The sequence below is a fragment of the Myripristis murdjan genome, chromosome 17 (genome assembly GCF_902150065.1).
Source record: "Myripristis murdjan chromosome 17, fMyrMur1.1, whole genome shotgun sequence".
NCBI classification, from domain to species: domain Eukaryota; kingdom Metazoa; phylum Chordata; class Actinopteri; order Holocentriformes; family Holocentridae; genus Myripristis; species Myripristis murdjan.
Window position 1 is genome coordinate 26,404,126 of NC_043996.1, and position 144,179 is coordinate 26,548,304.

The 144,179-nt window shown below is 41.9% G+C and overlaps 2 protein-coding genes, 1 long non-coding RNA gene and 1 pseudogene across 6 annotated transcripts; 1 reads left to right on the forward strand and 3 right to left on the reverse strand.

The window, feature by feature from the left end:
* Window positions 1-1,443: 1,443 nt before the first annotated feature.
* On the forward strand, window positions 1,444-72,054 carry LOC115375907 (rho GTPase-activating protein 12-like). Of its 4 annotated transcripts, XM_030075504.1 has the most exons (18): window positions 1,444-1,864; window positions 10,549-11,308; window positions 52,983-53,252; window positions 55,172-55,378; window positions 57,075-57,155; window positions 57,578-57,706; window positions 58,627-58,701; window positions 59,873-59,934; window positions 60,839-60,920; window positions 62,967-63,068; window positions 63,952-64,050; window positions 65,030-65,132; window positions 65,500-65,619; window positions 66,760-66,858; window positions 67,670-67,747; window positions 68,388-68,522; window positions 69,870-69,975; window positions 70,488-72,054. In XM_030075504.1, the coding sequence occupies exons 2-18, from the start codon at window positions 10,622-10,624 to the stop codon at window positions 70,660-70,662; spliced, it is 2,610 nt and encodes an 869-aa protein (XP_029931364.1). In that variant the 5' UTR covers window positions 1,444-1,864; window positions 10,549-10,621; the 3' UTR covers window positions 70,663-72,054. The 4 variants fall into 4 exon arrangements, with proteins under 4 accessions (XP_029931364.1, XP_029931365.1, XP_029931366.1 ...); XM_030075505.1 differs by lacking the exon at window positions 58,627-58,701; XM_030075506.1 differs by lacking the exon at window positions 55,172-55,378 and having other exon boundaries at window positions 1,449-1,864.
* On the reverse strand, window positions 37,967-39,120 carry LOC115375915 (uncharacterized). The gene is made up of 2 exons (XR_003929754.1): window positions 38,979-39,120; window positions 37,967-38,862 (listed from the first exon to the last, which is right to left on the reverse strand). It is a non-coding gene; the product is annotated as an uncharacterized LOC115375915 (long non-coding RNA).
* Window positions 72,055-83,746: 11,692 nt separating the features above from the next.
* Window positions 83,747-94,335, reverse strand: LOC115375338 (uncharacterized). The gene is made up of 2 exons (XM_030074756.1): window positions 92,675-94,335; window positions 83,747-85,457 (listed from the first exon to the last, which is right to left on the reverse strand). Exons 1-2 carry the CDS (start codon window positions 94,333-94,335, stop codon window positions 83,747-83,749), a joined length of 3,372 nt encoding a protein of 1,123 aa, XP_029930616.1.
* A 7,976-nt stretch (window positions 94,336-102,311) lies between these two features.
* LOC115375911 (tripartite motif-containing protein 16-like) lies at window positions 102,312-112,721 on the reverse strand (annotated as a pseudogene).
* Window positions 112,722-144,179: the final 31,458 nt, after the last annotated feature.

Genomic DNA, 144,179 nt, shown 5'->3' on the forward strand with positions numbered 1-144,179 from the left:
AAAAGAACACATTTGGACTGAATGGGTTGTGGCCCAACCTGCATGGGTATCTTATCTGTACTTAAATTGCAGTAATAATTTAAAAAGTCAATTAAAAATGCATTTGAAATATAAATAAATAGATTAAAAAATTGTGATAAGTGAATCGATTTTTATCTCACCCCTAGTTTTTGATTTTAGTGTTTCTGGTTGATATGGACCTCCAGAGGAGAGACACTGGAGGAGGTGGGAGAAATCACTGAGTATTCTAGCTGCCTGGATGAAGCTGCACTTCATATATAGTGAGTTGACTGGGAAGAAGGTCACAACCAATTATGTTTACTCCTCTCGGCATGACTGAGTTCCCATTCCGGACAGTGAGAGATGATGGAGGTGGAGAGCATGCCCACATCCCTGTCAGAGCGTCATTATTCACTGATTATCAGCACTGATGGATAAAACACAACATGGAAGATTGCAGCAACAACAAGAGGGAGACAGGGCTGTGCAAATTTAATAGATAATATAGGAAGATAGTTCAATCAAAGCCCCTTTTTTGCCTTCAGTCTGAGCAGCTGACAGACTGACTGATTATTGACTGTCATGCCAATTTAATTTTCTAATGTGGGAAGCGGGATCTTTGTATAGATCTGCTCACACTGATATCAGATATGGGTGACATACAAAGGTGGTGCACCATGATGAACAGCACAGTTCCTCTGAGTCAGCACTGAGTCTCATCATGTTCAGTGATAATGGTATTAATGGTACTGAAAACCACACTACATCACAAGCTCATCACATGAAAAAATGTTCATTTGATTATAAAGGATCTCTATTGATGAATATAGACCTATATATCAGCTATGGAGTGTTTTTCATACAGCTGAGTTGTCTGTATTTATATTAAGTAGGTGAGTGTGCTCTGCTTACACTAGAAAACAGTACTGTAACATAACATGTAAATCACTGTGTTCATTATGGTTTCAGTAGTTGGTTGGCAGTACGGTTCTAAAATTTCTAATTTTAATGACATTTTGATTATTGTGTATTCACATCTGCTTACAATATCCTCATGTATATTAATTTTTAAACTTATTTATTTATTAATAATTTTCATCATTGAATTTCACTGAAATCATTAATTGTCTAATAACTGTCCAATTTTCTGTAATGAAAAATAGCAAATAAGCATCAAAGTCCCCACTAGTTCAGTTATCCCGCCCCGAGTTTGACGCGCCCCTGCGCTTTCCATAAGGGCAGATGTAGTTTCATCTGTCGGCCACCAGGTGGCGCAGACTCTCCGTTTGCGTCCAAGACACCTGAGGGCTTTCAGCAGAGAGTATGGAGGGCAAAGAAGTGTCACTCCGTCACCTTTTCCGCTTGTCAACATAAATATATATATACATTTCACTTAAAAAAAAAAAAAAAAAAAAAAAAAGGTTTATTTGGACCAAAACGTATATAAACCCAAAGCCACTGTGTATATTTACAGCAAATTTATTTTCTATTTTTTTATGTGTGTAGTTTTTGTTGTCAGGTACGGACACGCTGCTCGGTCGCTATGGTAACAGCGGCGCGCAACGCAGGAGGGCGGATACATTTTAAAGAAAAATCTTGAGTGGCTCGTCTTCTCCGTAGACGATCTTTGACTGTAGGTAGTCGGCAAAGTTGGCAGGCGTGAATCACCGGGAGCGAGCATTTCTTTGGAGCACCGGCCAGAGAGGCAGAGCCGAGCCCAGCTACCTTTGCTTGTCAAGTACCGAAGTAGTTCAGACGGCGGACAGACGACAGGAAAGTTCACGGGAATTTACCTCCCCCATTCCAACCGAAGCGGAGTGTTTTTCCTCTCCTCCTGAAGGACTGGATCGCAGCAGAAGAGAGGGTAAGGTGTACATCTTCGCCTGTCTTCCCAGTCTCCGGGCTGGGGACACTCGCAGGAATGTTTAGCTACTCCAAGCTAATTAGCTAGCTAACGTTAGCGACACTGTAAACCAAGTCAGGCCACCTATCCAAGCTTGATAACCTCTTTTGTTTAGGTGTTTAGTCGGATATGTAGGAATAAACATAGTACTAACACAAAGGTGACTCAACTTGGAGCTAAGAAGTTACCACCCGTAATTATAAAGTTGTATAAAGACCCTACAAACATCCCAGAACAAGTGTTACCGCAGGAGGTGGGGCACAGAAAATAGCAGTCAGTACTTACAGGTGACTATTAACTATTATGCTAAGCTGCTTAGACAAAGTAGGAATATTTGTTTTTAGGTAATGGTTCATGTCCATCATCAAGAGTGAAATGAACCTGTTAACACATTATTAGAGCCGACTTGGTGTCAAAACAGAAGAAAGCAGGTTATGTGTGAACTTATATCATGTGTATGAGAGGGTATATGAAGTTTAATTAACTATGGCTGAAGGTGGTTAAAGAGCTTACCTACATTTTTAAGATGACACTTCCTGATACTCTGTGTTATGAAACTCACAGAGTAGATACTATAATTGATTTTTGTTCATGCAGGTGGTTGTGATTTATCAGGCTGATCTCTGATTTGAGCTCATTTTGGCATCGTTTAGTACCAGTGACCAGAATTGCTTGACAACTGGTTTACCTCCAGTGTGTGCTGCCAAAAGTAGATGTGTTGTTGACCTGGATTTGACCAAATGTTCAACTCCTTTTGGTAAACCCTGCACATACGACAGGTAACTTACCTATTTTAATCGATGGCTTTCTGTTATTGTGTTTGTTCCCATTTTTGTGTTCCCACAGCTCCCTTGAGCGAGCCGCATGCCTGCTGTGGTTTGTCGATATATGACAGATTGTGGTTATGTCAGTTTTCTGGCCACCCAAGGGGGTTGAGTTTGGCCTATTTGGTCATATCTGAGGAAAGTAGTGGCTAACTAGGACAGACTGTGCTGAATCGAGCTGTGTGGGACAGTGTGGGCCTATATTTGGTGTGGCTACATCCAGAGGTCACAGTGCACTGCTTGAGTGGCTCTGCTTGTTCCTGAATGTTAAAAATGTAACATGAGGATCCTGTGTTGGTACTGTTCACAGGCAAGTTAGCATTATTCAGTATGTAGGCACGGAGGCTTTAATATACTTGGATGCAGAGTGAGCTTATTAAGGCCATATTGCATGCCTCTCTCTGTCGCTGATCCCATTCCCCTCTCTTAAAATAACTCTATGAAGAGATAGCGAGAGCATCAGCACGAAGCGAGTTGAAATGAAAGTGGGTATCACCAGCTGGGATCTGGAAAGAAACACTTGGAATCCTGCTAGGGACTTGACAGAGAAGATTGATGCCACGACTTGCCCACGTTTGCCCACGGTTCACATTGAAATCTCCTGTCAGCCAAGGTGTTGCTTTGTTTTTTGCTGAGGCGAGAGAAAATGGGAGGGTGTGCTGTAGCGATGTGCTGACGGCAGCAAATTCTTCACCACCGATCAGTTCAAATAGTCCCAGACACAACTGTACTCCCTTCCCATCGCCCCCGGTGCTTCCTGTCTTCTATCTCTAGTTGGTTTTATTCATAAGCCTTCTGCCACTGAGACCCCCCCCCCCCCTCCACACACACACACACACACACACACACACACACACTTCATTGTAAATCCTATTACCATTACATCAAAAAGAAGTGGTCCCGCTCGTTTTGCTGATTGGAGTCTCAGTGGATTTGTACTGTCTGCTAAATACCAGCCCTCGCGATCAGTGATGCTGACGTTTAATCTGGGAGGAGAGAAGTGAAGCAGTATCAGCACCCCTTTTCACACACCAACACCTTCCCCCCAAAAAAGCAAATACCCATGAGCAAGGTACTTGAACCCCAACTCATTCATTAAGGAAGGAAAATATGAATGTGTTCTTAGTCGACTTGCACATTTTGAGAGTGTTTTTCTCCCTTAAATTGGTGTTGCATTTGTAGCCATAGGATGATACTGTGGTTGGACATAATGCAGGGATAGATCATGTGAAAGTGAAAACCAATGCTATTGTAGATAGAGAGAGGCAGTTTTATCTGATGGGAAATGCATATGGGCATGATTGTTTGGAAATCTGTGATGGTTTTACTGGTTGGAGTTTTTATTTACTTCTACTGGTACACCATTTCCAGAAAGTAGCCTTTAAATACAATGTGATATATGCTAACAATATGTGATTTTTTTCTTACTTATTTTGGGATTTATTGTTCAATAGATACAGCAAGAAAACTGGTTAACCAAGGGAAAAAGACATTTTTCATTACATTATGACTTTAAAAAAAATGTTTTGGCTAGTTTCTGTTTTTTCACGTGAGCCAAGGAAGAGCACAGCCTCACTATAAGCTGCTGAATCAACAAGTGTCACACTGGTGTTCATATTGGTGAATTCCCCTGAAGACTCAGGCAGGATGTCATCATGTGAGATTTAAGTCGAAAGTCAGGGGAAATGCAGAGCAAGCAGGACAGGAAACTGACTGTTGTCCAACGGCTGCAGTGACTGGTAAGTCCCAAAACAGCCCTGTCACTTTCACTATTTTATCAGCCAACTAGACTCTTAGAGGAGAGAAGAAACACCAGTGGATGGCTATAAATTTCATCTATCTTTTTAGTAATGCTCCAAAGCTGTTTTGAAGGATGCATTCCCAGCCTTATTAGCTTGGCTTACAGATTTATTTTCGGGATAGGGGAGGTAGAGTTAAGCAGGTCACAGGCAGTTTTCAGTCCTACATTTGGAGCAGATACTTTGTGGCTCCAATAGTCAGGGGTCTCAACCTTAACACCGTCTCTGAGCCCAATACACAGCATGTAAATGAAGCAAATCACCACAACAGATTGTGTTAAATAGAGCATTCAGCGCAGCGGAGGACCCAGATAATATCTCTCACACCCAGTTTTAAAGATATGTGTGTGTAGGCCTGCTGAAATGTCAGTGGGTTTGCATGCTTAAGGTAATTCACTAAACGATCGTCTGTATCTTGGCTGTTTTCAAAGATAGCGGTCATTCAAGTTAAAAGTGATATTTTCATTGTGCTGATTGCCAGTGGGTTCAGTTTATTAACTGAGGAAACTGAAATTGTGATACACATTTGCTTGTGTGGTCCTGTGCTGCAGGCTGAGTCCCTGCCTCATGTCTCCAGCATGGGGATTAGATGGAAATAGAAATGGCATGGTCCTCTTCCTCTGTCATGCCAGAAAACAGAATTAGTAGGTCACAGGTTAATGAGGGAGGTGTTGAAGCAGTGCCAGTCCCTGTTATGATAGGCCCATCAGCCACTCCGATGCTTCAGTAGACCACTTAGTCTATTTACAGTTATATAGACTGTGAGAATACACAGTGTAGGCATGACCCAGTGAAACCCTGCTAGAGCATATGCACCAGAAGAGAGAAAAGCTAACTTGTGCCGATGAGGTAAAACAAGGGTTATGGTTATAGAAATGTCACCTCAAAGCAGTATAAAATATCTAGCAAACATACATAAATTAGATAACAAGACACAGAAATGAAGAGTCTAGTTTGAAAACGAGTTGTTCACCATTTGGAAAAACTTACACCCACTGTTGGAAATGAAAGTGAAGTGCCCTGAAAATGAAGTGTTAATTGGGAGCTTAATGCAGTGTGCAGACTGAACTGTTTTTCATTATACTAAAAGGAATTAGCTCACTAATCAAATCAAGAATGCGACTTCTGATTGAGTTTATAGAGCCAGGAAGGACTGGAGACTAGTTGTGGGAGTATGTAGACAAAGTAGATGTGCACACAACAATCAAACACTAAATGTGTAGTATAATTGTAAATGAAACACTTTTTTTTAACAATCCCTTTAAAAAAAAAAAAAAAAAGTACAAAAGAAGAGAGAGCAAACCTCCGCCAAGTGTGTTGTCTTACCTTGGCATGTAAATCTAAACCGGAGCAATTCCACAACCCAATTCCTAAACTGTTTTTTCTGCCTACCAGGAGAAGGGAAAATACGGAGGCACTGCCAGTGTATTTCCCTTGGACTTGGGGGAAAAAACAGCTGAGAAGTTTGCCCTCAGTTGTGGTTTAAAGCAGGTTTTACAAAGGTTTTGAATAACCACAACCACAAGCAGTCCTTGATAATACATCATAATACAGCCATAAATGTGCACAAAAAATATTTGGCTGACAGGCCCAGTAGTGTGTGTGATTATCTGTGGACAGATCCCACTCCTACTGGAGACAGCATAAAAATTGCATTTTTCCACATATCTGTCACTTCATTGCCAAGGAAGCAGGTGTCCACATGTAAGTGTTGCATTGTCACTGTCACTGTTAAATTGTCTCCAGTGGGCATGAACAGACTTCAAATGCACCATAGCTGAACCGAACAGTCAGTTGTGAAAATAGCATGTGATGATCCTACATATCTGATAGATTTCGTGAGATTTCCCTCAGGGCTGGTAACCGGCTGCACAGCATGGTAATCCATGGGGATTTTACCCCTCCAGTCACCTTATCAGAAATAATCCTGGTGGAGTTAGCCTAAGACCCAATCGCAGGCCTTGATTAAGCTAATGCACTATTGAAGCTAAATGGAGATGACATAGCAATATTCAGTAATAGCCTAGCCCAGATTTGTGGTTTTAGCTGCCACTTTATATTGACAGCGCTTGTGAAAAGATTTTTTTTATGACCTTTTAGCATGTGGTTTCAAATGTGACTATATTATAGTGTTGCTTGATGTCATGTTGATGGTCTATTTTGAAGACTTTTTTTTTTCTTTAGAAGTGGTTAAGTTTTGAGTTCAGCTGCAGTTGTGGTCCCTTGGAGCTCAAATGCTTGGCACTAAAATTGGCCATGCATGTTAGAAATGTATGCACTCCTGGCTTAAAAGCACCAACTTAAGCTTACAGTTTATGTTAAGCTAATTATGGAGTATTCAGACACACTGGGTAAAAAATAGAATAAGTTAAACTGACCCTGTTGTATTTCAAGTCACACTGCCTCCATATATATCTTCGAATAGACTCATTACATTTTTTTCTGACTGGCTAATTGACCACATCCTCTGCATGGACTTGGCAGTCAAAGTAAGATAATGTGAGTTTGGTACAGAGCCCAACATGCAGCAGTGGAGAATGACCCTGAACTCCGACTTCTCCTGTGAAATCCAGACATGTCAGGGGCGGTGTGTGTGTGTGTGTTTGTGTATCTAAGATGGTGATGCGGAAAGACATGTGTCTGTCACCTTATTTAAAATGAAGTTATAACTGTCATGCTGAGTCCCCGCTGTATATGACACATTGGTGACTTAGTGGCATTGTAATTGCTGCTGCCTTTGTAATATCCTTGCACTTCATGTAAATCTGGATGATCCCTCCCCTCTCAGCCTTTAATACCCCTTCAACCCCAACCCTCCCACCCCCCCACTCCCAACATTACCAGGGTGTTTTCAGATGAGGCCCAGCCATTTTCCTGGAGACCACTGACTGGGTTATTGCTCAGTTAGGGTTAAAAATAATCTAGACCTCCCTTCATTTTGGTTTGGGTAGCCTGGGAAATTTTGCGGATGTTAATTTGTTGGAAGGCCACAGTGTGCCGTCTAGACACTGTGCTATCTTGTTATTCTACTCTAGTTTGTTTAGAGGAATTTCTGTGTTTAGTGTGATCCCAGACCAGTGAATAAATATTTTTCTAGAGGTCACAGAGGCATGCATATGGATACTGTGATCTGGCATTTAATACAGTGCACTTATTAGCCTAATGAGACATTACAGTCAAAGGTCATATTTGAAAAATCAGATTTATTATCTTGGACTGGTCCCATTTTAACAGAACTTGTAGCAATTTCACATTTTGCCCTGCATTCTCGTTGGCATAATTGGGACTCAAAAACTGCTACACCAGCAGTGTGATTTTGCTGAAACTCGGAGGGATGATGCATCTTGTTACTGATGGTCCTAACGGGCTCCTGCATCATTTGTGGGGGACTCCACGTTTACTTGTTTGCTATTTAGATTCAAGGTATTTATCTGACAACCTGATCTAAACTGATTCACAGTGCTGCAGCAGCTGTATGAGCTTCAGTTACCAGACGAACAACATTACATGCAACGGATGGCCCTTTTTAATTGTCAAGGGTGAACCTGGAAGTTTCCTTAACCTTGGACTTGCCAGAACCTGTGATGTTCAGGGGATTGCCTTTTGTTTCCTTTTCCATTGCATGGAGAGCCAACTGTGAGGGGTAGGAGGAGCTCCAGGCTTAATCTTTTTGCCGTCCTACTTTATTTTTCCCCAGAATTTGGCTTTACACTGCAGGCCTTGCTCTCCCAAATACAGTGAATTTTTAAAATCTTTTTTCTATTTCTATCAACTGATCTATAATAATTTATGTATTATAGATCAGTGTTTCTAAAAGCTGAGTCGAGATCCCACTGAATACTGTAAAACATTAATTAAAAGTTACCTGCATCAAAACAGTTGAAGCATCAAACTAGTTAACAGTGGCAGCACTCACATCGTTGTTTGTTAAACTTTGCACAGGAGGCATTCAGTGTAGACGCTTCATTTTCCTCAAATACTGGTGAGGGCTTGCACCCGTTAGAGCAACTTGCACTTTGCATTGTTTTGCCATTTGTTTTTAGGTTTGCTTTTCACTGGCTGCTTTATGCTGCAGTCCTCTGGTGGTGCATATTTAAGATGGCAGCCCTGCGATTTCCTCCTAAAAGCTATTGCAACTCAGATTTTAGTATCACCTCTCGAGCTGGGACTAAATCAGGTTCCAGGAACTAAACCTTCACAGCACGGTGTGCCTCAATAAGTTCTTGCAGTCAGAAAGGGCCAGGACACTAATGGTCAGAGCCATAATGCCTTTATGACATTGCTATGAGAGAAGTGGTAGAAAAATAAGTAAAAATAAGAGCTAATAAGAACAATATTAGCTTTTTTGCGACATTTTGTACCTGATTATATCATGGTTATACATTGCAAGGAGAGGTCTATAGTCTGTTTGTTTTGTTTTAGAAAGCCAGTTTTGAAGTGAGCCAACAAGCCGAGATTAAAAACCCTTAAGGCTGCAGCCAGTATGAGTCGAAACACAGTACAGTCCCATTGCCTTTCTATCAAAATAGCCCATGCTGAGGCACAGAGGCAGCCTCAGGCGGTGTATGACAGCAACTCTCATCATGCACTGGCACACTCCTGCCCACTGGCAAAACATCTGTACAGTGATTTTAAGATTTTTGGAATTTGTCCTATGCTTCTTGATTTGCTTGTTCTCAGTTGGCTCCAAAGCAGTTATTAAAAAAACAAACAAACAAAAAAAAAGCGTGTTCAGCATATGGCTTAGCTTAATAACATGCTGCATGTTTGCAGTTGAGCAGTGTCCATTTTTTGCAGTGTTTGATTTACCCTTAAAAAAAACAAAGAAAAACAAATAAACACACAAACAAGCAAAAAAAAAAAAAAAAAAAAAAAAAAAAACTCATTTTAAAGTTGCTCAAGGTGTGCTGGAGCCTCGCCTCATGTTGCAAGAGTGTGTGACCTCAGCAGGAAAATATGTGTGTGATTTGAGTAATCTCTCCACTCAGAAGTAACATGCCTCAGCTGCTGCTAGGCTAGCTGTCATTGTTATTATGTTGGTAGCAGAGAGGCGGGGAGAGAAACAGAGAGAAACACAGATGAAGATGAGGAAAAAGACCATGTGAGTCACATTACCGCCCCCCGTCTTTCTCTCTTTTATGTTCAGCTCAGCCACCGCAGAGCCAGGGAGCTCGTGTGTGTGCACTCTTTAAAGAGGATTACAGCTCTTCAGTTTGTATCTTATTCACTTGTCTTGTTTGGGTTAGGGGAATATAATGTGGAAGATGAAAAAAACAAAACAAAACAGGGATTTTTGTGCCTTGTTTATGCTATATTAGAGTTAGGCTATGTTGTAAAGGGGTTAGGGTTACAAAGTGAAGAGGCCAGTGCTGTCTGTCTGTACATGCCTTGTGTGCAAATCTGTGGAATGATCAACCCTTTAGCAACTCAATAGGTGATAAGCTGCAAGATTCTCATTTGGTTTGTGGTAACATCTTCGGTGCAAAGCAGTTGTGGCTGTGGTATTTTTTCCGCGGCACTTTCAAAGATCACTTGTCAAGTATAGTGGGTGTAACTGTGACGTCTTTCTCCTTGGATTTTCCAGTGGTGGAGTCTTTTCTTTTTGTCTGTTCAGCCATGTTGTCTGTCGTTGACCATGAACAAATGTGGTTATTGAATGACATGTAAAATTAGTTCTTGCCCGACAAACATGCTGGTACAACAACTTACTTTTGTTCTTTGTAATCCCGTGTTTTTAAAATGTAGTTCCACCATTTCAAAAGCCAGTGATAGATTATAGGAAAATGACTCACAAAAATGTTATTTTCTTCCCAGGCATGATAAAGAGGCTCATAGGCACTGCCATGAGAAACATTTTTTTTAGGCAAAACTTTGGCACAACTCTGTGCCAACTCTGAGAAACTTTCATGAACAGGGCATTGGTTGATTCCCTATTGTGTAGAGTAGCAAAATGACAAATAATTTATGATGAAATGTCCTGCGTTATTACATTAGTTTAACCCCTTGTCTCTCTTCTCCCCAGCCTTGCCCAGGAAGTCATGCTGGTAAATATCCTCCTGTAGCAGTGAGCTGCCTGGTGGACAGTCAGAGTCATCATGGCGGACCTGCCCATTGCCCCGGGCGAGGTGTACATCGAGGTGGAGTATGACTACGAGTACAAGGCCAAGGACCGCCTCATTACCATCCGCCAGGGCGAATGCTACATGCTGGTTAAGAAAACCAACGAAGACTGGTGGCAGGTGAGGAAGGAGGAGGGGACCAAAGCCTTCTACGTTCCAGCGCAGTATGTCCGAGAAGTTCGCAAAGCCCTCATGCCGCCGCCTAAACCCATCCAACACCCTGCCGCAACTGGAGGCAGCACACACCCACAGCCTGGAGGCACCCTCTGGGTGAAACCTAGCACTCTGGAGCTGGACCGCCCCAGCGAAAACCTCAACAGACACGAGTCAAGCTATCGACGCTCGCCAACCTCGCCCTCCGCCTCCTCCGGACAGGCCAGCCCTCCCAGCCATCGCAGGGATGCCAACCACCACCACCACATCCCCGGCAGCCCCAGCGACCACGACCGAGCGCTGGCCGAGATCCTCGTCCACGGTGGCAGCCAGAAGAGTGGGTGTAACACGCTGCCCCGCACCCGTGCCCGATCTCCGGAGCTGGTCAGGGCGCCCCTGGATGTGGACAGCACCCAGCACTGTGACTCGGCCGGGGAGAGTTTGGAGAGACGCACCAACGACTCCGAGTCAGGAGATGAGCTGAGCAGCAGCTCCACTGAACATCTCCAGGTAAAAATGGACAAATCGAAAAGCTATAACAGTTCTGCTATGGCTGCTGTGGTTGTAATTTTTGGTTTGACACCCTATTTACTGATGGGCCTCTCCCTGGATCAGTTGTAGTGGGTGCTGCAATTTAAAAATGGCTTTAATTTGTACATTTAACATTTAAAGAGTTAAATGAATGTAAAAAAAAGCTGATAATCAACCCTTGCCTACTCTCTGTCCTTTCTTTTAACAGCCAAGTCAGGTTTCTGTTTGTGCTCAGCCTAGTTTAAGAGCACAAGGGATAGTTTAATCACACTCTTTTTATTAGTAGATGATTTGGAGCTTGACACTGGTTTTGTAACCTCAGGCTTTGTGCAGTAATTGCCTGCTAAGGCGCTATTCATTCTCCATGCCACTCATTTAAATCTATTCATCAATTCCCTTCTCTATCCATTGAGTCATTCAGCTGTTCTTGATCTGACCTTTCGGCCTGCTGAATAACTTTTTGTTCCTTTTGAATGCAACAAGGAGAAGTGATCCTTCACTCCGAGCCTAAAGAGCAGCCAACGAAGCTTCAGCCAGAGATCCTCAGTGAGTCTGGCTTTGGATAAGCGTTGAAGCATTGGCTTGGCTGGTGGGGGTGTTTGTTCCTGAGATCATTAGCCCAGTCTGCTGCTGAACAAAGGCCAGTGACAAAATAGAAAATAGGTCAATGTGGCGCTGCTGATCGGTCCCGACCCCTCAGTTTGTGTGTGTGTGTGTGTGTGTGAGTGAAAGGGGAGATAGGAGTGGTAGTTGTGTAGTCACAACTTTGTTGTATGAAAACATGATACTGGCAACTAGCAAACAAGAAAAAGCCATCAAGCATTGCCACAGAACAGTATTTATAAGGGCTTTGTGAATTTGTGTTACTTGTGTTCCTCTTGGATAGCTTTGAGTTTTGATGTCAGCTGAGTGTTTGTCTTTGTCAGCTCTCTGAACAGAATACTTCCATATTTCAGTAAAGAAGAGAAAGTGTGACATGGCATTTTTTGGTTGTGCCTGGTTGACCCTTTGCAAACACAAGTACAAGCCTTGATATATTATCATCTTGACTTTGATCTAAAGAGCAGTTTTTTGACACATATCTAGGAGAAGTAGCGCTCCTCAGATGACTTACTGGCATTGTTTTTCATGCTTCCATACTTCACTCCTGGTGCCTGTTTTGTCAGCTAGTTTTGGTGGACTGGGACTTTGAGGTTTTGACACTGCTGCCATGGTTTCAGTTGTGTGACTGATTGTTATAGTCCGCTGTCAAGAGCCGGACTACAGCTCTGTCTTTCTTGACTACAGATTTGTGGATTTCATTTATTTTAACTCCAAGAATCTTGACATATTAGCCTTCCAGAGGAAGTGCTGAAATGGATTTTCAGATTCCAGGTGAGGGAATTGAATGTTTGTTAAATTTGGTATTTAATACAGTGATATCGAAGTGCTGACTATGATTGCTTTTTTCATAAAGGTGTTACAAGACCACATGTAGCACTACATCCCTTGTCTCTAGCAAATACAGAAGATGTGGAATGGACTTGCACCCATAAATAAATAAACATTACCATGGCAGTAGCTCTGTTGTTTTGTTTGTTGTACAATGGTAGGTTGTGTCCACACTAACACTCTGTGTCAATGCTGGCTCAGTAGCAGAGTTCAAACTGGTGCATTACACAGTGAAAGCTAACCAATGACTCAGTATGACGTGATTGTGAAAGTTTATCTTTGGCAAATGTGAACACATACAATTTCAAAGTTCATACATGAAAACAAGCCAGTCCACAGAGTCGAGTTCCTTCCTTCCTGGCTGCTCCAGATGCCGCTGAAATGGCCATGAGAAAGGTCAAAGTAGTCCAGCCTGTTTTGGTTGTAGACAACGTGCTGAGCTTTGTCTACAACTAAACAGTCTATGCTCCTCTCACTCTCTGGGCTCTTTGATCTGAAGACTTGAAGTGCACATATATTACAACAAATATATATTCAGCGTTTTTTTTTTTTATTTATGAGTTTATGAGTTATGAGTTTCACACACCATGTCTAATTTTACTGCTGGCTTTTTTTTTTCAAATGCTTTGTGTTTCCTTCCATTCCCCGTTCATGTGTAGTCGTATGTGAAAGGAGCAAGCTTCCTGAAAACTCTAACCTGGATTTACCTGATCGGTCAGGTTCACGGAGGTTAGGGGTTGGTATGTGGTGTGATCATTATACACTTTACATTGGTGTACTGCTATTGGCATCAAGAACTCAGTTAACTGATGATTTGTTAACACGTTCTGTGCCGTGGCTGATCTGTGCTTGGTCAGGTTAATCCATATTCCTGCAGGGTGCATGTGATCAGGCAGGTGGGCGTGTCCTGCACAGGCTTGGTGGAGTGAAACTCTCCCAGTTTCAATGGGCCGGCTGTTTGTTTTGTTCTGCCCTGACACCATGCTGCTGGTGACAGCAGCTAAGGTGTCAATCAGGACTTCCTGCTTTATGCACAGTCTGCCCCTTCACTGTCTCCTTTCAACTAGTTTTCCTGCTCTTCTCCTGCCTTTTCCACTTGTGTTCCCTTTCCTTTCTTGCATTTAAAATGAGAAAAAGAGGAAGGACAGAATGAGTGCTGAAGACAGAGAAGGATGAGTGAAGATAAAACCATAGCGGTGGTGTAATTGCAGAAAGTCGGGGCTGTGTGTGTTTATGTTTCCAGCTCCCAGGCATTGTTCCTCAGTGCCAGCTGGCTCATGCAGCTCCTTTTAGATAAGCCACTCAGTCAGCCTGTGATGAGTGTGTTTGCAGAGCTGCCTGCATCGGGCCAAGCTGGCTTCTCTTATCTGCTGTGCTGGAGCTCAAAATGGGACCTACTTTGTCTCTACTTTTGTGACTAGTCTCCTCTCAACAGCTCCCACTGTCCCATCGTCCTCCCACTCTCTGTTTTGTGAGATGGGCTAGAGGATCTGTTCACATACGTTTGTTTGTCCGGTTATTGCAGAAAACATCTTTGACTCTGATTATTTTTGATTAAACTTGAGAATTTTGCATGTCTCCTCATGATCGTATCACGTCTGGGGAATTGCATTTTGTTTAGTCAACTTCTGTTTACCCAGTCATGTTTAACTGAGCGTGCAACATCCTCCATCAAAGACTGGGTGTTGCCCATTATAACCATAGGCCTCTGTTGGCCACTTAGCTGGTTTGCTGGGGAAGTTTGTGGCCAAAATCTTGCTTGAAGGGTGCCAGGGAGGCGTGACTTTTGGTTGTTCATTTTCTCTGCTCAGATTTTCCCAGGTGATCCAGGGATTCAGACCAACAACCTTCAGGTCACAAGATTCTCAGACCTCTAAGCTGCAACCACAGCCACCAAAATAAAAGACGATCCAAAACAAGTTACCAAAAAGCATCTGCGTCCTTGACCAGTGCTAGTAACAGAGAGAGCAACAAATAAAAGCCTGCAAGGAATGTCACTTCTTTCTTTCTGAAAATCAAAATAGGCAAGAGAGAGTTGGTGATTCTCCTTGCTGCTTGAAGAAAACAAGGATAGGGTCCCGCTTTTTTTCCTTTAAGATTTTTATTGTTGGATAGTATGTCTCGTATCTTTTATGTTTTCCATTTACAGTAAACTCTTAGTTCATTTTTTTAATTCAAACATTTCATTAAAAAAGGATTTGCATTAGTAATAGTTTTCTTATTCGCCTGTTTATTTGTTAATTGAATCATTAAAACTGTATCAGTATCTCTAAAAAAAAAAAAAAACACAAAAAACAACATATAGGTCAAACCCGTTATGAAAGAGAAATTGAGTCATGAATTCCTGCCAGTGAGAATGCTAAGCGCTAAGATCTTTGTCATCACATTGAAGAGTTGTGCCTAGTAATGTAATGCATTATGGCTGAAGTTGAGTCATGTTTAAGGATAGCCCCAAAACATGAGAGACAGTTTGGGGGAGATGTGAACCTGCTGCAATGAACCAGTTAAAACGACTTCAGAAAAGGTGCTGGTGCTTCCAAAGAAAGTGTTTCATATGATCTCAGACCAAAATACTGTTCCTGTATTGTGGCTTACAATGGCCACAGAGCCCTCAGTGCATTCGTACTCAGTTTCTTGATAATCCCCTCTGCTGTTGATCTTTAAATGAAAAAGTAAAAAGTTATCAATTCAGATATCAGAGAGTACTTTCATGCGTACGTCTTCAAGCCCCGGGGGCCACGATGGATTGGTCATTGTATTCAGTGAAGCAGACATTTCCCTCCAGCCAGGGAATTTAATGGCTGTCAAGGTATCAGTGTGTTTTAATTTTCTGCTCCACTGCGCTGCCTTATCCATTCTGCTTTTCATCCTCCTCCTTCCTTCAGGCTCATCGTATTCCAATAATAATTGTGAGAGACCGTGACAGTGTGCTCAGTATGCCATATGTACTCTAAAATTATATGTGAGAACTTGATGTAATCGGTTTGGGAAATTAACAGTAACAAGCTCTGCCAAAGCTCTGATAATTTTTTGCTGGAAAGTTTGTCTTCTCTAGGAAAAAGGTTAGAGCGACTAGCCTGAAGGTCTGAGGATTGATTACAGCAGCAGCCCCACACTCTGTGTGTTTGCTTGAGAGATAGAGACACTAAACCTTGACATATTCACTCAGCGCAGGTCTGGATGAGAGCATCGGCTAAGTGACTGAAGAATTTTGTTATCCATCAGTCACTGTGGCCTATGAGCTTGAACAACATCGTTTTGTTTCTCACCCTGCATGTAATCAGTGTTAACTAAGAAGCCAAACCCCCTCTACAAAAACATGTTTGTTACCGTTTGTCACCGCCAATTGATTGGCTCTGGCCAGGCCTGATGATTGCTTTATCCTCATGGACATTATTTGACATAATCATTTGTTGTAGGACTTGGCTAAATGACTTCAAATTAATATCACAAAAATGTCAAACATTTAACTTTTAACATCACAGTTCCCTGACAGCGAAAGGTCTGTGCTACATTATTTTCTGAAAGACCATGGTTTTAAATATGCCAACCTATCAAAGCACATCATTGAATCTGAATAGACAAATGCAGTCGGGACAGCTAATGAATGCAGGCAGAAAGCTTTTACCGACATTACCAATTTGATTTCACCACAGCTACGTCGGTGAGAGGCTGTAAATGTCAGTATCTACAAATTCTTTACTGCCTTGCCCTAATTTGCTGTATCAAATGCAGAAAGATTAGCCTACATTAGACTGTGAAGCAGAGTGATTTTATTCATAAAGGATAATAAATGTACAGTCATTTGAATTTCTTGGTGACACTGGTGCAAAGATGTATTCACAATGTACAGAGCCTCGCAGCACTGAGGCAGTACATTATGTACAGAACAGCATGCCCCCAAATACATTATGGAGCAATGCAGAATTATCCTGTATGTGGGTAAAACTATTTGGAGCATCATAGAGCCAGTCCTCCAGCTTGATGTTGGGGTGATTTGATTGCACCTGTCAGCACTATAGATTGGCTGTAGCTTTCCCCTGCCTCCTCTCTCCTCTCTCCTCTCCGTCTCATGCAGCCCTGCTCTGACCTTCATTAACCTGCGGCTGTTATTCTGCTAACACTGTGACTCAGCAGGAACCACTCTCTCACTCGCTGTTTCGCTTTGTCACTGTCTTTTTTTGTAATGATCTGTGACATTTTCACATAAATAACTGTCCATTTTGCTTTTCTCTGTTACAAATTTATATAACACAACACTGATTCAACCTAGCCTGGTTTCCATACCCCATGAATCACACTGTAATTCAGTGGGGTTTGGCCATGTCTCTATCAGCTTGTTCCCCCTATGGGTAGGGCTGAGTACTGAACTTAGACACTAATATGACACCGACTAAATTGCTTCAGTACTATTGAGTGTTGAAAGATGCCATGGTACTGAAATTTGAATGACATTTAAGAGCAATTACAATAATACAATAAGCAATGTGCATGCTTCTACCACGATCTAATAACTCTAGTGATTGGCTGTCTAGTATTACATGAGGTAGAGGCATGCAGGAAAACCACTAAGAGAGATGTTATAACAGAGATGTTATAAAATTGATGTTGTATAAAAAATTTCTCTTGAAAAAAAGTATCGTTCAGGACCCGATATTGAAGTGAGGGTATTGATACTGGTATTGAAAATTTCTGTATGATAGGCAGCCCTACTAATGACCCAAGATGTTTAGTCAGCGTTAAACCAGGCATTGCAGGTTAACTGAATGCATCATTCGGCATCGCCGCAACAGCAACTTTAAGACCAGCTAACTGTCAGTCTTTTAATTTATCAAGAACAGACAGATGAACAGACGAAATTTACCTAAGTTATCTTGCTGTTGGTACTCTTCACGACAACTGCCATGTTTATTTACTTCTCACTGCTCATTGTGGATCAGCCAATCGGGGATCTCGCACAGATTTTGGTCAAATCCACCCTGGGGATTGAGACCAGTGCCACACCTCAGGAATCGTCTCGTAATTAAAAAAAAAAAAAAAAAAAAATCATGAGTTCTGGACTCGGGTCATATCTCGTCCGTAAGACATTTCACATTTGCTGTTGCAGACTCTCCACAACTGGTAGCTCTTTATCAAGAAAAAATGCTGCATGCTTTTTACGTTTTTGTTTGTGTGGGATAAACAGAAGAAGAGGAAGATCTGGGTAGTTAGCATGACGCCTGATAGCCAGCATGGCTCATCACAGTACCGCCCACACTGTTTGATTGACAGGCGATCTCTTTGAAGCGCAGTGACAGAAAAGTGCAGCAGTGAGCGATGGAATTGGAAAACGAGGATCTTGAGGATTACTGTGTTTTTGTTTGTTTGTTTGTTTGTTCTTTGCATTTGTGCTTTATTTCATAGTGATAGTAGTGAGAGACAGAAAAGGCAGGGGAGAGAGAGGGAGCGACATTCGTGCTCTGCCAAATGAGCCATCGGGGCGCCCACAAGGATTACTATTTTAAAGTTTCCATTCCGTTTTAGAAATCTTAACAATGTTGTGTTTTTTTTTAGTGCATTGTTTCTACAGAGAAATCAGACGTGTAGATCCGTATTCTCTCCAGGACAAAAGCTTTTTAATTTGCTTGTTGGTCTCAAAGGTGAAATTGGTGTTACATTTCAACGTGACTGGCATTAAATTGGACTTAGATGAAACTTGCCTCTGTACTTCTTCTGTTTCTTTTCCTCCTCCTCCTCCTCTCTGATTATCATGTAAATAACACCCAATCAACCTTCTTCCCCCCCATCATTCCTCACGGTGGTTGTAATCAACTGAAACCTCAAATGACTCACCGGGAAGATTGATTGGAGGAAGCACTTCCTGATTTGTTTGATTACTTAGTGTGGGGGAAGTTTTGCTCTGCGTGCGTGTTTGTGTATGTGTGTGGATCTTTTATTGCACTCTTATCTCACTCTTCAGGTACTGTCACTGTCACACCTTTTATTTTACATAACAACAGTGTCGAACACACCTATGCACATGTACGTTTTTAGCAGCACAGATTCCGTAATTCAGTGACACAGTCATTTATTCACTCTGTCACAGAATCATACACTCTTATCAGTGAGCGCACCCATTTGAGTTCAGTAACACAAATACACACACACACACACACATAAGCAAACACATCCACACAAATATGTCCACTCACACACACACACACACACACACACACACACACACACACACACACAAAGACTGAGGGATCTGAGAGTGAGAGCCAGGCCATCTGCAGGACTGTTAATTCTCTTTCCCTGTCTTATTTAATAGGCTTATTATATCACATGTTGGCGGGGGGCCATTTGGGGAATTCTCTATGACATCCACTCACTGCAGGAGTTATGCACTGCAGGGTTACATATACACTTATCCAGGATGTCCCAAGCATTTTTATGCCAAGAACCCCCAAATGGTTGCACATATATAGAACCACAGACTGACCTTTTTTTAGGTTTTGTCCCAAGAAACCCCGATGAGAAGATATGACAGAATAGTGAGGTGATAATCACAACAGGGACAGTGAAACAAAAATAACAGTCGAATGAATCTGGTCCAGGGTCCAAAATTAACTTTATGGCTTTCCTGCCAAGGTGGCTGGTAGATGAAAAAAAAAAAAAAAATACCAGCCAGACAGATTTTTTATAAGCCAAAATTTTTTTTTTTTTTTTTTTTTTTTTTTTTTCTTTACTTTGGGCTCCACTCCAGCAATAAATCTCCATAGCTGGGTTTGTTTCAGCTGCCTGGATGACTCAAAGATCCCTTGAGTCAGACCAGTATATCAGGAGGCTATCAGTATTGGCTGATAAAAGCTTTGAAAAGTACCATCAGTATTGGTATTTCTACTGCCGCTATTTGGGTTATTGTGAAATTTGGCGTTTTTGTAACTCTGTAAGTTTGTCCTCAATACAGCTGCCGTATTCGCACCAGAACCAAACTAACATGGACTTTTTTTTTTTTCTTACCAAACACTTTATCTGAAGATAGGCCTGTCTGAAAAGCTGCACCTGTTTTGCATCTATATCGTATCAGTCGTTACGGACGGGAAGCTATCTGATATCATTATCAGCCTCAAATAAAAATGTTGTTCCATCCCTACCTAGACCCTACTTTGAAAACAAGTGATCAAACACCAGTTGAGTATGACTACCTGAGGATGTAGGCAACTAAAAGAGGGTTTTAACCCCCTTTTTAACCTGGAATTTAAATGTATCTCAAGTCCTTGAATGGCCATCCAGTTGCATTTAAAGATAAAACTCCAGGTTTTACTTTGAACAGATGTAAGAAAATCCAAACTCTTGCACTTCCCACTCTTACAGTGTTACCAACACTGACTGAAATTGTTGGCTTTATAATGACTGCATTGACCACATTATGTTATGTTACCCCATTTGTTTAGATGATACTTTTTGAATCCTATCCCTTCTGCTGCTGCAATGACCCAGTTCCCCCACAAGGATCAATAAAGTTTTGTTCCATCTTTTGCATTCACATTTCCTGTGCAGATTCAAACCCTCAACTTCCTGTTCAGTAATCTGCTTCCCTTGAATTTAAGTTTCAAACCCTTGAGCCAGAAGAGTACGATTATCTGGGCAGTGCTTTTACTTTTACTGCTTATGTCCTGTATTGTTGAAGTGTCTCGTGTCACGTCAGCATCAATTAAGAGAATGAGAACCTGTGAAAACCTCATTGTTGACAGTGTTATGTGATCGTTACATGGCTTCATGGATGTCTTCTCCGAGGAAGCAGGGAAATATCAGCAGAGTACCGTAGGTTGCAGCAGCATCGGTTTATGTGCGCGCCATCTCTGCCTTGAGGGGTTTATAGTTCTCTTCTGTATTGCTCTTAGCCTGGAAAACACACACACACACACACACACACACACACACACACAGACACACACACATACACTCCCTCACCTCTCCAGGCTGTCAGAAACCTAACCCACTCCTCTGCTGAGTATTTGTCTCTTGTGTAACAGAGCAGAGGTTAGGCCAGGCTTGGCGGTGGCTCATCACTCCTTCACCCCTCTCTTTCCCTCCCTCTTTCTTTCTTTTCCAGTTTCTTCGTTAAATCTTTTGTTGTTTTTTTTTGCCCATCTCTGCTCCAGCTGCCTGTCGTGCTTCTTGATATTTCACCGTACACCAGTTTGACCTACCCTTTAACACTGTGTTCAAACTGCACTCGAGTCTTAATTGTTCACTCATTGCGTGGATAGACTTGGCGCTTAATCATGTTCTGCTGCTGGGCAGATAAGTGTAGAGCTGTGTGTCACTGGACGGGGATTATGGCCAAAGTGAGATCCTCTGTGGCAGAACACTGGCTGTCTCAGAAAATTACAATTGACCAGTTAGGCTTTGTAGCTTGTGATTAGAGGTATGAGTTTATACATACAGTATATGAATGATAAAACTTAAGAGGGAGAGAAAAAAAAATACAGATGAGAGTTAACTAGAAGCCTCGGTGGGAAAACATCGCACCTAAAAATCACAAGAGACAGCAAACAAAAATTCAAAAAACCACAGATCTTACACGTTTTTCCAGTCTTTCAGCACAGATATGTCTGGTGAAAGGTAGACAGCATAAAATTAAACGTATCTGAGGTTAAAGTTCAAAGAGTGCATGAGTCAGATTCGGTGAAGGGTTTTCAGAATTGGCTGCTGTTACATTACACCTAATGGTCAGTAGTTTATTTGATCAGTAGTTAATTTGAAATAATTGTCTCGCTCCTTGATTGATCATCTTTTCTATGGAGAGTACAGGCATAGTTTATGTCATTTAACACATGCATGGAAACACTGCTTATGCATATTTTATTATGAAATGCGAGAGTATGTGTTGTTTTCGCATGAAAAAAAATCATCACATTTATCGTCATGCATCACTCTATGACAGCTGTCCACACAAATACATGAAATGCTGCTGGTGCTACTACTACTACTACTACTACTACTACTAATAATAATAATAATAATCATAAATAATAGATTAAAAGCCCAGAACTAGGCTCTGGGCATGTCATGTGCTGTTATCTCAGTTAATTTGCATATGAAGATGATTACAGGAGTTGTGTTAAATGTCACAGCCAAGAGGTGAAGATTTACACTTAAAGTTAGATTTTCATAGTAATACAGATCTAACTTTGTTTTATTAATTAGGCACAGCTCAGTAAGGAACAGACATGACTTTTTGATTTTTTGATTCATTTATTTATTTATTTAACCACACCATGATATAGTTTGACAGCATCCAGGAACAGTGACTGATGCGAATTTGGCCCCCTGATTTGAAAGGAGGGTAATTTAATAAATCGCAGCTTAATGGGGTAACACGTTTTAGTGATTATGGGGGTGGGGGGTGGGGGGGTGTCGTTAAGTAGGGGTCATGCAGCGCACCCCGTCACTCGCCCCTCCGCAGCTTCTTTGATTGAAGCCACAAAGAGGGAACGTTCACTGAAGGGGAGGGGAGTGAGGGGGAGACACTGTGCTTGCTTATATGGAGCTTTTCTTAATCCCTCTGAGAGCTTCATTTGGATGTGTGTGTGTGTGTGTGTGTGTGTGTGTGTGCATGTTTGAAGCTATTGTGTCAGCTGGGACAGCCTGTGTTGTGTGTTATGCAGAGCGGCATTATGGGAGGGCAGAGCCAGCAGTGAGCCAGTATCATGAAGCTGTGCACGCTCCCTCCCTCCCACCCTCTCTCTCTCTCTGTTTATGTAAGTCTGTGTGAGTGAGTGAGAGTCAGTGTGTGTCTGTAGTTTGAAAGGGCCCGAGAGCGACATTATCTGGCGCATCACAGTTGCAGTCAGTTACTGACACAGACACAGACAGAGAGAGAGAGAGAGAGTTCAGAATCGTCAGAGGCTGCTGCATCTCTCGGCTCTGCTGCCTCTGCATCATCACCGTCCCCATCAGCACCGCAGGCGAGAAGACTACCTCCACTGCTGCAGCAACACGGCGACAGGACAGCATGTACCCAGATGAGAATGAGACGGTAGGATGGTTTCTTTAATGTGTATCGGCATCACAGGTACACACTTGCACCTGCTTACAAACGGACGCGCGGAAACTCTTTTATGCACACTTCTCAGCAGCACAAATAGAGAACCACTCAACTTTGGATACATGCAACTTGATGCACATTTTTTTTGCCAAGTCAGCATAACCATTAGTATGGTATATTGTAGTGAATTGTACTGTATAGTGACTCGTGCGTGCAAGTCCAACTTATTATAGGGCATAAAGCTTTTTGGGTTACAGGAAGCACTTTAGCATCCAGATGCACGTGTGCCAGCTGGCACGGTTGCGTTTTAGTGTGTGGATGCTTTCAGAGAATTATCTTAAATTGAGATGCCGTCTATTTTAGACTGCGTGACATGCCGTATCCCACTAATATTTTGTTAAAAAGTTGTGCAAGCAGAAGCTGTTGCGCTTATACCTCTGCACAAATGCATGCGTGCATTCAGTTGAACACACACTTAGAGCTTGTATGTGACTCCTCGTTCTTTTTTTTCATCCCTTCTCTCTCTCTTTGAATTACACACACACACACCACAGTCCGCAGTCCTGAACACACAGCTGATCTTGCCGCTTCTGTTCACAGGCTTAGGGCAGACTTGTGTTTATTATCCATTTGTTCAGCGTGAGCACCTTTAGCTGTCCATAAGATTGATAGTAGGAGCCATTAGCTACTTTCTCACAGAATCCATAACCCCAGTAGCCACCAGCAACAGACGGGCGGTCCAGATATATGCTGAGTTCTTCTTCAAAGGGATGATGGCATGCGACGGTATAGCTAAGAGGATGCACTTAGAGCTTGCCATGCGTCATTACATAAGTGCCAGCTACGTAACATTTGTTTGGACAGCTGGATGGAGAGACGAGCTCGGGGCAGCAGTGATGATGGGAGACAGGGTGATGAAGAGGAGGAGGAATATTTTGTAATATTAATTTGCTGATTTGGGATAGAGCTTTTTTATGCAAATGAAAAGGACCAGTCCTCCAGATTCCATGCTTTGAAAAAAATATATTTCACAGTGGCATTTTTTTTAATATATATATATATATATATATATATATATATATATATATATTCTAAGGTAAGCAGGTGCAGAATCTAATCTTTTCTCCTAGTTATCTTTAGCTTCATAAAATTTGGATTTACTGGCAGCATTAAATAAATTGCTCTAGCCTATAACAGTATACAAACAAGTACTTTTTTTTAATTTAGTTTGAGTTTACATTGCCCTGTTTCTAAGTTATGAGGGGAACCAAAACCACCTTGCATATTTGACCACCCACTAAATGACAGAGGACAGTTAACACCATATAATCTCCTGGTCCAATATAAATAAAGGTTTGCTTGGAGCCCTGCCTATGTGTACTCATGCTGGTCTGGGTGATGACAGCGTGCACTATAATTTCTCACTTTCCAGTGGGAAGGACTGTCTCTGTCTCTGCTCTTTGCCCCCAGTCAGGTTTTGAGTCAGAAATGATTAACTGTGGCAATATAGCAGCATGGCTGTGTAGCTTGACATTTCAGATTTCATCTCAGTATCATGCACTTGAAAGGAAAGGGCAACAGAAACTTGACTTGAAAGTTTTTAAACACGTTTTTACGCCCCTAAACAGGGATGTATTTAAGTCAAGTGTCTCTCTAAGAAAAATTTAGCCCCCTTTGCCCAGATTCCTTTTGTGCGATTGTGCAGTTTGATTTGAGTTGATTTGATTTGATTTGATTTGAAAGTTTTATTTTGAACAACAACAACAAAAAAAAAAAAAGAAAAACAACAACAGACAGTTTTGTCCTGTTTGACATGACTCTATATTTTATGTAGACCTACTATCATTTATATAGTGTAACTATTGTTGAGAAGAATTATCTTGACTTCTCCAGCTACTGGGTGATAAGTTATAGTAACATTGCCCTGCCGCTATCAGCATGCATCATCAAGAAAACAAAACTAAATCTGGAAAATGAATGAAAAATATGTAGGAGACCTGCATAGATTGTTGCGGTCAACACGGCTCTGTGGGCAACGGCACTTGAAGCTAAATTGTGCACAATGAATGCTAGGGCTGCAATTACAAAGGCCTACTTTCTCCCCACAGCTTAGAGTGGGTTTCTTATAGACGTCACAGCTCCAAGGTTTGATGTCAGTGGGTCAGTGCAACAACCAGAATGATTTTGTTTTCCATCCAGCTCTGTTATATGGCCTTGGCTGGCGTAAAGCATCCAGTGTTACTACATCCACATAGGGCAAAGGTCACGGGATAAAGAAACCAGTCTGTTAAAGGGAGGGAAATAATACCAGCTGGGTGGGGATCAATGACTGGATCATCCCCGCTCAAGCTTGTTCCAGTTCTGGGCACTGCATACAGTGTTGGCTAGTATGGCCCCTGAGTATTTAGTATTATAAATAATCAGGCCGTAGATGTGACATAACCTCGTATGTCACCAGCTCTCTCTTATACACAAACCTTGCAGCTGTTTTGTTAATTGAGTAAAGCAAGGCGCATCACTGCAGGGGTTAGTGTTAACAGTGTGTGAAATGAACGGCGTGGATCACTTGCAAAACTAAACAGAACACCTGCCAAGAACAACTTTCGCCAGCCAAAATGATGAATATGCATTCATCACAGAAATATGCCACCATACCTGTCATCAGTGATGTTTCATACACCGAGTCAGGTATTTCAATAAAGAGACATGAGTAGATTTAGTACTAATTCAAAACGTTCTCACACATTTATACAAATTTGAAATTCATCACAACGTTACGTGCCACATGGAAATGTTTCATTTTAACTGACATTAGGGTAGTTAACCATCCATTCAGTGGAAAGACAGGATTCACAATTTGCAAATGTAGATGTCACTGTTTTTCCAGAGCACGAGACAGCCTATCAGCAGCCTGTGTGGTGGATGACTGTTACTGATTTACAAACTGAAGAAAATTTTTACAGACATCTGGCAATTGGCGGGTGGTAATTTCAGGCCCTTTCTGAAAGAATTTCTGCATAGATGCATCCACCAAATGGCATGTAACTAATGTTAACCAGAGCATTTAAATTAAGTAACCACATGAAAGGTGTTGTGTTTGTCTGTCACACCATCCCTGTGCACATCACGTAACCTCGACCAGTTCCACAGCCACATGACACTCTAAGCCCTCGGGTGAAATGCTTACATGTGTGGTTTATGATTTTCAAGACACTAGTTTGTGAGTATACTGCCTATAATATAATGATTGCAGTACTCTGAAAAAACAAAAAAAAAAAAACATAATTGCAGCAAGACCTGCGGTGTCATGCGGTGTAAATGGCTGCACACCGTCTGCTCTTACAGGTCTAATATCAGCTCCTTTCCTGCAGGATGAAAGCTCTTTAACTTCCTGTTGTGGACTGTGCCACTGGGATAATTCCATTTCAGATCAGATTAGTAGATTATTCTAGCAAACCTGCCGTGTCTTCCTCTGCTTCCGCTCCATCTTCCTCCCGCTCCTTTCTCTTATCTGTTCACAATGAGCATCCCGAAAGAGTTTATTTCACCTCTTTGCATTTTGCAGTGTGTTGAACTGACATTTGTGCTCTTGCTAATGGGCTTATAAGCATAACTTTGGAGTGTATGGTTTTGCACAAATGCATGCATGCATGCATTCATGCATGCAGTTTTAATGTGAAGTTCTCTCTCTCTCGCTCTCTCGCTCGCTCTCTCTCTCTCTCCCTCTCCCTCTGTCTCTTCTCACTCTTTCTCTCTCCCTCTCTTTCCCTCTCTCTCTCCCTCTCTCTCTGTCTCCCTCTCTCTCTCTCTCTCTCTCTCTCTCTCTCTCTTTCCCTCTCTCTCTCTCTCTCTCTCTCTCTCTCTCTCTCTCTCTCTCACAAAATTCCAGAGTGAAACACAGCTGATTTTGCAGCCTGGGTTCATAGGCTTAGGGCAGACTTGTGTTTATTATCCATTTGTTCAGCATGAGCGCTCACAGCTGTCCATAAGATTGATTATAGGAACCCTGGCTACTTTCTTATTGGACCCATAACAAACCCAGCCAGAGAGCCAGACGGGCGGCTCAGATACATATCAGCTCTTCGAGGGGATGATGGGTAAAATCTCTTTCCACAAATCATTAGCAATAGCACAGTGCTAGTGGGTACATATTGCAGTGATCTAGTGTATGCAGTCAGTGAAGACTGAGTAAGTGGGTGTTATTGGCTGATGATGGCTGACAGTAATTTGGGAGTGTTCAAATGACACTCAGCCTTATCTTTACAAAGGAAACTGTTTGCCTCTTGCAGCTGTGCAACATACTTGAAGTTGATGTCAGTGGTGGCTGGTGCCAAAGCTTGGCCTTCCAGGTATTTGTGAAGTACAGCCAACTTTCTAGCATTGTCACCAGTTTTTTATGCAAGCTAGCATATTTTCTGACCTAGGGCTGCATGATATTATCAATATTATTGCAGCAGAATCATACTGTGATTGTATGGGAATTCTTTGGATATGGTGACATGTTTCTGTCTAAACTTATGTTTTTTTGTTTTTTTTTTATTTAAAACTGATGTAACTAAGCATTAAATATTCAAACAAATAGCCTATTATTTGGAAAATTCACAGATTTGTTTGACATTTTGCCTGACAGCACCATTTAATTCCCTGGGATTTGTTCATCAGTTTGGGATGAACCTTAATTATTATGTAATGCGATTTTTCATACATTATATACATTTCATGACTATCATAACCAAGATAGATTAGCTGACTGACAAGTGACACTTGTTTATTTTTACTGTTTAATTCATTATTCTTGCCAATTAAATGTTGCAATTAATCATATGATAATACTGACACACATCCCAAACTGCAACACAGATTATCTCAAATCTGTAAACATGAAAACAAATATGTTGACTGCTGAAATTTGATTTTGACACATTTTTTTGTAACCTCGTCCATCACAGTGACAGGTCATGATTTGTTGTGGTGGAAACCCTTATCCTGTTATAGCAAATGTAAAATGCAGTTTAATCACACAGAGAAAACCAAGCGAGTCCCATTTGTCTTGTTAAACTGGTTTGATGTGAGCAGGTTTTCGTGCCTTGTTCAAGGCTGCTGCCTGAGACGCCGGAGAGATGAAGCACACTTTGTTCATTAGCATACCAGAAATACAGGTTCAGTGAATGGCAGGTACACTGAGCGGGGAGAAACAAACGGTTTTTCCAAGGACAGCTGGATTTCAGTGCGCCAGGAAAACTAGAAAAACATATTACACAACTCTTGTTAGTATCAATCACACTCAAGAGTTTTTCTTTTGGCCCCTTGCTTATTGGATGCTGAAGGTTCTCTCCTTCTCCACAGTGTAAAATAGTTAATGAATGAGTGAAGTGTTGAGATGAAGCTACTTATCCATATCTGTAAACGTGTTCAACCCTTTCTGTGTGTTTTTGGAGATCAGCTGGGATCAGGAAGGGGAAGGCTGGTTTTTCCTGACCATGTCTTACATCTTTTCATTTACCTTTCTCTGAAGATGAACCCTTAAGCCTTGAGGAATTGAGGGTTTTGTTCATGGACGCTTCATCGGGGCCAGTGCTTGCCAACACGAAGCTTTAACCTGAGTTGTCATTTAAAAAAAAAAAAAAAAAAAAAAACTCTGTATAACCGCTAGCCCCCCCCACCACTCTGCCAAACCTCAAATCCTCAAGTACGCCAATCACTTTTGCTGTTTTCCCGGCTAACTGGCTATTTACATATAACGTGGAAAGCTGCAAATGATTATTTATCTGCCAATATGGATGGCTGTGTAAACAAATTTATCAGTACCTGTAAAAACTGACCAACATTTGACTTGTGGGTGGTGCTACCTCCCAGCCATTGGTGCCATTCATCCTGACTTGCTCTGTTCTAGGAGGCACCATCTTAAAGTGCATCCTCCTCTCGGTCTAGGAGATCATGGTTTTCCTCCTACATCATGCTACTTCTATATATTCTTGCTTTGTCTTCCTGTTTGTATTCCGAAAGGCTGTTTTGATCCTTGTCATTTGACCGTAATATTCGAACGTCGGAGACGCTCCGTAAGACTTCATCAGATTGCAGCAGAAAGAGAACGGGAAACTGAGACGTTTTCCTCGTACAGGCACTCTTTGCCCTGCCTGGGAAAAACAAACACTTACCAGCCAGACTCTACCCAATCTTCCCATCTGTGTCACCGGCCTTTTGTTGTGGAAGAGACGACAGCCTGGCCAACAAGACTACAAGCCACATGATGTAAGAGTTGCCCTTTTTCAGGTGAACACTTGCACAGAGAGCTGTCAGAAAAACTGTGGTTTGTTTCCCCAAGAGAAATTGAGGCCTCCTCTGAACTGCTCTCCCCTTTTTTTCTGGAAAACTGGAAAAAAGATATTTACACATACAGCTCATATATTTCTTGTGCTGAGTATCTGACACTCGTGGTAAGAAATCACTCAATCATGAGGTGCCGAAGAAATATTTGAGTGATTAATTGATGGATTGCAATAGATATTAGTTTGCCTTACTGGTGCTGGCTGGTATTCCATGGAATCACCTGAGTGTTTTGCGGCCAGGTTCAAACATTTCAGCTCAACAGGTTGAAACAGGTTTGAGGGAAGAGGCAGGATGACTGAATGTGTTGCACGGCAGTCTCTCAGAGCTCCGTGTTGAATTTTTTCCCCCTCACTACCGCATAGCTGTAGCAGGCCTTTGATTCCCTCGGCCTGCCCGCCTGCCTGTCGGTATGACCTTGCAGTGTTTGCATAGGCATTGAAGTAATCACAGCCAGCAGCTCCCATCTCAGTCTCCTCTCATCACGTTGCTCTGCCTCTCGAATGCCCTGCTGGTGGATGGTTTTCACTTTGCTCTGCTCCTCCATGTTTGTTCCCCCTTCTTTTTACCCACTCAGTGGCTATCTCATCTTTGTTAGCCATAACTAACACAAAAACTAAAAGCATTTTTGCCAACTGATATAAAATAAAGAAAAAGGTTTGCAAAGAAACAAATACTGAATAAATTGCAGAGACTGCTTTATATTTTATCTTTCAATGCAAGTAGACCCAAGTGGTCCTACATCATTCCTAATCTGCCAGTGAAGTTTACACTGACTGTCACTGACTCTCTCCTGAGATATGCTTACATTAAAAAGAACTAAAACTAAATCTGACACAAAACACTAGTAATTTTCCAAAATAAAAACTAAAACTGTAAATGTGACTGAGAGAACTAAGTAAAACTGCACTAAAATTGGAAAGGAAGGTCTGAAACTAAATAAAAATAAAGCTAAACTACAAGCTCAAATTCACTTGCTCAGTGGGACAGACAGCAGGACTACAAACAAACTCATTTTGGTCACTTTTTGAAGGCGTCATATTCGCAGACTGGCATCTCGCACATGTCAGCAAAAAAGCTGAGTAACAAAATAGACCCAGAAATGCAAGACACATTGTTGGTAGCTGTCTTTATGTCACTTATGTTTGGAGTTGGGACATGAGGCAGCCAGGTGTATCTTGTTTTAACGTCGTTTAATTGTATTAGGGTGGATTTTCCCTTTAATGTCATGCCCTGTCCATTGAGTTGTCCTCTAGCAGTCAGGATGTTGACTGTAGTTTAACAGGCACTAACACAGTGGCAGTAAATCACTCCACGTTTATGACTTCAGGGTTGGTTCTTTGCCGCTGATAAAGAGCTCAGTCTGATTCTGAACTCAGAACAGCGTTAAATAAAGTTCCTTAAACAGATTCTTTGAACACACCAGTGCTTTACTTTTTCAGCGTACTTTCACAGGCAAATTTCTCTCAACTTGTGGCCATAAAGTTGTTTTACAAGGAGAGGTCCTGACACGCTACAGGGTGAATGTGGGATCGTCCTCAGTCCAGGGATCTCTATCTGCCTGTCTTCCTCATACCAGCCCTTTACTTTTCTCCTCCTCCATAAAGAGGTGAGCAGTCGAGGCATGCGGCGCCAAGGATACTGGGACACGTGGCCTCCTCTCCGTAGCTGGAGGAGGTGAAAAATACTCGAGTTCATCTCTTTCTTCCCCCCGCTCCCTCCTAACTGCATTCTTTTAGGTGAGCAGAGACAGGTTGATACATGATGCCCTGTTGAGCAAGGAAAGAGTTTCTGTGAAATGGGCGGTAAAAGAAAATAAGAAGCTTGTCACAGAGAGACTGAAGGGAAGATGGAGGAAAAATAACTTAGTAACAGGAAAAATTCAACCTGCATGGGTTTTTAAGGGAAAACTACTAATATTCTTGCTTTGAAATGCAGAATTACATTTTTATTTATTTATTCATGGTTTATTTGATAGAGACAAACTGAAAACAGCTATCCAGTGCAAGTATCATAGTGAGAGACTGTTACTGAAAATTTGATCCATGAATAAAACATGGGAGGAGAGTAAAATTTCATTGCAGGTTCACTGCACTTTATATAGCTGAGGTCAGGGAGTAATCACGTATTTTTGGTGTATGACGCCGACTGACTGACACCAAACATTTCACAAAAAGCCAATGTTAGCCTAATATATCAGCAAACAGATATCTTGGTCTTACTCAAGGGAAAATAGATGGATGAGTCATTGACAGTCTTGGTAGTTACTTTATTCACCAGCTAATTTTTTAAAAAAATTTTAATGTGTGTCAAAAAAAATTCTTAGGTACACAAAGGTGAATTAAAAAGCTTTTTTCTTTTCAGACATTATCCTTTTGATGTAGTATTGATAAAAGTCAATTTCAGCACTCTGGATGCTGCAATCAAAAGTGACCTGCTGTGGTTAATTTTTAAGTTGTGAGGAGTAACTGCAGCAGCGATGGCCTGTTTTCTGAGAGCACTTCTCTGCAGTGTGTACCATGGTTTAACTGGGATACATGATGATCTATGAGGCTCTTGCACGGGACACAGCAAGCTAACCTACATGGACTGAGAGCAGTGCAAATCCACTCACTGTGGTGCCAAAGAAAACCAGCCACTTGAGCACATGAAACCCGAAGGCTGCCATCAGCAAGCAGAGGAGCCGCTCTCTGAATGCTCCCATCTTAAACTTCATCCCACTACCTTCACCTGTCATTTTCTCATCCTTTGTCTGTTAGATGAACATTATTTGCTCATCACTCACCGCCTGTTGCTTTGTACTGTTGGAGACCTTATGAAAAGACACTGAAGAGAGTGGTTGGGCACCTTGTCAAGCGTAATTATACTCCGAGTTCCTCTAATTGCTCTGTCATTTTACTGTTGTGTGCTGCTTCTGAGCGCTTCTGCATGAGTTCTTGGCCTCAGTCCATTCTGTCGTGCAGCGTAGTTCGCAGGCTTCCTGTTGGAGGAGTCCAACAGATCTCCAGGCTCGTGTTTGGTCATTTTTTCAAGGTGTCCTTTGGCATGTTTGCAAATGATTTATGACCTTACACAGGGCTCTTTTGGTGTTCTGCATGGACTAAATAGTGCATGCTGTAACTCCCAGTGTGCACTGAAAAAAGTGTTACACATGAGTGAGTGAACACACAGAGCTACATAGAGCTGCTTTTCTTGAGTACCTCATAACTTCTTCAGAGCCAGCATGGCAGCTCCTCTGGTTTTATCTGTTCTGTTTAGCCAATCAAATACCAACTTGAGTTTATTTACCTCAAAGCTGTTTCATAATTGTCTAAAATGAAAATCCCCTTCCTGAGGCACCAGCTGTCGGCCAGATGATCAGACTCCTATCCAGCCTGTCCATTATGAAAATGAAAGCGAAATGTTTACGTGCTTCACAACACATACATATGTTTGTGACAGTGTATCCTACACACAGTAATCTGACACTTTTTTAGTTGTCAGAGATGTGTAAAATTGTCTGGTACTCAATTATTGGATGAACATGCATGCAGTGCCAATCATAGACAGCATCAAAAACAGCAGCAATGAGATGTGATTGATTGAGTACCAGTGCGATTTGATTCTCCCCTTCAGGAGTCAAAAGGCAGAGTTTTATATCAAGGGGTGACAAGTGACAAGTCACGCTGGGTTTTTGAAGTTTCCCTGATCAGGTTGGTGCAGTTGACAAGCAGTGCTTATTTACTTAAAGGAAATAAGGAAGTAGCAGATGAGAATGAGAGGAAGGATCCAGCTATATTATCCCGTCCTATAGCAGATACTTTGCTTTCTGAATAAAACCCTGTTAGGTTGTAACAGAACAGACTCCATCGAGGAGAATGGTTAGTAAAACTGTCAGGTCAGTAAACTGCTCATCTGCTAACTGCACAGGCCTCTGAGTGCAGGCATTTCGTTCACATTTGCCCCAAAGATTAGAGCTGAAAATTGAATTGAAAATTGAAAATTACATTTAACACTGAGCTAATGTATTTTGGCTCACATTCCAGCCACCTTATCACACAAAACTGCAGGGACAGGATGGCAAATTAACACCAGCCACCAGCCAAATGCCAGCAAATTTTACCTTATCTGCTGTTACAGCCATTTTTTGGCAGGTGACCAGCCATCTTTTGGACATGTTTTCCTATTCTGAAAAACTAGCTGGCTGCAGAAATGGTGGCCTGTAGACACACAAGTGAGTTTCTTTCCTTGTTTGGGAACAGTGAAAAGTACTTTTGGGTCAGAGTTTTTTTTTTCTTTCTTAAACTTACTGTGGGTTAGGACAATAGTGACATATCATCTGCAATATATTCATCTCACTGACAGTAATCCCTTAATTTCTGTGTTCATGCATGGTTCAGGATGTCAGTAAACAGGCCTCATGTGTCATGCTGCTGTTGTGACTCGCACATTTTTTCCAGTGCCCACTCAGTCATGATGTTCATAATGCGTCGGTCAGTCTGGCTGCATTCACATCTACGCCATAAATCCATGATGCTTATACAGCCTCACATAATCCAGTAATTATTTTTTTCATTCTCCAAGGAAACCAATGAGATCATTTTCCAGATTTGGAATATAGAAACCATACTCACTTCTAGTGGCAGATGAATATTTCCGTGCTTGTTTTCCTTTTTGTGTTTCTTACATCTCTTCAGTCTTTGTCCCACAATGTCTGCATCCGGTAATGTCTACATTGGCTTGATTTATCCATTGTTAGTCCATACACTTTTGTCTCTGCCTTCCTCTGATCTCACTTCACTAAGAGACTTCAGTGGCGGTGCTGAGTCATCATCTGTAGGCCGCCTTTTGAGCTACCTACGGCCTCTCAGACCACCGTTGTCGTCAGCCCTGCTGGCATTTGACTTCTCACCCACCCGTTTAACCCCGCAGCCCCTCATTAATGCATCGAGGAGAAGAATGTGGCTTTTCATGAAGCCTGCTGATGGCTGCGTGGGTCCTGTAGTGGAGCAAATGGAGGATGTTGTGAGTTACTGTTGTATTTTTTTTTTCTTTATTCTGAACCAGTCAGTGCAACAAGAGAATGTGTAGGGATGACTCATCTACAGTATAGACAGTTTGCATCTCTACTGAATCACATCTGCCCACAGAATGTATCTCAAGTTTGGGTCCTTGTGAAAATAAGATTTAACTAATCAGGGTCCATGGCCTTATGCGTGTTCTGGGTTTTGACCAGGAAAAAGTTTGCAGTATCAGGAATAACTTTTCCCAGAGGGCCTGGTTTATCTTTGTCACTGACTACGTTTACATGCACACCATATTCCGATTCGGGTCAATATTCTGGTTAAGGTAATTTTCCGAATAAGGTGTTTATATGCGCTGCAGCAACTGGAATATTCCGTTTACATGTTACTTTGCATATTCCCATGTTTCAGCGTATTCCACCCTCTTATTTTATGCAACACTCAACCTGCGGGGGGCAGCAGTACGTGTATAGGCATCTGGTCTGCCAGAAATACAGAAGAAGAAGAAGAAGCTGTTGCTATTTCTGTGTTTTCTCCCATCGATATCCTCCGTGATATTTAAGTCTTTTACTAGCTGAAGGCAGACTGCAGTCTCCTGGCTCCTGCTGCTGTTCGGCATGTCGTTCTCCCCGCTTGCAGTAACCATAGCAACAAAGACGCCCCAGGATTCATTGTGAATCGAGCATGCGCAGATGTAACTGAATATTCCGATACGGGGCATTTTTCGATTAAGTTGTTTACATGGCACAATATTCTGGTTGGAACAGACACATGCCAGGGGTCTGATTCGGAATATTCTCCAATCGGAATACGACCTTAATCGGGTTCGGTGCGTGTTTTCATGACTCGTGCGCAACCGGAATATTGCGGATATTCCAAATAATACAGGAATATGGTGTGCATGTAAACGTGCTCAGTGACTCCAGCTGAGCTCAATGCATCATGGGTTTGTAGTGTGTTTATTCACTGGGTTAACGAGGATATACCCTCATTCATGTTCATGAATGAGCATCCAAGACATTTGGACATTTGGCCTTAAAGGTACTGTGGTGTGTGCTTGAATGAATAATACACAGTCTTGTTCCTTCCCACAAGGTCTGTTCTTATCCTGTTCAATGGACCCAGCTGGGTTTGTTGCACAACAGTGACGCTGTGTTTTTTGTAATGTGATCTGAGAAGAAGGGCAGGGCCACAAACTGGTGTCAGCTCCCCAACTCTGTGGCTGGTACCAGTTTGCCCTTTTTTCCCGTAACCAAATGTGATTTTTAGAATAAAAAAGAATGCATTCTGAATCGACTTGTTGCTTTTTGTCACAGTCTCTCATCTGGAAGAAGAAAGGCTGACTTAATGTAAACCAGGAGAGTCAACAAGATTTATATTAGTGCACAAGTTGTTGTAAAGGGGCTTTTAGGGGGTCCTCAAATGAAGAATAATCTGATCTTACTGTAATTGAATTCAGTAGAATTTTCTATGACAAAAATGCATGTGTGAAAATTTTAATCTTATGTTTTTATCTCTAGCAAAGAGTAAGATTTATCAGTATGTAAGAGAAATTGTAATGCCACCAAGATAGGAAATCAACTAGTACAGACCTCAGTGATTAAGTCCCAAAATTCACCTGACACTTTCTTTATTTTACAAGCCAACAGACAATGTTGGTTAGCTACCAAGGGGACTGAAAGAGTGAAAAAATCCTTGACCAAGACAGCGGTTAATTCCACTGACATACTTCACATGTGTGTCAGTCTGTCCTGTACGATGACACAGAGTCTCAGTGCTATTTGGGATGAACATGGTAATGTTTGGGTGGAACGTGAAAGTGTCGTGAGCAGTGGAAGCCAGACTGTCCAACATGTGCCTTAGTGCTCTCTAATGGGCTGCTAAACGGGATATGAACTGAATGTGCCCCGACTACCATAGAGGGATTACAGTGTACGCAGACACACACACACACACACACACACAGAGCCATCTGCCTCGCCACTCTCAAATCAAAAGTCTGGTGTCTGCACATGATCTGTCTCGACCAGGGTGAAGTAGTACCTAAAATCCATTTAAATACTCTGTTTTTGTTTTTAAAAAGTCTGGTAGCACCACAGATGTGTAGCTTGTACTCACTGTTCCAGCTTCAGACGGACTTTGCCAGGCAAGAATAATCAAGCACAGAGGTGATTTTAAAAGAGCTTTAAAAAGGCTACCATCAGCCAAATTGCTGACAGCCTCGCAAACACTCAACTCTCTAACTTAAAGGTTACTGACTTGGCTTGAAGGGTCAGTGGATTGGTGTACTGCATGATGTGGCATGTCGATATACATAATAGGGTAAAAGGATGAAAGGAAGCTTGCTGCCGTCAGATCACAGTGTTTTCTGGGATATTTCACTGCCTAGGACTGAGCAGGTCTGAGCCCCCATCTGACACCATAAATACCCCGCAAGGCCAAATAACTGTCATTACCTTGGTTCATTGTAAGACTCACAGATCTTGGCCCAGACTTAGATTTCATATCAGTATACAATTTACCCATCATGCTACTAAATGCACTAATAATGCTGCTCTTTGGCTTTTTAGACCAGCGGAACTGCATCAACTGGCTTTTACTCAGACACTGGAGGAAAGCTTGAAAAGTCTGAAACCAGAGAGCCATTGGCTGAAATCCCCACATTAGGTTATAAATGCAGAAATTTAAAAGAAAACAATTGTTCTCCTCCACACAAAGAAGTACTTCTTTTCTCGTATAACACAAAAACTCCCATCTTATTTACTTTTGGCATGCCATGTAGTTTGAATGACTAGTGTGATGGCCAACCACAGCCAGGAAGGGGAGCAATGTGAAATGTACAAGTTTTGATTGTATAGTCTTCGAGCACGTGCATAAGTTAGAAGAGGAGGTACATTAACATTATCTCATACTAATTATCACAACCCTTGTGGCTAATTATTACTTTTTGCTGCCACAGCTATTGGCCTAATAACTAAAAAATGTTTTGTAATGAATGAAACAACAACAACAACAACAACAACAAAAACATTAGCTAAGACTGACTACAAGACTACAAGGTAACTTTTTCAGTGTCAGGCAGAAAGCCAACAAAGATGTAAGCAAACTTAGCACAGTTACTTACTGTTGCTTGCTCTCACTTTATTTACTTGAAAAAGTACCATTAGGTGCCTAGTTAGCAGATTTGGTAAAACCCATCCACGTACTGAGTGAAATTTAGAATCAAGTCCTTCTGGCAATTGGCATCAAACAGAAATGCAGAGTCGAGATGTTACGGAGTTGTGATTTGCTTTCCCACAAAATAAAGCCTTGCTCGTGGTCAATTTTTCTCTTTAATAATTAATAGTAACTATAGGACAGAGTACCTTAGTATTAATTCCACAACAATGATCTGCAGGTCTCATTTACTAACTTAGTAACTAGCGAACACATCTCTTCATCTAGCTATAACATAATAATAGTCGATTGTTATTGTAAAGTCTGTTGTGCATAAGCGAGAGACAAGAAAGAGTGGGGGGAGAAATGTAACCAGTAATTTTTAACTGCAGTTCTTGAACAAAAATATTTCAATAATAATAATTACAAAACATACAGGCCAATATTCTGGCCGTACATACTTTTTTTTTTTTTTTAATATTTAGGTTAGTCACATTTCCAGTAGTCCTAAATTTCAGTTAACTTCTGTGTCTCTCATAACCCCATTTAAAAATCCTGTTCGCCAGTGCAGTGAGCCTTTAATGAATATGAAATAGGTCACCGCTGAAAAAGAGCTCGCGTGCTCAGCAGAGCCATCCCAGGGTAAGTAAATGGTTTAAATAAAGACACAAGGTAAATTGGGTGTCTCAGCTCCCGGCTTTCATACAGCACTCTGTTTAATAGGCGGTGTGGATGTACAGTATAAACACAGGCAGATTAGCGGTGCATAAGCCTACAGGAGGATGTTGGGACCGTGGCCTGCATTACACAGCAGTAGGACAGGACAGACAGCGCAGATTCTCTGTATCTCTGCCTCATATCTTCATCCTCTTCAAAAGTGTTGGTTCAACGCAGAGGCTGCTGGATTAAGATAACAAGCTTCAAGATGTAAACAACCATCCGTGGTGATAAGATGCTGTCCTAAGCCTTGTTTTGATGGGATGTGACGGCCTTATAGTTCAGGGAAGAGATGCAACCAGAGGCCAGTGGAACAAATCGCAACAAAATCTCCTGGACCAAGATTACAGGCAGACAGATATTCATTGTTTTATAGATATTTCCAAAACCAGTTGGAGCTCAGGAGTGAAAGTTTGTCTAAAAGGTAAAGAACAACCCTGATTCCTGAAAAGTTGTCATTTTGGAGATGCGACATCTTCACCCGACCGTGGCAGCAGTGTAGATAAATGTATGCAAATATGACATGTCACCACATAAAAAACAACAACAAAACAAAACAGAGGGACAAAAAAGAGCTTCCAATCAGAACAAGATGCACACAAAAATATACAAACAGGTAGCTTCCTTGAATGCCAAAGACCGACATTTATTCAGCTTGCACTGCACAGAAAACACAGAGAAAAGCTATTGAACTTTTCAACATTGTCTTTGTATGTTTGATACTAACTAAATAGCTAAATCCTAAAACCAACTAAACAACGGATATATAGATAAAATGAGTACCAAGTTCATTGTCCTTGTAATAAAATCATGTCTTGAACTAGCATTCCTCAGGCAGTACTGAAGGCTAGTGAAGGTGGCCCCTAGAGATAAGAAATTAAAGAAGACAGAAAAAAAGTAAATGAAGCGTTTCCTAAATGTATATTTTCTAGTGTAACATGAAATCTTCCATAAATCCCAATTTGTTTGTGAAAAATACCGCCTGCATCTTCCTCTGTCACATCCAGTTGCACTGTGTGTCCAGAGGAGTGACCACTCCTGTCCACCTGCTCCCCTCTTACATAACAAAAGAACCCCCCCCCACACACACACTGACACACACACACACACACACACACACACACACACACACACACACCCCTACTGTCCTTAGTGGACCCCCGCCTGCCCTCGGGCCGCCAGCCAGCCTCTGCACTGCAGAATTAGCGTCATTAGCAGCGACCAATCAGGTAGTGGGTATTAAGAGCGGATTAATGACTGGGTTGAGGCCATCAGCTGCCTCCTCACTGCACTGCGTCCCCTCCGGCCGCTCGGCTGCACGGCCTCGAGTGATGACATCAGCACAGCGCCGCGCTCACTGACCAGTCACGCACACAAAGTCTGAGGAATCTATACAGACATTTTTAATGCACTAACGAATGTATTTCCTATGTATTTTGCTTGCTGTAGTCAGAATGAAAATAGGCCTGTGCACATTGACCATTATGGGAGTTTGTTTAGCTTTGCTTGATGTTCTTAATGTATGTTTTGTGCCTCTGATAGGTACATTTTTATAAATCCTGGTTAAAGGATAATACCAGTGTTTCTTAAAATGTGCCCATCCTTTATGTTATTTGTCTTCGTATTTTAGACTATCTGGTGCTATTTATTCTTGTCAGGTATGGAAAACAACCTCCATAGACTTCAATACGCCTAGGATAGATAGCAGGGAGCTAGATAGTGTTGACCTTCATGGTAAGCATGAAGCCTTCATTTGGTTTTGTCATAGTTTCTGTTTTATTTATTAGTTGAGTGCTTTTTTCATGCGTTACATTACACTCTGCTTCCTGTCTGCCACCTGACACCCACAGGAGGAAATGGAAGTTCACACCAGCACAGTAATCCCTTAAAAACATGTCACCTTACAAATTATATTGTCACACTGTGTCGTTTTATTCAGCGACAGCAGTTCATTTCAAGCTATCTTTGACACCTTAAAGTATGCATTTTAAATTCAATGAAAAGTCATTTTGAGTACAACGGTAAGCACTGTGACTAGGGAAGGATAGACTTGGAGGGGAACTGGTTATAACTGAAAATGATGCCAGTATCCTCCTTTTCAAGTGGTATAATTATTGTGATGACTGCTGCCATACCTGAGACACTTTTTATGCTGAAGGACTCCACTGTGAAGACGTCTGTGACTTCGGTGTGAGTTGGGAATGCTAAATGGACTGCATTTACATAGCTCTTTTCTAGTCTACCAAATACTGACTACCTAGAAGCACTTTACAAAGCAGACCTCATATTGACACATCCACTCTCACACACTGTGGGTAGAGGCTGCCGTGCAAGATGACAGATCGAACCCAGAACTGTCCAGGCACTGGATGACTAGAGCGGGGCGGTAGGAAAATTTAATTTAACTCAAGTTTATCTTGTTGTATCATGGTGTGAAGCAGTAGGTCAACCTGCAGTGGTGCCGAACCACCAGAGGAGGGGCGTCGGGTCACCTCATTGTTAGAGAGACGGCCCTGTGGCTAAAAATGGCCCAGGTTTAATCCTTGAAACAGTCAGCATCTCCTGTGGAAATGTCCTCGAGCACAGCAGTGACCCCCTGTAGCTGCTCACTTGTTGTACATGGTTGTGGATTAAAGGGTCAGTGACGTGTGTGTGTGTGTGTGTGTTTGTGTGTGTACATGGCAAATTAAAATGAGATTGCTAGCGTTTGGAAAAAAGTGACGGTGAGTTGAGGCATCCTGACCCATCCTGGAGGGAATAGCCCTGTCCTCTGTGGAGAGGGCAGAGCGGGACCCGGCCAGCTGCTGCCCCAGGCACGCAAACATCTGGTCAAACACACAGACCCTCTGTAGTCTGAAAACACACACACACACACACACACACACACACACACACCACTGGGAAACTTTATGCCGCCTTACATTTGAGAAGTGCCAACACTAATAATTCTCTCTGTGTCTTATTCTTGATCTCTTGCTCTCTTTCATTCACACAGCCTCACATTCATACAGACGCTTTCATTTTCATTCATTTCTTTTAATCATGAAGTCCCACTGAAATCAAGATCTTGTTCATAAAACTGACAAAGGCACATATTATCCACTCACACATCTCATCCATCAGAGGGACATCGATTACATATATTATAAAGAACTGTCATGGAAAATATATGAAAATGTTTGATATCAGTGCTTTGAACTCACTGAGGCGGATAAGAAATTCTAATTTCAGAGTCCTTTGCAGTCTGTTCCATCAGTAAGAAATCTTGTCATAATTCACAATATCTAACCACAAGATCTCAAAACATCTTGAATGCAGTTTAATGAAATATTTTATGTGAGTTCAGTTTTAAACATCTTTTAAAGGGCCTTTTTACATTGAGAGAACTGCCACAGACCTACATTAGATTCTGATAGGGCTACATTTTTAATTTTCACGTTTATTTGAATTGTGAGGATTTGGCTGAGTTTAAAAAAGGTTTGAAAAGCCTTCTAACTTGATGAAATTTGCACACACCTTAACCCTAACCTTCTTTTTTCTTTTTCTCTGTCTTTGCCTCAAAGCAGCAGTGGCAGCTGTGGTCCCAGACTCGACTGTGTGTGTGTGTGTGTGTGTGTGTGTGTGTGTGTGTGAGAGAGAGAGAGAGAGATAGAGGACTATTCAGATGAGGAACAGTGAGGCACTGGATGATCAAGTCCACAGCTGTCGGACACAGAGCGGCACTCCGCTGTCTGTCTTTAAGCACACAGAGCTCATGGTGGTTAATTGGTGTAATAGTGCTGTGTGCCAGCCAGCTAATGGGGCTTCTCTTTAACAGACTTTACAACTCACAGAGAATTTAAAATGATAGACGGGGAAGCCAAAAGTAGTAATCTCTGGACAGACTGAAAGCTCGTCTGTGGGTTGAGAAAATTCTACCATTCTTGGGATTGTAATTGTTTTTCAAAACCCACTAGATAAACTGAAAAATAGCCTACATGTTGGTCAGTCTGAAAACAAGGCTGTTTTTCTGAGCACCTGAACAGTCGGTATTCTGGAGGAGAAGTTTTTACCCAACAGCAGTAATAACCATAGTAAATATTGATGTAAGTTTTCCCTTTTCCCCAGCTGTGTCTCTTAGCTGGCTCTTGTAAAGCACAGCCACGCAAAAAGATTTGCAAGAGAAACACAGTCTCACGCCAAGTCTTCGGTATGCACACATACAGCACATTCTTTAATTGGTATTTATTTAGGAAGGCAAGCAAATGAGGAACAAATTTTGGCTTTCTCAACCCTTGACTTTATGCTGTACTGTGTAGAGGCAAGACAGCGCAAACTGTGTGCAGAAAATGAATTTAGAGAACTTGTTTTGACATAGTTTTCGATGACTTCTGTTATGACAATTTCAGCTCCTTGACCTCTCCTCGTCTTTTTCCTCTCATCTTTTTATCCGTCCTGCTGTTGATCAGCGTTGACCCATTTGCAGCCCTTTGTGAGAGACAAGAGTAGATCAGATCCAGATTCAGAACAAGACCAGAATTTCTCCGTAGACCTACTTCTTGACAGATGTCGGTGGTGACACACTGTTGGGATTACACAATAGGGAGCAGTTCTCAAAGGATAACTCCAATGTGATTTGAGGGTTTCTTTCATGCTAATTTTTTGCATTTCCATCTTGTCACTGACAGTTCTGTCTCATTTGACATGCATTCATCACAGTTAGACATTTAAATAGGTTTTGCCGTACCTCCCAGGCTCATTACTTCCATTCAGTTCCAGTTAGCATTGAAAACAGACGTCTTTGGAGAAGACTGTTTTGTACATCTTTCTTTTTTTTATATTTATTGACTGAACAATTAAAGATGGAAGAGCATGATAAAGATATTAACCCCCTTTTTTCTAACTTACCCTCAACACTGAACATAGTCTCCACTAGGGGCGTCGCAGTGGGGGGAAAAGTGGGACTGATTACCGAGGGCCGCAATGGGGGAGGGGGCCCTTGAAAGGCCTGAAATAAAAAGGTTTGCCTATTGGTCGGCTATACAAGGGCCCAATAAGATTTCTTTTCATGGAGCCCAAAATCCCTGGCAGCACCCCTGGTCTCCACACATACATTTTTTTGTCAGTACTTTCCTGAGTAAAAGGTCTTAAAGGTCGGACTTAAAGGTCTTTATTTGGTGATTTTGAATTCAGGTCTATGTCTTTATCAAATTATAAACTGATGCTTGAACATACAGCTTGGGGCTTAGTTCAGTGTTATGGGTTTATGTTCTTGTAGTTCATCTTTCTGCTTCAGTATTTATCCTTTATTTTTTTCCATTTAAGGTGTGGCCCTACACCTGCTCCTAACCCCACTTGTTGGCTAGCTTACCTGGTTTTGATGAACGATCTTTGCACTTTATTCCAGAAATTGAAAAAAAAATAAGCAGACTGGCTTGATGAGGGCACTACAATTAGAGGTTAAAATATTTAACCTGAATGGATTATGTTAGATACCACTGCAAGTTTGAAGGGCTGATGCATTTTAGCACTTTTAACACTGCAGTGGTTGTGGCAAAGCTCCATAATCAGCTTCAAAAAGGAAATACAAAAATCTCATGCTCCATAGAGGACAATTTAAACAGTGTGAAATACTAAAGGAGGAAAAAAAAAAAAAGAAATGGTACACTATGCTTGTGCGCTACACCAGTCCAATTTTGTTGAAGCTTGGAGGGATGATGCATCTTGACCCTAGTTGGCCTGAGCGGTGCCTGCATCATTCATGGGGGGCGACATGTTTACTTGTTTATAAATGAGTCTGGGAGCCTGCGAGGTGGCCTGTGGCGTGTTGTGGTTGTTGGAGCTTCCTGCCTGCTGCTCTGAGCCTCGTAAAGTCAGTCAGGACACAAACTCACCACAGGCTATTCACTGCAGCCAGTGTTTTCCCTGCACTGCATTGTCTGCGCTTTTCCCCCCATTCAATGTAACTGCACTGTAGTTGCGTAATGGCCCAGGGTGGTTCCAGTGTTTAAAGGCCTTTTTGTGTTGACTTGCAGTGTGTTTGTCCGCGGTCGGCTTTTCTTCCCTTTTATTCAGTTCAGCCACATTTACTGGGATTACCTCAGACCAGCCTGAATGAGTCACCAGGCTATAATGGACATTAGTCTACAGGCAGGTGGTTTTTCAGGTTTTTTGTTTTTTGTTTTTTTTCCAGGATGTTTTAGCCTGTGTTTCTGATTAATCCTCCTATCCTCTACACCTATCAGTCTTAATATTTCACTTCACGTACTCAAACCTTCCACCTAGAGTTAGTTTTTATTTACTTGGTAAAGGAGATTAAAATTAAAAAAAACAGAAATTACAAATATATGGGGGATTTAAATAATACAAAATACTTGGAAAACATCTAGTACCCAATGCATCAAATAACAAAAATCAGAAAAATCAGGAACTAAACAAGAACATGAAGACATCAAACTTCAGGAGAGAAAGCAAATGGAAAAAAAAAAACAAAAAAAAAACAATGACTAATGATGCAGCAAAAAGAGATTTCTGAAATAAAATCACACACATGCATATCTCAGTCGTGTGTTCCACCCGTATATTGGAGTCAGACCCAGCTTTTCCACCAGGACCGGAGCTCTCTGAGCGTATCTGGTAATCTGTAATCTAATCTTATCAGGACCAGCAGACTGACCCTTCCCCATATTTACAACCTGCTCCACTGGACCCTCCTCTCTTCCTGTTTCCCTCAGGCCGTGTCACGCGCTCCTCTCATTGGTTATCTGCTCTCAGGCCAGCTGTCAGTATAGCTGCTGGCTCGCTGATATACAAGCTGTCAAGCAATTGACTTACTTGGAAGTTTTGTCCTTTTGTAATGGTGTGAAAAGATGTGACTTGTGTGTGAGCAGCAGATCTGTATGCCTACAGGCTGCCTGCAGGCGGCCCGGTCACCGTCCCATAACCAGAAGTTCGCAAGTTCCTTCTGCTGTGATGCAATGAAATGAATCTGTGTCTGTGGCTGCTTTTTTCACTGCCTTCATGCTCAGTTTCAAATTGCTGCTCGCAACCGATTGTGTTTTTTTTTTTAATTTCAAGAAGGAGCCAGGAACGATATCTGATAGCAGTGTGAACTCACGGTGATGTCAAAGAGGCTTTCCACTATGGAATGGACTCTAGTATTCAGTATTCATTTCACTGTAAATTGTGTCAAGACTTTTTTTTTTTTTTTTTTTTTTTTTTGAATAGTTACCCTTAAAGCTACAACTTTCCCAGGTCTATATGAAGATGTTGACATTTCCCCTTCTCTTTAAGGGAGGTTTTTTTTTTTTTTTTCTGTTTTCCATTCTCACATGTGATGATTCCTTCATTGTGATACAGTGTATTGTGGGCATTTCTACAATATATGTACATAGTAGCCTCTTTTCTTTTATTAGATACCCATTTTTTCCCTTTTATTCTCTTCATCACATGTATTTGTATGAACATGAGATGTTATGTGCGCTTCATAATGTGCAGTCTTATCTGAGGGACATTATTGATTTGTGTTGCAATATAATGACATGCACTCACTGTCATTTCCTCTGCACCCTGTCTAATGCTTTTGGAGCTGAAATGCATTGGTCAGCAGCCGGGTTTTTAAATTATGCTTAGCCATGTAATACTAAAGGCTTTATAACATTTTTCAATGGAATAGTGTGCCTTGTAGGTTTTTTTTTTTGTAGTTTGCTAGTCTTATTCTACACAGGATGTTTATTGAAATAGGAGAACTTAATATATATTTACATTTTTTGTTAGTCTTGAGTCAGCCAGTCAGGTGAACTACTTTGCTTTCTCTCCATTGCTGTGTCTCACTTTTTTCTGTGGTAACACTAGCTCAGCCCAGCTGCCAAAATGTCCCAAACTGTTTCCGGTCAGTGATGTAAGATTTACAAGTCATGGCAACTCTGACAAATTCTGATTTGAGTGTCGAAATAGACGTTGCATTTAGACTGAGTGCCTCCGTATCTGATGTCGTACAGCATAGCCGTGTGCTGCAGATTGGAATTGCAAAAATGTGACCTCATGCAGGTTTTTACATCGAACACAGGTTTAGCAATCTGTGTCACTTTTTAAGTAAAAAAAAAAAAAAAAAAAAAAATCAAAAATGGGACACTTTCAGCTGCAGCGATCACAGCCGAAACAGGAATTGCATGAAACAGTTTCCTTATTGAGTTGTGTAATAAGGCAGCTGTAGCACTTACAGAAATGTGTAGGTGGAGAGAAAGGCATGTTGCAGGGACACAGCGCCTCCTTCACCGACCTACATCTCTCTCATGTTGAACTTTCACCCCTCACTAACAATTACCCTGTTGCCAAGAATAGGAAAGGCGGCGCGTTAGTCATTTGCCAGTGTAAGTAAATCCGAGATGAACAAGGAAGTGTTGGAGAAATAGGTGTGTGTATGTTTTTCCATCCGTGAACATGTTTTGTGTGTGTGTATATGAAGCCACAGACTCAGAGGCTGGCACTGAAGTATGAGCAGTCTGAATGCTGGTGTGTATGTTTTGTGTTTGGTGCTCAGCTCCCTGTGGTATGCAGCAGAGCAGGTTGATCTGTGTCACATAGGAAAGGTGAGGGGGGAGTCCTGCCCCTCCTCTCCTGTGTCACAGGCCCCGCCCTCTGACGCTTCACAGACTTGTAGTCAGACTGCCACCTAAAGGACTCGGCTTCCTGCCTCTCTGGTCAGCCATGACCTTTAGATCACTTGTCGACGCGTCACCTAGAAATGTGAAAAAGATTGGACAAAGTGTCTCTGCTTTCTGTGGCATGACCTTCAAACATTCAGCTGCCATATTATTTTTTGAGATACTGAGTGAGTTTAATTGTTGCGTTGGCTGAAACTTGTTCACTGTAACAGTGAATTAAAGACTCAGCTTGTTTAGTTTTGTAAATAAGCTGGATATAATATACAGAAAAAGCAATCAGAATTGCTTCGGTGTATGAAATGTGCTCTATAATTAAAGCTGCCTTGCCTACATTTCATCATTGTTTCCAATCACTCAACAAGTCTTATTTTGTGTATACCTACTGTGCCTCTTGGCCAACTAGTTTACTTCTGTCAAGTGGAAACTAAGGATTACATGTTTTTACAGAAGAAAGAAATAAAAATAGAGAGAATTACATTAACATGACTCAAAACAACTTAGAAACAAGAACGATGAGATAAAAAATCAACTGGAAAAATATTTAAAATGCCAAACGGAAAGAAATGTCCTCTAAATGTATTGAGAAGAAACAAGCGAGTAAGATTAAAAGGTGCTTATTCACAGGTAAGTTTTGACCTGCGTTTTTAGAAGGTGAATGGTAAAGGAGAGTATGTGGTGGAAAAATCCCTGTCCAGCCCCGCTGCTCGGTTCTTATAGCTGAGATAAGAAAGTCAGAGTCGGCCTTAACTTTATTTCAACTCGGGGAACAACTTGGCAAAAAGTGAACACGGCGTTCTACATCTCACACTAGACTAACCTAAATATAAAGTATGTGATGCCAGCGCGTCAGCAGCCATTTTCGTCTAATATTAGCTCTGATACATTCACTGCCTGAAGCACAGTCCTAAGCCTTTTCCCTCTCTCTCTCTCTCTCTCTCTTTTCCCTCTCTCTATCTTTCTGTTTCTTCCACTTTGTCTTGCTGGCACTGATGTGGTTTATCTGCTGCTGAGGAACAGTGGCCGGGGTCGATTGTTATGCCGGTGCAGAGCTGCAGGCAGTACAGATAAGGCTGTGCAGGTCTCCTATCTGGGATTGGCAGCGTCACTCTCCATCCCTTCCCATTCTCCAGCCATTAACCCCCGCTCTGGACTGAAACAGGAAATTAAGAGTATGCTAAGCCACTGTCAATGCTGTGTAATTGGCTGCGGCGTCACAGTGTGCCTCAGGCTTGGTGCTTTGAATAACTATGACCCCTGGTGTTGTGGGCCTCTGTGTGTGTGTGTGTGTGTGTGTGTGGCTGTGGGTGTGGGTGCGTTTACCACATAAACCCTGATATCGAGGGTAACTGGTCAGTGTCATGCACCAGCTTCTGTCAACACCACACCACACAAAGAGGCAGTGGCACAGTCTGATTACTTTACCAAATATGCCAAATATATTATATCATGGTATCATATGATCTGGGATTTTGGATCTTGTTATATGATGTTATGGCATAAATGTTCAAACTGTTCTGTTGCTTTTCCCCACCTGCTTGGTCATATCGACATTAGTGATGACTGTTTATCGGATATTTCTTGTGTCTAAATATCTCTAAATATCTAATCAAAGATAGATGATTTGATCCATACTGCCCCGCTATATCCCACGTAATGATAATACCTTGGAAGTTTAACATCCTGTTTCTTTAAGAGTCCTCGCTGCTGATGTGCTGTGGAGCGAGAATCCCAAAAATTTCCACTGGTGAGGAGTCCTGCTGGTTTCACATCAAACTATCAGAGAAAGCTCAAATCATCATTTCTGTTAACATCCAGCAGAGCCAAGGGGAACCAAGGGAGTGAAATAATTGACCCAATTTGGATCAGAATCCATCAGCATGATGGCAGAAACTAAGAAAATAAAGCCCAAGTTGAAAATAATCTTTTTTTTATTACTGCCGAAACACAATAGTCACCTCACATATGGCACTATATATATCTATATATCTATATATATATCTATATATATAGATATATATTTAGCATAGTGCACCTGTTTTATTTAAATTATCACCTTTAAATTTGTAATTACATTGAACATTTGGTATTCATGTTGTCATTTGAAAAACCCATATTAGCATCAGTATCATCGCTGTTAGTTTATTTGTTGTGTGCAATGTGTACACTGGCCAACTCCTACTTAAAACACAGTGGACTTTGAAAGAGCAGCTCCCATAGTGTTAGAGGTCAACCTCTTAATGTCCTAATGTGTTCCAGTGATTTTTAGAGTGTTCCCAGTCTAGTATTGATCGGCTGGTCAATCTGTTCACACCAGATGTCCTGCACCAGCTGCTCAGGCCAATACCACTGCTGTAATGCAGTTAAGAAACACCCAGTGCATTTTTAATGAGCCAACCTGGCAGCCCAGCCTTTTGTTGCATAAGAGTTGCCACGATTTGAGGAAGCGCACATCACCGGCACGCTGCCGTGGGAAAACCTTGTAACTGCACGTGGTGATGATGCTTGTGCTGGAGCTGAAGGTTTTAGGATTTGATCCATTTATAGGCAGAGCTGGGTTCAATGCCTTGGGGCACATAAAACCTATTCAAACCCCATGACAGTAACAAAAAAAAAAGAGAGATCAGTCTGAGAATAAGGATTTGTTTTAAGTCTTAAAACCTTTTCATTTCATGTTCTGAAAAGGCCACAGACCCCCATGTGAAGTGATTTTGCCCCACAGGAATCCTGATATTAAGACATATTTTGTTTTTTGTTAAGGATTAAGTGCTTGTGAAAGCAGGCGAGTACAGAAGCCTTCCACAAGCAAGTAAACACAAGAAGTCTGATGTCAGTACAACTTCACTGATCTGACGTTAAATATAAAATTTTGATAATTATACATATAGTTTTCTTGTCTTTATTGTCTATTTTCAAGGTTGTTTTTTTTGCTAATTATCTGTTTTGCTTGGTTTCTGGTAATTGTTATGTTACAGATTTTTTTTGATAATTTGCTGATCACCTTTTCCCCAGGTTTTTGACAGAAAACAAGTCAATATATCATAGTTGAAAACTGACAAACAGTGGTGGAGATTAAACCAGAAAGCAGGAAATGTTAAAATGATGTCTTTTCTGCATTGTAACAGTTTTTAATGAAATAAATTAAAGTTAAGTACTAATCCTCATTTTGCTGAGCCTCCCCTGCAAGGCCCTCAAGCACCCCTGGAGGTCCCCGGACCCCACTTTGAAAACCACTGGTGTGCACGACTGTTAACCTGCGGCTTATAAATTTGTCTGCTCCTCCAGTCCCTTTGGCAGCTATCCAGCCAGCTGCTTTTGGAACGTAAAAATAATTTCACCTGGTGAAATGCTGAAGTAGATATGAAGAAATAGTGTTTCCTGTACCGCTCAACCAGCCAGGCTCCAGCTATTAGGAAAAAAAAAAAAAAAAAAAAAAGTCTGTGAAGCCTTCATGTGAAGTGTGGCAGTTGATGGAGCTTTCTACCTCTTCATTCAGCGAGGCTAAAATTAGAAAAGTGTCACCCTCTGGCGGAAAAGGGTGGTTTTTGTGGCTGACAGTGAAGTGGGATGCTAACTCCCCTTCTTTCTAACGGCCGTTTGTCGAGCAGGACTTCCCCCTTTGACAGATGCATCCACTAAATCACATGTTCACTCAGCATTTTACAGTGAGACTGCAGAGAGGGGTCAGCGACTAGCTGCCTTTAGTCTGGGTTCAGAGTAGATATCTGCAGCATCAGCCATGATCCGTTTCAGGAGAAGTCTTCTCCATCCGTTCACCTCGCAGGGAGAAGACGATGTGTTCACTTGTTGCTCACCACCCAAGGTATTATCACCTTATTATTTTTCTTATTCACACCTTGTCTTGGTTTTCAAGTCAAAATCTTTTTGGTCATAAGCGGACTTCTCTAATCCATAGGTTTATGAGACCCAATAAAAACAAAAAACAGGTAGAAGACCTTGTTTTTATTGCGCAGCCTGTACTTTAAGTTTGTCATGGTGTGTACGGTTCCCACGGGTCACAGATTTCCTGGAAAGTCATGCAGTTTTGAAATCTTTTCCTGACACGGGAAGTCAAGAATGTAATCAGTTTTTGGAACACGACATAGAAGTTCATCAACCTAAAAACCGACAAACAAACCAACAAACAAACAGAAACCGGTAACTACTTTTTCAGTGTTCATGTTTTGTTCACCATCCTGAAAACATGGCATTGAATGCACCGTATCTTTTTTGTTTAAACAGAAGAATAATCTTTTTATAGCACCTCTGAATCTCAAAGTGTGTTAAAAATTTTGGTTTAAGGAATGAAAAATGAATGTTTAATATGGGTCATAGAAATTCAACATTTTACTCGTGGAAAAGTCGGGCAATTCTACACTTGACTCAGAGTTTCGAGTTGTGATACAGCAGTGAATAGTCCACTTCTCAGGCTACTTCCAGTCCGCTGCAAAGTCGATTCTCATCGGCACCTCCAGGTGTTTGCTCATCCCCTGCATATTTCATGCCTATTGATCTCCATGCAATAAAAACATCACAGGCTCAGTGTTAGGAGGCCTCAGGGCGCTGGCATTATTTATGACCCTCTCTGCCCTGCCGGTCCCCAGCCACGCAGCTTCTTTGTAATACCAGCATGAAATAATCATGACGAACAGCCCTTTGACTGGATCAGGTGTTTGTCAGGGGTTTGAAGAAGGATGTTCCTCCATTGGCGCACGCTGGTTGTACTAAATCTCTCAAGACGTTGCAGTTAGATTTAATACAGTTTGTGTTGACTTTGTTGTGTGGCTGAGCCTTGACAGTGGGACTGGGAACCATCCTTCTTTTTTTTTTTTTTGTGAAGATGGCATAGGAGATAAAACACAAGTGTACCAGCAGTTTGAACATGAAGAGTTTCAATCTTAGATAGGTACCATTTGAAAAAGCTGCAGTGACAAAACAAACACAGGGACTTTTGATATATCTTAATGATAAGTCTTTTTCTTCCTGCAAAATGAATACAGGAAATGAACTCTTCATATATTATTGATAGGGAGATGAGCTTTCTGTCATAATGAGTGGTCATTGTAACTCAATGAAGCGCCAGGGGTTGACAGAGCTACCATTTACAGGTATATGATCACATCTCCACTGTGGGATTCAAATCAGGAATACATGTTTTTTTTCCTGTGTTAGTACATCTCTCAGATTTTTGGGGGAGAAAATGTCACCATTGTGCCCTCTTGACTGTTGTAAGGATGAGCCTGGACAGACTGTCCTACCAATCTTCAGGATACATCTTGATAGTCAGTTTCGCTTCCTTTTTTCTACCTGACATGGGTCGCTGCCAATGTCAGTTACATAACAACAGCTCCTAATGCTCTGTGTACCCAGTCCATCCTTCACTTTCACTTCCTACTCTGTGGTTTACTTCCCTTCCCTCCTCTTTTGTTTTTCCTGTCTTAATTTGACTCAATGCAGGACTCCACAGTCAGACAGCTATGTCTGATTGAGTCAGAGCTTGTTATTTCTTCCTTGATCTTCTATGAATTTTCTTTGTGCACTTCTTGAGCTCAGTGGGTACACCGACACAAAAGTGCATTAATTTTAAGTTATGCATAAACATGTTCGTGATATATTGTACAGCTGCAGTTAACAATTATTTTGATTGTTGATTAATCTATCTTTTTTATTATCCCATTACAAGTTAACAGAGCTCAACACGATATTTTAAAATTGCCTTTCAGCTGAAAAAAAGAGAGAAAAACTTAAGTGTTTTATAACATTTTACAACAATTTCAAATAGAGAAAAGCAAGCAAACCTTAGCATATGAGAAGCCATAACTAGCAGCTGTACTTAATACATTATTAAAATGATTAATCTGCCATCAAAATCTTAATAAATTTTCTGATGATCAACTACTCAATCAACTCCCGGGTTAAAGGCTTTAAGGACAATTTTCAGAGCTTGCTAGACTTCTCTGGCTGCTCTGTTATTTTTCTATTCCTGTTTGGTCATCACCATACCTGCATTATTTATGAGTGTTTGTCAGAAATATTTTCTGAGTGAATATCTTACAAAAGCACCAGTGGTCATCTCTATAATACTGTCGCAGTATCAATATCTACGTAAAGATTTCATCGTATTTGAATTTGTCCATGTCATCCAGCCCTAGCATACAGCGACTCGATGTCCTGTTGTTGCTGTGAAAGCTGTAAATGTGATTCACCTTACATCAGAGCTCATCATTCACTGTCCAGGAACTTTTTCCCAGTTACGTAACAGACTTAAATCCACTCACACATCGACTCACAGTTCCATCTCTCTCTCTGTCTCCCCCTCCCTCCATCCCTCCCTCCATCAGACGGTCTCTCCGTCGGGCCAGGGCCGCTCCGAGTCGCCCGTCTACACCAACCTCCAGGAGCTGAAGATCTCCCAGTCCAACCTGCCCCCGCTGCCCTCGGGCTCCCCGCTTCACATTCTGGGCGACTGGGAGACCTACAAGGACCAGAATGGCAGGCACTACTACTTCAACCGCTCCAGCCAGGAGAGGACCTGGAAGCCGCCGCGCGCCCGGGACACCAGCAGCGGCAGCTCCCGTGGAGAGAGCCACAGCACCGGAGAGAGCTCCGAGGTACACACCACATGCAGAGTGCTGGTCGTGAACACACACACACACGTTTTCAACACTGACATGTCATTTCACCATACACTAAACAGAAGCACCTTCTTGACAAAATAGGGTTTTTTTTCTCATAATATAAAGACATGTGAATCCTGTGCCGCTCAGACACGTAAACTTTGTGCTGTTTTGCCTAAACCAAGCAAGCCTCTCTCACAGATCACGGTCAGAGTGTGAGATGCTCTGTAAGACACGCAGTCAAATAAGAAACTGTCCAAGTGTGCAAGAGAGATTTCTAGTGAAGACGGAATTAGTTGGAAGTGAAACCTTTTGCTTCCCTTGTAAACTGTCTGGTGGCATTTTAACGTCTGCAAACTTGTCCACCTGTTTTCCCACCATGTAGATGTTTGTCTAGCTTTACATGAGCTGAAATTAAACATCATATTGCCACAAGTGAACAGGTTGTAATTATAACAGTAAATTATTGATGGTTTTACACAGTAGGCCTACCTATTTTTTTTTCTTTTGTAACCTTGTGATTTTGGACACTGACAACATTCACTTCCAAACACCTGACTTTAACCCTTACCACTAAATACTTCACCTTAATCCTTACGGTAATTTAAACGTAATCCTAATTCTACCCTGAAACCTAAACCCAGGTCTTAACTGTAAACTAGGCCTACATCACATGTGGATCAGCCAAAATGACATCACCTAACAAAAAAATCTCCTCAGGTTGAAACCTCAAAACTGGTTATCTCAAGGATGGAATTACACACACACACACACACACACACACACACACACACATACATACTTACTTAGAAGTGTCATAGCAACATGAGTCAGCACTTCAGCATTTGAGACAGGTATTAAATATTCAGGAAATACAGTAAATGTACTTGGGCTTTTTCAGATATTACAATACAAGTAGACACAGCAAGATCTAACCTGTTGGAGTTTGGTTTTGATTGGTTTTGTTTTATTTATTGCACGTGTAAAGGATCAGTAGAAAAAAAAAATAATGCAGAGTGGTTAAGTGGAAACACACACATGCACACACACAAAAGAGCAACTTGATGGGCTTATCCTATTCTGAAACATTCACCTTTAAAAACAAATAATATTATGTACACAGGAAAACCAGATAGAAAAAAATAACTGAGAAACACAATTTAAAATAAAACCATGAGAGTATTAAGTGATGACCCTATAATGGAAATAAATTATTATGATGTGGCAAAACCTTACTGGACCAAAATGAGTAATTTGCCTCTTCAATGAGATTAAACTGGTGCAAATTCATATGTGCTCTGTCAGGTAAGTTCTTCAGAAAACTGGGGCCTCTGTATCTCATGGAAAATTGAGAAAAAGCTGCGGGGGGGAAGGTGGGATGGAAATTATTTTGAGATGCAATTTGGAAATTGCAGTAGCCAGTAATGCAGTTTTGAATCATTTGAACTACAGCAGATGTCTAATGCACACATTATTGTGCAAAATACACACACACACAGACACACAAGCACAGTCTCTCTTTAGCACCGTGATCACTTAGTCATGCCCAATCAGCCTGAGTCATTTTGGAACAATCCCTTATCCTAAGTGAGCAACCACAATGACATCGGCTATACCACACTGCCACCTACTGGCAGAAATCAGTCACGGCCAATGTCTCAACGCACTGCAGCAGCCAGCTTCTTGATCTGCATCACACTGTCCCAAAATCAAGCATTAGGAATAGTGATTTTTTTTCCTCCTGTCTTTTGGGTCTTTTGGCTCTCTGTTGTACTGGTGTTGGGAAGTTTCTTTGTGTATTGCTTTTTGGTTTTGGGTGCACTCCACTCTTTTTTTCTTCAATGACTCTGTGGTGAAAGATACCCCCTCTCCTCTTCTCTGTCTCTCCCTCTCTCTTGTCTCACTATCAATAGACCACTCCCCTCTCGCTTTCGCCGTCCTTCTTCCCCTTCCTCTCGCTCTCCATCGGCCGCTTCCAGCCTCTGTCGTCGGAGGACACCTGCCTCAGTACCTACTCTAGCCAATCAGACAGCCAGTATGGCTCGCCGCCGCGTGGTTGGTCGGAGGAGATGGACGAGTACGGCCACACGCTGTACGTCAGCGACTATACTAACGAGAAGGTACCTGCCGGCTGCACGAGGCTGATCTGTCTTCATAACTTGGGTGATTTCTGGGGTTGGTTGGTTGGGTGAGCGGCGTGAGCGGTGACTCACTGTGAATTTCCAGCTGAAGTGCAATACTCAGTGTTTCCTCTGCTCTGACTCAGCAGTGGTGCACCGCCTCTGTGAGAGATCTGCACCCACTGTTTCAGACAAGTGTGGTCACAGAGAAAACACTGTCATTCACTTCAGTTTCCCTCAGGAGACACACAAGTACAACATCAGTATTTATTCTATGCCTAAATATGCTCAAACAAATAGACATGATGACTTCATTTCAAGAATATGTTATGAACATATGATATAATATATTTATCAGATATAATCAGAGATGTGCTTATATCAGTACCAGTGGTGGAAAGAGTACTAGAAATTGATACTCAACTAGAAGTACTGTTCCTCTGCTGGTATTTGACTGCAGTAGAAGTAGAAGTAGTGCAGTAAAAATCTCCTGCAGTAAAAGTAAAAAGTGTCTCATGTCAAATGTCCTGGCAGTAAAAGTGACTGAGCTCCTTTTTCCAAACAGTAACTGTGTTAGCTGGGATCTTTTCCATGCAGTTAGAAAAGGAGGAAAGAACACACTTCACATTCTTTTAAAGGGGCATTACACTAAAGCTGCTCAGGGTTGATTGAGGTGAGGACCCTGTAGACTCAACTGACAAATGTGGAATAAGCACATAATTATGACATTTGAGTCTAGATGGTTCTCATCACCAGGCTAACTCACTGATATTCGTTCCCATTTTTCCACCCATATTGCATATTTTTTTTGCCAGTTGAGTCTTAATGGTCCTCACTTCCATCAACCATCTGCAATTTTTCAGCATGCAGCTTTTATTGTGAAATTCAGAAATGACAAAATGTAGAATCAAAAAAGTAGAACCAGAGCTTTTACTTTTAAGGTTTCCACAATCTGTCAGTGATCATTTGTTTTCTGTAATGGGTATGATTTAAAATGTAACAAAGTACAATCCACAAGCAAAAATTGATTAAAAAGTGAAATGAATGACTTTTAAAAAAAATACTCAAAAAGGTACAAGTGCACCAAAAAGCTACCTAGTTACAGTAACATAAGTAAATGTAATTACTTACTTCCACCTCTGATCAGTCCAATACCAAAAGCACTGAGGAACATGTGAAAAATAAGTGTCTTGATTTTCTACGTTTTTGTAAGTCTCAAATGATGGGAAAAATTAACATTTTATATGACATATTTTGTCCAGTTACCCAAACACAGAAATGACTAGAAATAATTGGATTGGTACTTGGTATCAGGCTATACTTAAAGTTTCATACTTTGTGTTGGTATTAGAATAGAGATAGTGGTATCAGTGCATCCCAATTCATAATTTTACATTGCTTGATCGGTTGAAATGGTTGCCTAAAAAACATTTATAGTGTTGTAACTTGCATTTTGGAACCACCTGAAACTGAACATTAACCCAAATCAAAAGTTACATCACCACCATTGGTACAAAATGTTATTACAGGACTCGCTGACAGCACTGCAGCATTACATAATAGCAGTAAGCTTTGTTGCTGAGGAGAAAATGGTTTTTCATTGTAACTTAATGGTAAGGTGAGGTCCTTCAACATGCAGGCGAGTCTGATCTTTCTTTTTGTGTTTGCGTGTGTGTGTGTGTGTGTGCATCACCAGTGGATAAAGCATGTTGACGACCACGGCAGGCCTTACTACTACAGCGCAGACGGCTCCAGGTCAGAATGGGAGCTGCCCAAGGTAAGACGGAAGCTCTCAACTCCACTACTTCCTGCTGTTCGGAGTTTTTTTCCAATCTTTTCCATTCATTTAGTGGACATTCTTTACAATTTCAAGCTTATTTGTACTTGTCAACACTGCACTTTTGATTTTGATTCATCACTAATTCAATGAGGCATCTGACACTCAACTTTTCACTCGCACAAACAGGATGAATCTGTGTGGTCTCAAATAGTTGGGGCTCCTCCTGTCTGTTGCAGCTACACTTTGTGATTTAGGCTGATGAAATCAATGTATTTTTACATAAACAGATGAATTTTTCACTTTTTGCTTTTCTCACTTCACAATTTTTGCACCTATCATATTCGCATGAGCCATCACTTCTGCTTACTTTTTACAACTGGTAAAATTGAAAGTGTTTTGACTCAAATTTCTCCCACCAGTACAACCACTCCCCTCCGCAGACATCTGGAGACGCTCCCAAGAGCCACAGTCTGGACAGAAAACACGTGGAGCCCATCGTTCTGACCAAGTGGAGACACAGCACCTACGCTCTGGAGCCCAATGACAAGGTCTGACACCCATATCTGCAATCTTAAAATTTTTTTCTCACCAATTTTTCACAGCTAAGAAAAGAGGATTTTTTTCTCCCCCAGTTAAAACTTTCCTTTGAATAGGAAAACATATAAATCATGTCTGTCACACCGGCCATTCCTGTTCACCCCTGTGTGGATGGAAGTACGATGCTTTTCCAGGTCCAGGTGTAGCTCCGCTTGTCTGTTATCTGCTCTGTCCTGTTACAAGCTGTATGGTGTGAATCCAGACTCACAGTTGTAGACTGGTTGTGTTGCAGCGGCTGTTCAAAACCAGGCGTTTCCGCGCAGGCTCTGCCCGCCCACACCCGTACAAACACCAAGTCAGTGGCCTGTCCATCAGCTCCCGGCGACCAATCAGCAACTTGTCACCGAATCCAAGCAGACAATCATCTTGCATGATAATGATCAAGGCTGCAAGAGCGATGATGCCCAGATTGCGTTCAGTTCCCGTTGTGAAATCCACCTGTTTTTCCAGCCTGATTCCCTGAGCTGATTGAGCCTGCTTATTTAAATCATTTTACCAAGGAATTAATGAAGACCTTCAATCATGGAAACATGCAGAGTTATAGTTTAGCAATGATTTGTCCACAAAAATGATTGTAATTCAGTTTAAGTGTTTTGTAAGAGGGATGTGATATTTCTGATGAATACTTGCCTCCTCATGTTATGCATTATCCAATTTTGACTCATACACACTGTGTAGATCAACTCACACACTCTGCCACATAGTGATCTCATTGCTAATTGCCATCTCGAGCTCCAAGGGAGTATCACACTCTTTCATTCACACTGTCGTCACATGTCTGCGTCTCGCTAACCTCTCATTGTTCTCATTAACATTGTGTTGTTAGTTGTTGTGACGGAGTCGTGCTCATCCCTGTCTGTCTCCACATCAGGACGCTCCTCAGGGCCCCAAGCCCTCCTCTCCCGACTCTGACTCCTGCCCTTCGTCTCCCAAGCCCCCCGCCTCCGTTAGTATTTACCCCTCCATGTCCCGCTGAGGGGTTAAGTTGGTTGGTGACAGGCAGTGACTCTGCAGCTTATTACAGGGTTTCTACACAGATCTGGAATGACTAGACATGCACGGAAAAGAAATTTTTCAACTTTCTGTAATTTATTTATTTATTTGTTTTTCCTGCATTTATTTCTTTTTCTTTAACTTTGGAAATACAGAGAGTTATTTATTTATTTATTTACTCATTCATTATTATTTTATTATTATTTTATTATTTTATTTTTTTCATCTTGATTTGGAAATTGGACAAAAAGTATGGATTTTTGAGATTTTTTTGGGACCTTTGGGATTTTTTTTTTCTTTAAGTGTAGAAATTTTGATGGTTTTCTTTTATTAATTTATTTTTCAATCTTACAGTTTTTTTCCTGTCATCTCACATATTCTGATATTTGTAACAGCTACGAGTAATCTTCCTCTACAGAGTGAGTTGGCACAGCTGCCAAGTACAAGGCGACTCTCTGCATGAATCATACCACACACCAAAATCTTAGTAAGGTCAAATGAAGAAATTGCGGTTTGAAAAACATATTGAATTTTGAAAGTGAAACTGTGTAGAAACCCTGTTGCTTTAATCACGTAGGAGCTTGTTGTTGCCAAGTAACATTTAAATAATTCTTGCCCATGTGCATTGTCCAGGAAAACTGCCTTTTCTGTCACAAATTTAACAGCACGGGATAATTGTCTAAAATTCACACTGAAAAGTCTTAAAGCAATTTCACCCCTCAGTCTCTACTGTGTTCGTTTTTACATTCGCTCTTCTTAATCCATTTTAATGTGAAGTTCCAGTTTCTGTGCACACATTTGTTTTTCACCACGTACCTGGACATAATGATGGGGGCTCATTTGTGACATTTTTCTCCCAGCTGAAAGCGGTGATGGTTTGGGTGGCTGGTAATTTGGTAGTGGCGATGTAATTCTAAAATGGCTTTCATCTGGCGCTTTCTCTCCCAGGACACTTTGGCTTACGTGCTTAATTTTAACCGAGGTTTATAGTGTTGACAGCTGCTTTCTCTGCCTCTGTGATTCTGGTACAGTTGTTCAGCATAGTTTTGTGTCTCGCGCCGTGCTTTCTTGCGTCTGTAACGCATCTCCTTCCAGTGTGTACTGATGCTTGTTTTTCCCCACAGCCCTCTGAAAAGTGCGGCGTTCTGAATGTGACAAAGATCACCGAGCATGGCAAGAAAGTACGGTGAGTTGAGCCGAGTCCTCAGTTCAGTACCTTTAGACTTTCATATTGAAATCATCAAGTCTTCTTTCTACCATGAAGTAAATAGGTTTAGGGCTTTGTCTGTCCTGTTGGTTTACACTTGTGTCCCACCCAAACATCCTGTTTCAACAGAAAATACTTAAAATCAAGAAAGTAAAAGACCATTTCACAGGGTCTTTAAGATTATTTCTAAAGTTGGACAATTTTTAACTCAGTCAGATGTAGAAACACTAGTACATCCATTCATTACCAGCAGGCCAGATTAATCTGAAGCCCTTTTCTGTGGACTTTTTGTTCAAGGACGCTGCTGCTCAGATCTTGACTAAATCCAAAACATTAGACCGTGTGTCTCCCAGACTCAAATCACCTCACTGGCCTCCTGTGAGCCATACGGTTGATTACAAGATCCTGCTTACAGGTTCACAAACCTGTGAATGGCCTGGCACCAAAATGAATCCCTGATACGCTTGTTAGTTGAGCCTATTAGACCTCTCCAGTCACCCAGAATTCATTCTTAAGCCGATGAAGCAGCATTTTGCTTTTATGCTCCAATGCGCCACAACCTTCCCGTGCCTTCCTGCGGGCTGAAGATATGCCTTCACCATTTCAGTGTTTAAGAGCCACGTGAAACCCTTAGTGGCAGGCTGTACTCATAGTCACTGCATTTTGAATATGCTTACTTTTTGTGCATATTTCTATATGTAACAATGCACTTGAATAATGTCTTAATTTACTTTCTTTTTGTAAAGCTTCCGTGAAGTGATTTGTGCTATATAAATTATTCAACTTTGCGGTTCCCTCCTCTAGCCCCAGTTAACTGGTTTGTAAATTGGAAATGGCTTTGCACGGAGGGACTTACAGAGTGTTTGTGGATTATCTTTTACAGGAAGAACTGGACGTCTTCCTGGACCGTCCTCCAAGGATCCTCCCTGCTGTTTGCCAAAGGCCAGGGAGGTGGGACCAGCTGGGTGAGTGTCAAGGGCCTTTTCCTGTTGGAGGAGGGCGCTTCTTATCATCGTGGCAAGATCCTGTGGTTTCTAATGTCTAGACGTGACCAGTGAGAGAATGGGAAGGCGGTGCATTGACAAGAGGGGGTTGTAGGAGTGTTCCTCCAGTGACCTTTTCACCCCATTCAGATCTCTAAACTGCTCTCAAAATACTCCATCTTAATGATTCACGGAAGAAAATTGTCTCGAGCATCTCCACCAATCTATGTCCAATTGTAAATGAGATTCAGGTGATGCACAGCAGCTGCGCCTTTTACACTCTGTAGGATCCAGTTATTCCACCCACTTTGCACCGTAAACCAATCACGAGATTTGTTTGAAACATTTTTAACTTGTTTGTCAGGTGACTGGAGGAGGGGTTGGGTTAATTTCTCCTCATTCCTGGACGTATCCTTCTCCTTCTCCTTCTCTTTCCGTATGTTTTTCCTGGCCCCATCCTTTTCACGCCTCGCTTCACCCTCACATCTTCCTCTCCCTCACCCTCTTCCTCTCTCCATCAAGCCACACTGCCACAGCGGCTCCTTCCCCGAGTTGCTCCTGTCGCTGGTGAGCAACTGGAGGCCGACGGCTAAGCAACGTCCCGCTGTCTCCTATGGCTTCTCTGGGCCTGTATGTCCTTCCTTCTGTGTTTCCCTCTCTTGTCCTGCCTCGCATGTCGCCCTCCCACCTGTCTGTCATGCTCTGTGGGTTATTGGTTAATCACTGGCATGGGGCAGGGATTAGAGACATAATTACTGTGTTAACTATGAACAAAATGGGGTCGAGCTGTGGTTTGATGTGCCAGAATCACCATTTACATTTCATATTTTAGGCCTTTAACAGATGTTCTTATCTAAAATGACTTAAGCTGAGTGAACAGGCCTGACTTCAGTGTTGCAGCATTTGCAGGGATAGAAACTGTGCCAATCTCAAAAAAGCAGCAGTCCCTCTTGCCAGTAAGGAAGTTTTATTCATTGAAAATTTGAAAAGTCTTAAAGTTTAGGGATTTACAAGGATGTAGGTGTATTGATGTTTCATGAATGCATTTTATAAGCCTGCTGTGAATAAAAATAGCCTCTCATTTCTGCCAGTAGAGGAGCGTCATGCGTGCTGATTGGCCATTTACATGGGCAGAGCATGACGCACAGGCAGGGAAATACTCAGATGTGCGAGTTTTAAAAGGTTGCATGTTTGCAGACCAAAGAAGGAGTGAGCAAAAAACTGAATAAGGCAGCTTATGTGAAAGGGCAGTTCCACCAAAATTGACTTTTATGTGCGCAAATTAGCATTTTAAATATGCAAATTAGACAATTTTCTTAAAATTTCCCCAGAGTTCTCTCTTTAATGAGTTTTGTATTATGAGCTCTCAAAGTGAAGGAAAATTCAAACACTTCAGGTAATCCAGTTTGATTTATGCCATATGGTCACCTTTTCCCTCATCTTGAAAACTCACGAGGAGGAAGAGAGGGTGATCTTAGAAAACTCTACTTTACAAAATGTTTTACACTGGCAGAATTAAAATGAGAAACCAAATGAGCCAGTGGAGTTGCATTTTAAAGGTAAAAAGGTACGCTTATTTTGAGGATAGTTCTCTTTGCAGCAACATCCTCACTAACAGATCACATCTCTTGCTGACCTTGAGAGGCGCACCACAAACTACCCGTGCTGCATTCAAATGGTTTAAAATCCTCATTTTTCTTTTGACCCCTTCTTTGGCCATGCAAGCTAATTTCTGTAGGGGGAGAGAGGGCTCTAAGGTGACTTTGTTTTCCAAGGGGTTCCTGAGTTCATAAAATCAGCAGTAAGTAATTTAAGAAGGTGAAATGCCAGTCCTTACTTTGACTCTTAAGTTGTACATGTGCTCCCTAATCAAATTTCTAAGTGGCATAATTGTATTTTGTGGAGCTTATGGCACACAGATGGCTGCACTGTAGACCTCTGAGAGGCTCAAGACATTTTTAAGCAGCAGAACAGCCTGGTTTGTGTTAACCTGCCCTTCCCTTGGTCCCTTTGCCCCCTCTGCACCAGTTTGGAGGCGGCCAGTCGAAGCCTGAGTTCAGCGTGGATCTGAGGGGAGGCTCGGTGGAGTGGGCGTCCAAGGACAAGTCCAGCAAGAAGCACGTCATAGAGGTGAGGGAGAGCTCACACTTTAGCCGTGTCTTTGCCCGTCCTTGTTCTCACTGCTTGTTTTTAACCTGTTTGTGTCCTTAGGTTTCTGTGAACAACCTTAAGACATATCTGACTCTTAAAAACTTGGCATAAATATCTTTTGACTTGTGCTTATCTTGTTAGAATCCAAAATGGGTCGGGTTAAACAGTCAACAGAGTATTGTATTATTTTTTGTGAATGACAACTTCCTCAGTCCTGATGCACTAAAGCCCAGACATCTGGTGCAAAGAGAAAGTCAAAATCAGGGTGTGCAAATTCCTTAAATTCAAGGCATTGAAAGTCTTAACTCTTTGCTAATCCTCTAGTGATCTATGAACAGTGTTATTCCAAATCAGTATGTACCCAAGTTTGGAAATGTTGCTGCCTGAAAATTAATCAGAGCTATTTTGTAAGCAGATACCTCGAGTTGATTTCATAACTTTAATTGCAACCTGTGACAAACTTTACACTTACTTCTTGTAGCATTTTTGTAAGAGTACTTGTCAAATTTCTAGGCGGTTCAATGACTTGAAACTGAAGTCTTCATATCAACCCAGTCATAAAGAGCCATATTTTTTTTTCTTTCTTTCTGATTTGTATGTCGTGACAGACATGGCAAATTTAAATGGCAGAAACTGAGAAAAAAACAATCGTGGAAAAAAACTTGTTTGAGAAATATACAAAGGAAAATGATTTGCAATTTAAAAAATGAACCCAAATGTGATGTGCACACACTCTCTTATCTTGTGAAAGTGATACTTAGGCAGCAATACTTCTGCCGCTGTTGAGCTGATCCGTGAGGTTGCTGGGGAACGACGTGCAGCTGGTCGATGGTGTTAATGTGTTTGTCTCTCCCGCTTGCAGCTGAAGACTCGGCAGGGCACCGAGCTGCTGATCCAGTCGGAGAACGACAGCCTGATCAACGACTGGTACCGAGCGCTGCAGGACACCATCAGCACACATGTGAGGACCAGACGTCTCCTTCTGCCTGAACTCAAATTAGATTAGAAAACATCAGCATCCTCATTTAAACAATTTGCTGTGCAGCCAAAAAGCACACTTAATTACAATGAACAGATGAGCAAGATACTCAGAGCACGATATCCAGTTCAGCAATAATTCCACTATTATGTGCCTCATTCGTGTCTTATTTGCCTTCACATTTTATCAGTGAAGTGCATTTTACATACTGCTGCTGTCCAGTGAAAACCATGTTTCTCCAAAAGATCAACTTTTCAGACTAAGAAAGATGGTCTTGTTTTTAGCTCGACTACTGTGCATTTTTTCACTTCATCTAATTAGATTTGAAAAACGTTCACAAACCCAAAGATTGTAGAGCTTTATGAACGCTCAAATTATGTTAAAAATGAAAATCATCAAAATTGGAGATACGTGGTTTTCATTGCAGTCCGTTCTGCTCAGACATGCCTAAAGGAAGAAATGAAGAGCAAAACAGGCAAATATAACAGTTTTTTTTTTTTTTTTTTTTTTTTAAATCTCTTTCAAAACATCTTATGGAATGGCTAAAAACGATGGGAATAGATTTGTCATTCAAAGTTGTACAGGCATTGCATTCAAAAACTGAGGGATCCAGATCGGTCTTTAGCCTGGAGAAAAAACTAGAACTCAAACCAAATGAAAATCAATGTAAATGTGCAGAAACACAACCACTGTGCCCAGACTGAAAACATAACCAAGCTGAACTAATACTGCAAGAGAAATTAAAAACTGCCAGAAAAAACTGAAATGTCAGATATGTGGATTTTAACATTTCTTTATTTGTTTAAAGGCATCAGATTGGACTCTGGCATCAATTACCATCAACAGATTAAGAGTGTTGTTGTATTCAGAGAGTCCAAAGGTAGAGGGAGAGGTATTTACCACTGGCCCTGTTTTTACTTATCTACATTTGTGTGTGTGTGTGTGTGTGTGTTCCCTGCAGGCCTGGGAGTCTGATGAAGCGATAGAGGAGGACATGCCTGAGTCGCCCGGCTTCGAGAAACAAGACAAGGAGAAGGAACACAGAGACTCCAAGAAGGGCAGAGGTGTGTGTGATACATAAATAGATGTACAAACACATATATATCATCGAGGGCAGATTTAAAATAAATAAATAAATAAATTCAGGACTTACCAGTGGATCCATGCTAAGCCAGAGGTTTAAGAGAAAACACGTCACCTAATCACCAATGAAAAATGACCAGGATAGAAAGTGAAAATAAGAAAAGAGCATGTGTATGTGCACATGTGGTGTTTTGTATCTGCTTGGCTCGATGCCTCGGCAGCCTCACGGGCCTATAAAAGAGCTGCTTATCAGTGTCATTCAGCCAAATCGTCCCGGCGTCAACATGCCGCTCAATGTACTGAGGCGAATCGTGGACAACATTGTCCTGTCCGAACCCCCCTCTGCAGCCATGAAGAGCTCCACCAGCATGGACGCCTCCGACAACAAGAAGACCCGACACAAGCTGAAGAAGTTCCTGACCCGCCGCCCGACGCTGCAGGCCGTCAGAGACAAGGGCTACATCAAAGGTACTGAAACGCCTTGGGCCCTCAGGTGCTTTCAATTCAGTTATACAAGTATTTGGTCTTGAATGAATTCTGATTTTCAACCAGCTTTGCATCATTATAGATCTGCCATCTTCATAATGTTCCTCTCATTCCTATAGCTTGCATATATTTTGACACTTAATCATTTTCGTGATGCACAAGTCTCACACTCCTCTCATTACATTCTGCTCCTCTGGCTGATACGGTTGCTTTTCTCACACATACTGTATATGCTGGAATTATTATACATATATTTTTTCACTTTTTCTTGAGTTGTCAGTTGAGTTGTTTTTTTTTTTTCTTTTTAAAACCCATCTACACTCATCTAATCGTGCAACACTTTAATGAGTCTTAACTGTGTTTACTGCTGCAAAGGCCCAGTTTATCCCCGGAGATCATTAACGTTTCATCTAATCTAATCTAATAATTACAGCCAACGCAGTTATTTGTTGAGTTATGCTTTTAGTCTGGATGGCACTTGAGAGAGCAAACACAAAGTACAACTTCTTTTCCTGTGCTCCAGCAGAAATAGAAATGTGAAGTTATTTTCTTGTTGATTAAACAATAGATTATTTCTTCAATTCTTAAAGTACTTATTTAGGTCATAAAATGTTAACAAATAATGCCAAATGCCCATCACAGTTCACCAGAGCCTAAATGAGGCCTTCAGAAAGCTCACTCAATCTGACCAGCAACCAGAATCACCTCAAATTATATTTTAATGATAAAACATGCAAACTTGATCATTTGTGAAGCTGTAACCAGGACATGTTTGGTACTTTTATTTAATACATGACTCTAATGATACATTTCTGCATGTATCAGAAGTATTTTCCCTATGTGATATTAATAAATCCAGATCCTAAGACTGTGAAGCGGCTGCATGCATGAGTGAATGGACCAGCCATTTTTTTTAAGGGTTTCTGCCTCTGTTTTGTCACATTTTTGTGGCGACAACCTAAGTGATAATCACTGTGTTCTCAGTTTACATTTTACACGATGAAGTGTTTGAGGCTAATGTTAATTATTGTCAGGTGATAACGATGATGAGCGTGCAGAAAACATATCCGATGCAGGACTTTGGACTTTATTGTGACTGGTTCTGTCTGTGTGTGTCTGCAGACCAGGTGTTTGGCTGCAGCCTGGCCAGTTTGTGCCACAGGGAGAACAGCACCGTGCCCAGCTTCGTCAGGATGTGTATCGAGCATGTGGAGAACAACGGTAGGTGGCATCGATCTCACTTCCATCAGTACTCCAGACACGCATGTGCATCGAGTCTGTTTCAACCTGCCTGGACTTCCCAGATGGGTTGGGGTCCCTGCTGCAGGAAAACTCAGACAGTACCGTGAAAAGTACACGATTTTAACTTCGAAATACTTTTCCTGTCAGTCTAAACTTCCTGGCACTTGTCTAACATGTGGGGGACTCGAGCCATCTGCTACGCCAAGTGGATCAAAACAAACTCTAAAAACTAATTGCACAAAGTTTTTGGACCCGATCTGAAGCCACCTTGATGTCAGAGTGAGGAGTTTGAGTTTTCATGCCATGTTCCCCTGCAGCTGCGGTGGAGAAAACACTGAAATCCTTTACTTTAGTACCATCACAGAAAAATACTTCACTCAAAGAAACAGTCCTGCATTCAAAAACTGTAGCATCAGCAGTAAATGGTAATAATCCATGAAAAGTAAAAGTGGTCATTTTGAAGAACGGCTCCGCTCAGAGAGATAACTTATTGATGCATTAACCTGCAAAGAAGGATTTTAATGCTGTAGCTCTAACTGTTCCAGATTCTTTTGGATAGCAGCATATTTTATATTTTGCATGGAAAAGCTTCTTCTGCAAAGTAACCAGTACCTCCCAGCCGTCAGATAAACGCAGTGCAGTGAAAAAGTACAAGATTTCTTTGTGGAATTTGTCGCAGTAAAAGTGTGAACTGTCACTAAATGGAAATACTCTAATAAAGGGCCAGTGTCTCAGAAGTGTGCTGAAGTACAGGACTTGTGCTCACTTGCTGTCCACCTGTGGCCTGCAGGTCTGTGTGTGGACGGGCTCTACAGGGTCAGTGGAAACCTGGCTGTCATACAGAAACTTCGCTTCGCCGTCAATCACGGTAAGTTGCTGCCCCCTTGTGTTCAAAAAGGCTGCAACTGCTCCTGTTGTGAATGCACGTCACCGAATGGAGGACACTGAAAAATAACATGAAAAGAAAAATTTCTGAAAAGGTGTTCCAACTACTTCCTTTATATTTGTCACCTTTCATTGATTGTTTGTTGTTTATGTATTTGTTTTTACAAATAATTAAAGACACTGTTTCTTCCCCTTTAACATGATACTAATGCATACAAAAATATACCTAATGTAATTCAAATATACACTCTGGCTACTTTATTCGGTCCATCTAATATAATCCAATACAAGTTTCCTTTTCTGCTGCCTGTAATGCTCAGGTTTTCTTTCTGTCACAGTAACAGAGGTGTTCATTCACTTCTATGTTTGGCACTGAGCTCATAGTTAGTGCTGCTGTTGGACTGGACTGCATTTTATTGAGAGCTGTTTCCACTATTCTGTCCCCATCATTGTATATAAATAGGGGAGGACAAAAAAATAGAAACATCTTGGTTCATTATCAGAGAATTCTGAACGGTATTTCTGGCTGCTAAAGGTAATGTAAGCTGTTTTAAGGGTCATTTGACAAGGCACTGTTATTTTATTGTGTGTGTGTGTGTGTGTGTGTGTGTGTGTGTGTCCAGATGAGAAGGTGAACCTGGCGGACGGGAAGTGGGAGGACATCCATGTGACGACCGGAGCTCTAAAAATGTACTTCAGAGAGCTGCCCGAGCCGCTCTTCACCTTCGCCCTCTTCCACGACTTTGTCAGCGGCATCAGTACGTCACACGCTACACACACACACACACACACACACACACACACCGTGGCATTTCAGCCCCAGAGCCCAGAGCAGAAACTGACTTTTCTCTTTTCCTTGTTTGTTCATGCATTTTCTCACATTTTTTAAATTGATGTTACCTCTTCATCGCCCCCCAAAAAACAAACAAACAAACAAACATAAACCTCAGCTGGAAGCCTAATTACCTGAGAAGGAGCCTTGCAACCAGAAGGTCGCTGCTACAGATCCAACCTCTTTATGTCACAGGGATGTTTTTTTTTTTTCTTCTTTTTTTTTTTAATTGAACTTTTCATGTTATCAAAAGGTCAGGATATTACGAGTACAAAAAAGTAGAGATAATCATAAAAAAATACATGAAAGTGAAAAAATAAAAATGAAATAAGTACAAGACAGTGTACATTCAGTTGCATAAAATGTTTCGAGCGACTTTAATTAGTGTTCTGTCAGGAATCCAGTCCCAAACCTGACACTTTATTTACATTCTCTCATTAGTGACTTTATGAAAAAAAGAATAATAAAACTAATAGAACCACTGAGAGTGAATCTAATCTTCTCTAGTTTTTAATTTTGCAGGAAATCCTTGATCCAGTGGTCATGGGCTGGAGGAGCTATCGCTTCTCCCAGGAAAGATCATCAATCAGTCAATCAATCAATCATTTAAGCACATTTCTTAGAGTATGCAGTTCAACCGCTGAACAGATAAGACAAGAGTAGAAAAGTGAATATAATCAAATGAGGTAATAATGATAAATAATATAAATAATAATACAAAAAGATAAATATAACAATAAAAATAGAGGTGCAGTGAAATTAGAGACAATAAATAATCAAAGCATAATTATGAAAAAGCAAGGCCTGACAAAGGCTGTTCTTTTATTGCTATAATTATTATTATCATCATCATCATCATTAGCATTATTATATTTATTTATTTACTTTTATTTTTTATTTGGTATTTTTATGCAGTCCCTAACTGGGAATTAAAAGTAAACATATTCCTCATTTTGTTGAACCTTTACTTGAACTCACTATGTAAAACTTTGATGAGGAAAATGAATGAAAAATGCTCTTCGCTCCTCAAATCACTGCAAGCAAGTTGATGTTTTTTTTGTTTTGTTTAGTTTTGTTTTGTTTGCTTTTTGTTGTCGTTGTTTTTCAGCACCAAATGCTTTATTAATATCAGAGCACGGGACCTGCAGGCTGAGCCAAGCGTTGATCAGTAAAAGGTTTAAAATCTGCCTTCAGTGTTCCAGTAGGACAGACGCGGTGTGTTGATGCTGAATAATAATAATAATAACACGGCGTTTGTTTTCCTCTGCTGCAGAGATTCCAGACAACAGGCAGCGAGTCCAGACCATCAAAGAGCTGGTCAAGCAGCTGCCCAAGCCGAACCACGACACCATGCAGGTCCTCTTCAAGCACCTGAGGAAGTACGCGAAACACACCTCACTGCACCAGAGCCACAACCAGGGGAGAGGATAGACATGATCCTTTTCCCACCAAAATTCCCACCGAAATATATATTCTCTAGGGTTAGGGTTATCTTCCATCCACAAATGTGTTCATTTGTTGATTAATAATTAATATGTGGGAGGGAGGGTCATTTTAAATGTGCACCAGGCAAAATTGACAGGTGGTTCAAGTAAGGACTGTTTACACTCAAGAAGACAAGAAAGGTGGGTCAGTCACTTGTCAGCTGGTCAACCATCAAATTTTGTGCCTATTCCACATTTTTTAAAGGTTCCTTATTTCTTTTTGTGAGTCCTTATTGGATATTTAACATTAATAAATATTTTAGACAGACTGACTGATAGATTAATTGGATCAGTTGACAGATGAGCAGGCCTGCTGTGACTCTCACACGCTCCTGTCTGAACAAATCAAAAGGGGAAACGCTCCTTATTCTGTGTGTCTAACCCTCCCTTGTCTCTCCCGTCCGCAGGGTGATCGACTACGGCGAGGAGAACCGCATGACCACCCAGAGCGTGGCCATCGTGTTCGGCCCCACCCTGCTGCGGCCCGAGACGGAGACCTGGAATATGGCGGTCCACATGGTCTACCAGAACCAGATCGTGGAGCTCATACTGCTGGAGTACGAGAGCATCTTCGGCAGGTAGACGGAGACACCGCAGGACGAGCCATTTATGTTGTTTTTTTTTACCCTCTCCCAACGCAGAGCTCTTCCTAACCCAGCATGGCCCTGCCCGAATCAGCCTGGCCTCGGCCCGGCCCGGTGCAGCTTCTCTTTCATCTCCACCCGACTTGCGGTCACTGGCTTCTCCAATCTCGCAAAACCTCCAGACCAAAGCAGACGAACCAAAAGGTAGACGTATCAGTGACCAAAAAGTTTAGACTCTTTGCACTTGTCCTTTCTCCGCGACTGCATTCGTGACACTTTACTGCACAGGCGATGTCCCCTCCTGTCCTTACACTGGATTCCTCCGGGCAGAACAAGCCTCTAAGTACTGGACCGAGACCAAAGGAGCTACTGGGAGATTTCTACCGGGAGAACGAACTGGATCAAATGAGCTGGTTTTAACTTGAGCCTCAGTATTGGAGAAGGTAGAGTTTAATGATGCTGGCTGCACCGTGTGTATACTGTACCGTGTCACCACGTCACCTGTAGAGACAGAGGACCCTCCTGTGTGTAAAACCTGCTTCGTCTGCTCTGCTGAACCTGCAGAAGAGGCCTGACTGCTGTCGCTTTCCCGATCTGCGGTTCACAGAGCGAACGCTGTAAATAAAGCCTCTCAGCCTCGTGATGTTTAGACCTTAAAGAAAGAGGTGGAACAGACAGAAATCTCTTATCCAGGAACTAAACCTTGTCGAAGAGCATCATGTTTCCCTCTTTTTCTACTCATCTTATTCCCTCTCTCTCTCTCCTCTGCTTCCTCTCCTCTTATTAAAAGACTCTCTACAGCTCTCAGACTCTTCTCTCTCTCTCTCTCTCTCTCTCCTCCTGAAAGACTGAAAGCAGCCCGGGGTCCTCTGCACACATCCGAGGTTTTAGCGCTACTCTCCGTATCACATCTGTATTCGGTGCACCGCCTCATCCATCTGGCTTTTAGAACAAATCATCAGGCAGCGGTCACGACATCAACTTGAAAAGCAGCGGTACTTAGCCGTGTGTTTCCGTGGTTAGTGGATAGTAAATAACAAGGCAGAACAGACTTTGAAAATGTACGTTCTCTTGATAAATTTGTACAGAATTGATGTGTGTTTTGGGAGTGGATGGGGTGTGGATGGATGGATGGATGGATGGATGGATGAATGGATAAAACGTCAGTATATTGTATAAATAGTAAATATGAGTATGTATGCCTGGAGTGTTAAAAATACGGGGAGCAATCACTAATGTATGATGATTCTGTAACCAACAGATTGAATAAAGTTGTGAACTGGGGGTTTGGAGCTTTACCTTGAGTGAATGTCACTTTCCAAAGTAAAAGTACCTGCTGTTGGCTTCGTCAAACTGGAATAAAGACCTCCAATGAGAGATTCCAAAGAAATTATTGTTTTATCATTCTCTTGTGCTTATTTATAGCTTGATTCTCCACCGGTATTGGACCCATTCTTTATTTGAGACGGGTCAGTGCTGATTAAACTCCATAAAAGGCGGGTTTTCATCGGCCAGTGTCTTTGCCAGATGTTGGCAGAACAACAACCAAATAATAATACGTGCGATATTTAAAAACATGAAACGTTGTGTTGAAGAGCATCGAAAGCACAGTTGGACTGCAGGAGCGGACTAAATCCAGCAGATGTTAGGCCTACAGGTTAGTAAAATGGTAACATACCATATCATCAATAAAATACCAGTAGATATTCCATTCATACCCAAACCATGCAGAGCTGGTCGCCTAGCAACAAGCGAAGCACATGGGACAAGTTAACCGCAGGTTAAACGATTAGAAACGTTCACATTAACCATCATTGATAAACGGTAAATTGACAGTCAATTAAACTTCACCTAATAGTTCTTGTAGTGTTAACACACCAAGGTTATTATAGTTGAAACTAAACTAAAAACTAAAACTAGGCGTGAGAAAAAACAACTTAGTTCACCAATAAAAAAAATAAAAAGTAAAAGTAAACATTAAACAATAAAAGCTAAACCCACTCCGAAAATCAAATAATGTGTTATGAATCCTAACTGAAGCTAAACCAAATTGAAAGCAAAAGTCGAAAAATGATATAAAAATAAAAACATGAAAATACAAAACTATAAAAACTGAAATTATCATATGGAATGAAAATGATATGATAAATGTTTACTAACTATCAGTAATGCTCAGTAATGCACACTTACACTCAAAACTAAGCAATGTTAAACACAGAGACATGACGTTTTGCTCATGCTCGCACCATAACACACACACACACACACACACACACACACACACACACACACACACACACTCAACAATCACAGTATAATACAAATGTAGCCTGAGTGTTTCTGTTTTGTGCTACTTTAGACTTCATTTCCTACATTTCACAGCGAAATGTTGCACTTTTTACTGCATTACATTTATCAGATGACAATATTTTAAATTTCTCATTACCAGTAAACTCTTATCATTTCTTTGTTAACAATAAAATAACTATATTAACTAGGGGTGTAGCGTTTTGGACCGAACCGGACAACCTCGTTCCAGAAGAAACTCATTCCGTTTTCCCGAACCTCAGTTCACTTTGGCTTCACTGTTAATATCAGTGAGGATGGACATTATGAAACGGCCGCATCACCGTCGTGACAATAATGACGGTCAAGCACGCCCTCTCGTGTAATAACGCTTAAAAACCTCATCACTGAAAATATTACTCCGCCTACATCTTATTGCCCGAGTCTGTGGTTTCTATGGCAACACGAAACGTTTCACTGAAACCGCATCAACGGCCGCTGTCAACTTTGTTCGCCTGCATAATGGACCGTTTTGTTGTCAATTTTGATTTATTGGGCGACCTAAGTTTGGATAAACGGCTGAACGAGGAAGACGAGACAGAAGAGAAAAAAGGAGAAATACGGGAGAGTGACGAGTGAAGAGCTGGATCAGCTGGAGAGGTCAGGAAATGAAGCCGGTCCGGCCCGGTCAACGTCTTGGGCCGTCAGATGTCTACAAGACTACCTGACAAACACCGGGCAGAGGGTTCAACTGCTGCTGCTCAGCCTCATTAACAGGAGCTAACGTTAACTTGGAGTGACACACCCCCAGCTGAAATGAAACGTCTGCCGGTGAGTTTATTAAAAGATAGATGTTTGTTGTGGCGCCAACACTGGAAAGCAGTAGCCTGTATTTAAGCAATAAGCCCCGACAAGCCGTGGGTTACAGCTTTTTTACAACGGCTGAGGGGTGTTGTAAGGCACGACGCGCATATGTATGTGTGTGTGTGTGTGTGTGTGTGTGTGTACAGTGGTGGAAAAAAGTTTTCGGACACCCCGTGCATTTGTGAAATATTGCATTAACAAATCACTCTTAGGTCTTCAAGTGCAATTTCTTTTAGTACAGTCACAGCCAAAATACTAAACAAATCCTAAAAAAGCCATTAAAAACTTCAAATTGATTGGTTCCATAAAAATACATAAGACATTTTGAGTATTGGGTCATTTTGGTACCAGTGATGAAGGTTGTTCTTTTTATTAAAAGACACTATTTTTGTTGCCAAGCTTCGTGTCTATATAAAGCCAGCACATTTGAAAGTTTTTCAGACACAAAAATGGCTAAAACAAGGAACCTAACGCAGGAAACACGCCTGAAGATAAAGATTAAACTGTCAAGAATTTAGTTTTGTTAGTTTTTCTTGTAAACAATAAACAAAAAAAAAATATAATTTGTATTTGTTTGTATCTGTCTAATGCAGCCACACCTTTTGAAACACAAAAAAGATTTTTCCACAAATATTTCATGATAATATTTGAGATTGTGAGATTGTGTAAAAATTTAAGGGTGTCCGAAAACTTTTTTCCACCACTGTATATATACTTTGTATATTTCAAACATACAAAAAATCCTAAAATGAGGTCAACTAAACAGAATTCAACAGAACAAAACTGAAACTGAAACTACGAGACACACAAGGGAACAAACCAACTAAACCAAGTACATTAAACAAATGCTCAAGTTTTAGGAAAATAATATAGAAAATAATTACTATACAATAAAGACAAACTTAAAGCAGTAAGTTTTAATCCAAATGGAGATAAACGGTTCCCCTCCCCTTGATAGTGCTTCCCAATATCTCCAATCAGGGATTATTAATGACAATATTAATGAAGCTGTGAGTCTGATATAGGAACAACTGTCATTTATTTGTTGAATAGGGCATATATGTGCATGGTGACTGCAAAAATGTGCATTAACAGAAACAAAGGGCTCAAAACGGTGTGTGGAGCAGGCAGTGTAGTGTAGGGATACTTACCTTTGAGTGGCAGCAGGGCGGCCATCATAATTACCCAGAATTCATATAACATGATGTAATTGTGTTTGTTGGTTGGGACGCCCGAGGAGCTTCAGGCATCGCTGCGTGTGGTGCAGGCTGGGAGGCGTTTTTCTGTTTTACGCTTCGCCTCGTGTGCACTGACAGGTTTTCCCACCAATTTCCACACCTGGCTGACACCTAAATTTGAGCAAATGGGGCGAATCGACAGTGTCTAATTTAGTGGTGATGACCAACTCTTGCATGGACGCTGCCAGGCAGTTTGTAATAAGTGGAGAAAATGAGGAAGAGTTCATCACTGAGTTGTTACTGCATCAGGCCCCGGTCAGGGTGAGGGAGTGTTGGTTCTGAGTGAGACACACAGGAAGGAAAATGAGGAAAAATGCAATTTCCAGCGACTTCATCGTCAAACTGAGATCCTGCCAGGAAATCATTGGTCAGCATGGACGCAACTTCTAACAGCGTCCTCCCAAAAATAAGCATGTGGAGGTGTGTCTGCTCTCCGCCTGTCCAGCAGCTGAACTCATTCTCAGCAAAGCCTGGATTTCTGAATGAGGTGATGAGGCTGCTGGCTCTGTGAAGGATGGTGATATAATTAGCATGATCAGTCTGTTTTGTAGGGAAACAATCCGGCCCGAAAATATTAGATTTGTCTGCATACCTGCAGGCTGCAGAGACGAGATCATCACCTGTCACAGCACAGGAGAACACAGCCAATATAAATGCTGATTTCACTCGGATAGGATTTCAATGTAATGGAAAGACGGATGATTGTAAATATTCAATATATGGAGCAGAAAATGATAATAACACAAACAGAGGAATCCGAGAGGGGAAATGTCTCCAGTCGAGCCTGTAACCTCGCAGAGTGTCGGTGGTTCTGCTGTCAGTCCTGAGTCGTGCAGCGTTCAGGACCGTCCTCCTCAAACCAGTTTCCACGGCTGTAAAATCAGCAGCACTGCTCTGTTTTAACATGTGAGGACATCTGATGAGACATGAGCAGTGAGCAGAGCTGACACACATCATCTGCTCTTGTAACAGACTGAATTACTGTCAGGTTGCTAGTTCAGATGCTTTCTGGGGCATTTCACACAGAAATACCACCAAGCACTGAAATTAACATTTTCATTGGTTCCAGGGGAGGAAGTGCTTATGATAAAATAAATAAATAAATAAAAAAGATGCATTTGCCTTTGAGACTCTTCTTGATTGGAGCAGGATTTCATTTGAATGGAAATCAGCACAGACATTGGGTTTGGTTAAAATAGGAACGCTTTTCCTCAAGCTGGGAAAACTAAAAATCTCTATTATGAGCTGAAAATTCAGTGTAACATGGGATCCTTTAATGATTTATTTTGAAAGAATTAGGACCCATCCTCAAAATGAAGACACATACAAAGAATAATCCCAGAGACTGAGTTCAATACTCCTGACACTGAAAAACAAACATGTAAATCATGTAAAAATGTTTAAAATATGAACGGATACACACAAAGTAACATGACTTCTCTCACTTCAGACATTAATAAAGTAAAGACGGAAACATTTGAGCTGAAGAGAAATATTTACAACTGGACACAATCTGTAGACTTACAACTGAGAGTGAACACATGAATATAAATATGAGCTTTTGGTAATGACTGATCGTTTCCTCCCAAACTGCTGCACAGCTTCCATCCAGGCTTTTAAAATGCGAAACGTTGGCATCACAGCCCTCGTCTGTCCCGTCTCTGTCCCACGCCGGACACACGAGATGATTAATTCAGGTGTTTTGCTCGTGTCTTCGTGCACAGAGGAGCTCCTCCGATATTTCGACGGCAGCGGCTCTTAATCTTGAGCCGGCTGTGCTGCTGAGAGGCCGGAGCTCAGCAGCTGATCTGCATACAATGAGACGGGTCAGTCCAGCACAACACAGCTTCTGATAGAAATGTCAAGCAGAGGGACGGCAGAGAGGGGAAAAATATTCCCCTAATGATGGCAGAATAAAAACATGAAACCTTTTGGCCGGAGCGGAGCTTGAGAAAGATGGAGGTCTGGGAGGAACGAGCTTGTTGTGATCTTCTGTTTCTCTCCGTCTTTCTTCCACTGGACTTGAGTCCCACTCACCTCTCCAACCTTCGGAGCAGAAAACATTGATCTGGTCCACAGTCCAGATGTGTGTCATGTTTGTCGTGACAGGTCAGCTCAGGGACGCAGTGTGTAAAAAGGATTTGTGTGAATATTGTTGAATTTAGTTTTCCAGTGTCAGCTCGTTCTCTTCCTGTTCATCTCAGGATTTTTTTCCCCCAGTAAAATAGTTTGGAAATTAATGTCACAATTTCTGAGAAAAATGTCAGGGAACAAGTCAGAACTCCATCTTTACTCTCAGAACTTCAATCTCAGATTTTTTTTTTCTCCTCAATTCTGACTTTAATACCAATTCTGACACCAAAATAAAAATTCTGACTTTATTCTCTGAACTCTGAGAGGACCGACCTAAAGACCCCCTCCTGTTGTTCAGGAAGCCCCTAAAAATCATCAGCTTTTCACACACACACACACACCTCCACCTTGAGCAGGGGAGTATGAAAACACCTGCACCACTACAGGTCAGTCTAGTCAAGGTCAGACATTTTAGGGGACAGAAACTTAAGAAAAACACATTTTCAAGTTCAGTTAAAATACTGATTTTTGTATGTGATTCAAATGAGATTTAATTCAGTATTCAGAAAAAGCTCAAAGACAAAAAAGTTTGTGGAGCTCCAGGTGAGTTTCACCAACTAAATCGTCCACATGGTACGTAAAGCTGTCAGACACTGTCAGAGCCTTCCTGAGGTCCCACTTCAGAGCTTCAGTGTCTCAGTGTCTCAGAGCTTCAGTTTCTCAGAGCTTCAGTGTCTCAGAGCTTCAGTGTCTCAGCGTCTCAGAGATTCAATGACTCAGAGCTTCAATGTCTCAGAGCTTCAGTGTCTCAGAGCTTCAGTGTCTCAGAGCTTCAGTGTCTCAGAGCTTCAATGTCTCAGAGCTTCAGTGTCTCAGAGCTTCAATGTCTCAGAGCTTCAGTGTCTCAGAGCTTCAGTGTCTCAGGGCTTCAGTGTCTCAGAGCTTCAACATCTCAGAGCTTCAGTGTCTCAGAGCTTCAATGTCTCAGTGTCTCAGAGCTTCAATGTCTCAGTGTCTCAGAGCTTCAGTGTCTCAGAGCTTCAGTGTCTCAAAGCTTCAATGTCTCAGAGCTTCAGTGTCTCAGAGCTTCAATGTCTCAGTGTCTCAGAGCTTCAGTGTCTCAATGTCTCAGAGCTTCAATGTCTCAGAGCTTCAGTGTCTCAGAGCTTCAGTGTCTCAGAGCTTCAATGTCTCAGTGTCTCAGGGCTTCAGTGTCTCAGAGCTTCAATGTCTCAGTGTCTCAGAGCTTCAGTGTCTCAGAGCTTCAGTGTCTCAGTGTCTCAGAGCTTCAGTGTCTCAGAGCTTCAATGTCTCAGAGCTTCAGTGTCTCAGAGCTTTAATGTCTCAGTGTCTCAGAGCTTCAGTGTCTCAGAGCTTCAATGTCTCAGAGCTTCAGTGTCTCAGAGCTTCAATGTCTCAGTGTCTCAGAGCTTCAATGTCTCAGTGTCTCAGAGCTTCAGTGTCTCAGTGTCTCAGAGCTTCAGTCTCTCAGAGCTTCAGTGTCTCAGTGTCTCAGAGCTTCAGTGTCTCAGAGCTTCAATGTCTCAGTGTCTCAGCGCTTCAGTGTCTCAGAGCCGAAGTGAGCCTCATTAATCTCTTTCATAAAATATAAAGTATGAAAGTGGCTGCAAACAAACATCGTCTAAAAATGTTTGAAGGAAAAATACAATCAAATTCACATTAAAGGAGAGTGCAGAGTGAAAATGTGCCGTGCAGCAGCTGAATAAGGCAGCGGTCCACGGCTCACACTGTCTGTTCTGAGGAGATGCGTGATGTCTGCTCCGGGTTAAACCTTGATAATGGATTCTATTATCAGAGATTTTCTGGTGCAAGATGGTGAATGCAAAGTGTTTCCCAGAGGGCAAAGGGTTTTCTTTTATCCCCCTGTGGAAATCTCCTACATGTTGGAGAAACTGCGGCGCTTTGCCTTTCGCCCGCCGCTCTGCTCTCTGTCCTCCACTAACCCGCCCGCCCGCTCCATCTGCTGCGTCAGATCCACAGCAAAGGAAATATCTGCTCTCGGAGAAATCTCTCGTTCTGCCTGTGGACACATTTCAGAGGCTTTGGGATCCCTCCGGCGGAACATCCTGATTAGTTTTGTGATTTAAAACCTCCGAGCGGCGGCGGCTCGGGGGAGTTATCTGCTAACAGCCGTAGCCGTCGAGCTCCTCGGCCGTACGACAGCCGTCACTCCTCCATCAGAGCCACGAGCGAGTGAAATCACACGGAGAGATCAGAAAACAGCAGCGGAAGCAGCTAGAAACTGTGATGCTGCTGATAGGACAGGCTGGACAGTGTCCTACTGCTTCACACGAGCCAAAGCTTTTCATAGCAGCAACACCAGCAGAAACACATGAAAGCACAGAGTCACACGTGAGACGATGTTTTCCTCAGGATCTGACAAGAGTCCTGGTGCTGGATCAGACTCAGAAACCTCCAGAGAGGAAAAGAATAATGGGATTAAACTCTTCCTCATTTTTCTGACCCCAGTGATCCTCCACTTTGGGAAACAGTGATCCTAGGTGTCTATTACAGTCCTGCCTTTTCATTTGTTTTCATTTTCATTTTGTTTTGACTTTTTGTTGAAATGGAAGTTTAGTCTTTAAACTAGTTATTAAAGCAGGTTTGCAGGTTTAGTTTAGTTTTTATTTTTTTAAGAATGATTAGTTTTAATTCAGTTTTTATAAGTTTCAGTTTTCATCTTTTTTTTTGTAATATTAGTTATTTGTCAGGGAAGAGATTCAAACAGAGAGGGATGTCACTGTGTTCAGGCCAAATGCAAAGCCAGTTTTTTGTGCAGCACTGTCACATTTAAAGACAATGCATAAACACAAATAGGTGTGAATTTGCGCCATGCGACACAAATTTCCTTGTTTGAAATGAAACAAAAATGCAAAAATCACGTAATTTGCGTATTTGTGTGAGTTGAACTTTTTCAACTTCAGTGAAAGAGAAGAGCACGTTTCCTGAACACACGTTTTTGGTGAATGATGAACCGAACATTTGCATTTAATGAATGCGATGTGTTTTTACATCGCTCGAGGCCAAGGATTTTACGGTGACATGCAGCATGGCAGGTGCAAGTTCAGACCACACGGCTGAAGCCCGTCATGGTGAATATCTGAATTTAATTCTTCTCTGGAGAATTGAGCAACTGCAACTGACCCAGTTTCCCCTTGGGGATCAATAAAGTCTTTCTGATTCTGATTCTAACCATGAACACATGATGCATTTACTGTGAGTTTTCTAATTTGATGATTTGTGCTCTTCTTGTAAAGTGTTACCAACGTATTTTCGCAAATTTAGACTGAGCACTCAGTAAGAGCTGCATCAGTCCATGCATAGTTAACTGGTTATTTTACAAGGTGCATCACTTCTTCTTCTTCTGTTTAAACACTCTGACATGTTAAAATGTTTCAGACAACACTTCCCTGTCCCTTGAAAGGTCAGTGTGCAGAAGGCTTGAGTCAGCGGTGAAAACCCGGGCGGACGCTGCAGGAACAGCACGCCTTCTGCAGGTTACACTACAGGTTTGTGTCATTGCACGGCCTCTCGCGTTGCTCCTTTGCAGAAGCTCGCAGTGGGACCCTGCAGATCACGTGCTGCAGCCAAATAAAACAGCGAGGCAAACCGAGGGTCAGGTCTTAGCGTGGTGCTGTCCCACAACTGCACTCCTTCATTAATCCTGGGGCAGGGTTTTGCTGAACTTGCACGATCTTTTTCAGGACTGCCCTACTTTGAATTCCTATAGTTACACACACACGCACACCTGGGAGCTGCTCGGTGCAATCTGTTGGCCGCCGAGCTACTTGACTGGAACAAGCCGAGGATTAAATGCTTTGCTCAAGATGCACTTAAACAATCTAAGAATTTGAGCCGGCAAGCCTGTCTCTGCAGCAGGGGGAAGCCGCCTCCGCCTGCTGAACGATAATGAACTGACCTCTGGGTGTTCATATAAAGCCTCAGTGAGCTCTGTGGCTTCATGCAGAGGGGCCGCTTCTCGCTGTGAACATTCAAATGAGCCGCTGGTTGTTGTCGCTGCTGCTGCTGTGTGTTCTCTCCAGAGAGCCCGTCACAGCCGCGCCCCGGGCCCGGCATCGGCCTCCGTCAGCGGGAAGGATCATTAGCCGTCTCCCCGAGGAGCCACTCCCCCCTTCACCATCAGCTCCACTTCACCATCGGCCCTTTGTGGCTCCCGCTGATAAGGTCAGGTTAATATCTGTTCAGTCAGTGGCTGCATGGGGAACGATAAGCACACCGCAGTCCACTCTGTCACGCCACCGCAAACTGGAAGAAAAGCTCTGAGGCTTCATTTCTAAAAACGTGCATTGGATTTAACCTTTAATGTGATACTAAGATGGGCTGGTTTTTGTACACACTTAAAGTAATATAAATCAGATTATTATGCAACCACTTGCAACAGAGGTTGCATGCTGTGACGCAACACCTGGCTGATGGCGATGCTCACAGAGCACGTTGTGTTTTCATCACGTACGAATACCAGCTCGAAGAGGTCTAGCTCTTTATTGGTCTAGTTTTATGTGTGTAGTAATCATTTATAAGCCTACTCATGTCAGCATTTTTGGTAAAATGAGGACAACTCTGCACCAAAACTTAAATACCAATAAAAGGAAAGAAAAATGTCTGATCTCAGTGATGTTATGACGTGTTTAAAGGCAGAATGAGAAGGATTTTGCTGAAAAACAATGTATAGACTCATATAGTGTTGGGCAAGCTACTTGGAAAATGTAGTGAGCTAAGCTGTCAGTTACTGAACATTAAATGAAGCTTCACTACACTGAAGCTCCCCACCAGAGAAATGTAGCAAGCTGAGCTACAATAAAATGACAAAATGTAGCTCAACTACATCAAAGCTACTTTTTTTTTTTTTTTTTTTTTTAACAACAAACCAACTTCATTCCAAGTCATTTCTACCTCAGTGATCAATAAAACTGTCAGTCAAAAAAGTGTTGAGTTCAGTAGTTGGTGAAGCTGTGCTCTCTCTGCTTTTACTGCTACAAACCATAGCAGCAGAAACAAACTACAAGCTTCACATAATAACAAAAAGCAGGTGGTGTGCATATGCTGTGTGTGTGTGTGTGTGTGTGTCTGCCCAAGACTGTATATATCCCCCTACAGCTGTCACTGTAAAGAAGTAAGAAACAGGGTTTGGAAAGAGATTCGATGAGGAGATTGGCCGTAACTCGTCTGATTGCTAAAGTTGACATGAAACATCTGACAAAAATAAGTAAATAAAGAAATACCTAAATTATTACATACAATACAAGGAAAATGAAATGCATGCACTCAGAAATTTAGGGTACTCCTACTTAGCATTTTCCTGCCTATATTGAACAAATTATGTATTATATTAAACAGCAGAGATGGAAATAATTTAATTAGGATTAATTTTCCAACCCCAGATATGTGCGTTGGACCTGCAGGGTCTAAACTGCTGCTCATTTTTTCCATTCTGTTAACTCTTACCACAGTGTTGATAGTTTTGATGCCATCTGAGTGAAAAATATGGATAATTTTAAGATAATGTAAAGATTTACTCACAGATTAAATGAAAATATGCATGTGTATCTCAGATTGTATTGTAAGATTGTATAAGACTGTATGTTTCATGGTACTTTGTGTGATCTGAAGGCCTGTAATGTATTTTATATGTGAAATGAAACCAATCATCAGTTTGAGCATCATCGCAGCTCAATGGAGGGCATTACAGCACTTCTTTGTGTTTTAGCAGGTAAATCAGTCAAGACATACTGTCCTGTTATTGTCAGATTCTCTTCAGCTGGGTTGATAGACTTTCTGGAATGAGAACAGAAGAAACACTGTTGATTCTTGGAAATATTTTTTTTTTATTTCAGAAACATTCACTTTGTTGACACACCTAATCACTAAAATCTCATAACAGACATTTCTATCTCAGTAGTCACATGATTCTCACGCTCGACCTGTTAAACCAGCATGTCAACACTGTGGAGGAACACATGAATCATTTCCCACTGACAAGAAGAAGAATCAGTTCATTTGCAGTGCATTTTTAAAAAAAATCAGTTACAAAGTACTGGAAACCAAATCAACAAACAGCTATTCAGCTACAAAGAAGGACGAGTGCAAACACAGTTCTGACTCCATTAAGCAGTATAACAGGAAGAGCAAAAACATGTTACTGTAAATATTGAGTGAAGTTAAGAATCATAAAGAGCCTTCAACAGTTTAATCAATGATATTTTTTACATTTCCCTGTGAAGTTCAGTTCATTTGGCTTCTCTCTACTGTGGACTGATTGAGTTCAACCTATATCCACCACGGCTGAACAGACAAAGAACAAAATCTGCCACAGGTGACGTCTGGGAAGTGCTGGACTGAGAAACCACTGCACTGAGCATTTAGCCGCAAAATAAAAAAAAAAGACATCTTTTGTATTTCAACTGATGTTGTTCCACTGAGACTGAGAAAGAGATTCATAGTCCCGCCCACACAGTTTGAGTGACAGGTGATCTGTGGCCAGTGCAGTGCAGAAACACAACAGAAACAAGCGCCTGCCAACACAGATGTTCTAGAAATAGATAACAGAATCTCACATAAAACTGCTTTAGTCACTCCTGTCTACTTGAGCTCACAAAACTCTGCAGTGTCTCCACTATAATTTGGAAGCCAGACTCCAGCATGGAGAGGCTGAGTGAATGTGGTCTGGACTCTGTGGAGGAGAGTCATGGCTTTCTGGACTCTGTGGAGGAGAGTCATGGTTTCAGAGACGCTGTAGAAGGACAGAATACCTGCTCTGTGATCCAGGTACACTCCCACTCTGGGGGACACAGGGAGTGGGGTTTTAGTTTGGAGATTGTTGTGTTTGAAGTGACACTTCATGTTGTAACAATCCAATGTCCAAGATTTGTTATTGCATCCAAATCCACATGCATTATAGGTCCCTGTTCTGCTGATATTCTTATATGAGACTGCTATATAAACTGTGCCCTTCCACTCCACCTCCCAGTAACAACGTCCAGTCAGACTCTCTCTACTCAGGACCTGACACAATTCAATAAATCTGTCTGGGTGACTGGGATATGACTGTTCTTTTGCCATTCGTGTCGCTTTTCTGTTCTCCTCAGATAATGACAGACGTGTGTTTGCTGTGTTTGTATCCAGTGTGATGTGACATGAATATTGTAAGAATTCATCTCTGGTCTTGGGCTCTGGTTGTGGCAGTAAAACATCCACTCCAGTCACTGTCAGTGAGATCTTGGACCATTCCTCACTAAGAAGGTCCTGTAGTTTCTCTCTCAGCTCCGACACAGCTGCAGTCACATCCTCAAAGTAGCTCAGAGGACGGATGTTGGTGCTGGGTGAGTGTGTAGATTCACTGAGACATGAGAGTGAGGGGTAATTCTGTAGAAAATGGATGTGATCCTCTGTGTGTGAGAGCTGCTCCAGCTCAGCGTCTTTCCTCCTCAGCTCAGCGATCTCCTGCTTCAGCTTCTCCTGAGCTTCTTCAGCCCGACTCACTTCCTCTTTCTGCTGGGATCTGATCTGCTGTTTCACATCAGACCTTCTTTTCTCAATCAAAGTGATCAGCTCAGTGAAGATCTCCTCACTGTCCTCCACTGCTTTATCAGCAGAGCGATTGATCTCCTCCACCTCCTGTTGAAGCACCTTCACATCTTTCTCTGTGTTCTGGATTCTCTGCTGGATTTTTTGCCGACTCACCCCGAGCTCTTTCTGCCTCTCTTTCCATTCTGTTGCAGCTGAGACTGTGTCATGGCCTTTATGTTCATCCATGGAGCAGAGATAACAGATACACTGCTGATCAGTACGGCAGAAAATCTTCATCACCTCATCATGATTAGAGCAGATGTTCTCCTGAAGCTGCTTGAATGGGTTTACCAGCTTGTGTTTTTCAAAGGCAGGGGATTGATAGTGAGGCTGGAGGTGCTGCTCACAGTAAGAGACCAGACACACCAGACAGGACTTGAGGGCTTTCAGTTTCCTCCCAGAGCAGAAATCACAGGCCACATCTCCAGGTCCAGCGTAGCAGAGATCAGGAGGAGCAGCTTGGAGTCCTGTCTTCTTCATTTCCTCCAGTAACTCTACTATTATGGTGTTTTTCCCCAGGACAGGCCTTGGTGTGAAGGTTTGTCTGCACTGTGGGCAGCTGTAGATTTTCCTGTGCTCCTTTCCATCCCAGTAGTCGTTAATACAGCTCATGCAGTAGCTGTGTCCACAGGGAATAGTCACCGGATCCTTCAGCAGATCCAGACAGATGGAACAGCAAAACTTTGCCGAGTCCGGCTGAAATCCTCGCTGCGCCATTTCCCCTCTCAGTCACAGTGAACGTCTGATAGTTTCACTTTCTATCAACAGATAAGAGTTGTGCTCCGATCCAAAGCAAACATCAGCTTTTCCTCACAGTCACTGGCTGATCTGCTGTAAACGGGCTTGTCGGCTCTTGTTCTTCACACTGTGTTGTTTCCACTTGTCTTTAAACTGTCAGATCTGAGAAGCAGGAAATATCTGGGCAGAATATAACTCGTAATGTTTGAGATCAGATGGAAGCGGGAGGGGTTCAGCTGCTGCTTCACTCCAGGAAGAGGAGCGGTCTTAAAGAGGCAGTGTGTGTTTTGCTCTTTTTTACAACATGACATTTATGACACAAATAATTTAACTGTTTAATTTGGGCTCAGTGTGAATGAGTCTCATTTTCATCTTCAATCAATAGCTAATATTATCTCCAGTTATATTATGACCAGCCAGTGACAACTCAGTCAGCTCAGTCAACACAAATGAAAAATGTAGATCAGGTTTACTGCTCAGTATTTACTCTGCAAAACAACAAGAAAAATAAATATTTTGTAAGGTACTAAAAGGTGGTAAAAACAAAAAAATCTAGACTGGCATGAAGAGAATTATGGAAGTGAAACAAAACTCCTTTAACCCCTTCAGCTCCAACTTCCCCCTAAAACTGCCTTATAAAAAGCTTTAAAGTTAGAAAAAACGTGGAAAATGTAGTGAGCTAAGCTGTCAGTTACTGAACATTAAATGAAGCTTCACTCCACTGAAGCTCCCCACCAGAGAAATGTAGCAAGCTGAGCTACAATAAAATAACAAAATGTAGCTCAACTACATCAAAGCTACTTTTTTTTTTTCAACATCAAACCAACTTCATTCCAAGTCATTTCTATCTTAGTGATCAATAAAACTGTCAGTCAAAAACATGTTGAGTTCAATAGTTGGTGAAGCTGTGCTCTCTCTGCTTTTACTGCTACAAACCATGGCAGCAGAAACAAACAACAAGCTTCACATAATAACAAAAAGCAGGTTCACGTTCAATACCAGACTCACATTATAGTGGTGTTTACATGTTTTGTGTGTTAACTGAGTGGAATGAATTGCTGCTGATTTTACCTTCCACAGAGGGGAGATAAACACACTGTGTCCGCTCCGTCACGTCTGCTGCAGTGGATGTGCTGCACTTGGAGTGAGTTGAATGTGAAGCTATTCTCAAAATGAACTCAAGACTTATTTTCAGTGATGGTTACTGTAAAAGGGAATATTGTTTGCTCATGAGTATATTGCTTGGAGTAAAATATTTAAACTGTGAAATGCTGAAAATTGCACTTTAGTGGTCAAAGTGAATATTGTATTTTATTTTTGTGTATCAGGGTCAAGGCCACTACCGTTGTCTAGATTGTAGGAAAAGAGTCTGTTGGTTTCTTTTGATAATAATTGATACTGTTGTCTGTATTGTATGTAGTGAAGTAGAGAGGGAAAGAGGAAATGCAGGAGCACATTCTTTTCTTGTTTTCATGCTATAATTCTTGGAGGGAAGTTGGCGCTTTGATGCCTAAAGGCTAAAGAAGCTGCATCCTGCTATAAACTTATTGTGGTTAATGCAGATATATTTGTTGTGTTTGTTTCTTGTGTATTGTTTACCATCTTTCCCTTAAGAGTAAGACTCATTCCCAATATTCCAATAAATGAACGCTGTGTTCAGATAGAGTGCAGTCGTGAGGAAAAGACCCCTTGTTTTATTTGTGTCCTATTTCTATATTGGTTACCGAGCCACACATAAGAACAAAAAGCAGGTGGTGTGTATGTGCTAATGTGGGGGAAGTGTGTATATAATATGTTAGTGTGTGTGTGTGTGTGTGTGTATGTGTGCACACCTGTGTTTGCATGTCAGCTTAAATTAGGGCCCATTTGGAAGACAAGGTGTAAATGACCTTAAAACTCAATAACTTGGTTCAAACCACAGAAGCAAAAGAAGAAACCTGCTCCCAACAGTAACAGTTTGGCAAAAAATGATATGTCATCTGTGTGTGTGTGTGTGTGTGTGTGTGTGTGTGCCCAAGACTGTAGATAGTGTAGATAGTAGATTGTAGATAGTGCAGACTATCACACCAAGTGGATTTACAAAAACCTTTCCACAAATACCAACCAACTACCAACAATTGGCCAAAAAAAGGAAACTGGTGGACCACAAAAAAAAAAAAAAAAAATCAACTGAGGTCACAGACAACTTTTGAAGTTCAAATAAACACAGACAAAAATAATTAAATAAAGAAATGCATCAATTATTATATACAATAGCAGGAAAATGAAATGCACACACTCAAAAATTTAGGATACACCTATTTAAGTTTTTTTTGTTTGTTTGTTTTTGTTTTTGTTTTTTTTGCCTATATTTAACATTCATTCATTTCATTCATCCATCTTCTAAACCGCCTATCCTCACTAGGGTCGCGCAGGGTGGGGGGGGTGCTGGAGCCTGTCCCAGCGCTCATAGGGCGAAGGCAAGGAAACACCCTGGACAGGTCGCCAGTCCATCACAGCTATATTTAACAGATTATGTATTATACTAAACAGCAAACATTTAAATAATTTAATTAGGATTAATTTACCGACCCCAGATATGTGTGTTGGACCTGCAGGATCTAAACTGCTGCTAATTTGTTTCCATTCTGTTAACTCTTACCACACCACTGATAGTTTTTATGCCATCTGAGTGTATGATGATGGGAAAATATGGATAATTTTAATATGATGTAAGCATGGACTCACAGATTAAATGAAAATATGCATGTGTATCTAAGATTGTATTGTAAGATTATATAAGACTATGTTCCTTGGCAATCTGTGTGATCTGAAGGCCTGTAATGTATTTTATATGTGAAATGAAACCATTCATCAGTTTCAGCACCAACACAACATCGTGTCCTGTCATAGCAACACACTGGATTTCAAACTGGCCCTTAAATTTCAATAAATCCCCCAAAATTCTGGTTTCATAACAGAAGAAAAATGGGAATGGTGCCCACAATCACAGGTGAAGAAAATGCAGTTCAGTTCTGAGCTAAAAGTGTCCATCAAAGCTGGTTTCATTTCATCCCAGACACAGTGAAATGTAATAAATTACTTTTGAATGCAGCTATTTCTCCCTCCTGTCACTTTGTCTTTTCTACTGTGCTTGGAGGGCATTACAGCACTTCTTTGTGTTTCAGCAGCTAAATCAGTCAAGACATACTGTCCTGTTATTTTCAGATTCTCTTCAGCTGGGTTGATAGACTTTCTGGAATGAGAACAGAAGAAACACTGTTCATTCTTGGAAATATTTTTTATTCATTTTTTAAATTCATTTTCAGAAACATCCACTTTGTTGACACACCTAATCACTAAAATCTCATAACAGACGTTTCTATCTCAGTAGTCACGTGATTCTCACATGCAACCTGTTAAACCAGCATGTCAACACTGTGGAGGAACACATGAATCATTTCCCACTGACAAGAAGAAGAATCATTTTCAGCTATTCAGCTACAAAGAAGGACAAGTGCAAACACAATTCTGACTCCATTAAGCAGTTTAACAGGAAGAGCAAAAACATCTTACAGTAAATATTGAGTGAAGTTAAGAATCATAAAGAGCCCTCTGGGAAGTGCAGGACTGAGAAATCACAGCAAGGAGCATTTAGCAGCAAAATAAAAATACAACAAAATATTTTGCAGAACAATTATTTTAAAATTAAGACATATAGGTGTCATTCTTCAGGGGAAAAAAAAGACACACCTTTTGTATTTCAACTGATGTTACACTTAGAATCCAGACCTAGCGCTGATGCAGTTTGACAAGGTTTTCATGAAAGTGGTGGAAAAACATGCGGCAATGAAGAAAGTTTACCGTCAGAAGTATCAGTACACCATGGCTAGACAATGAATTAAAAGAATATATGATGGAACGGGATCAAGCTAAATTAATAGCGAATAGATCCAATTTTAAATCAGACTGGCAAGTATACTGTAAATTAAGAAATTTTGTGACCAAATTAAAAAATAAAAAGAAATTATATTATGAAAATAGGATAAACGAGATAAGAATGATAGTAGAAAAGTATGGAGTACACTTAATAGCCTGATGGGAAAGAGTCCTAGATCTGCTCCATCTTTCTTGGAGACAGAGGACATTTTCTCACCAACCCAACCAAGATAGCAAACCACCTAAATAATTATTTCATTTTAAAAAAATCCATGATTTAAGAAACAGCTTTCAGGAAATGAATAATGAATCATCTTACTCATTAATAAGAGATAAAATTATGTCAGGGAAAAATTGCGAATTTAATTTTGATACAGTAAATATTAGTCATATAGAAAGTATGTTGAGAAATTGTAAAAATAAGCCACCAGGTGTTGACGGATTAGATGGTAAGCTTCTGAAAATGGTTGCTGATTTGATTGCCCCGGTGATCTGTCATATCATTAACCAAAGTTTGATAGAAATGGTATGTCCTCAGGAATGGAAAAAGGCAAAAATAACACCACTGCCAAAAGATGTAAGACAGCCATTTTCAAGACCAAATAGTCGTCCAGTAAGTCTACTGCCTGTGTTAAGTAACATAATGGAGAATGTGGTCTGTGAACAAATTTGATCTTATTTTTCCTTAAATAAATTAACTACAGATTGCCCACATGCATATAGGGATGGGCACTCCACACAGACTGCCCTAACTCAGATGACTGATCATTGGTTAAGGGATATAGAACAAAAGAAATTAGTAGGAGCAGTTTTGCTGGATTTCACAGCAGCGTTTGACATTATTGACTATGAATTATTACTTAAAAAGTTGAAATGTTATGGTTTCTCACAATCAGCAATATTATGGTTGAAGAGTTATTTAAGTTAGTTAAGTTAGAGTTATTATAAATAGAAAATAACAGGTTTATTTAAATGGTAGTTACTGAGATGTGGGTGAAGTTAGCTGTGGAGTGCCTCAAGGGAGTTGTTTAGGGCCTCTATTATACACAATTTTCACAAATGATTTACCACTTGTATTAAACAAGGCTACTATATCAATGTATGCAGATGATTCTACGGTTTATTTGTCAGCACCCACATGTTTAGAGTTAAATACATCCCTACAGCAGGAATTGCAATCTGTGATAGAATGGATAAGGGGAAAATAAGTTGGTTCTGAATGTATCAAAAACAAACAGTATTATAGTTGGCTCAACACATACTCTACAACAACAGCTTGAATTGAATCTTATTATAAATAATGTTTCTGTGAAACAAGTACAAGAAACAAAATTACTGGGAGTTGTGTTAGATGACAAATTGTCTTGGACTAAACATATTGATAAGATGGTATCCAAGATGGGAAGTGCTGTTTCTGTCGTAAAAAGGTGTGCAGCTTTCATGCCACCAAGGTTAACTAAACTGGTGATACAATCCTTAGTATTGTCAGTTCTGGACTACTGTCCAGCAGTCTGGTCTAATATTCCACAAGAAAATATAAAAAAGTTGCAAATTTTACAAAATAGAGCAGCAAGAACTGCAATGCATTGTGGCTACAGAACAAATATTATAGCAATGCATAACTACTTTGGCTGGCTATCGATTAAGAAAAGATTACCACATTCTCTACTGGTTTTCTTTAGAAATATTGTAATAACAAACAAAAAAAAAAAAAACATCAATCTTGTACAAAAATGTATAGTTTAGCTCAGATAGACATAGCTATGCAACCAGACATGCTACTAGAGGAAGTTTTACACTACCCAAATCAAGAACAAACACATGTAAACGAATGGTAATATATAGAGCTATGCAAGAATGGAACAAAATACCAGAAAACATTACACAAGAAAATAGTAAAATAAATTTCAAGAAGTTAGTCAAGCAACACCTGTTGACCATAGATAATTAATGGATAGGCCAATTGTATATACTTGCACTTAACATGGCCTATCTGTGTGATGGGCTCTGTGTGAATGTAAATTCTTAAGCCTTTGCACAAACAGAAACAATGCTTGGTAGATTGATAATGAAAGAGCATGAATAACTGTCAAATCTTTAGATCATTGGACTGAGCTTGTTGGCACTGGATATAACTGTCAAAAATGTTTTGATCTTGGGTCTGAGCTTGTTGACACAAGATATAACATCAATAGTCCAGCTGTTAATCTCTAGAAGAAGGGTCTAAAGAATGGAGTTTTGATTGTGTTACCAAGATGCATATGATATATATGTAGACGTGTGTTAATATTATTGATATGTAAATACTACATACCACTGCTGACCTCAGTTCAAGTTCAAACTGTTTATTTGTCCCATTACTGGGCAATTCAATTAGCAGGCGAGTAAAAACATAAAAACACACAATATACATGACAAAATACAGTGCAATACAGTGTCATTGTAAACCATCATCATCGTCACATCGCACATCACCATCATCATTGTCATCATCACCTTGAGCATTTCATCATCATCATCATAATCATCATCATCATCATCACCACCACCATCACCACCATCTTCAACAGCAAACCATGTCGGGACCTGCATGCCCTAGTGGCAGGAGCAAGTCAGTCAATTCTACTGGCCCATAGCATTTAGGGCCCGGATAGAGACAGGAATAAATGAATTTTTAAACCTGTTTTTGGTGGCTTTAGGGGCGCTCAGGCGAACTCCAGAGGGGAGAAGCTGGTATTCAGCATTTAGGGGATGGGTGCCATCAGAAAGAATGCTCCTGGCTTTGTTAATCACTTGTTTGTTGAAGATGTGGCTCAAGCTGGAGAATGGGACGCCTGCAATCTTGCCAGCCATCATGGCAAATTTTTCAGTAGCATTCTTGTGTTTGAAACCCAGATTCCCATACCAGCAAATGACTTGGAGGAGCTGTTTTGTCTGTGTATTTTTGGTTATTTATTTTCATTTATTTTATTTTACATTGTATTTAGAACATGGATTGTATTGTATATGATGTTAATTGCATTGACACATTGTAAAGATTATTGTAGGACCCCAGGAAGAATAGCTGTGCCTTTGCCACAACTAATGGGGATCCAAATCAATCAATCAATCAATCAACCTTGAAAGATAATAATAGTCCCGCCCACACAGTTTGAGTGACAGGTGATCTGTGGCCCGTGCAGTGCAGAAACACAACAGAAACAAGCGCTTACCAACACAGATGTTCTAGAAACAGATGACAGAATCTCACACAAAACTGCTTTAATCACTCCTGTCTACTTGAGCTCACAAAACTCTGCAGTGTCTCCAATATCGTAAAACCCAAGTCCAGCGTAGAGAGGCTGAGTGAATGTGGTCTGGACTCTGTGGAGGAGAGTCATGGTTTTAGAGACGCTGTAGAAGGACAGAATACCTGCTCTGTGATCCAGGAACACTCCCACTGTGGAGGACACAGGGAGCGAGATTTTAGTTTGGATATTTTTGTGTTCGAAGTAACTCTTCATGTCGTAACAATCCAATGCCCAAGATTTGTCATTTTGTCCGAATCCACATGCATCCCTGGTCCCTGTTCTGCTGATATTCTTATATGAGACTGCTATATCAACTTCCTCCTTCCACTTCACCTCCCAGTAACAACGTCCAGTCAGACTCTCTCTACTCAGGACCTGAAGTAATTCAGTAAATCTGTATGGGTGACTGAGATATGACTTTTTTTTTGCAGTTAAGGTTGCTTTTCTCTTCTCCTTAGATAATGACAGACGTGTGTGTGCTGTGTTTGGATCCAGTGTGATGTGACATGAATATCGTAAGAATTCATCTCTGGTCTTGGGCTCTGGTTGTGACAGTAAAACATCCACTCCTGTCACTGTCCTTGAGATCTTGGACCATTCCTCACTAAGAAGGTCCTGTAGTTTCTCTCTCAGCTCTGACACAGCTGCAGTCACATCCTCAAAGTAGCTCAGAGGACGGATGTTGGTGCTGGGTGAGTCTGTAGATTCACTGAGACATGAGAGTGAGGGGTAATTCTGTAGAAAATGGATGTGATCCTCTGTGTGTGAGAGCTGCTCCAGCTCAGCATCTTTACTCCTCAGCTCAGCGATCTCCTGCTTCAGCTTCTCCTGAACTTCTTCAGCCCGACTCACTTCCTCTTTCTGCTGAGATCTGATCTGCTGCTTCACACCAGACCTTCTTTTCTCAATCAAACTAATCAGCTCAGTGAAGATCTCCTCACTGTCCTCCACTGCTTTATCAGCAGAGCGATTGATCTCCTCCACCTCCTGTTGAAGCACTTTCACGTCTTTCTCTGTGTCCTGGATTCTCTGCTGGATTTTTTGCCGACTCACCCCGAGCTCTTTCTGCCTCTCTTTCCTTTCTGCTGCAGCTGAGACTGTGTGGTGGCCTTTATGTTCATCCATGGAGCAGAGATAACAGATACACTGCTGATCAGTACAGCAGAAAATCTTCATCACCTCATCATGATTAGAGCAGATGTTCTCCTGAAGCTGCTTGAATGGGTTTACCAGCTTGTGTTTTTCAAAGGCAGGGGATTGATAGTGAGGCTGGAGGTGGTGCTCACAGTAAGAGACCAGACACAATAGACAGGACTTGATTGCTTTCAGTTTCCTCCCAGTACAGACATCACAGGCCACATCTCCAGGTCCAGCGTAGCAGAGATCAGGAGGAGCAGCTTGGAGTCCCACCTTCTTCATTTCCTCCAATAACTCTGCTAACATGGTGTTTTTCACCAGGACAGGCCTCAGTGTGAAGGTTTGTCTGCACTGCGGGCAGCTGTAGATTTCCTTGTGCTCCTCTCCATCCCAGCACTCTTTAATACAGCTCATGCAGTAGCTGTGTCCACAGGGAATAGTCACCGGATCCTTCAGCAGATCCAGACAGATGGAACAGCAAAACTTTGTCGAGTCCGGCTGAATTCCTCGCTGCGCCATTTCACCTCTCAGTCACAGTGAACGTGTGATAGTTTCACTTTCTATCTACAGATCAGAGTTGTGCTCTGATCCAAAGCAAACATCAGCTTTTCCTCACAGTCATTGGCTGATCTGCTGTAAATGGGCTTGTCGGCTCTTGTTCTTCACACTGTGTTGTTTCCACTTGTCTTTAAACTGTCAGATCTGAGAAGCAGGAAATATCTGGGCAGAATATAACTCGTAATGTTTGAGATCAGACAGAAGAGGAAGGGGTTCAGCTGCTGCTTCACTCCAGGAAGAGGAGCGGTCTTAAAGAGGCAGTGTGTGTTTTGCTCTTATTTACAACATGAAGTGAAGTTTATGATAAAAAAAAATGTAACTGTTACATTTGGGCTCAGTGTGACTGCGTCTCATTTTCATCTTCAACCAATAGCTCATATTATCTCCAGTTATATTATGACCCTCCTGTGGCTGAAAACTCAGTCGGCTCAATCAACACAATAGATCCAAGAGATACAGTGTGAAAAATGTAGATCAGGTTTACTGCTCAGTATTTACTCTGCAAGACAACAAGAAAAATAAATATTTTTTTAAGTTACTGAAAGGTGGTAAAAAAAAAAATCTAGAGTGACATAAAGAGAAATATGGAAGTGAAACAAAACTCCTTTAACCCCTTCAGCCTCAACTTAACCTCAAAATTGCCTCATAAAAAGCTTCAAAGTTAGAAAAAACATTTGTTTTCCCAAAGTACAACAGTGTCACATATATACCCAGTGTTGGGCAAGCTTTTTGGGAAAATGTAGTGAGCTAAGCTGTCATTGACTGAACATTAAATGAAGCTTCACTCCACTGAAGCTCCCCACCAGAGAAATGTCGCAAGCTGAGCTACAATAAAATGACAAAATGTAGCTCAACTACATCAAAGCTACTTTTTTTTTCAACATCAAACCAGCTTCATCCCAAGTTGTTTCTATCTTAGTGATGAATAAAACTGTCAGTTAAAAAGTGTTGAGTTCAATAGTTGGTGAAGCTGTGCTCTCTCTGCTTTTCTGCTATAAACCATGGCAGCAGAAACAAACTACAAGCTTCACATATGTAACCAGGTGAAATGCTTCTCAAGTAGTAAACAGTGCTAAACACTAATTCAATGTAAAATTAGGTAAAAGTACAATTTGGCAGCTGTTTGTCCGTTTCCATGGAGATAGGCAGATACGGATGCACGGGTATGTTGGAAGCCTAACCGCACATAATTCTGTGTTTTCCCGATGCTTGCAGAGCTGCAACACGTGCGCTGAGTCAGCTGTTTTCCACCGGGAGTGCAACTGATTGCTCAACATGTGGACAGCCTAAGTTCACATTCAATACCAGACTCACATTATAGTGGTGTTTACATGTTTTGTGTGTTAACTGATTGGAATGAAATGCTGCTGATTGTGCCTTCCACAGAGGGGAGATAAACACACTGTGTCCGCTCCGTCACGTCTGCTGCAGTGGATGTGCTGCACTTGGAGTGAGTTGAATGTGAAACTATTCTCAAAATGAACTCAAGACTTATTTTCAGTGATGGTTACTGTAAAAGGGAATATTGTTTGCTCATGAGTATATTGCTTGGAGTAAAATACTTAAACTGTGAAATGCTGAAAATTGCACTTTAGTGGTCAAAGTGAATACCGTATTTCACCAATTAATCGCCCGGGCGTTTAATATGCAAAATCGACTTGGACCCCGGGCGTTTAAAAGAACCAGGCGGCTATTCGCTGCAGGCCTTTATATATTTTTGCACCAGGTCATTATTATGATGACAGCTACTGTCCAACATATTTTCAGTCGGTCGATTTAACATTACGGTACACCCTTTTGTTCTAACGTTAGCTAGCGCTCTTATTTTGACAGAAAACAGAAGTGCCGCACTGTTATTGTGGGGCTAACTGTTTACTTCTGCAAAAATAAGGTGAGTAGCCTTATTCTAGGTTACCTCATTATGATGCAAATAATCGCCCCGGCGGTTATTCGGGTGGGCGTTTAATACGCAAAATGCGCGCAGACCCCAGGCGTTTATAAGAACCCGGCGGCTATTTGCGGCCGGGCGATTAATTGGTGAAATACGGTATTGTATTTTATTTTTGTGTATCAGGGTCAAGGCCACTACCGTTGTCTAGATTGTAGGAAAAGAGTCTGTTGGTTTCTTTTGATAAGAATTGATACTGTTGTCTGTATTGTATGTAGTGAAGTAGAGAGGGAAAGAGGAAACGCAGGAGCACATTCTTTTCTTGTTTTCATGCTATAATTCTTGGAGGGAAGTTAGCGCTTTGATGCCTAAAGGCTAAAGAAGCTGCATCTTGCTATAAACTTATTGTGGTTAATGCAGATATATTTGTTGTGTTTGTTTCTTGTGTATTGTTTACCATCCTTCCCTTAAGAGTAAGACTCATTCCCAAAATTCCAATAAATGAACGCTGTGTTCAGTTAGAGTGCAGTCGTGAGGAAAAGACCCCTGGTTTTATTTGTGTCCTATTTCTGTATTGGTTACTGAGCCACCCATAAGAACAAAAAGCAGGTGGTGTGTATGTGCTAATGTGGGGGAAGTGTGTATATATGTTAGTGTGTGTGTGTGTATGTGTGCACACCTGTGTTTGCATGTCAGCTTAAATTAGGGCCCATTTGGAAGACAAGGTGTAAATGACCTTAAAACTCAATAACTTGGTTCAAACCACAGGAGCAAAAGAAGAAACCTGCTCCCAACAGTAACAGTTTGGCAAAAAATGATATGTCATCTCTGTGTGTGTGTGTGTGTGTGTGTGTGTGCCCAAGACTGTAGATAGTGCAGACTATTCAAGTAAGAAACAGTTTTTGGAAAGAGTTTCGATGTGGAGATTGGCCGTAAGTCGTCTGATTGTTAAAGTTGACATGAAACATCCACCCCCCCCTAAAAACACACACCACAACACACTGGCTATGTTTAATGGAAATGTGTTATAACCAATGAGACACACCAAGGTCCCAGTATCTCTCAATACAAAGGTCAACTATAAGTATGTTGAAACCAGTGAAAATAATCCATAAATGTGTTCAAAGTAATGAGACATCCTGTCAGCAAGTCCAATCAGTATGAAATGAAACTGCTTTGTCCAACAACACTCTTCATTAATCACACCAAGTGGATTTACAAAAACCTTTCCACAAATACCAACCAACTACCAACAATTGGCCAAAAAAAGGAAACTGGTGGACCACAAAAAAAAAAAAAAAAAAAAAATCAACTGAGGTCACAGACAACTTTTGAAGTTCAAATAAACACAGACAAAAATAATTAAATAAAGAAATGCATCAATTATTACATACAATAGAAGGAAAATGAAATGCACACACTCAAAAATTTAAGATACACCTATTTAAGTTTTTTTGTTTGTTTGTTTGTTTGTTTTTTTGTCTATATTTAACATTCATTCATTTCATTCATTCATCTTCTAAACCGCTTATCCTCACTAGGGTCGCGGGGGGGTGCTGGAGCCTGTCCCAGCGCTCATAGGGCGAAGGCAAGGAAACACCCTGGACAGGTCGCCAGTCCATCACAGCTATATTTAACAGATTATGTATTATACTAAACAGCAAACATTTAAATAATTTAATTAGGATTAATTTACCGACCCCAGATATGTGTGTTGGACCTGCAGGATCTGAACTGCTGCTCATTTGTTTCCATTCTGTTAACTCTTACCACACCACTGATAGTTTTTATGCCATCTGAGTGTTTGATGATGGGAAAATATGGATAATTTTAATATGATGTAAACATGGACTCACAGATTAAATGAAAATATGCATGTGTATCTAAGATTGTATTGTAAGATTATATAAGACTATGTTTCTTGGCAATCTGTGTGATCTGAAGGCCTGTAATGTATTTTATATGTGAAATGAAACCATTCATCAGTTTCAGCACCAACACAACATTGTGTCCTGTCATAGCAACACACTGGATTTCAAATTGGCCCTTAAATTTCAATAAATCCCCCAAAATTCTGGTTTCATAACAAAAGAAAAATGTGAATGGCATCCACAATCACAGGTGAAGAAAATGCAGTTCAGTTCTGAGCTTAAAGTGTCCATCAAAGCTGGTTTCATTTCATCCCAGACACAGTAAAATGTAATAAATGACTTTTGAATGCAGCTATTTCTCCCTCCTGTCACACAGAAACTCCACACACAAAGGACCCTGGTGGGAATCAAACCCAGGACCTTCTTACTGTGAGGTGACAGTGCTAACCACTGCACCACCGTGCTGCCCTGAACTGAATCTTATTATAAATAATGTTTCTGTGAAACAAGTACTAGAAACAGAATTACTGGGAGTTGTGTTAGATGACAAATTGTCCTGGACTAAACATATTGATAAGATGGTATCCAAGATGGGAAGTGCTGTTTATGCCGTAAAAAGGTGTACAGCTTTCATGTCACCAAGGTTAACTAAACTGGTGATACAATCCTTAGTATTGTCAGTTCTGGACTACTGTCCAGCAGTCTGGTCTAATATTCCACCAGAAAATATAAAAAAAGTTGCAAATTGTACAAAATAGAGCAGCAAGAGCTTCAATGCATTGTGGCTACAGAACAAACGTTATAGCAATGCATAACTACTTGGGCTGGCTATCGATTAAGAAAAGATTACTACATTCTCTACTGGTTTTCTTTAGAAATATTATAATAACAAAAAAAAAAAAAAAAAAAAAAAAAAAAAAACATCAATCTTGTACAAAAATGTATAGTTTAGCTCAGATAGACATAGCTATGCAACCAGACATGCTACTAGAGGAAATTTTACACTACCCAAATCAAGAACAAACACATTTAAACAAATGGTAATATATAGAGCTTTGCAAGAATGGAACAAAATACCAGAAAACATTACACAAGAAAATGGTAAAATAAATTTCAAGAAGTTAGTCAAGCAACACCTGTTGACCATAGATAATTAATGGATAGGCCAATTGTAAATACACTTGCACTTAACGTAGCTCTGATGGGTGATGGGCTCCTGTGTGAATGTAAATTCTTAAGCCTTTGTACAAACAGAAACAATGCTTGGTAGATTGATAAAGAAAGAGCATGAATAACTGTCAAATCTTTAGATCATTGGACTGAGCTTGTTGGCACTGGATATAACTGTCAAAACTGTTTTGATCTTGGGTCTGAGCTTGTTGACACGAGATATAACATCAATAGTCCAGCTGTTAAGAAGGGGCTAAAAAATGGAGTTTTGATTGTGTTACCAAGACGCATATGATATACCGTATTGGCCCGAATATAAGACGGCCCTGATTATAAGACGACCCCCTCTTTTTCAAGACTCAAGTTTGAAAAAAGACTTTTTGAACACCAAATTAATTTTTATACAGAAAATAATTACAGTACATCTGAAACAAATGATTATAACAATATATTTGAGAGAAAAAGCATGTTATTTTGCCTCATTCAAATCTTAATATCTGAACATTTAAATATGTAAACTAAAGTGCAATCACATTCGTAAATGAATGGCTTCTGGTTTTTGAAATGTAAATAAACCAATCTATTGTGATAAAACAACAAAATTGCAATAACTGCATTAACCATCAAAGTGAAGTCTAACTGTAACTGTAGTCTTGAAACAAATCTGAATAAGGAAAAACATTGCAATAAAATAATGCAAACTGGTTAAACTTGAGAGTAGCTGAGATCTGTCATGACAGAACAGGGAGGGAGCGGCGGGGCGGATGACGTGCGGGACGATTGACGTGTTCACGATTTCTTGAAAACTGATTGACCTGCAGTCACGTGATTACACATGCTCGTGCACATGAGAGTGAACGAGCTTCATTCAAAATTTGAGCGGGATTGATGCATTTTTCGACAAGCTAGCGAGGAAATCCTTTTTTCAGCCATGTAAGTTAATTATTTTCAGTCCTCCATAATTTGAATAAGAAACTGTGTTCACCTGCCCCAGTTAGCAAACATATATCAGTCTCTTACCACATCTCCTGGCTACACAACAGCATAGGTTTCAAGTTTCGTGCACGCACGCCGTGCACGCTATCCAGGCTGTAATGACAGAAGACACCGGCGGGGCAGTTGACGCAGAGCGCGGTGGGACGGTTGATGCACTGAGATTGGCTGGAACCAGAGCGGTGCACAAGACGATTTTGGGCTGAATGAGTGACATAATAGGCTATGAAGGCTACCGAAGATATCTTACAAAAATATCTTTCTAATGCTATTAGTTATTTGCCAAATCTTAACCTGAAACGCAGTCAAGACAAATTATTATTGTTATTATTATTATAAGTCATAGAGCTCCCGCAGTGTCAAACTCAGATTTAATTAGGTTATGAAACCTATCTCTGGTTGAGTTCCTGTGAGAAAGACAGCTCATGGGCTGTTAAATTACAATGAAAATGAGACAAGGAAATTATGACTAGTGTATTTTAAATGCATTTTCCTGTTGATTAAGGTCATATCGCCAAAGAGGCAACATTGCTGTGGTTCTTTTTAACGGATTCTGAACGTACAGCGTGTAATGCTTTGGTACAAATATGGAATAAGGTCTAGAAATACAAGTGTTTAAAGACTAAACAGAATAACAAGCACAAAAACCTGAAATATGGCACACTTTGTGCTGTGCATCAATTGTCCCTCTTGTGTACGTCAATTGTCCCGCCGGGAGGGACGAATGACGGATTGGCGCTCGGTCTCTTCTCAGTCTGTTTGTGTTAGACTCAAGTATCGCTCAACGAAAAATCCAGTTGTTATTTGTAAAGGACATGTGTAAGTTGGGTGTGTGAATTTTTGGGAGCTCTGTCTCAATAATTTTCGGAGAAAATGGGATCAGACTGAAAACTGCGTCATCCGCCCCGCCGCTCCCCATTCGCTTCAATGATATCTGGCGCCATCTAGCGTCGTGAATGGGTATAATGTCTAGACCCCGAATATAAGACGACCCCCACTTTTTCAGTCTTATTTCATTGCAAAAAACACCGTCTTATATTCGGGCCAATACGGTATATGTAGACCTGTATTAATATTATTGATATGTAAATACTACATATACCACCGCTGACCTCAGTTCAAGTTCAAACTGTTTATTTGTCCCATTACTGGGCAATTCAATTAGCAGGCGAGTAAAAACATAAAAACACACAACATACATGACAAAATACAGTGCAATACAGTGTCATTGTAAACCATCATCATCGTCACATCGCACATCACTATCATTGTCATCATCACCTTGAGCATTTCATCATCATCATAATCATAATCATCATCATCATCACCACCACCATTACCACCATCTTTGACAACAAACCATGTCGGGATCTGCATGCCCTAGTGGCAGGAGCAAGTCAGTCAATTCTACCGGCCCATAGCATTTAGGGCACGGATAGAGACAGGAATAAATGAATTTTTAAACCTGTTTTTGGTGGCTTTAGGGGCGCTCAGGCGAACTCCAGAGGAGAGAAGCTGGTATTCAGCATTTAGGGGATAGGTGCCGTCAAAAAGAATGCTCCTGGCTTTGTTAATCACTTGTTTGTTGAAGATGTGGCTCAAGCTGGAGAATGGGACGCCTGCAATCTTGCCAGCCATCTTGGCAAATTTTTCAGTAGCATTCTTGTGTTTGAAACCCAGATTCCCATACCAGCAAATGACTTGGAGGAGCTGTTTTGTCTGTGTATTTTTGGTTATTTATTTTCATTTATTTTATTTTACGTTGTATTAGAACATGGATTGTATTGTATATGATGTTAATTGCATTGACACGTCGTAAAGATTATTGTAGGACCCCAGGAAGAATAGCTGTGCCTTTGCCACAACTAATGGGGATCCAAATCAATCAATCAATCAACCTTGAAAGAGAATAATAGTCCTGCCCACACAGTTTGAGTGACAGGTGATCTGTGTCCAGTGCAGTGCAGAAACACAACGGAAACAAGCGCTTACCAACACAGATGTTATAGAAATAGACGACAGAATCTCACACAAAACTGTTTTAATCACTCCTGTCTACTTGAGCTCACAAAACTCTGCAGTGGCTTCAATATAATTTGGAAGCCAGACTCCAGCATGGAGAGGCTGAGTGAATGTGGACTGGACTCTGTGGAGGAGAGTCATGGTTTCAGAGACGCTGTAGAAGGACAGAATACCTGCTCTGTGGTCCAGGTACACACCAACTCTGGAGGACACAGGGAGCGGGATTTTAGTTTTGATATTGTTGTGTCTGAAGTGGCACTTCTTGTTTTCACAAACCAATGCCCAAGATTTCTCATTGCGTCCAAATCCACATGCATCCCAGGTCCCTGTTCTGCTGATGTCCTTACATGAGATTGCTATTGAAACTTTCCCCTTCCACTCCACCTCCCAGTAACAACGTCCAGTCAGACTCTCTCTACTCAGGACCTGAGACCATTCAATAAATCTGTCTGGGTGACTGGGATATGACTGTTCTGGTCTCATTACTGTTACTTTTCTTTTCCTCTCAGATAATGACAACCATGTGTTTGCTGTGTTTGGATCCAGTGTGATGTGACATGAATATTGTAAGAATTCATCTCTGGTCTTGGGCTCTGGTTGTGGCAGTAAAACATCCACTCCAGTCACTGTAAGTGAGATCTTGGACCATTCCTCACTAAGAAGGTCCTGTAGTTTCTCTCTCAGCTCTGACACAGCTGCAGTCACATCCTCAAAGTAGCTCAGAGGACGGATGTTGGTGCTGGGTGAGTCTGTAGATTCACTGAGACATGAGAGCGAGGGGTAATTCTGTAGAAAATGGATGTGATCCTCTGTGTGTGAGAGCTGCTCCAGCTCAGCGTCTTTCCTCCTCAGCTCAGCGATCTCCTGCTTCAGCTTCTCCTGAACTTCTTCAGCCCGACTCACTTCCTCTTTCTGCTGGGATCTGATCTGCTGCTTCATATCAGACCTTCTTTTCTTAATCAAAGTGATCAGCTCAGTGAAGATCTCCTCACTGTCCTCCACTGCTTTATCAGCAGAGCGATTGATCTCCTCCACCTCCTACTGAAGCTCCTTCACGTCTTTCTCTGTGTCCTGGATTCTCTGCTGGATTTTCTGCCGACTCACCCCGAGCTCTTTCTGCCTCTCTTTCCATTCTGTTGCAGCTGAGACTGTGTGGTGGCCTTTATGTTCATCCATGGAGCAGAGAGAACAGATACACTGCTGATCAGTACGGCAGAAAATCTTCATCACCTCATCATGATTAGAGCAGATGTTCTCCTGAAGCTTCACGGTGGCTTCAACCAGTTTGTGTTTCTTTAATGGAGCGATATCATAGTGAGGCTGGAGGTGGTGCTCACAGTAAGAGGCCAAACACGCCAGACAGGACTTGAGGGCTTTTCGCTTTCTGGTAGTGCAGAAATCACAGGCCACATCTCCAGGTCCAGCGTAGCAGAGATCAGGAGGAGCAGCTTGGAGTCCCGTCTTCTTCATTTCCTCCAGTAACTCTGCTAACATGGTGTTTTTCACCAGGACAGGCCTCAGTGTGAAGGTTTGTCTGCACTGTGGGCAGCTGTAGATTTTCTTCTTCTTCTTTCCATCCCAGCAGTCTTTAATACAGCTCATGCAGTAGCTGTGTCCACAGGGAATAGTCACCGGATCCTTCAGCAGATCCAGACAGATGGAACAGCAAAATTTTGCCAAGTCCGGCTGAAATCCTCGCTGCGTCATTTCACTTCTCAGTCACAGTGAACGTTTGATAGTTTCACTTTCTATCAACAGATAAGAGTTGTGCTCTAATTCAAAGCAAACATCAGCTTTTCCTCACAGTCATTGGCTGATCTGCTGTTAACAGGCTTGTCGACTCTTGCTCTTCACACTGTGTTGTTTCCACTTGTCTTTAAACTGTCAGATCTGAGAAGCAGGAAATATCTGGGCAGAATATAACTCGTAATGTTTGAGATCAGACAGAAGTGGGAGGGGTTCAACTGCTGCTTCAACTCCAGGAAGAGGAGCGGTCTTAAAGAGGCAGTGTGTGTTTAGCTCTTATTTACAACATGAAGTAAAGTTTATGACAAAAATAGTTAAACTGTTGCATTTGGGCTCAGTGTGACTGAGTCTCAGTTTCATCTTCAACCAATAGCTAAAATTATCTCCAGTTATATTATGACCCTCCTGTCAGTGACAACTCAGTCAGCTCAGTCAACACAACAGATCCAACAGATACAGTCTGAAAAATGTAGATCAGGTTTACTGCACAGTATTTACTCTACAAAACAACAAGAAAAATAGCTGATATGTTGTAACGTCCTGAAAGGTGTTCAAAAAAAAAAACCCTAGAGTGACATTGAGAATAGGAAGTGAAATGAAACTCCTTTAACCCCTTCAGCTCCAACCTCCCCCTAAAACTGCCTCATAAAAAGCTTCAAAGTTAGAAAAAACATTTGTTTCCCCAAAGTACAACAGTGTCTCATACCCAGTGTTGGGCAAGCTACTTGGAAAATGTAGTGAGCTAAGCTGTCAGTTACTGAATATTAAATGAAGCTTCACTACACTGAATCTCCCCACCAGAGAAATATAGCAAGTTGAGCTACAATAAAATGACAAAATGTAGCTCAACTACATCAAAGCTTTTTTTTTTTTTTTTTTTTTTTTTTTAACAACAAACCAACTTCATTCCAAGTCATTACTACCTTAGTCATCAATAAAACTGTCAGTCAAAAAGTCAAAAAAGTGTTGAGTTCAATAGTTGGTGAAGCTGTGCTCTCTCTGCTTTTACTGCTACAAACCATGACAGCAGAAACAAACAACAAGCTTCACATATGTAACCAGGTGAAATGCTTCTCAAACAGTAAACAGCGCTAAACACTAATTTAAAGGCCCCATGCTGTACACTTTCTCAGGGTTTATTTTAACTGTTGATATCCCTAGCAAGATGTATTTGTGGTTTTGAGTACCTGTGGTCTGCTAAATATAGTTTCACAGCTCCTCTCTCTTGCCCTTCTCCCAGAGCTCTGGCAGCACGGTTTGTTTAGCCAATCAGAAGAGAGAATCAGCATCTCTCCACTGATTGGCTGACTGTTTTCTGAGTGACATATGGTCGGGCCAATCACAAGCAAGTAACTGAAACCTACGTTGCTCAACGGAGCTCAACGGTGCTCACTGGTAAACGGGAATTATCGTCTTATGTTGATCTATATTATGTATGATTGTCATGGCGACCGCTGAGCGTGATGTCATAGACCTGTTTACAGCCTACATCATCGAAAAGCTGCGCGTGCAATTTAGTAACAGAAGTCCTACTATTTTGCCCTGGCCGGACAAGTTAATAGCGTTAAATAATACCATCTACAGCATCAAAATGTCGCGTTGTTGTGTGTACCTTGTCAAAATTGGCATTCTAAAGGCAGATTAAGGTTCTTTAGGATACCTACCGGATCGCAACCATTTCAGAGCAACCGAAGGCGGCTGTGGCTTCAGGCTATCACGTAGCTTCGTGTAGACTGGACTGAGGACACGATAAAAAATGCTCGTGTTTGTGGTGCCCATTTTATATCAGGTAAGGTTAAGTGTCTACTCTGTGAGTTCACTAGAAAGCCTGGTTTGCATAAACACAAATGAGAATCTTTTAATGTTATGACCGGGCTTGCAATTAACACTTGCTCTCAGCCAAATTTTGGAAATGACTAACATGTTTATAACTTCTAAATTAATAAACATTTTAGCATGTATCAAATAGGGCTGTAGCGATACACTAATCTCACGATACGATACATGATATTCAGCTCACGATATGATATATATCACGATATTCGGCCAACGATACGAGTCGATACACTTACATCATTTTCTGAAAGATTTTAAAGGGACAGTGATTTTGGTGACATCTTGTGAGTGTTCCATTGACTTGAATTAATTGAACTGAAAACTGAAAGCATTGATCAATTACACAATATATGGCTCTGACTGGACAGAGAGTCTACAGTTTGCAAATGCTGGACAAAATGAATCAAAGATGTTATGAGAAAATTAGTCTGATTTATTGAAACAGTGCAAACTGTGGCTTACAAGCCTTTGAAAAGTGCAGTATCACAAGTGAACAAAACTGACACATGAGGTAGTCAGTTGCCACTAGGAGAATAAAAATAACTCCAATAATTTAACAATATGTTAAATTATTATTAATTATTTAACAATATGTTAAATTATTATTTAAAAAATGTAAATTACTTATCAAACAGACCTAACAATTCAGCTACCAATGAATGAGCAGTAGTGTGCATGTGATAACATAGATTGAAAGCCGAAGTGATACTGCTTCTCTGAATAGACAAGCTAAGCCAGTGTGCTGCTGTTAGCCAGTGAAAATAGAGCGGAGTGGCAACTCTTCACTTTGTTACACAATCTATGTCAGTGCGCTGCTCTAGTCTGGAAATCTTCTTTGCCTTTGCCAGACATACGTTCATATTCCACACAAAAACAGCATTTCATTCAAATTATGTCAAATTCCACGATATCCCGCGTTAAAAATAGATTGTTTTATTTGGCTAATTCCGCGATACCGCAATTCCGTGATTGCGGAAATTATAGGGCCTTACCACTGTTATAAAAAATAGCGGCGCAACTTGGTGGGCGTTATCCTGGTAATTTCTCTGCGTGAGAAATACAAAGTGTAGCGTGTGAGCGCGTGAACGGGTTGAAATTCGTGTGTCTCACGCCCAATGCGTGAGACTTGAGAGCCCTGTTTCACATTAGTGTGACAGAGCTTGCAAACCGCCAGACTTTTATCTAAATCGTCGCTTTCCTTCTTCTTTTTAAACCCGATGTGCTCCCACACATCTGCTTTTAAATATGAAGGTGCTGGATTTATATTCACCGCCATTCTCCTGAATCTCTTAGCTCTGATTGCGTAAACAGGAAGAGAAAGACATCGGTGTCTGTGTAAAAAAAGTATCTAGACGGGTAACTTGCTAGAAATGCTCTACATCGACACTAGCGGCTGGCTCACCTAATCGCTCTTCCTGCAAGCGAGGGGGGGAAATGGGCGGTGAGCAGAGCGCCAGATGGAACATGGGGGATTTGAATGGGGTTTAATGTATCGATACTCGCGGTTGAAAAATCGATACTTTCTGGGGAAACAAAATATCGATATATATCGCAGAATCGATAAAATTGCTCAGCCTTAGTATCAAACCTAAGTGTCATCAGGTTTTAGGTGCAAATAAAAAATACTGGCTTCTGAAATTATGACCAAATTGCTGCAGCTTCAGTCTGTGAGCATCTGCAACTGTCAGCTGTTCCATGTTGGGCGTTTGTTCTGCCTGAGTCACTTCAACTGGACGGAGTTTAATATCAGTGGTTGCATTTCCATTCACATCTGTGTGTGTGTGTGTGTGTGTGTGTGTGTGTGTGTGTGTGTTTGGTAATAAGGCACAGCCAGGACGGGTCCTAAAAAAAGAAAAGTTGGCATAAGAAGTTTCTTTAGAAGTCAAAGTGGAAGTTACTCCAAGAAAATAGGCCCACTTTATTTATTATATTGCTGATGTGGAGTTGATAATAATGGTGATAACAATAATAGTCAACTAAGCTATTGATGTTTTTCTTCAGTTTACATTGTCAGGTGGCAATTACAATAGTTCAGCATGCTTCTTTGAAATGAGAAATATATACACTTTTTTGTTATTTTATGTTCTATTGTCATTTCTCATTTGTGTGTTGAGAGGCAGCAACTGTTTGAAAAACACCAACAAAGAAAGTCTGTGAGGAAAATACAGTAAAATCTCTGATTACAAATGTTCCTGTGATTTTATACATCCATATTGATGTGGAATAAATTACACATAATAACTGTGAAACTGCCCCTCCTTGAACTGCCACCTTATCGTGGTGGAGGGGTTTGTGTGCCCACATGATCCTGGGAGCTATGTTGCCGGGGGCATTTTGCCCCTGTTAGGGTCTCCCATGGCAAACAGGTCCTAGGTGATGAGCAGTACTCTGCCGACACTGTTTACAGTGCAGGCGGGGATCTGCTGACGTCGACTGGGAATATTGTCGGGCGGTGGAACGAATACTTCGAGGGTCTCCTCAATCCCATCGTCACGTCTTCCGTTAAGGAGGCAGAGGCCCAGGACCCAGAGGTGGACTCGTCCATCACCCAAGCTGAGATCACTGAGGTGGTTGGTAAGCTCCTCAGTGGCAGAGCGGCGGGGGTGGATGAGATCCGCCCTGAGTATCTCAAGTCTCTGGATGTTGTGGGGCTGTCTTGGCTGACACGCCTCTGCAACATCGTGTGGCGGTTGGGGACAGTACCTCTGGAGTGGCAGACCGGGGTGGTGGTCCCTCTTTATAAGAAGGGGAACCGGAGGGTGTGTTCCAACTACAGGGGGATCACACTCCTCAGCCTACCTGGGAAGGTCTACTCCAGGGTGCTGGAGAGGAGGATTCGGCCGATAGTCGAACCTCGGATTCAGGAGGAACAATGCGGTTTTCGTCCCGGCTGCGGAACACTGGACCAGCTCTATACCCTCCGGAGGGTGCTCGAGGGTTCGTGGGAGTTTGCCCAACCAGTCCACATGTGTTTTGTGGATCTGGAGAAGGCATTCGACCGTGTCCCTCGTGGTGCCCTGTGAGGGGTGCTCCGGGAGTATGGGGTCCGAGGCCCTTTGATTGCATTTGATGTAAACATGAACTCACAGATTAAATGAAAATATGCATGTGTATCTCAGATTGTATTATAAGATTGTATAAGACTGTGTGTTTCATGGCACTTTGTGTGATCTGAAGGCCTGTAATGTATTTTATATGTGAGATGAAACCATTCATCAGTTTCAGCACCAACACATCATGTCCTGTCATAGCAACACACTGGATTTCAAACTGGCCCTTAAATTTCAATAAATCCCTCAAAATTCTGGTTTCATAACAGAAGAAAAATGGGAATGGCATCCACAATCACAGGTGAAGAAAATGCAGTTCAGTTCTGAGCTAAAAGTGTCCATCAAAGCTGGTTTCATTTCATCCCAGACACAGTAAAATGTAATAAATGACTTTTGAATGCAGGTATTTCTCCCTCCTGTCACTTTGTCTTTTCTGCTGTGCTTGGAGGGCATTACAGCACTTCTTTGTGTTTTAGCAGGTGAATCAGTCAAGACACACTGTCCTGTTATTTTCAGATTCTCTTCAGCTGGTTGATAGACTTTCTGGAATGAGAACAGAAGAAACACTGTTGATTCTTGGAAATATTTTTTATTCATTTTTTTTTATTCATTTTCATAAACATCCATTTTGTTGACACACCTAATCACTAAAATCTCATAACAGACATTTCTATCTCAGTAGTCACGTGATTCTCACACTCGACCTGTTAAACCAGCATGTCAACACTGTGGAGGAACACATGAATCATTTCCCACTGACAAGAAGAAGAATCAGTTCATTTGGACTGCATTTAAAAAAAACAAACAAAAAATAAAAATAAAAATCATAGTTACAAAGTACTGGAAACCAAATCAACAAATAGCTATTCAGCTACCAAGAAGGACGAGTGCAAACACAGTTCTGACTCCATTAAGTAGTATAACAGGAAGAGCAAAAACATGTTACTGTAAATATTGAGTGAAGTTAAGAATCATAAAGAGCTTTCAACAGTTTAATCAATGATATTTTTTTTAACATTTCCCTGTGAAGTGCAGTTCATTTGGCTTCTCTCTACTGTGGACTGATTGAGTTCAACCTATATCCACCACGGCTGAACAGACAAAGAACAAAATCTGGGAAGTGCAGGACTGAGAAACCACTGCAATGAGCATTTAGCAGCAAAATAAAAATACAATGAAATATTTTGCAGAACAATCATTTTAAAATTAAGACATATATGTGTAGTTCTTAAGTAAAAAAAAAAAAAAAAAAAAAATAGACACATCTTTTGTATTTCAGCCGATGTTGTTACCCTAAGACCTAGAAAGAGAATCATAGTACCGCCCACACAGTTTGAGTGACAGGTGATCTGTGGCCAGTGCAGTGCAGAAACACAACAGAAACAAGCGCTTACCAACACAGATGTTATAGAAATAGATGACAGAATCTCACACAAAACTGCTTTAATCACTTTTGTCTATTTGAGCTCACAAAACTCTGCAGTGGCGTCAATATAATTTGGAAACCAGACTCCAGCATGGAGAGGCTGAGTGAATGTGGTCTGGACTCTCCCCTTCCACTTCACCTCCCAGTAACAACGTCCAGTCAGACTCTCTCTACTCAGGACCTGAGACAATTTCATAAATCTGTCTGGCTGACTGGGATATGACTGTTTTTTTTTGTTTTTTTGTTTGTTTTTTTTGCCATTAATGTTGCTTTTCTGTTCTCCTCAGATAATGACAGACATGTGTTTGCTGTGTTTGTATCCAGTGTGATGTGATATGAATATTGTAAGAATTCATCTCTGGTCTTGGGCTCTGGTTGTGGCAGTAAAACATCCACTCCAGTCACTGTCAGTGCGATCTTGGACCATTCCTCACTAGGAGGGTGCACAGAACCCCTGTTCTGTGCACAAATGGCACAGGGACTAATCTCGGTCTGTAAGGCCCCCCCCCCCGGTCGTGGACGAAAGTCACGTGGAATCAGCACCCCGCCCCTCACCCAGTCGTCCACGAATGATAGCGCTCAGCCTCTCCGCCTTCCTCGATCGTGCATTAAAGGGACGCACAATATCCTCGTACAGCACCCTCCCCTGCCCCGGTCGTGCACGAAGGGGAGGCGGAATATCCTCGGTCATCACCTCCCGTCCCCCCGGTCGTGCACGAAGGGGAGGCGGAATATCCTCGGTCAGCACCTGCCTTCCCCCCAGTCGTGCCCGAAGGGGAGGCGGAATATCCTCGGTCAGCACCTGCCTTCCCCCCAGTCGTGCCCGAAGGGGAGGCGGAATATCCTTGGTCAGCACCTCCCCTCCCCCCGGTCGTGCACGAAAGGGAGGCGGAATATACTTGGTCATCACCTCCCGTCCCCCCGGTTGTGCACGAAAGGGACGCTGAATATCCTCGGTCAGCACCTCCCCTCCCCCCGGTCGTGCACGAATGGCACGTGCAATGATAGCGCTCAGCCCCGCATCCCCCCTGGGCTGTGAAAAAATTGCATGACTCAAACCTGTCTGTGGTGTAGAAAAGGTTGGGGACCACTGCTGTAGTTTCTCTCTCAGCTCTGAAACAGCTGCAGTCACATCCTCAAAGTAGCTCAGAGGACGGATGTTGTTGCTGGGTGAGTCTGTAGATTCACTGAGACATGAGAGCGAGGGGTAATTCAGTAGAAAATGGGTGTGATCCGGTGTGTGTGAGAGCTGCTCCAGCTCAGCGTCTTTCCTCCTCAGCTCAGCGATCTCCTGCTTCAGCTTCTCCTGAACTTCTTCAGCCCGACTCACTTCCTCTTTCTGCTGGGATCTGATCTGCTGCTTCACATCAGACCTTCTTTTCTCCATCAAACTGATCAGCTCAGTGAAGATCTCCTCACTGTCCTCCACTGCTTTATCAGCAGAGCGATTGATCTCCTCCACCTCCTGTTGAAGCACCTTCACGTCTTTCTCTGTGTCCTGGATTCTCTGCTGGATTTTTTGCCGACTCACCCCGAGCTCTTTCTGCCTCTCTTTCCTTTCTGCTGCAGCTGAGACTGTGTCATGGCCTTTATGTTCATCCATGGAGCAGAGAGAACAGATACACTGCTGATCAGTACGGCAGAAAATCTTCATCACCTCATCATGATTAGAGCAGATGTTCTCCTGAAGCTTCACGGTGGCTTCGACCAGCTTGTGTTTCTTTAATGGAGCGATATCATAGTGAGGCTGGAGGTGGTGCTCACAGTAAGAGGCCAGACACGCTAGACAGGACTTGAGGGCTTTCAGTTTCCTCCCAGAGCAGAAATCACAGGCCACATCTCCAGGTCCGGCGTAGCAGAGATCAGGAGGAGCAGCTTGGAGTCCCGTCTTCTTCATTTCCTCCAGTAATTCTGCTAACATGGTGTTTTTCACCAGGACAGGCCTTGGTGTGAAGGTTTGTCTGCACTGTGGGCAGCTGTAGATTTCCTTGTGCTCCTCTCCATCCCAGCACTCTTTAATACAGCTCATGCAGTAGCTGTGTCCACAGGGAATAGTCACCGGATCCTTCAGCAGATCCAGACAGATGGAACAGCAAAACTTTGCCGAGTCCGGCTGAAATCCTCGCTGCGCCATTTCCCCTCTCAGTCACAGTGAACGTCTGATAGTTTCACTTTCTATCAACAGATAAGAGTTGTGCTCCGATCCAAAGCAAACATCAGCTTTTCCTCACAGTCATTGGCTGATGTGCTGTAAACGGGCTTGTCGGCTCTTGTTCTTCACACTGTGTTGTTTCCACTTGTCTTTAAACTGTCAGATCTGAGAACCAGGAAATATCTGGGCAGAATATAACTCGTAATGTTTGAGATCAGGAAGAGGTAGGAGGGGTTCAGCTGCTGCTTAACTCCAAGAGGAGGAGCGGTCTTAAAGAGGCAGTGTGTGTTTAGATCTTATTTACAACATTAAGTTTATGACAAAAATGATTAAATTAGATAGATAGATAGATAGATAGATAGATAGATAGATAGATAGACAGACAGACAGATAGATAGATAGATAGATAGATAGATAGATAGATAGATAGATAGATAGATAGATAGATAGATAGATAGATAGATAGATAGATATACTTTATTGATCCCAACCAAGGAAATTCTGGTGTTCCAGCAGCAACAGTAGAAACATACAATAAAGTTAACTAAAAAAAAATAAAAAAGAATAAAGGCTAAATATATACAATAAAGACTATAAAGACTAAAAACTAAAAATATACAATAAGGGCTAACCTAAGGAAAAGAGATATGAGATGTGAAAATATACATATGGAATGAATATGACAATATACAGATGGAACTGAAGTATATACATGATTGTATAGATTGTATAGATAAGGAGAGTTAGCATGAAACCATGAAACCAAGAACCAAGTGGCAGAACCTGACGCCCGGTACTGGGATTCAGGAGCTAACCGACTTGATTCGGCCTCTTAAGGAATCACCACTTCCCCTCCAGTCTGAAAAACAGTGTGAATGTATATTAACCTAGGATGTAATATATAGATAATAAATAATAAATAAACAGTTAAGGTGCTGGGTAGTGGATAATAAATAAACAGTTAAGGTGCTGAGTAGTGGATAATAAATTAACAGTTAAGGTGCTGAGTGATGTATAATAAATAAACAAACAGTTAAGGTGCTGAGTAGTGGAGTGTTAAAAACAGAACTATACAGCAGACAGTTGTGAGTCTCTGTCTGACAGATGTGATTTGTTGTACAGTGCGATGGCTTGTGGCAGGAATGATTTCCTGTATCTGTCCCTTGGACAGCGAAGCTGTAACAGTCTTACAAAATGGTTAATTGTTAATTGTTAAATTGTTACATTGACTGTGTTTACATGGTCTTTAGTATCCCGGTTTTGAGGCTTATCCCGGCTTTGAACATATCCGGGATATGATGTTTACATGGAACACAGAGAAACCCAGTTATTCATATCCCTGTATACATGATAAATACCAGTAACCCGTTTTCTGATCACTGCATCCTATCTGCGCAGGCGCGTGTTACGTCTTTTATGTCTTTTATTTACAACAGATTGAGCGGGAAGTGTGTTATATTTATTATATTTAGAAGTAAGCCAAACATGAGACCTCTGTGGCTTCTAGCGGGCTTAGCGTTAGTAAATCCTCAGTAGTGCTTCTTCAATATTTTCCACCGCGACCTAACTTGTTCAACGGTGCGAGGTGGAAAACCAGCGTCACATAGCCTGTCCGCAACAGGTCGGCATTTCTGTGTCTTCTGCCATCTAAACATGTATGGCGCTTTTCCGCTAGCACCTATTCGGCTCCACTCGGTACGACCGAAACCGAGGCGAACTGAGTAGAGCCGAGTAGGTGCTAGTTCTTTAGTTCTTTCATTATTTTCAGGCAAATTTCAGTCTCTTCGTCGCTCCAAAAATGGGAAGCTGTCGTTGCCACCATGTTGCTTGTTTATCTGGTGCGTCACTCCGGGATAAGGTGTATACATGCTCCAGTATTCATTCATCTTCTAAACCGCTTATCCTCACAGGGGTCACTGGAGCCTATCCCAGCACACATAGGTCGCCAGTCCATCACAGGGCAGACAGACAGACAAACACTGACACAGACAAACACTGACATTCACACACAGGGGAAATTTAGCATCTCCAATTCACCTAAGCTGCATGTCTTTGGACGGTGGGAGGAAACCGGAGTGCCCGGCGGAAACCCACGCAGACACGGGGAGAACATACAAACTCCACACACAAAGGACCCTGGGCGGGAATCGAACCCAGGACCTTCTTACTGTGAGGCGACAGTGCTAACCACTACACCACCGTGCTGCCCTGCACCAGTATCCCGGCTTCTATTGGAGTACTCCAGGTAGCAAAACTGGGTTTCTTGAAACCGGGGTAAGGTCATAACCCGGTTTCTGAATTCGGGATATGGTGTTAACATGCACAAACACAAAAACGGGATACTTAAAAAACCCAATCAAAACCGGGATACTAAAGACCATGTAAACACGTGTACCATGTGTACATTGCACTGATTACAAAATCTGAAGGTATATCGTTACAGGCCAAGGTCTTGGCTGTTCAGCAATGTATCAGAATACTTTATTGATCCCCAGGGGGAAATTACTTTTTGTTGCAATAACAACTCCCACTCAAAGTGTAAAGTAAAAAGAGCAATTAGTCAAGAAAAATAAAGAAAGGAATATAAATATAAATATAAATATAAATATAAATATATATAGAATAAAAAGACAGAAAAAATATATGTACAAGTGCAAACATGGACAGAAGTTATTGCACTATAGGTTATTGCACCTAAATATGGTATTGAATATGGATTATTGCACAGGTTATTGCACATAAGTATGGTATAGAATATGGATTATTGCACAGGTTATTGCACATAAGTATGGTATTTGTATTATGCTGTACCTGGGCTAGTACGCATGATCAACAGAGACAGCTATACTCTTTTATGTGTATCTTTATTTATCACATTGGTCTCCTCTTCCATCCCCGGTCCGTCCCCTTATAGTGTCCCCCTTAACAACACATACTATATGGCTTATATGTTCCCACACATATCTTATCAGTACATCTCCCCCTTTTAGCTTAATGCCTAACTTCTTTAAGAGCTATAGTTTCTTTTCAAACCATATCAACATCTTTGAACCATAAATCTGAACAGTAAATAATAGTGCAACATATCAAGCAGCATTACACTCCAATATTCTGCATTATATTCCAAAACATTCTGCATAACTCTCCTTGTCCTCTCTCTTCTTTTTTTTTTTTTTTTTTTTTTCAAAGACATTCTTATCCTTTAACAAAACAATACAAAAATAGAACTTGAATGTCTAATCCCTAGGGGTCAGGGTAGACTACCTGAGTCCCCGAAGCTGTGCAAGGATTATTCTGCCTTGTGAAACAAACCACAGCTTTCTAAACTGAAACTTGTGAGAACTATAAGTCCATTTTCTTAGGTGGTCTCACACATCTGCCTGATCTAGTGACAGTGGGAGTCTCTGGAATGACCCTGATGTGCGATCTGTTCCTCCTCATACTACCTAAGGGCAGGTCTATGTTATATGACCTCGGTGTGTGTGCTGGACCACTAACAGTTCCAGTTTCTTGAGTGTTTTTCACCCAGACCCTCTGTCCAGGTCTGAGGTCTTGTCTGGTCTTGGCGTTGTGTCGTTTGTTGAACCAGGAAGCTTGTTTCTCCTTCAAGTCCTGATCTTTCCTCCTGAAGGCCTGAAGGTCAGGCCAGCATGGCTGTAGCTTTTCCTGAGTGACGGGCAAGGGTGTTCTGATGTTACGGCCCATCAGCAGCTGTGCAGGGGATGACCCGTGGGCCAAGGGGGTGGCCCTGTAAGCCATGAGGGCCTTGTGCGGATCTTCCCCCTTCTTTAGGAAAGATTTCACTGTCCTTACTGCTCTCTCTGCTTCCCCATTACTCTGAGGGTAGCGGGGGCTGCTCGTCACGTGAGTGAATCCGTAGTCACTGGCGAAAGACGCAAACTCCGCTGCAGAGAACTGGGGGCCATTATCAGTGACAAGAGTCTCTGGGACCCCATGGCGTGCGAAGATAGCTTTTAGCTTCTCTGCCACGTGGGCTGTGGTGGTGGACGAGAGATTGGCCACTTCTATGTAGCGAGAGAAGTAGTCAATCACCACTAGGTACATGGCACTGTTCCACTGGAAGAGATCTCCAGCAACGCGCTGCCAAGGCCTGTCGGGCAACACCGTCATCAGCAGCGGCTCTGGTGTGTTGTGAGCCTCGCGTGCACAGGTAACACAATATTCCACTTTTTGCTTGAGTTGACTGGTTAGACCTGGCCACCAGATGGAGTGCTGAGCTCTGGCGGCACACTTTGTCATACCTTGATGGCCTTCATGAAGTTTATTGAGCATCCCGTCTTGCATAGTGAACGGGATGACAAGTCTCTCCCCCTTCAGCAGCAGCCCATCCGCCACCAGCAGATCTTGGCGGTACTGCCAGTATGGTTGAAGTTCCGGCGGAAGACATTTTTTGTTTTCAGGCCATCCTGTCTGCACCATGTTTTTCAACTTTTTGCAAACATCATCTGCTTCCTGTGCGGCCTTGATCTGAGCCAGTCTGTCGTCTGACGCTGGCAAGTGTTCCAGTACGTGGTTGATGGACACGCACACGTCCTGCTCCAGCTGTCTGTCCTCTGCTGTGGGCTCACCACGCACTGGCGCCCGGGACAGCGCATCTGCTGTGACCAGTCTCTTTCCTGGGACATGTTCAATTTGGTAGGTGAATCGAAGTAGTCGTAACCTGAATCGCAGTATGCGAGGAGGCAAGTCATCAAGTGCTCTGCTGCCCAGCAGGGAAATGAGAGGCTTGTGATCAGTTTGTATGAGGAAGTCCATCCCTATCAAATATGTCCGAAAACGCTCGCATGCCCAGGTCAGCGCGAGCGCCTCTTTTTCAATCTGGGCGTATCTTCACTCTGCGTCCGTCAGGCTGCGCGAGATGAATGCGACTGGGCGCCAATCTCCTGACGGTTGTTTCTGACACAACACTCCTCCTAGTCCGAAGGAAGACGCGTCTGCTGCAACCCTGGTCGGTCTGTTCTGGCAGTACTGTGCCAGAACCGCTGGCGAGCTCAGTTCCTGACGCAGCTCGTCGAAAGCACGCTGCTGCATGCTCCCCCATTCCCAGTCGGTGTCTGTCTTGAGTAGTTGTCGTAGCGGCTGTGTGAGTTCTGCGATGCGTGGTGAGAACTTACCAATATAATTGACCATGCCCACAAACCTCCTCACTTCAGAGACGTCTTTGGGTGTGGGCATCTCTCTGATCGCTTTGATCTTTCCCGGGTCTGCCTCGATGCCCTGAGCTCCAACGACATGGCCCAGGAACATGACTTTGTCCACTGCAAACTCACATTTTTCACTGTTGAGCGTCAGCCCCTCCTTCTGGAGCCGCTCCAACACCTGGGTGAGCCTGCTGTCATGCTGTGCACGGGTTGCACCGAAGACCAAAATGTCATCGGCGTGACACACTGCGCCTTCCAGCCCTGTCAGCATCTGTGTTAGTCTCTTTTGGAAGTGTTCAGGTGCTGACGAGATCCCGAACGGGAGCCTTCTGTAGCAATATCTCCCGAACGGGGTGATAAACGTTGTCAGAGGGTACGATTCCGGGTGTAGAGGGACCTGCCAGAACCCGGCTGTAGCATCCAGTTTTGTAAACACCGTTGCACCGGCGAGCTTGGCCAGTGTTTCATCGATGGCAGGCAAGATGTGTCTCTCTCTGACGATGTACTCGTTCAGGCGAGTCATGTCAGAGCAGATTCTGATTTTACCTTTGGGCTTTGGTGCGACGACCATCCCAGCGCACCAGTCCGTCGCCTCCTCGATGGGCATGATCACTCCCATGTCCTCCATCCTCTGGAGCTCTGCTTTGACTTTGTCGTGTAGCGGTAGGGGTACACATCGTGTCAGCGACAACGCGTACGGCTTGGCATCTTCCTTCAACTTTATCCTGTACTGCCCCTTCAGGCAGCCTAGCCCTATGAAGACCTTGGAGTATTGTGCTTTCACATCAGCCTCCAGGTCTCTCACACTGTCCACTGGATGCAGTAGCTGCAGTGCAGAAATAGCTGGAAAGCCAAGCAAAGGAGTGGCAAGCCTCTGTATGACATACACTGGTTGAGTTGTTGTCCTTTCCTTGTACTGCATGACCCCGTCAAACTGTCCCTTCACCTTCAGTGGTTCGTTGGTGGGCCCACATAGTGGCTTTGTTGCTCTGGTTAGAGGGCCGTGTCGTGTTGTTGAGTATGCGGTGGCCGGAATGACTGTCACCTCCGCCCCTGTATCTAACTTGAAAGTCATTTCTCGTCCATTTACTTTCAGTGTCTTTTTCCATGTTCTTGGCTTTTCTCCTCCTGACACAGCTCCCAGGAAAAGAGGATCTCTCTCCTCCCCCTCGTCTTCTTGAACTGCACTCACTCTGTTGGATTTGCACACAGCAGCAAAGTGTCCTTTCTTCCTGCATTTCCTGCACTCCGCGTCCCGTGCAGCGCAGGTGTTCAGTGAGTGTGTGGGAGTTTTTCCACATCTACCACAGGTTTTCTGATCTGTCTGACCCTTTTTGTAGGCCATTTTCCCAGTCTGACCCTTCTGAAACTTCTTTCTGAATTTTAGTTGATCTACATTTGCCTCTTTCTGTTGTGTAGTCTCCCTCAGTACAGGTTGCGGCTTTTTGATTTCTTCATGTTGTCTTATTTTAACGATTGCATTTTCTAGAGTCAAGTCACTGTCCATCTGGAGCCTCTCTGAAAGCCCATTGTGTCTGATACCGACCACTAACCTGTCTCTGATCATTTCTTCCTGTAGCGCACCATATTGGCAGTGCTCTGCCAGTTTGTAAACTGCAGAAATGAAGGACTCCGCTGACTCCCCTGGCTCTTGGCATCTCTTGTTGAAGCGAGCTCTTTCATAGATCACATTATATTTGCAGATAAAATGCTTATCAAAAGCTTCTTTCACTTTACCATATTTCTTCATGTCAGCGTCACTTAAGCCTAGTGTTCCTAACACATCATCCGCTTTATCACCCATTATGTAAACGAGTGAATTGACTTGGTATTCTTCACTCTTCTTATCCAGACCGGCCGCTATTCTGAATCTTTCAAACCGGCGACTCCAGTTAGGCCAGCTTGCAAAGTCAGAAAAATCAAAGTTTTCCGGCGGGTTGATGGAGAATAGGGAATCCATCGCAATCGCTCTTGTTGTCTTCTAGCATCGCGAACTACCGACCGTCTAGCTAGCTAACTAGCCTAACTGTACACAGTCGCTAACTGCTACGCATGATCAACAGAGACAGCTATACTCTTTTATGTGTATCTTTATTTATCACATTGGTCTCCTCTTCCATCCCCGGTCCGTCCCCTTATAGTGTCCCCCTTAACAACACATACTATATGGCTTATATGTTCCCACACATATCTTATCAGTACAGTATTGAATATGGATTATTGCACAGAGGGAATTTGCACAAGAGTTCGTTTATGGGGCCAGCCCACTGACTCAGAGTGTCAGACACTCAGAGTGAGGAGTTGTACAGTTTGATGGCCACAGGCAGGAATGATTTCCTGTGTCGCTCTGTGGTGCATCGTGGTGCGATCAGTCTGGTGCTGAAAGAACTCCCGTGTCTGACCAACACGTCATGGAGCGGGTTGGACACATTGTCCAGGATGGCTTTCACCTTGTGAAGCATTCTCCTCTCTGACACCACCGTCAGAGAGTCCATCTTCACTCCCACAACGTCGCTGGCCTTGCGGATCAGTCTGTTGAGTCTGTTAGCGTCCGCTACCCTCAGCTTGCTGCCCCAGCACACCACAGGATAGAGGATAGCACTGGCTACCACAGACTCATAAAACATCCTGAGCATAGTCCTGCAGATGTTGAAGGACCTCAGCCGCCTCAGAAAAAAGAGGCGGCTCTGGCCCTTCTTGTACAGGGCATCAGTGTTCTTCCTCCAGTCCAGTTTATTATCAATGTGAACCCCAAGGTACTTGTAGTCCTCAACAATGTCCACATTGACCCCCTGGATGGAAACAGGGGTAAGCATTTTTCAGACTTCAGTCATCACCGTCACACAGAAAACCTGACGGTGGTGACGTCTGACGCCCCCTGTTGCTACCTGCATCAGACCTCCTCTTAAAAAGTATACATTTATGCCATAATCTAATATTTTTTATTCAAAAGAGACGGCGTTGACATGTTATGGTTGTGACAGTAGCAGTGTCCAAAACAATGAAGAGATTTAAGAGAAAATAGCAAACTACTCAGGAGCCTGAGTGGTCTTGAAGCATGCAGTAGAGCTGAAGTTTGAAAAGGGCTCCTCAGGAATGTAGTTTACCTTGTAGTTGTAGAGTTTTTCTTGTTTTGTTTTTTAAATAAATATATGACGGTGGTGACGAATATGTGGGACACATTGTGAGCAACCACAAAATAATAGTAAATATTGTTCAAAACTCATTTCAAACTTTGTAGTTTTTAATACATATTATGATGTACTCTTTCATGTGGTAAATATATTATTCAATGAAATTATTACTTTTTGTTTTTTTAATCAAGTTGAAATGATTATCTCCTATCCAAGGACAACTGGTTTTGTAGGCCATGGGCCAGCATATAATCATTAAATTAATAAAAATTAAATATAAACCTATAAAAGAACCTTACAAATGTGCAAAGGACCCCCTGATTATACCCTTGATTCTTTTTATTCATTAAAATGTTGTTAATTTCCAACAGAAATAGCATTTTTCTGGGACATGATTTATCCAAATTCCCAAGAATCAGTGACTGACAACTCAGTCAGCTCAGTCAACACAATAGATCCAACAGATACAGTCTGAAAAATGTAGATCAGGTTTACTGCACAGTATTTACTCTGCAAAACAACAGGAAAAATAGCAGATATTTTGTAAGGTACTGAAAAGACAGGGGAAAAAAATTAGGGTGACAGAAAGACAATTATGGAAGTGAAACAAAACCCCTTTAACCCCTTCAGCTCCAACTTCCCCCTAAAATTGCCTCATAAAAAGCCTCAAGGTTAAAAAAAAAAAACATTTGTTTGCCCAAAGTAAAACAGTGTCATTGTAGTGAGCTAAGCTGTCAGTTACTGAACATTGAAGTGAAGTGAAGTGCGGAGCGAGTCGGGCCACAGGTATAGGCTATGACAACAGCTGCCTGACGCTGTTGCGCTAGACTTTTTTTCCCTTTCTTTTTCTTTTTCTTCTTTTTTGTCTCGTGGCCCATCGGCCCACCGGGGAAATTCCCAGTTTCCCCATACACCAGTCCGCCCTTGCACACCTGTGTTTCTCAAACCACAGGAGCAAAAGAAGAAACCTGCTCTCAACAGTAACAGCTTAGCAAAAAAAATTACATGTAATGTGTGTGCATGTGTGTGTGTGTGTGTGTGTGTGTGTGAGAGAGAGAGAGAGAGAGAACAGGTTTCTGCCTCTGCATTCCAAAGTTTTGTCCTTATCAGTGGACATGGAGGCCAGGCATACTGATCTTTCTTACAACAGAAGCATCTTCCTCCTCCTCTGTCATCTTCATCACCTGCTTGCTCGTGTCCCGCTGCAGCAGACAATCAGGACAGGTACGCGACGTCACCTGGAGGAGCGTCTGTCTGCTCCACATGCAGGTCCGTGAGCAGCGGTGACGTCACCTTCTGCTCCTGGTTAGATTTCAAACCGCAGCAAAAGCTTCGCTGCATTTAAGGTTTAGAAATGCCTGGGAAAATGTAGCTTCTGTGAACGCTACAGGAAGCTATGAAAATCGCAGATCGTGGAAAAAGGAAATATAGAGAAGGGAAACAGCAAGTGGAGGAAAATTGTTCCACAACGAGAGTGAATCTGGCTCGCACCTGCTGGTGACTGAGGGAGAGGATGACGATGAAGAGCAACACAGTGATGACAGGGAGGCGGCGGCAGGACAATTTATTTTCCCTAGGATGATGATGTTACATTTTGGACAGACGTTTCATTCCATCACCATCCTAGGAAAAGATTGAGGAAGGTCCAGCTGTGAATACTGTGTTTACATGTTTGTGTGAATTTTGCACATTGCCTCAGATTTAACCTCCCATAACACAGCATATCCCGTCTGCGCTGCATGTGACGTCCCGATCTGATCAGCGATTCTGACTTCGATGAGGTTAATTTATTCCCAGCCACGCTGCAACCTGACAGCAGCTTGAGGACAAGACGAGGAATGGGAAGTGGAATATGAATAATGGAAATGTGCACGTGATATAGAGTCGGTCAGACATTTTGTGGGGAAATTAATGATTCCTTGTGCTAAAGAGCCGTACCTTCTGACAGGCATTTTCCCAGTGGTAACGTATAGCCTCTGTTCCTGTTGAATTAAAAGGAAAAATCCAGCCTAAAAAGCGCCATCGGTATTTAAAGTGCACGTTTCTGGTGCTGTTTTGGTATTTGATGTGGATTTTTGTGACTCTTGTGCCCAATAGGCAAATGCAATCCACTAATGTCACTGAAAGACTTTCTCAGCACAGCTATAATGGGGAATTAATTGGGGAAAAAAAAACTAAAAATAGATCAAAAAGTGCTTTTTAGTGGATGTTAAAGCAAACATACAAGAGGAAACCCAGCAGAGGAGGAAATCTCACTTCTTTCTCCCATTAAGCTGCAGCTGTTCACTATGTGCATCGTGTTTGATCAGGTTACACACTAAAACACCAGAAATGCAATATCTAACCCCAGTTTTTTTTTGTTTTGTTTTGTTTTGTTTTTATTATTGGGTGTTAATGTGTTTTAGGCTGGATTTTTTTTCCTGTGAGGTCTTCACAGCCACTATGATTTCCCTGAGAGTTAGAAAAGCGAGTGGGGGATCGTGGTTACAATTTGTCGGCGCCCGTTTCGGTGTCATTAAGTGGCCTCATGTTTTCCTAATGAAGTGTCTGCCCGTCTGCCACATCCGCTAATGTAAAACCTCCACGTTCACTTAGGTTTCATTAAACAGCTGAGTGAGAAAAGGGCCTCAGAGGACGGAGTGACGGCGAGCCGGCCGAGGATGGATGGGAGGATGAGCGGCATCAATAATAGAGCAGCAGACGGTGACAGACAGGTCAACACACACACACACACACACACACACACACACACACACACACACAGAGTGAGTCTTTTAGGCTTTCCCACGGCATGTCAGCCCACCCCAGAGGAACCACCCTCCTATCTACTCACACATGTAAATCCTGACAAGAGCTGTCCTCTGACTCCTGTTGCCAGTTCTGCATGGTAATTCTCTCTCTCTCTCTCTCTCTCTCTCCCACACACACACACACACACACACTTGGAGCCAGACAGGCCTCTCCTCCGCCTGTTGCTACCAGCTCTGCATGATGATCACATTCCCCAGTCGGGCTCACCTCTCTGTTCTTAACCCAGACTGAACGCCAGCAGCCTGATGGGCAGAGCGGCTGACGAGACGCTCAGTTAGCCAACAGGGTTCATTAACCAGAGGAAAGACAGAGAGAGAGAGTGAGGGAGAGAGAGAGAGAGAGAGAATGCAGACCTTGCACGACCACACTTGGCTTTTCCAGAAATCAAGTTGCTTGTGTTGTTTCACTGGAAAACGTCTGGAGCCAAGCGTCAGGTTTGCTCATGTGCATCTATTTTGTGTTTTGTATCTTACCATTTTTTTATTTTTTTTTTTTTCAATTCTGTCCAAATAAAATACAAAATCATATTATTCTTTGGAAAATAGACACAAATGGTGGATGTGATGGTAAAGGTGGACTAGTGAGCTAACATTTCCAAGTAAAATATTTCAGATACGTCAGGTAAAACTCCACACCAAATATCGCTGACACTTTCTGCTGTGCGTTGTGTTGCAATGATCTTTATAAGCTGATACAGAATTCAGGAAAACCTGATGTAGCTGTAACACCCCTTCCTCCCAACACCTTGCATGTGAGCGCTCTAGAGGTCAACCCTTTTTTTTTTTTTTTTTTGTTGCCCTAATGCCTCTCCTCTCACCTTTGGCGAGAAGTTATTTGTCAAAAAACTCTGAGGTGCTAAAATTTTGACAAAAACTACTTTTGGTGAAAACTATTTTGCCGAAAGCTCCTGAACTCCTCCGGGGGAAATGTCCGCTCGGCCGTGAGCAACTCAACGTTCTAGTCCTCTTCTCCGTCTTCCAGTTAAACACAAAGTAGAGTCGTGGAACAATCATTTAAAGAGCTGGAGAATGTCATTAGTCATATTATTACTACTCCAATTATTAGTATTAGTCAGTGCCGCTCCAATGAGACCTGTAATTATCCTTATTACTATTCTTGCTATCATTGTTCCTACTTCTACTGTTATCAGAAGTAGTTTTATTATTGCTATTAGTGTTATTAGGATTACTACTATTTTTGCCCCCCCCCCCCCACCAACACACACACACAGCTAAAGCTCCCATTCTATCCAATGACCTCTAATTTGTGTTTGATCAAAATTATTTCTCCAAGCCTCTCATTCTCTTCTCTTCATTATTATTATTTTTTTTTAAATTCTTTTGTCTTTATTGGGATCCCCATTAGCTTCCGCAAAGTAAAAAAAAAAAAAAAACCTCAAACAAAGCTAAGCAATGTATAAAATAAGAAGTGTATAGTGTGTAAGTATAAGAATGAAGCACCTGCAGCCAGAACATAAAGAGGTAGATGAGGGAATTGATTTGCCACAAGCCTAAAGGTCTTAGCTCCTGGCCGGCTTTTGTTTTCAGAGGACTTGCCTGCTGCAGAGATGAGCTTCAATAGTTTACCCAGGCGGTGACAGAGATCTCTATTAAGATTGGCCTGAGTGACGAGGGCTCCGGGTAAGGAGCGACCTTTCTCTGCTGCACGGTGATAGGAGGCAGCTCACACCGGCTTGAAACAGCCACTGACCGGCAGGATAAAAAAGGATAAAATCCCTCTGGGAGGCTGCTCGGCTTCTCAGAACGCCGCTCTGGATTTTTACGCTCAAGTGCAGAGTCGCTTCTTATCTTCTAATGTGAGGTGAACACTAATCTTGCCAAGAAACATTTCATGCCCTGCTCTTTAAGCTTCCTTTCCTCCTGTATCTGCTCTCATCTCATCTGGCTAGTCCCACCCGCAATGAAACTAGTATGTGTGTTTGTGTGTGTGTATGTGTGTGTGTGTGGGCTGCGTCTGCCTATCAAACGTGATATCTCAGGTGAAATCTCAGACACATGGAGGGATGCAGAATCTTTGCACAATATTTGAATGTTTTTTTTTTGTTTTTTTGTTTTTTTTAAATACACTGAAGAAAGGGAGCACTTTAAAGGACGAGTTCGCTATTTTGCACCATGGTACCTCTTCACAGATCATCTGACGTCTTCCTCAGACCATCATTTCATCATTTCACTGGTTGCCTCAGTATTGATCCTGATATCGGCGTGCTGCCGGCCACAACAGCGGTCAATGGGGCAAATGGAAATGGTTTTGGAAAACTAAGATACCAGTGCTTTTCTGGTATACACTCTTACTGATCTCGCAAAATCGTCCCTGGAAAAAACACAGCAAACCGAGCGTTTTGTTAATAATTATGGCCTTGGACAGTAGCATTCTCTTGGGACTTGTTTTGGCTGCTTTTAGTCTTGCTATAATGCGGAAGGATACAGTTACAAGGTCGTGCTTTGTCAGCTTTTCTGAGGTTTTCCAAAACATGTGCGAACGTTCAGAATGTGTTGGCAAACTGAGCATTAAATCAACAGAGCTGCTCAGTCTGTAACAGAACTGCTTCATATCACAGACAAAGCTCTACCTCTCAAACTGTAACCTCCCGTTTTGTAGGGAGCAGCCAAAACAAGTCCCAAGACAGAGCAGGAGCAGGAGCCTGCAGCACATGATCGATATCAGGATCAATACTGAAGCGATTGGTGAAATGATGGTGTCTACATTTGACGATGATGTCAGATAATCTGTAAACAGGGTCAAGGTTGCAAAATAGTGAACTTGTCCTTTAAGAAAAACTCAAAAGTTTAAACTCTAACGTGACATCTCAGACACCACTGGGACTATTTTTCACAAAGTCTGGAGATGATGTATTTCCCACCATGGCCTGTTTTCTTGCTAAAGTTAAAATATTAAACGGGCATTATGCACAATTGCTGAGGGTTTATTTCAGAGAGTCTTTAGAGTAAACTGCCACAAATTGTGGAATAAACGATGTGATTTATCCTTTATTAATACCAAATATTTACCCAAATAGAATGAAGCTCAATGCTTAGATTTGATCAAGACTGAAATAAAATGAACAACTTTGAAAGGAGAACCAGGTGTGCTTCTCCAGGTGACTGATTAGGCCTAACCTGATTGGTGAGGACAGGAGCCTGGGGACAAAACATATTGGACGTGAGGATTAGGAAGAGGCGGCCGATTTCACAATAAGGTGGCTTTTATTTTCCTCTTCCCCCCTTTAACATCATCAACTGGTGGTTTTTATGAATGACACAAACAGAGAAAAATGTATGACGAAAGAAATTCATCAGAGGCTCTGAACAAAATTAAAGGAATATTCAAACAGAATATTTTTTTTGTCTTCTAGTTGTAGGAGCACTGATTCAGAGCAGATTGATTTCACCTGTGACTACTTGACTCCGGACAGAACGGGCGTGCTCATTGCTCCTCTCAGAGCTCAACAAGACATGCAAAACTTCAACAGTGGCACTCCACGTTAATAATAGAAAAAAAAAAATGCTGCTTTTAAAGTCACATCATACAATTAGCACTTACCACTTTACAGCATGTGTATTTTAGGAATGGAAAATGATAAACTTCAGATAACTGTCATTTACCAAAACAGAAAACAGACTGAAAGCTTGGATTGGATGACACGCTCAGTTTTCACTTTATCAGGTCCACATGTACAGTCTAACACAGTTCAGTGCAACAGCTCGGCCGTGTATTCTACCTATTAAGAAAAATTCTGTTTATTTTTTGTTGACACTGTGGAAAATGTGTAAATTTAATTCTCTGTTTATTATTGAGGTTGTAGTTTGCAGAGGTCTTGTACTGGACTACATTATACTGAGAGGTGTTTCTAATTTTTTGTCCTCCACTATTTATATACATGGGCGGGGACAAAATAGTGGAAACACCTCTCAATAAAATGCAGTCCAGTCCAACAGCAGCACTAACTATGAGCTCAATGCCAAACATAGAAGTGAATGAACACCTCTGTTACTGTGACAACAAGAAAACCTCAGCATTACAGGCAGCAGGAAAGGAAACTTTACGGCACAACAGACTGAATAATAAATCTCGGCCCTGCCAGACATCGAACAAAAACTTTCCGCTTCCTAAAATGTTTGATCGCCTCGTTTAAATTCTCTTATAGCACTCGGGGCAAAGGTGACAATTTTCTCTTGACATTTTGGTTTAATGACTGACAGGAGAGCGGCACGCTGCTCAGTTAATGAGATTAATCCAGAAAGGCCGGTCGGCTGATCGACAGAGAGACGGCTGACATTTCTCCCGCTTTAGGTTGATCAATAAGCGGCCACAGCAGCACACATGCCCTACAGCATAAACATGAAGCCCGCAGAAGAAAAATATCGACTTTATTATGTTAAATCCCTGAGTGGAACCAAACTAAACGCATTCTTTCTGACATACACGGTTCAGGTTGGGTTGAGGCTGTTAAATCTTTTTTTTTTTTTTTTTTTTTTTTTTTTTTTCTGGGAGCTGCAAACATGACAAGATTTTGAAGAGTTCAACATTTTGATCCTAAAATTCTGTTTATCTACTTTGGGGATAAACAGCAGCGTAGCTGTAAAATATCAAAGAGCTGCATTGTACAGGCATTCATCTCATCAAGCCGAGCAAGGATTTTAGTTTTGTACAAAAATACAGCGGAAAATACTGATTTTTTTTTTTTTTTTAATTTAGGTCTGTGTTATCAAATTATTTTGGATGGGGGTATTTATGTTTCAGTGTAATTATTTTAGTCATTGATCCATTAAAAATACCATGTCTTTGGTTATAGAGACACCCATGCCAAAATTGTTTTTCTTTTCTGCTTTTTATCCCCATAAAATGAACTGAGGTTTACATGGCTGAGAGTCAGACTAACAAAGCAATTTTAAGATCTTCCTTGGGCTAATGTGTGATTCCAATTTCTCCGTTTCTTGACATTTAACTAGAGAAAATGATTGATAGATTAATCAGTGATGGTAATAGTCATTAACATGCAGCCCTACTGAAGATGAAATCAGCGGCTTATCATTAATTCAAGCTGTGCAGTTACCACCGTTGACACTGATTAACTTGGTGGAGAGAAAGGAAAATATTTGCATTTACATTTTAGATGATAGAAAAAGATTTTATCCACAGAAACTACCAGTGAACATCTGCAGCTCTGCATTATTCTGTTGTTTTGGGTGACAAAGCTCATGCATGTCTGCTGGCTGGCACAGTATCGGATCAGTGCTATCACTGTATGTGTGTGTGAGTGTGTGCGTGTGGAGCTGACATGGTAGACGTTAATCCACTAAGTGTTTTGCCAACAGGCCTGAGGGTTCAGCTGTCTCCACCAAGGGCAAATGGAAGCAAATAATAGAGCAGATTAGCATACAGAGTGTCAAGAATCAGCTCGGGGATTTGTCGGCACACTTCTGCCGCTCGCTGGCTCCAGTAAACGTATTCACCACATAAAATAACCCGGGCAAAAACATATCCTTCAAAACTTTGGGCTCGAAGGCAAAGCAGCTGTTTTGCTCTGCTTCTATTTGTGGCGGTTATTTATGAGAACGCGGGAGCAGCCAAACCTCCGTGTGAAGTCATTAAATAAACACCACAGATCTTCTGAGCATCTGCTAACACAACACGCTCGGTTTGATCGGTAAGCTTCCCGCTCCGCTGGGAGGCTGTTGAACAAAGCGGGAGGATCGGCACGTCGTCAGTCTACATGCTCGGTTTAGTTTGTCCACCGTGTCGAGCTGCGAGCTTCGGCTGTCTCGCCTGATTACCTCCAGCAAGTTCCACTTCTCCTCTCGTCTGGCGTCCACAAGTTCCAGTGGAGAGAATGGCGCGCTCTGATTTCTCGAGTCATTTATAGCTGCTCTCGCCCCGTCCTCCACCCTGTAGCTCCCACCAAGATCTCAACCCTGAAACTGATGACTGCCTGGTGCTCAATTTGTGCTCTCTCTCTCTGAGGCCTGAAGGAGAGCCGGCTCGTCTCTTTTGAACAGTCCGCCTCAGTTTCAGAGAAGCTTCCCTTCACCTCGGTACCCAGTTAGGAGGGTTCCTGACTGGGAACCTATTTTGTCTAAAACCCCACATGAATTCAGACAACCAAACAACAAAACATCTGTCTATAGTGTAGAATTACATGGTATGGTGATGCCAGTTTCTATGGTAATCAAGCTCCTCATAATGTAATATAACATAATTTGAGCTAGCCAACTAACATTGAGCTGGATGATGTTTGCTTCAAGCGCTTTCTGTCAGATGTTTCTATCAGGAAAAGGTAAAAAGGTCAGAGCTGCCAACAGTGAGAGATGAGGCAAATTAGAGTTCAGATTCTGACTGCTTGATTAGAGGCCATGCAAGGCAAGTTCATTTATGATATGACTAGTTTTTAGGAAAAAAAAAACATTTTCAGGCAGTGAAGGGACACATGACTGGGTTTGACTAATGGAGCAAAGCCACAGTTGATGCAGCGTTACATTTCCCCTCTTCCATCATGTGATTTCTAGATGTCTGGTCTGTGTAGTAGAAGACTGACGAGGTAAAAAGTTTTTGTGCTGTCGTCCGGGACGAGTCGGGTTCAGAGAAGAGCTGGGGAGCTGGAGCAGGGTTGTTGACAGAGAAAGTGAAGATGTCCATGTGTGTGTAGCCGCTTTGGAAAGAAACGATGATGTTTTCTTCACGTTTCCATCACTAACTGCTGTGTAAGTGAAGCCTGACGGACCGACACAACAGTCCCGGGCGATCACAGCCATGTGAATTAAACTGGGGAACCCTCTTCCTCCATGTGATGCACATTAGCAGGTTTAATTATGGAGCAGAGAACAGGCAGGACTGCTGCTGCTGGTGTGTGAGTGTGTGTGTGTGAGAGAGAGAGACAGATGGAGAGAGAGAAAACGAGAAATGGCCAGAAAAAAAGAGATGGGCAGTCATTCTGAGTCATGTAAATTCCCAGATAGTCTTTCCAGTCGTCATTTCCACTGCTGAGGGTGTCATTTGTTCGCTGTTTGCTGCTGATAAAGAGGCCAATCTCTGCTGGATCGTATCAGGAGGCCGTCAGACACAAAGTGTTGGCTAAACCAAGCAGCCAGGAGGATTTGGTAGCAGCACACTTTTCCCTGCATCTCTCCACCAACAGAGCTGGGAACCACGTCAAACGGTCCAAGTGACAGAAATCTCAGCAGAAAGTGATAAACGTTCAAATTCAGTGCACAGAAAAGGTGTGTGTGTGTGTGTATCTAAATGCCATCATATGTATTTACCACTCAGTTCCATTCAGACGCTCTTATCCGCAGCTCCTCACAGCCCTGAGAGAGCGAGGATTTCTGAGTTTTGGTCCCAGAGGAAATCAAACCCCAAACCCTGGCAGTGTTGGTGCCTTGCCTCACCAGACTTCAGTCTCTGTTTTAACACATTTTCTGGATCAGCTTTCTCTCCACTCACTTCATGCTTCAACACACAGCAGGTGTGCAGGAGGCAGAAGTTGGAAAGACGTCTGAGATATTGAGCAGAGGCATTGCTCCTGCAGTTATATTTTATTCAAGGCAGAGTAATTGTCGAGAAAACTAGGCTACTCAAAGGAAAGAGTTATTTGGGAAAGCACTCAGCTGCTGAGTTACGTTCAAACAAAATCATAAAGGTAGTCTGAGAAAATTAGAATTACTCTACAAATTTGCAAAGTGGTGTGCCGGCACAACCAAATCAGCTCCAAAGAGTCGACTGCGACAGTCTTCACCTCATAAATACTCGTCTTCACTGATTAAAAGAAAAAAAATGTTGAAACGTGTCAAGGCTGTGTCTTGTTTTTAATCCTTGTCTTTCAACCAATAAAGACAAACATGAAGAAACCGTTGCCGTCTGTTCTAGTGAGTTGCTGTCCTCTCATCATCATAAGACCACTGCACAAGTTTCTTGAAAGGATCACTATGGTATTCTTCGCTCTAAAACCTGTTTGTTGTTGGTGGAGCATGTGAAGGACTGATAGGTGTGAAAATCTGTCAAAACAGATACAGAATTGGGAAAACTAGCTGAACATGCTGCAGTGCAATCGTTTGAGATGAGTCGCCACAAAAACAGCTTGTTTTTTTGGTTCAGTGTCATCCAAAGGGCCTGAAGAGCCATAATCACCTTTTCTAGTATACTCTGGGTATATGAAAGAAGTCTCTAGGATACATATGAAAAGTAAAATATGCTGAAGTTACTGTTCCTGCACCCTGTCTAGAGCAGGTAGTTGCTCTCGCTCTGTGTGGAGGGTCTGCTGGAGAGAGGACAGAGCTGTTTCACACAAATTCATGTTCTTCTCGTGCTATACTTGCACTGAACGCAGCTACAAGGAGTGTTTACCTGGTTATGAAACAGTCTCAATTTAATACTGATGCCTCGATATGACCTACATAAGCAAATGAGACTCTCATCAAGAAGATTGGTAATTTCTCTAGAGTTATTCTAAATGCCCGTCATCGGGTCGCTATGCCCGCAGAATCAGACGAAAGGATTTACTGCATGCACACAGGTGGACTGTAAAAACTGTGAGATCCTGCCTCACAGTTAACCTCTGCTTTATTTGCCTTCGCTCTGCCTCCGACTCGATGTCTTGTGTTGATGTCTTTCTTTCACTTGCTTTCAAAACAAGGCCAAATCAAGATGTTTGACAAGAGGCGGTGTTGCTCATAGGAAATGTGGTCTTCATTCTGGGAGACACTGCCGCTTTTGTCCACAGGGGGCGCCAAAATCATCGCAAAATGAAAGATCCTTGCCGTTGCTGTAATGTGTCTCTTGTAAACTGAACCAGCTTCGAGCACGCGCTGAAGAAATTCCCTGTGCCAATTCAAAGTCAGCTCACGGTTTTCTCAGCAGTTCAGAAACAGGTAATCAACACGGAGCCAAAACACTGTCACGGGGCCCTCGTCGGCTCTTTATGCATTCAATCCTTTTTTAATCCAACGTGTCAGTGGTTTTAAGAGAAAATCCTCCTTGCTAAATAGCTTCCGTTCAGTTTGCTCAGGCTGCTTGATGACTTGGTGACTTTAAGCCACTCAGGATGAAGAGTTCATAATTACATAATGGAGACTGTCTGAGGACCTCCCAGTGACCTGAGGCAGAGCATTTAGAAGCCACTACTTGAGGAACTTTGACTATCTTGCAGTAATATCAGAGTCTGTTCTTTGTTGTCATGATGTAACCAAGTGGAGGTGCAGCCGATTACCATGGTACGTATAATCACAGCAAAGCCCATCCTCCTAGATTATGGCTTTTATGTAACACTTACTGATGCCTCAGTGTATTTTTCTAATTCCCGTGGCTCACTGGCTAAATGTTGAATACCTGGAATCATGCTGAGACATTTCTAGTGCAGCTACAATTTGACAGCAAAATCTTTTGCCTGTCTGGTTTTAGTGTCAGTCCTGCAGAATCAAAGTGCAACGCATGCTTTCCGACTTCATTCAGGAAAAAAATCCATCGCCGAAGCGGCAGAGAGACCAATTTCTTAACCTGTAAGTAGGCTTAATAGACTACAGTCAACCCTGTCTCATGGGCGTTTGTGCAACAGTCACAAAATTCAATCCACACATTTGTGTCAAAGGACATGAACTATGCATTTTTTCTGTGCATGTGGACACAAATTTAATTTGTGTAAATACACGTAATCTGCTAAGAAGTTTTGTAAAAAGTGATATTAGGCTTTAAATAAACTTGGAGTTGAGGAGATGCGTTTGTTGTATGAAGACAGCTGTGGAAAGGCAAGGTGGAAGCTGAGAGGGTTGGCGCGAGAGAAACAGAGATGACGGCGGAAAAAGTGTTTTGTGTAACGTTCATTGCTCTATGGACAGTTGACCCTCGGGTACATCTGGTCCTAATCACCTTTTCTGCTTTTCTCTGTGTACATGAAAGGAAGTGTCCAGAACAGATCTGTAAAGTAAAAAAGTAAAATGTGCTTCAGTTATTCTAGTACTATTTCCAGAAAGGGTTTCAGTAGTTTTAATCTCAAGCATTTTTTCATTGATATTAATGACTTTTCCTTCACCAGAAGTGGCTAAAACCACTTCCAGCAGGAGCTAAATTCTGATCCAAGAGGAGAAAAAAAAAAACAAAAACATTTGGTCAAGGTTAGGCACCAAAATCAAAAACTAAAGTAAAAGGTAAAAGGTACATTGGTCTCACCTCAGACTTGAACCCAGGTCGCGTTGACTGACCCGTCCACCACCTCAGTGTTCCTCCTGAAGCAGAGTTTGTGCGCTCTCTATACTACCTCACAATACATACAAACAAACACAAAACATACTTAATAACATACTTCCAACTGAAATACATTACTTTGAACATCATGCTGACTGTCACGAAAAAAGGGCAGTCTCAATCTAAAGATGAAATTTGGTGATCACATCATGAACTTCCATAAGAGCGGACTGCTGCAGTGCAACGCCGATACAAGAGGTCGGATGCAATAACTGTGCTCACAAAACGGAGCGATATCTGCTATTCATCTCTTTGATTTTAAATTTAGAGGTGAAAATTAACTTTGTTGATAATGTTCCCCTGAGTTAAACACGTGAACACTTCCAAGGTGTAAGGCAGCAAAGTGTCACTCATTTTCCAATGTAAGAGGAAGCAGACTCAGAGTCGTCACTTGCCATAAAGCTCACACAGGGAAACAAGGTGAGGTGTTGTTTAACCAGAAGCAGTGTTACAACACACAACTGCTGCAGACACACCTGCCGCTCACGACTTGTTAACCCTTTAATGATGCCATAAGGCAAACCTCATGGCAGCTAATGCAGTGTCCGTGCCACTGAAGTGCTAAATAATCCATAGCAGCTCTCCCCTTTTAGAGAAACAGCACTTCTGACGACTGTGGGGGTGTTTTTCTCTCAGGAGTCTTTATCTGCTGGAGCTGAACGCTGATGGAAAACAAAAGTCCTCACAAGCTTCGTCCCCAACATCCCGAGCACATCATTGTTTCAGATTCTCACAGCACAACAAACCTCAAGGTCATTTTTTTCCTCAACAACAATAACAACAGGATGTGTTTCAGCCAGGTGGGACTTGGACTTCAGTTCAGTGACTGGAGCTGTCAGGCTGGACCGGCGTCCTTGGCTAAACTTCAGCCTCAGTGTCTGATGAAAAACTCCCAGAGAGTCACGTAGCGTTCAGATGTGCTCTGAGTCGTTGTGGCTGTGGACAACAAGAATAACAACCTGACAACAACCCAGTTTGAATCGATATTCAGCGGCTGAACAGGAGAGGGATGCTAACTTCATCCCAGACCTGCAGTTTGCCTGAAGGAAGCCAGAGGCGGCTCGACTGCCGGCCGCAGAGCAGTTGTTATCTTATTATTGCTTCATGTGTACAGTTGTATCTGTGTAGTGAGCTGCTGTTTCCTCCCCCCAAAATAAAAACAGTTACAGTACTTTGCTGTACAAATACTTCAGATTTTAACTAAAACAAAGATTTTAATTGCACAGATAATTCTGGTTAAATCAGGTTTGTACAAGGATACATTAAACAGAAAGCTGAAAACAGTCCTGTCAGTACAATATCCCCATGTGTTTCTGTTTGCTGCTGCTGTCTTTGGGAGGATCATTTTGCGGTTTTATGTTAGTGACAACATTGTGGTGAATTGTACATTATTCTATAGCTTCTCTACTTTTTTCTGTGCTGCAGTCTGTGCTCCAGTCTGAACCTTACAGGGTTCATTTCCTCTTCATGAGGAAATTAAAATTCCTCCTTCACGTGGGCTGATTTTTTTTTTTTTTTTTAAATCAGCAGGACTGTCTGCATGTTGGCATTAAAACAGTCAAGCCTGTACATACATGGTACAGAGAAAACTGCACCTTGCTCAGTAAAGGAAAAACAGTAAAAGACATATAATAGACATTATTTCAGCAGACTGTCCCTTTATTTAATGTGCATTCATCAGCTTCCTACTTTCCATCTCAGGGCGAACAGAAGGTTGAGGTCAGAACAACATGGACGCCTCAAGGAAAGTTGAGTTTGTTTGGCGGTTTTTCATGCAAATATGGCGATGCAAATAACTGCATAACTTTACAACGTTAGGCCAGCGCTTCCTCTGGATTCATTTACATAACAGCAGAAAATTACCACTGCTGCAAGAGAAAATGTGAAATAAACATTGTAATTTAGTCTGGCTAATGTACAACTAAAATGAGTTTGTCCAGATATTTTAGAGATAATGATTATATGATGATTAAAATAATCTTTGTGACAATAACCTCGACTTGTAATATAATGTCAGTCCAAACAGGGACAGATATGGGACTGGAATTATCCTCCAAAGCACCAGAGCTGCACCAACTCACAGAGGAAACTCCGGGTTGGACAATATGAAATGACAGAAAAGCTGTATTAAAAACCTTAAAGTGATAGTTTGGGCTCTTATTTAATGTAACAGATCCTCCCCAGTTTGTCCCATCAGCTCCTTCTTGGTGTGTGAATCAACATTTTTCTCCAAAATGAATGAAGTTGATCTGCTTCAGAAAACGACACAATTTCTTCGAGCGGCGATTCAAAGCTGGAAAATGTTTTGAAGGATGCATGTTTGGGATTTCTCTCTCAAGCCTCTTTTCCGGCCCCCTTACTCGCCAACTGGAGGGACGACTTCGAGTTGGGTTCCAACTTTTCCAGGCAACAGTCAATCCCAGGTTAAATTTGGGATTTTTCCCACTTGGAAACTGGGAATTTCTCACTTCCCACTTCCAATGAAGACAGCAATATGAAACTCAGCTTTTCACCACACTGCATGTCTTGCAGTGCAGTTCTCATTATTCAAACCTAGAAAGTGTTGAGAGCAGAGGCAGCTCGACTTAAGCACAGTGTGTGAGTTCCTGGCTGTTGTCATACTTGTTTTCAAAGTGTGTGAGGAGCTGGTGAAGGGTGACTGTTCAGTGTGTTTTAAACAGAGACGCAGGGAGCGCTCGGTGCCAAACATCAGAGACAGAATCAGCCAAAGCTCGACCTCGGCTCCAAACAGACGGCTGTCACACACCGCCAGCCAAACAAACAGATTCAGGACAAAGTCTCCAGCAGGAGGATTAGCATGATTATAGTTCTGGATGGTGGTGCTGCTGATGGACAGCTCAGTGTGAGTGTGTGTGTGTGTGTGTGTGTATGAACCCTGTGTTTTCATGTGTGCTTGTTTTCATCTGTAAGTGACAGATGTTTAGTTTTCCTCACAGCAGAAAAAGCTGCTCCCATGCTGGATTTATGTTCACTTGGTGGTTTTAATCAGCAGCATTTCAGCCTCAACTGGCTTTCTGCAGACACTCCTGCTCTCTTTTTCTGCCTCCTGCTCTTTGTTTTCAGAGCAAATCATCTGCTCAGGTCGCTCGGCACGCCGGTCCTCCTTCATGGCAGAGCCAGGCTCGTATCTGGCCTGGGCGAGTTTTCTCTGTCTGACAGCTGGATGATTGGTGCTTTATGAAAGTGTGAGCTAATACAAGTCTTTATAGCATCGACAAGCCCTGAACTACAGCTGTGAAGAATAATAAAATAAAAGGGTTCCAGTGAGGGAGTTCACGGTCATGACAAAGTTGGTCTTCATGCTCGTATTTAGTCTGCAGGGACTTTTCTTCTTCTGTCTGCTGGAGGTTTGCTGATACTTACCGGGCAGAGGAGGCGCTGGGATCAAGAGTCTGGTTCTCTCGGGTCACAAAGTTCCCACGTGAGCTCCCAAAATGTTTGAATGTGGACTTTATAATTTGTGGTTTGGTGCTGCTCTCCCCTGACGTCGCCCCGTTTCCCCCTCAGGGATCATTAAACTTTCATCTCCCTCATGTTTCCTGGTCGGAGAGCTGCTGCTGCTCTGATCCGTCCCGCGGTGTTTACACAGCGCCGCGGCCATCGCACAGCCCTCAGTCACCACGCCCGTTCTGTTACCATGGAAACAATGTAAGGCCACGAGCCCGGCAAGAGGAGACAGGACCTTTTCTTCCTCTGTGGTGCTGCTCGGACGGTTGGACATTGTCTTTCTCTGACTGACGGGAAATCGAGAGAGGGCAAATCAACATAGTCATCATCATCGTCATCATCACCACTAGAATGTCAGCATCATCTTCATCACCACCATCATCATCACAGCCATGTCTGTCCAGGTCGGTTTGGTCTGTTAATGCAACCGAAAAATTTTGTGTGTGTGTGTGTGTGTGTGTGCGAGACACGCTGGATTTAATCTTTAGCCTCGAGGCAGAGTTTCCCACCCACACTGTATTGATTTTGTTCAACCTTTATTTAACCAGGTGGCCCCGCTGAGTTTGTAAATCTCTTTGTGGAGACAGACCTGGCCAACAGGCAGCAGCAAGATGAGCAGAGAGTCGCAGATAAACCGCACAACAACAACAAAGTCCAAAAGGAAAAATACAATCAAATCGCATCAAAGATAACGTCAGTCTTCACTAAATGAGCACTCAACAGGCAGAAGTCCAAAAGCGCACTAGCAGAACAGCAGGCCGGGGCTACAGATCTCATTTATTCAGTGCGAGGTTTAATCTTTTACCTCAAATTAATGTTTTTTTTTCCACTGGTCTGCAGTCTGCTGTGGAAAATCAGATTCCACTCAATATTTTCCCTTCTTGATTTTACTGCACGACAGGCCAAGGGTGTAACAATGAGGTCGATGCTATAAAAACAACAGGCCGTGTCCACCGATGTTGTGTTTCCATATTGTTTAATTTTGAGCTTTACGCTGATGTAGGCTGCTTCATTTGTGTGAGGACGATTTTAAAAAGACAAGATGAGGGTTCCCAGGCTCTGCATCCACCACCTTTGGTGTTGAACTGATGCTCGTGGGGAGTTATTCCGAGTTATTCCTCCTGGCGTTACTATGCGATGACTTTTTGAACAATGCTGCTGTTTCTTCTGAAGTTTGAAATATTTTTAACGCCTCGCGCTTGGCACCTTGGGAGCTAAAAAAAAAAAAAAGAAAAAGAAAAAGAAAGAAAAAGTGCAAAGCGCCTGTTCCCATCAGTGCTGATCGGAACAGCCTGTTCTTCCACTGTGAGCGAGGAGAAAAAGAAGGCAGTGCTATAAAGAGACGGAGGACCTGCAGCCTTGGTTCTTGGCGGTGGAGGTTGAATGCGATGTGCTGCATGCTATTTAAAGCTGCATAAGGCAACTGTGCATGTTTGCAACACTGAAAATTTTGAACATCAGCACCCAGATATTCTGTAAGGTGACATCATTCAAACTGTCCACAACTTGCTCATGTTCACCAACATGGCCAGTCTGTCATACTTCATACCAAGAGGCACCAAGTGGTTGGAAGACATCACTGTTTCAAAATTTTTTGAAGGTTTTACTAGTCGAAATTTTTATTTACGTCCACTGGTGCGGCATGAGATCATCGTCACAGAGGCTGCATCTAGTTTGGAGCCATAAACAATATTTTAACCCACTATAATCTAAATAAATTAACATCTTAACCTTTACATTTTTGGGAATTTTTCTCATTAAAACATAGTGGAAAACTTGCACATTATGCTTAATTTTCAACAGGTGCTGGGACGGAAATGCCACCCAAGAGCATTACTAAGAATTATAAAAGCTCCCGGACCCTGTTCATCTTCATCAAGACATTTTCAAGGGAGGTTCGATACCAAAACCTCAACAAAATAAAGGAGTGGGCGGAAATGATGAGTGCGCACTGATCTTGCCAGCTTCACTAAGCAGGGTAAGTGTGGCTTGACCGGTATGATTTCAGCCTTTAAATTGAGTGTCAGCTCCATCTACCTGGGACACAGCTGGCACATCTGGCGCACAAATAGTCCGCCCACATGTACTGATTTCAGGAAGTAAAAGTAATGGGAGTTCATTTCATGGAGACTTAAATTTTTGATTTGTCACTTTGCAGGGGGTGGTGAGGTTTTCCAATGTACCGGTGACCACGCAGACACATGAATATATTTGGGGCCAACATCAGTTAGAGAAATGTTTTCTTGTGCAGCATTAAAATGATCCAAATAGTGGTATCTGCCGGTCCATGCGGGTGTAATATCCACCAAGTTTAGGCCATTAAAACCTTCCCTATTGCAAGAATGAGAGTTTCACCAGGAGAGTACTGCTCCAACATGAATAAAGTAGGAAAAGACTGGAAAACAACTTGATTTTGAGCAGTGACACAAAATTGAAAAATTGTTTTGAAGCATGCACAACAACACACACTTATTTTGGTGTCGCTTTTAATGCTCTTTCCAGCAGCCTGGCTATAATTTTTTTTTTGTTCCATAGCACTGCCTGGTATCACCATGCAGTAACACTCTAGTTGTATACTGAACCTACAGGGTGATACAGTGGCAGCGCTATGGCAGAAAATAGTGCCACCATTTTGGAAGCCAGGGGACTGGAAAGAGTGGTGAAAGGGAAAACCAAATAAATGTGTGTTGTTGTGCATCCCTCTAACGAATTTTTCAGCTTTGTGTTGCAGCTTTAAATCATATTGCTGTTGGATTGAGATCTACTTCATTCATCTTGGAGCAGTAAACTCCCGCTGAAACTCTTGTCCTTATGACAGGCAAGGAGTTAACAGATCAGACTTGGTGGATGTATTACATCTGAATGGAGCAGACAATATAACTATATTGATAATAATACAAACTACAACATTAAATCATGATTAACATCCTAAACTGAGACTGGATGTTTTGTTGTTAGCTGCAGCTGCACATCCACAAAAAGTCTCAGAATCACAAATGTTTCTGTGTAACTGTGCGGGTAGAGTAAAGCGCTACCTCTGCCAGGGACTGGGGTTTGTTTGTTGCAACAACAGCTGTGCCAAGACGTATGCTGTCGAGGTGTGTTGATGCACTTTGGATAAAAGCCTCCTCAAATGTGTTTATGCTGAATTAAAGCTGCTCTTTGTGCTCCTCAGAAACCATTTTCCCATCCAGGCTCCCTCGTTCCTCCCGTGGCAGATTTTAACACCTGACAATCATTATGGTGCATTAAAGGAATAGGGAGGAGAAATATATGCCTGTCCCTTTCCCAAAGTAAATTGAGGAGGAGAGGGGAGAGGAGCAAAATGAAGGGAACTGGAGAGAGGAGGGGTTAAAAGAGCAGACGCCAGAGGAGAAGAGAAGGATAGATGACAGGAGGTGAGGAGGGGAAGCCTGTTGACTCCAGCCCTCTTATTACAAAGGTCATTAGTGATTCATTTCCTCCAGGCACTGATTAATAACATCATCTGGATCAAAAGGGCACTTAACATCAAGACCTTTGGATTATGGCTCAAAGAAAATAAGGTCATTAGAAAGAGAGAGAGAGAGAGAGAGAGAGTTATGAGGCTGTTCTTGCAGCGCTGTGAGGCAAAACCCACAAACTTCAAAAGTGAAGTTCCAGATTTTTCATGTGAAAACAGCTGGCTGCTCTTTACTGCACTGAATGTGCCTCTGAGAGGAATAACAGACAGAAAGTGCTCTGTCTTTCAGTGTTTTAATCTCTTTGTCTCCCGTCGCAGCTTCCATTTAGCCTGCAAGCAGCCGCTGCTGAGGGGAAATCTAAATTCATAACGAGTCTGGCTAATTCTCACCTCCCCTCAGTGTGATTATTTATTCAGTCATACCTATTCCTCTTCTCCTTCTGACTAATTTCATGAACCTGGCAGCACTTTTCTCTCTCTCTCTCTCTCATTCTGCAGCACACCTGGCTCTGTTTAAATTTTAATTCCCTCTCTCGGCAGTGTTCATTATGTGTGTAATTGTCCTGTTTCTTTATTGGCTGACTTTGCCTGTAGCTCAGGTAACATAACAGAGCTGCAGCAAGGCTGTTACTGACAGGAGGAGAAGACCTCGGCGTGGGACGGGCCAGGAAACACACACATGCACGTGCAAACACACACACACACACACAAACACAGTGTCATCAGCTGGTTCATCACCTTCCTAAACAAATATTGCTTTTTTTTTTACTCAGCATAGCCGCATTTTGATAAGATCTGCGAGTGTCAGACAGGAAAGCTGACATTTGTTGGAGGCAGGGTCATGGAATATAATAGTGATGTGAGAACTTATTCAGGTTTTTACATTTATTTTAGAGCTACAATGGTGGATCTAATAATATTTTAACAAAAGAATAAGAAATATTGCTGCGGGGCGGATATTTAAAAGATGGAAACTCTGATGTCTGAGGTCAGGTGACTGCAGCATGATGGGTGGAAACCAGCAGGCAAGAGGGATGCAACATGATGTGCTGAGTTTCACGTTTTCAAAGCGGTTTTGGAGTGTGGAAACGAGCGCCTGTTTGACTGTGGTGAAGAAAAACAGTAAGCCAGAAGCCGCAGCAGACCAGTTAGCTTCTTGTTAAACATGTTTGATATTTATCTGCTCAGCTGTCGGCTCCCGGGGAAGGCAAAGAGCAGTCTGCCACAACATGACTAATAAGGAAACAATGGAGGGTCAAAGTCAAACCTGATTCCTCAATAAAAATTAACCAACAGCAGTGAAAACAGCTTTACAGTCCAGGGATGATACTGCGTTTTCATACTTTTATAGTGTAAACACTCTGCACACTCAACACTAAGGTGAAACTAGAATGACCATATAACGTGCGAGTTTTTCTGGTCATGGAAAAGTGACAGCCTTGTGACTCTCACTGTGGACGACTTGTCATTCATCATCAATTATTCAATTATACATTTGCAGTAGGAGTGTGGCTGACATGAAATGTGTGCAGCAGCATGGGAATATCACCACTGACACCAGCTCCGCAGTGTCAGCAATAATGCAAAACACTGTGAGTTTGTGGGTGATAGGCTTCATCATCACTGTGTGAACTTCTTTGGCATCAGGTTGACCATAAACAAACTTTGATTTTCATGGAAAACCTAACCTGTAAAAAGTATTTTCAGCTGCTCAGTGGTTGATGTACAGCCAGTCAAGCTTCCTGATACAAATAATGGCAAAAAAAAACATTATGATGTAAGCAACAGGAACCATTAGGCCAACTTTCACATAGGAGCTACAGTATAGGGTGGTAATCATTCATACTGTGAGAAAGAGCCATCACAGTCAATGTATGTGACACTAGTTTTTAGTCTTTAGGCATATTAGGGCCTGTGAGAGTAACACACAAAGACTGAACCAGGCCACCGCGCTGCAGTTATCCTGTGTGATGCCACGCCTGCATGCTTTGGCCTTAATGAAGTCGACGTCCAGGACTCCCACTTGGCCTGCTGAACGGCGCTGAGTTAATGTGCTGCTTTCTCAGAAAATCAAAGCTGGAGGACGAATGCCAAACAGAAACCCTTTTAGAGGCTGCAGTTTTGTAACCTGTAGAACTGCTCAGTGTTCTCGTGGTATTTGGCTCTGTGATATATAATTATACTGAATTGTGCTTCAAGGCTGAGAGACAGCTCAGTCGGTGAATGTGGCTGTAATCACTGCTATCTGAAGAATAAGGCCGATATTTTCAGTGTAATTGTGGATAAACACAAAGCAGTGGTTCTCAACTGGTGGGTTGTGGTCCAAAAGTAGACCACAGGTGGATTCTGAGTGCATGGGGGTCTGCTTTGTGGTGATGTCCAGTACCTCTGTTTATTCTGAGCTACTGTTTCCCACCACCAAGACCCACCAAGATATGAAAAATGACAGGAAAAATATAAGGAGGACAAGGAAAATTAAAAAATGTTTTTTTACATTACAAAATATAGAAAATTTAAAAGAAGAAAAACAAAATATTGAAAAATTATCTTCAAAATATATGTATACAAACATGAAAATGTTAAAAGATATGTTTAAACACAGAGACTACACACAAGCTATAAAATAGAAAATGTTTTTAAAAATTGGATTTACACCGTGTTGAATGCCTATACTTGTTTGGATGAGACTGAAAAATAAAATGGACATCCTCAGGGGCCAAAGCCAGTTTTTATTTGTGTTTATTTATTTTTGCTAATTAAGAAAATTGCATTTATCTGTCAGTGGATTAAGAGCACATGATGGCCTGTTGGATTGCTGCCCTTTTCATTTAGTAAAAACAAAGTGACTGGTTCTTAGGTGAGCCAGAGCTTTAAAGGGACATTACACCGCTTTAACCTCCACAGCATCTGACACAACAGATTCTGACTCATGAACCGCAGCACTGACTGACGTTTATTCAGCTGAACCAAACCAGAGATGGGATCTTCTCCTCTGACTGAACGGCGTTATTTATTTATTGTAGCTGACTTACAGATAAAACCTGTGACTCTCTGTTGACTGGGGTTGGGCATCGTTTGGATTTTGACAATTCTGATTGCGATTTTGATTCTGCTTTTCAATTCCAGTTCTTAGTGATTCCTGATTCTGGTTCTTTGATGGGCAGAATCAAAACAGGTCACTTGTTTATTTCTCATTTTATTAAAAAAGAATAATGGGTAACACTTTACAATAACAGTACAACAATTAACATTAGTTAACGTTAGTTAATGCCGTAATGGTTAATTAACTGTTAGTTAATGATTATTATGGCATTTACTAATGTTAATAATATCTACAATAACCCTTAAATAACATATAAATTAATACCTTAGCATGAACAGCA

Excerpts from the sequence above, each read along its gene's own strand:
- LOC115375907 (XM_030075504.1), top strand. The coding sequence starts at position 10,622 with ATGGCGGACCTGCCCATTGCCCCGGGCGAGGTGTACATCGAGGTGGAG. Across the intron at positions 55,379-57,074 it reads GCGACTATACTAACGAGAAG|TGGATAAAGCATGTTGACGA; the intron begins GTACCTGCCGGC and ends GTGCATCACCAG. Across the intron at positions 63,069-63,951 it reads GCAAGAAGCACGTCATAGAG|CTGAAGACTCGGCAGGGCAC; the intron begins GTGAGGGAGAGC and ends TCCCGCTTGCAG.
- LOC115375338 (XM_030074756.1), bottom strand. The coding sequence starts at position 94,335 with ATGGCGCAGCGAGGAATTCAGCCGGACTCGACAAAGTTTTGCTGTTCC. Across the intron at positions 85,458-92,674 it reads GACACTGCAGAGTTTTGTGA|AGGGGAAATGGCGCAGCGAG; the intron begins GCTCAAGTAGAC and ends ACTGTGACTGAG.